The following is a 144,179-nucleotide window of genomic DNA, read 5'->3' as shown; positions in this document are numbered from 1 at the left end:
TAGTCAGAGGTGTCATATTTCAACACATAGCTGTTCAAGGGTCGTGACCTTGCTGGAGAGACACCATTTCTCAAAAAGGGTCCATTTCTCCCTCGCAAACTCCACATAAGTCTGTTTGGTTGTTTTCAAATGTGACCAGAATTTTTGCCAGTTTCCTCAGGCACCAACTCATATGCTCTCAGAACAGAAGATTTCACTATGTTGTAATTGAGAGCTTGATCCATTGGTGAGGCAAAACAAATTTCTTGTGCTTTACCCGAGAGGCTGTACTGTAACAGCGCCCACAAATCTTTCAGCCACTACAACTTCATAGCGACACGTTCAAAGGCAACAAAATAAGAGTCGACTACAGCTTCCCTAAATGGCGGTACGAGCTTAATGTATATGCCAACGTCAACGTCTGTGCCCGTGATGACATTAAAACTTTGAGGCATGGCAGTAGGACGTATATGTGTAGGCGAGACAGCGGAGGGAACTCTGGAGCGAGGCAAAGGAACAGGTTTACCCTTTAATTCCAGATCCCTTAATTCCAACTGGCGTAATTTAAAGTCTCTATCCACTTCCGCCTAAACAACACAAAACCTGATTAACAACGCCTCATGCTCTTGTTGCTTTATTAGGAGTTCTAACTCCTTCAGTTTGAGAGCTAGCACAGGATCACTCAGCCGCTGCAATGTCAGGAAGAACCTCTCTTGCGACAATCTCAGCTGCAGCTCCAGGCTGGTCCTCCACATCAGTGGCAGAGTGCTCAGGTAAAATCTCAGCCACAACAAGCTTTCCTAACAAGAGCTGCTTAACATGTTTAGTCTCTGTTCTTGGAACATCAATGTTAAAAAAGTCCACTATCAAAAATAGGTCTGCTTTTTTACAGTGGTCAAAAACCTCTATGGTGGGAGAAAGAGTAAATGAGATTAAATCAAAGTCCATCTTTCTCTACCACAGCTTTTTTCCTCACCAAAAAGAAAACCAAACAGGAAGAGAGAAAAAGAATTACCCCACACGTGGATATAAACAGAACTCTTGCAGTTTATATGAGTAAACAAACACAAATTATCGTGAGCAGACAAACTTCTGATTGTTACAACAGCAACAAATGAGCCCTCAAATGTTACATAAAAATGAAGGAAGGATGAGCCCCTAATTGTTACGATATGCTCCCTTTTCAGTCTAGGGGTTAAGGGCAGAGGTAACAAAAGTGGAAAGAACCAAGGAAACTCATCTCCAGCCCAAGCACTATTTCAACAAGGGTAAAACTGAAATTGGACTGACACACACACACACACACACAAAAAGGAATGGAAATACAAATGGGTTCAGGAGAGAACAAGGCCAAAATAATAAAAAGATTCTAGTCTAACTTTTAGACCTGTAACTTTCTTGTAACACAAAACAAAGACTTTATTATAAAAAACAATACATCTTCCCTGTCTTCCCGGGTAGCCCAGACAAACAGGAGAAAAAGGATTTCCCAAACATAAATGGCACCCACATCCTTACTGGTTTCCTCGTTCACTTATAACTTTTACAACAGAAAGATTCTCTTAAAAAAGAGGTTCAACAGTACTCTGAATTTGCATCAATAGCAATTGGACTTCAACAAAATCCCTGTGGGGGAGACAAGCTCTCAGAGTCTCTCTTTTATCTCTTTCTGTCTGTGAAGCATCGGCTGGCTTTTATGATGGCCTTCTCCTTGCAAGAGCCAATCAGTGTAAGTGAGGTTATCAGGTAGCAAATTAGCAGCAGTTGAACACAATCAGCACCTGACGGAGCAGAGCTGCAGCACAGCAGAAACCATGGAAACAAAGAGAAACAACATTAAGTAACAGAAACACAATTTGTCCACAGAGGCAACATGAAAACAAAGAAAAACAACAACAGTAATAATAATAATACATCTCAGGACATAACAATTGGAAGAGTTCAGGAGTTTGGAATGAACGGATGAAGCACCACACAAAAAGAATGATGCATTTGTGAAAGGATTGCTATCAGGTTAGATACTTTGCTCATGTACTCGTTCTCGATAAATTGTCCCGATACCACCACGCATCATGCAACTGTGTAGAGCTTTTGTTGTGCAACACGAGCGGTCGCACTGAGTTTATTGAGAGTGCAGCCGAGCACACTTTCCTATCCACAAGAGCCGAGCACACTTTCCTATCCACAATATTCTCCAGGAGTCCACTGTATTTTGCTAGGTAGGTGGATTTCCGGTTGGCTAGCAGAAGTGCGATTGGTTGCCGTTTTGTGTGTAGCCGGTCACTGCTTGCTTGCGTGTCATGCGGTTTGATTCTTGCTTTTAAATGTTGTAAGATGTCTTAAAAATTTCCCGGACAATGTGTGCAGTTAATGGTTATCCTAATAATCAAGCGAAACTAAAGTTTTGTCTAAAACAGCAATGTTATGATCAGAAACCACTCGCAAAGCGCAGTGCTCCAGCCCCAGATGCTGCTTCTTCCATCGGCTGCCTACAGAAGGATTGACTTAGGAACATCTGTTTGAAAAAAGCTTGGAATAATTTGTGTGCTCTTTTCACTTTATTGGCAAGAAGTCAACAGCAGGGATTACTTATATTATCCACCGTTACGGTCAGGCTACGATAGACGTCCAGAAATGGAGTGCAACGAATTACATATAAACTATAGCATTATTGTGCTAACAGGTGTGTGAACATGTGCTGAAAGTTCATTAGACGTTTTGAGAGTTTGTTCATTTCTATTCAGCATTTGCCTTTGTGAATGCTTCACGTGTTTTGAAATGGCATATAAAAGGAACAGTGTTTTACCTGAACTGTCTGTGAGTAGAGATGATGTTTTCAGCTGTTTTCATGCTGTGATGCTAAATGGATAAATTCTACAGTGGAAGACCATAATTATTAGATGAGACATGTACAGTAGTAAGATGTTTTATCACGTTTGAAATTAAGTGTATTCTGATTTTCCTCTGCCCTGCATTTTTCCTGCCTGCAATTCACTTTCTTTTGAGTGTCTTTGCAGAATATGTATGTCTTTCCTTAAGGGGAAAAAGTGATTTGGAAAACATTGTGGACATTAATTCAGTATCAATTAAATTTATTTGTACAGCTAGTGCTTTTAATAATACATAATGTTTTATAGTTGATTTACAGAGAACATTAAAGTTTTGTGTACAATGTTTATGTATGTCCAAATAAATATGTTTATTTGTATTGCATGTAGTTCTTTTTGTACAGTAGAGGTTATTGTGTGGCTGCCAAGACATCGTTATTTCTTACACAAGAACAATAAATTCAATCTATCAACAGGATCAGTTGTTCATTTCATGTAGGTTATAGCATTTAGATACGGATATGATGTATGTAAACTAACAATTATAAAGCTAGACTGAACTTACACATTCAGCTCCCACGAAATAACTGTATTTTATCCAAAAACAACAGCATGACAGTATCATTATCTGAGTCCTGTAATACATGAGCATCCTGCTGTCTGGACCTCCCTTGTATCTGTAGTAAGTACATAATCTCGGAACAACAAACTCTTCAGGTTCTGACTAGACTCAATATATGCTTTAAAATAAACATAATTATCTACAGTTCTCAAAACATGTCCAACTTTACAGCTGTGAAGGCGCTAATAGGCTACATAGCTTTTCAGGTAAGTCTGCTCAGGTTCTTCATCGATGGATAAAGACTCAACAAAATAACTAAAATGTTTCTATTTGCGATATTTGGCCATCATCTTGAAACCCATAATCATTAACAGTGTAATGTTTAATGTGTGTGTTCATGTATTTCATGTCTTTTAGTTTTGAAAAGTTTAGTTCCTGTTTCACATCATGTGTTCCTAGTCATGTGATTCCTGTTTCCCTCCATGTTCATGTGTCTTGTTTTCATTGGTTTATCTGTTCTGTTTGTGCATTGTTATCTTTGTCATGTGTTCTCCCTTGTCCATGTATTTAAGCCCTCATGTTTTTCATTGTCCTTTGTTAGGTATTATATGTTTGGTTATTCATGTCAAGTCAAGTTTATGTAAAGTCAAGTTTATGTTAAGTCAAGTTGATATTCAAGTTCATGTTTATGTTTATATTTCACGTTTATAGTTAGGGTTTTTTGGATTTCACATTTGTTAATAAATTGCACTTGGGTTCTTCACTCCATCGTCATCGTCTTTGTCATTGCCAGCACCTGCGCACCGTTACAGAATACCTAACCGCAATATGAACCCAGCAATCCAGCTCCTCTGCCTACGTCAGGGGAATCATCCCCTGGAGCATTATGTGGAGGAATTCTGCAATCTGGCCTGCCGGATGGACTTTAATGAGGTCGCCCTCAAAGACCGTTTCCATTTTGGATTGAGTGAGCCAATCTCCTCGTTGATGCCTGGCGGTCGCAGTTCCCTCAAGCTGGTCCAGTATATCGACCTTGCCCTGCAGATTACTGGTTCTACGTTCACTGTGGGGGAGGTGGATGCCGAGCCAGAGTCCCACGTCATGGTTGACGAGCCAGTGTACCACGTCATGGTCAATGAGCCAGCGTCCCACGCCATGGCCGCCGAGCCAGAGTCCCACGCCATGGCCGCCGAGCCAGAGTCCCACGCCATGGCCGCCGAGCCAGAGTCCCACGCCATGGCCGCCGAGCCAGAGTTTTACGTCATGGTTGCTGAGCTAGCGACATCTTTTGCCCTGGATCCTCAGCCTGCTCCATGCCATGTTACAGCAATGCCTCAGCCTGCTCCATGCCATGTCACAGCAACGCCTCAGCCTGCTCCATGCCATGTCACAGCAACACCTCAGCCTGCTCCATGCCATGTCAAAGCCATGCCTGAGCCTACTCCATGCCACGTCACAGCCACGCCTGAGTCTGTTCCATATTTGTATTAGAAGTAAAAACAGAACAGAAACTATGTTTGAATTACAAATATATAAAGAGTAATTCCTTGAATCACATCATAGCATGGAAATATTCTGATTATTAGTCTATCATGTGTCATACCTAAAACTGCTCAGAAGCAGCTCTATGTGCTTTGCAGTGACACTGAATGGACTTTAAAAAAATAAAAACACAAAATCCAAGTTCTCGGCAGCCTTTTCAAGCCCATCTCCGTCATCACTGTAACGAGACACAGGGGTTATGTATCATTAATCACCAGGTGATGACCCTTACCACTTCCTCTCTCCCCAGTAACAGACACATGACCACGTCCCGCTCCACATACCCCCACTGCCCGACTCAGGCCCGGGCAATGTCCGGACTGCCAATGTCCGGAACTACCATCACCATGGACACGGGGACCGCCTCTCTCCATAATTTAAGGAGGCTGAGGTGGTAAATTTGATGTGCCCCACCTCTATCCGTTTGTTTAACTTCATAATCGAGGTCCCCGACTCGCCGTGTAACCTCAAAGGGTCCTTGCCACTTGGCAAGTAATTTCGAGCTCGATGTGGGGAGTACTACAAGTACTTTGTCTCCCGCTGCAAATTTCCGTAGCTGGGCACCCCTGTTATACAGCCGGCTTTGTGTCTCTAGAGCTTGGAGCAAATTCTGTTGTGACAACTGACCCAGTGTGTGTAGCTTTGCTCGAAGATCAAAGACATATTGAATTGAATTTTTGCTCTGAGAAGGTCCCTCCTCCCACGCCTCCCATATGATGTCAAGCACCCCTCAGGGCCGGCGTCCATACATGAGCTCAAAGGGGGAAAACCCCGTGGAGGCTTGTGGGACCTCCCTGACTGTAAATAACAGGAGGTCCAGCCACTTGTCCCAATTTCTAGCGTCCTCATGTACGAACTTACAATCATGTTTTTTAGGGTGCGATTAAATCGTTCCACCAGCCCATCAGTTTGCAGGTGATAAACGCTGGTGCGAATCGATTTAATCTCCAGCAATTCATAAAGTTTGCGTAGTGTGCGTGACATAAACATAGTGCCCTGGTCGGTGAGGATTTCTTTCGGAATCCCCACCCGAGAGATACGTAATTTTAACACTGCATGCTGAGATGTTGTGCAGGGGCACTGCTTCCGGATATCGCATTGCATAATCCACCAGGACTAACACAAACCGATATCCGCGTGCTGACCGTTCTAATGGCCCCACGAGGTCCATGCCAATTCTTTCGAAGGGGACCTCGATTAGCGGTAATGGACGCAATGGCGCTCTTGGGGTGGCCGGTGGATTCACCAACTGACATTCGCGGCATGCCGCACACCATCTGCGCACATCCCGCGAATGCCCGGCCAATAAAAGCGGGCCATTAAACAGTGTAGTGTTCTTTCTTGCCCTAAGTGACCCTCCACAGGATTGTGATGAGCCGCATGGAAAAGTGTTTCCCGACGGCTCCTCGGGACTAATAACTGGGTTGTATTTTCATAGGTTTGAGTGTCCTGTGTCACTTAATACAACCGGTCCCTAATAATTGAAAAATATGGATATGTGAGGGCAACGTCAGGTTGGAGCTGCTGGCCATCGATTACTCTCACTTGGTCAAAGGCGTGCCTAAGGGTTTCATCACGTGACTGCTCTAGAGGGAATTCCCCCTCCGGGAATTCCCTAAGGGTGGAAATGCCGGAGGATTCCCCCCTGCGTCATTCTGATGCTGAGCAGATGCGGACAGCCCCGGCTCCACCTCCCCAGCCACACATCACACACCGTGTTTTTGGTTCGCAGGACCCATCCACACACAATGCTTTTAATAATCTTTTAAACCCCAGCCAATTGATTCCCAGAATCAGTGGATGGGTGAGGCAGGATTTAACCGCGGCCTCCACTCTATGCTTTACTCCCCGAAATTGAATAACGGCGGTCACTACCGGGTATTCGTGAACATCCCCATGCACACACCTCACCAACACCTTGTGATCTGTACCCAGAGCCCCGTCATGAACCAAGCCGTGGTGGATCGAGGTTTGGTTGCAACCCGAATCCACCAGGGCTTGGTATGTACACCCCTTAACCCTTACCGGTATGCGATATGTCCCAGCTCGATCGGGGGCAGCCTGTGGTGTGTCGGGAACCCGGATGCACGTCCCGAATTCCATTACCGGACACCGATCCTGGACATGTCCCGGTTCCCCCCAACTCCAACAGACTGGCCTAGGCTCCCCGGCTGCACCCATGGTGGTGGAGACATCACCCTAGGTAGGACGATGGTTAGGGGTAAGGGAGGGGGTTGGCGCATAGTGCTACCCGTGGAGGCGCTGGTTTGGGCAAATATGCCCCCCGGAAACAGGATGGGAGGGTGGAGAGGGAGGGGCATGAGGTGGAGTAAAAGGGAGAGAGAGAGAGAGAAAGAGAGAGAGAGAGAGAGAGAGAGAGAGAGACTTGGACTGCTCGCCGGCTTTGGGGTAGGCTGCCATGTGGGCTTCAGCCAGCTGTACGGTGTCATTCACTGACGTGGGGCGATGACACTGGAACCATTCCGCAGTTTTCCTGGGCAGTCGAATGGTCAGCTGCTCCAGCACCACCAGCTCTATTATGTCCTCCACGCCACACCCTTCCCCGGCTAGCACCCATTTTCAGCAGGCGTCCCGGAGCTGTTGGGCAAATGCAAACGGGTGGCTGACCTCACTTAGCGTAAGGGAACGGAACCGCTGACGATGTTGTTCGGGTGTGTGGCCCACCCGTTGCAGGACAGCGGTCTTCAGTTTCACATAGTCCAGGCGGTCCTCAGCTGGCAGTTGTTGCACCGCAAGTTGGACCTCCCCGGACAGCAGCGGTAGCAAGTGGACGGCCCACTGGGCTTGAGGCCAGCTGGAGGCAGTCGCTGAGTGTTCAAAGAGGCCCAGGAACGCCTCCGGGTCATCCTGAGGGCCCATCTTTGTCAGGAGGAGGTGCGGCTTTATCGATGCCTCCGGGGTCGTGGCGGAGGATCCACCTGGAGCTAGCTTGCTCCATAGAGCCTGCTGAACCTCGGCCTGGGCCTGGAGGAGCTCCTGGAAACGTCTCTCCTGGGCTAGCAGGGCTTGGTGATGGGTCTCCTGGATGCTAGCCAGGGCGCGGATGACTTTGCCCAGCAGTGAGGTGTCCATGGCGACCAGTCTTCCTTCGATTCCCGGGTTTTGGCACCAGTGTAAATGCTTCAGCAAGAAGGAAGCGAGGAGTGGGGTAGCAGTCCATGTAGTATTGCTTTTATTCAAGAATTTTCAGCTTCACAAACAAGGCACAGGCTTTTCAGCTTCATAAAAAGCAAACAAGCTTTTCAGCTACACAAATAAAGATACAGCTTCACAAATAAAGATATGCTTTTCAGCTTCACTAATAAAGATACAGCTTCACAAATGAAAAAGCGGTTTTTCAGCTTCACGCAACTCTCTCCCTCACTGCTGTTCTCGGCGGCCTTTTCAAGCCCATCTCCGTCATCACTGTAATGAGACACAGGTGTTACATATCATTAATCACCAGGTGATGGCCCTTACTGCTTCCTCTTTCCCCAGCGATAGACACATGACCACGTCCCGCTCCACACACCCCTTGCGGCAACGCTGAGAATGCAGCACGTACTTGCGTTGTGTTATGAATTGAGCACTGACACATTTCACTATGCAATGTTCACGTATTTGCGTAGAGTATGTTTGGGCCTTAAATCATCAGGTTTTTGCATATGCCCACCTGAAAAAAGTGATGATACATATGGCCGCCAGAACAACGAGTAGTCTTTTGACACAGAACTTTGTTAATCTACTAATGCGATGCCGCAGCACCATTGAGGGAATTTTAAATTTTTTTTAAGTGTACAGAGATTCTCACTTAAACGCGTACGGAACTGCGAGAGCGCAACTGATGGCACTGGCAAGACAGACAGTCTGACTAAGCTAATCCACCAATCAGAACGTTCATTTCAGATGCGACTGGATATTTGCTAACCAATCATATTTTCAGTTTCCAAAAATTTCCAGCATCTGATGCACAAGCATCCTTGGGGTAAGCATAATTTGAATTGTAAATGTATTTCCCTGCTGACAGTAAATATATTCACCAAAATTCAACAAAGTGGCATTCAACTGATCACAATGTATAGTCAGGACATTAATAATGTGAAAAATTACTTTTATAATTTGAAAAAAAAGTTCAGAACTTCTTAAACTACTTCAAAGTGTTCTCATCAAAAAAATCCTCCATGTGCAGCAATGGCAGCTTTGCAGATCCTTGGCATTCCAGCTCAGTTTGTCCAGATACTCAGGTGACATTTCACCCCACGCTTCCTGGAGCACTTGCCATAGATGTGGCTGTCTTGTCGGGCACTTCTCATGCACCTTACAGTCTAGCTGATCCCACAAAAGCTCAATGGGGTTAAGATCCATAACACTCTTTTCCAATTATCTGTTGTCCAATGTCTGTGTTTCTTTGTCCGCTCTAAACTTTCTTTTTGTTTTTCTGTTTCAAAAGTGGCTTTTTCTTTGCAATTCTTCCCATAAGGCTTGCACCCCTGAGTCTTCTCTTTACTGTTGTACATGAAACTGGTGTTGAGCGGGTAGAATTCAATGAAGCTGTCAGCTGAGGACATGTGAGGTGTCTTTTTCTCAAACTAGAGCCTGATGTACTTATCCTCTTGTTTAGTTGTACATCTGGCCTTCCACATCTCTTTCTGTCCTTGTTAGAGCCAGTAGTCCTTTGTCTTTGAAGACTGTAGTGTACACCTTTGTATGAAATCTTCAGTTTTTTGGCAATTTCAAGCATTGTATAGCCTTCATTCCTCAAAACAATGACTGACTGACGAGTTTCTAGAGAAAGCTGTTTCTTTTTTGCCATTTTTGACCTTATATATTATTGACCTTAAGACATGCCAGTCTATTGCATACTGTGACAACTCAAAAATAAACGCAAAGACAATGTTAAGCTTCATTTAACAAAACAAATAGCTTTCAGCTGTGTTTGATATAATAGCAAGTGTTTTTCTAGTACCAAATTAGCAACTTAGCATGATTACTCAAGGATAAGGTGTTGGAGTGATGGCTGCTGGAAATGGGGCCTGTCTAGATTTGATCAAAAATGACTTTTTTCAAATAGTGATGGTGCTGTTTTAAATATATATATATATATATATATATATATATATATATATATATATATATATATATTTAACTTGTGCAATTAAACTTTGTGAAAATACTGGATGTTATTGCACCCGTGCAAGTGTCTTTTTTTTTTTTTTTGCCTTTTACTGCTGTCGGTGGTGCCTTTTCTCGTGATATCAAATAATTTCAATTAATACTTGTAAGCAGGAAAACAATTTCACTTTATACAGAAAAGCACATTATAATACACAAATAAAACAAATAACCATTCATTGTTATGTAGGCTATATAACAGGGGTTGGCAAACTTTTTGACATGGAGTGCCATTTGTTTTTCCTGGTCAATTCCTCAAGAACATGCAGCGTGATTTCATCAGCTGAATGGGAGGATAAACACTATTAAAGTGTGACAAGAATTGCGCTGTGTGTGCAAGCCATTTGCGCATCACAAGCTGACCATCTATTTAGCCCTTTTCGGTGAATCACACCTGCAAAATCCTAAAACTTTATTTCCAGGTTAATTTATATTTTGAATAGACCCAGATTTTTTCCTTAAAAATGTCACAGTATGCCCACCTCTTCAAACACTACTACAACACTGGTTTTAGGGGTAGGCCTGTTTGTGCCCTGAGCCCCTCTTCATTTCTGACCCTGCATCACTGTTCTATTGCAAGTGTTCTTGGTGACAGAAATAACCTTTATTAAGAGAAAATGTGTTTAAAACTCATATAATATTAAGCATAGAATATAAATATAATGCCATAGTGGCAAATAAAAAACTCTAATCCTTCTCCACTTCTCCTCCCCGAGAACCCTTCAAAAAGGCCAGATGACCGCCCCACTTCCTAATGAAAATATCCAGGTTATCCAGCCTTCTGTACACCATCTCCTCAAATGCCGCCACCCTACCCAGCTCAACACACCACTCATGAAACGAGGGCGAATCAGACAACTTCCATCCCTTGAGAATTAACTGCCTGCCAATCATAACGCCTGTCAGGACCCAAATCTCCACGTATTTATCACCCACATGCAGGACTCCACCTCCCAAACACACAATCTTGGGCAAAACGAAAACCGTGTGTTGACCACTTTGCATATGAACCTCTGTACTTTCAACCTAAACTCTTGTATCCTAACACATCCCAAAAAACATTGGATGTGTCCACGTCTTCCGATTGACATCTCCAGCAGGTGTCTTTAAGACCAAGCCTATACATTCTAGAGGGGGTCCAATATAATCGATGCAAAATCTTAAATTGCATAAGGCGCACCCTTGCATCTCTAGATGCAGACTTGATGTTTTTTAAAATCCCAGCCCACACCCCATCCTCCAACACCAAATTAAAATCTTTCTCCCATAATCTCTGAATAGAAGTTAAAGCTCCACCCCTCAAACTCTGAATTAGCAAAGTGTAATACACTGATGCCTCATGTCCTTTACCAAAAGCAGCAAGCACCTCTCCCAAAGTATCTGCTGATCTAGGGGGGTGTACGCTACTCCCAAACATAGTACAGAGCAGGTGGCGCAACTGTAAATACCTAAAAAACTGAGATCTGGGAATCCCAAAATGTTGAGTCAAATTATCAAAGGATCTCAACACTCCATTCTCATATAGATCACCGAGTGCAGCAACCCCCCTGACAATCCACTCTGACCAGCAGAAGGGGGACTTATCAATACATAATTTTGGGTTCAACCATATGCTCGAAGAAGCATTCAATTAAATGTCCAAATTAAACACTCTGGACACTTTTGTCCATACTGAGTTCAAATGCGAGATGACTGGGTGTAACTTTATTTCACCGGTTAATTTGATAGACAGGCCCTGCAATGGTGAAATAGGGGCAAGAACATCTTGTTCAATACAAAACCAAGGAGGGGCCCTTTCAGGTGGAAGCGACCAATGAGCCAAATGTCTGAGACCGAAAGCATAATAATAAAACAAAATCTTGGGTAGGCCTAGTCCACCTTTGTCAATCGGCCTATGTAATTTGTTGAAGTGCAATCTGGGACGCTTACCATTCCAAATGAAGGACTTCGCTATACTTTCAAATTGCTTAAAATAAGAGAGGGGGACATCTATAGGGAGTGACTGTAGCAGGTAGTTGAATTTTGGAATACAATTCATTTTAATTACATTGACCTTCCCAATCATCGATAAATGTAGTGAAGCCCACCTGTCCACATCGCTCGAAAATCTTTTTATTAGAGGGTAAAAATTAACTCTAACTAAGTCAGACAAATTTGGTGGAAATAAAATACCTAAATATTTAATGCCCTGTTTGGGCCACTGGAAAGCGCCCAGCTGGAAAGCCACTACTAGACAGTATGCTGTCAGAGCCAAAACTTCGGATTTAGACCAATTGACTTTGTATCTTGAGAACTTGGAGAAGGAATTAATAATTCTGTGGAGGCAAGGCATAGATCTAGAAGGGTTGGAGACAAATAATAAAATATCATCTGCATAAAGCAAAAGCTTATGTGCCACACCTCCCGCAATCACCCCTGGAAAATCATCCTCTTTTCTTATCATGGCTGCTAATGGTTCCAGGGCAAGACAGAACAATAACGGGGAAAGTGGGCAACCCTGCCGGGTGCCCCTATTCATAGTAAAATAATCTAAAGTTAATCCGTTTGTTTGTACTGCTGCTACAGGGTGTCTATAAAGTAACTTAATCCAACAATAAATGTACTCTCGAACCCATACATTTCCAAAATCTTAAAAAGATAATCCCATTCAACCATATCAAATGCCTTTTCAGCGTTGAGTGAGATGGCAGCGACTGGAGTCTGATCATTCACCACTGACCACATGATATTAATGAAACACCTAATATTATCAGAAGAGCTATGGCCCAGAATAAACCCCTCCTGGTCTATATGTATAAGAGATGTCATAACTTTACTTAATCGGTTAGCCAGAATTTTTGACAACATTTTTTACATCTAACTGGATCAGGGAAATTGGGCGGTAACTTTTACACTCGCTTGGATCTTTGTCCTTTTTAAGAATCAGACTGATCCGGGCTTGTGTCATGGTTGGGGGAAGCTTTCCATTTCCTTTAATGCTTCTGTATAAACTTCTAACAAAAGTGGAGCCAATTCTGTTGCACAAGATCTAAAAAATTCAGCGGCAAATCCATCTGGCCCCGGAGCTTTGCCTGTAGGCAGGGACTTAATTACCTTGTCAAGCTCCTCCAAGGTTATCTCAGAATCAAGAGAGTTTTTTTGCTCAGTCATCAGTTTAGGGAGTTCTAATGGATCCACAAATTTTCCAATATCTTCATCAGTAGATGAAGACGTGGAACTATAGAGATCAAAATAGAACTCCCTAAAAGCATTATTAATATCACTGGTCGAGATAAATATTTCACCGGCAGAAGATTTTATTGATGGAATGGTAGAAAAAGACTCTCTCTGTTTTATATATCTAGCTAAAAGCTTCCCTGATTTGTCCCCCAACTCAAAGTATGACTGTCTTGCCCTGAATAACCAAAACTCCACTTTCCGCGACAAAATAGCATTATATCTATATTTCAATCGGGTCAATTCTCTGAGGCCATCAGATGACATATGACATTTCAGCTCTGCCTCTGCCCTTTTAATATTCACTTCAAATTCCACAAGTTCTTGTGCTTTGGATTTTTTGAAGAATGAGGCATACTGTATGATCCGACCCCTAAGAACCGCCTTAAGTGCCTCCCAAGCCACGCCCACAGAGGATACTGAGGACCAGTTGGTCTCCATATAAACATTGATTTCAGCCTTTAACATTTGTTGGAAATCAGGATTTTGCAAAAGGGATACATTAAAGTGCCAACTATATGATTTATTTTTCTCCGTATGTGGCAACATCTCTAAACTCACCAGGGTTTGATCTGAGACTAAGATGTTTCCAACTGAGCAATTGACTACAGATGAAATGAGGGACTTAGATATATATATATAAAAAATCTATTCTAGAATTTCTAGATTTTATGAACTGATGAAAAAAATGTATAGTCCCTACCAGATGGGTTCAAAAGTTGCCAGATATCTGTAAGACCAAGATTTTTACACATCCTGTGAAGTGTCACTGTTGCTCTAGGGGGCTTACACACTTTCGCTTCACTATGATCAAGAACTGAGTCCATCAAAAGATTAAAGTCTCCTCCCAATATTATATCATAAGGGGTGCCAGCGGTTTGCAACATCCCTTCAAGATCTATAAAAAAGCCCTGGTCATCAGCATTAGGTGCATAAATATTAGCCAAAATCAGCCTTTGTCCCTGAATTTCAACTAAAACAATAATGACTCTTCCTAATTTATCCTTAATCTGTTTGAGATATTTGAATTGTTGATGTTTATTTATCAATATAATAACTCCCCTGCTCTTACTTGAGCCAGCACTAAAAAAAAATGTCCACCCCATATCTTCCCAAATTTTTCAGCTTCCTGTGGGGAAAGATGTGTTTCTTAAAGAAACACTATATCATATTTCTTACGCTTAAGAAAAGTAACACCCTTTCTTCTTTTTATGGGGTGCCCCAACCCATTCACATTCCATGTGGAGAGGGATAATCCATTCATATTAAAGATTGACATCTTGATATAATAGAAAGAAAAAACAATGTGTGTCAAAAACAAGATTATACAGACCACAATCCCCATTAGTGCAACATTCAAACCTCAAACCCCCCCCCCCGAACCCCCCCACAAAAAAGAAAACGTGCGCATTAACCCCATGCACGAGAGTGCCAACCACCGTCAGTCCCTCCAAACTCAAAAGGTCCGTGCATGCCTGCAAAAGCCTCCACGACAACTTTGCCATCGGATTGCTCAATTTTGCCTCACAAATTTGTAAGGCAAAATTACATAACAGAAAATACTTTGTAAAACAAACCTCTGCCAATAGGCATCATAAACACACGTAACGTGTAGATTCATTCACAGAACTGACTCAAAGATGTGTTCTACCACAGAACAAAATTCCAGCTGCTATAAACCGTTTAGTATCCTCGAACAGTCAAACAGATGAATGGTGAACCGGTTGCTTATGAATGCAGCAGATGACGTAATCATTCCAATGTCCCGCAGAAAAACTCTGCAAATCAAACCCCAGTCAACAGGAGACATAAGAACAAAGAACATGCAGGTTCATCCACAAAACTGTCCCAAAGCAGTGTTACTCCACAAAGCAAACTCCAGCCACTAGGCAGAACCATCATAAACAGCAGCAAAACAGGAATCCCGGTTCCTTGGGTGATCAAGAGTCAAGTTCATTCAGAGGGCACATGAAAAGAATACATCATGACTTACTCAGACCGCCAACTGTAAAAAAAGACATCCTTTGTGTGGGCATGTAAACATTTTGCGGTCATCCATAGTGTCTAATCTCAATCTGGCTGGGAATTTCAGTGCAGAAGCGATCTTCCATCAATGCAAAAGATTCTTTAAGGAAATGTGTTATTCCACCAAACAGACTCCAGCCGCCAGGCGGAGTCAACGCAAAAAGAAACAAAAATGACGCCCAACTTCCTCCAACCGTAGAGTCAATGAACAGCGAGTCGATCCACTTACATGAGAAAAACCCCAATGGTTTACTCACTCATAGATTGTATAAAAGACAGTGCTTGTTTTGGACATGTGAATACTTTGCGACCATCCTTCATCTCTTTTCTCAGTCTGGCTGGAAACATCAGTGCAAAAACAATATTTCTTTGATGCAAGAGTTTCTTACACTCCTTGAATCGCTCGTGTTTCTCTCTTGTCGAATTCGCAAAGTCCAAAAAAGTCTTCCCTTGTTACTCGCCTGGCGCAACACAAGATCTTTATCGGGTGATCTCAGAAATTTGACCAAATCTATCGGGGCCTGTTTCCCTCAGTAGATCTACCCGGCGGAACTCTGTGAGCTCGCTCGATTTCCAGCCCACGGCCCGTTATGTCGATCAGACTCGGGAAGAGTTCATCCAAGAATTTCACCATATCTCTGCCCTCCTCATGCTCAGAATTCCAACAATTCGGACGTTATTCCTGCGATTTCTATTCTCAAGATCTTCAATTTTTCCAAGAACACATTCCAAATCAACTTTGGTCACAGGTGGTTTAGCGGGTAATTCCCTCTCCGATGACTCAAGACAATCGATTCATCTCTCAACATCCGTCACTCTTGTGACTAACTCAGAGAATTTTGTTTCCATCGCCGTAATCGATCGTCGTATCACAGCGAGATCCTCCAAGTCAGCAAAAATCCTCGTCAGCATCACCGACATGTTGGACAGATGATGCTGGATCTCCTCTCTCGTCGCACCAACCAAATCGAGTCCCCGGTCTGTAGGCCTGACGGGGCTTTCATCCTGAGCATGTAAGTGTCTTTTAATGTCTCCAGAGCCCGAGGATTTTGACTTCTTTGCCATATTTTACCTCAAAGAGCAAATGTGTAACTGACTGTATCGAATTTCACCAGGTTATCACATAAAAATAATAAAAAATGTAGCAAAGTGCACAGAGCTCGTTGCTCACACGTCTGCTCCCTGCATGGCGTCACGTGACCCCCTGAAATGCGTAAATCTTAAAAGATAGTGTGATGGCTGTAACCACTATAGTATTTACAGTAGTCCTATTGGGTAGGGTGAGTACAGTAGTTTCCGGTCCCATGTCCTCTTTATGAATGGAGTAGCATTAGCTCAGGAGTAATGGCGGCGTGCACGCTGAATAGACAATGCCAGATAGGTGGCTGCGATTTACTTTCTTCTTTGAGATGGTAATGATGGTTTGTGCCTGGGTTGGAAAACAGTTGTTGTAAGCTGTTGCCAGGAGCTGGCCTTTGTCACTGTTTTGAATTATTATTTAAGTTTGAGTTAAAGTATTGCACGTCTGCATGTGATCTACTTGGAGGTGTTGAACCCTTCTGGTATCAACTTGCTACCATATAAGCCTATTTATGTGACTGTTTTAGAGTTTCTTGTTGACTTGTTAATAAATGATGATTAAAAGGACAATTGGGTTGGAGAATCTTAATTTGTATCATGGATAGGCTTTACAGTTTCGCGTCACAAACAGGATTTTTGATTTGGTAGCGGGTTGATACAGGGTAAGGTGAGGATTCAAAACAGTGACATTGGCTGAAGAGTTGAGGGTTGTGGAGCAAAAGACAAGGAATTTCAGCAGAGCTACAGGGGACATAAAAGCTGTTGTTGTATGACTGACTTCCAAACGATGGGGCAAGAACTTGCTGCATTGCGGGAAAGGCTGGTCATGGAAAAAGCTGCGATGGATGAACTTAAACTACAGAATGAAGTACTGACTGCTCAGTTACAACAAGTAACAACATCAGATCCTTTGGAAACTTCACATTCTCCTTCATATGCAGGCCTGGCTGATTCAGCTGCCTCTTCTGCCTCTACAAGTAAAGTTACAACAACTGTTGAAGTGATTTATGTGCCTAAAGATAAAAAGATATTAATGTTTTCTGATGACCCAGGTACTATCTCCTATTATGATTGGGTTGATGAAGTGCAGAATTCTATGAATTATCAGCAATACAGAGAAAGAGAACAGGCAGTGCTTCTTTATGATCATTTGGAGGGGGGACCTAAACAAGAGATAAGATATAGTACATTTGAGGTATGCAGGAGCCCTGTATTGATTCTAGAAGTTTTAAAGGAGGCGTATGGCCATCCTTATTCTCTGACTGCTTCTCAAAAGCGTTTTTTTTTTTTTGACAGAAAACAGAAGGCAGGTGAGGGGTTGCAGGAATTTTCTCATTCATTGTTATCCCTGCAGGGGACATAAATCGTTGTAATGGAGGAGTGGAGTTGTGTGGGGAACAGACAATAAGAAATCAGTTTGCAGAGAATGTAAGAGATCCTTCACTTTGTAGAGAATTAAAACGATTAATTAGACAAGATTCAAATATAAAATTCTCAGCCTTGCAGAGAGAAACTATGTTGTTTTGGGAAGAAGATAATGTGCCTGATAGAGCTCCCTACAGTTTAGCACCAGAAGGTGCAGCAGTTGAATGTTCTGGCATTAATACTACGAATACCCCTGTTGACACTGATTCTCTTCTTCTTGAGCTTAGAGAGGCTATAAGGAAACAGGAGGAGAAATTAGAGAGTCTTGCACAACAGGTAGCATGACTGCAAGTTTCTGAAGGGAGACGGGAGCGTAGGCCAAGACAGCAGACCAGGTATGATTCAACAGGAAGACCTATTTGTTTTAGATGTCAGGGAGTAGGACATATTGCAAGATTTTGTTCTGATATGAATATTGTTAGTGATAATGGCCGTCAGGCAACATCATCTGAGTTGGCTAGGGGGACAGCCATTCCAGCTAATATGCAACAGGGAAACAAATTCCCTCTGTAGTTAAGAGCCAGACTACAGGAGGGGAACAGTTGGGCTCAGGCGATTCTATCATTTCATGGGAAAATGTATTCAATGCACTTACAGGGCCAACTCTGGTTATGGATGTGTATATGGGGGGAGTATGTGTTCCATCTATGATAGATACAGGCTCTATAGTCACTATTATAACAGAGTTTTTTTAGGGAACATTTTGAGTGTAAAGGGGAGGATGTCCTAAAAGAATGTGGGTGGCTGACTTTAAAGGCAGCAAATGGCCTTTTTATACCATACTTGGGTTATTTAGAACTCGATGTTACAATTATGGGTAAGGTCTTGCCACAGTGTGGTGTTCTGGTGGTGAAGGATCCAACAGATCCTGTAACAAAATTGAAGAGGAAAACTGTTCCAGGGTTGGTGGGCATGAACATAATAAAAGATTGCAATGACATTTTTTTTGGTCCTTTTAATGTAATGCCACCAGGACAATGTGCTCAAGTGTATCAGGGTTTTGCAAAAGTGATGGCCCCCTCAACTGTATTGGTACCTGCAGGTTCTATATGTTTGGTCCCTGCTAAGGGTTTTCAGAGCACTTATGAATCAGATTATATTGCTTTGGTAAAGGGGTTAGAGGTGGATGAAGGGATTTTACCTGGGGCCCTTATTGTGTCTCCAGGTTGGTAAGGGTTCAAGGTGGCCAGTTAGATGTTCCTATTGTAAATGTTGGTGCTTTAGATATCAGCTTGGCCCCTCGTACATAGCTGGCATGCTTGCATGTAGCTGAGGTAGTAGCAGGAGGTTCAAAGTCCATTTCTTTTCAAAACATAGGTCCTGGGGAGGTTCAGATCTCATGTTCAGAAGAGGCTCTGGTTTTTAGTCACAAGGCTGGATCTACTTTTTCATATGATTTTCATTTTGAATGTCCCTTTTTGGGAAGCCAACAGATAGCTCAGGTTAAAGCATTAGTTAATGATTATGTTGATGTGTTTGCTTTCAGTGATAATGATTTAGGGTGTACTGCAATTATACAGCATGAGATACCAGTCACTGGTGATATTCCAGTTCGTCAGCGTTATCGCTGTCTCCCTCCAAGCCAATATGAAGAGGTGAGGATCATATTAGACAGCTTTTGGAGCAGGGTCTTATTAGTGAGAGCTGTAGCCCTTATTCCTCACCTTTGGTTATTGTCAAAAAAAAAAAAAAGATGGCAATATTCGTATGTGCATTGATGCCCTTAGCAGGGCCCAGTGGTTTTCGACCTTGGACCTCGCTAGTGGTTATAATCAAGAGGAGGTTGCTGAGAAAGATAGACAAAAGACTGCTTTTTGTACTCCATTTGGTCTGTATCAGTTTAATCTTTTGCCTTTTAGGCTTTGCAGTGCCCCCAGAACATTTCAGTGACTTATGGAAAGGATTCTAGGTGATCAACATTTTCAGTCTTTGCTTTTATGTTTAGATGACGTGGTTGTGTTTTTGTCATCTTTTGAACAACACATTAGTTGTCTTAGGTTAGTGCTCTCATGTTTTCGGGAGTGTGGTCTAAAAGTAAAATGGAGTAAATGTTTGCTCTTTCAGCGCCAAGTGTCTTAATTTGGACATGTAATATCTGCTGAGGGGGTTGCAACAGATCCTGAGAAGACCTGGGTGGTGGCCCATTGGCCACAACTAGGTACAGTAACAGAACTTAAATCCTTTTTGGGTTTTGCAGGATATTATATGCAATTTGTGAAAAAAATTTCTCAGTTGGCAGCACCCCTGCATGCCCTGGCAGCATTGGCTAAACCGAAGGCAGGTAAAACAAAGACCACTAGAGTGCCCCTTTCGGAACTGTGGGGTTCTGAGTGTGAGTCCGCTTTCCAGGTATTAAAAGAGAAGTTAGTTACTGCTCTGGTACTTGGATATGCAGACTTTACAAAGCCCTTTTATTTAGAAGTTGATGCTAGTCATCATGGCTTAGGAGCAATTTTGTCCCAAGAGGGGAAGGGGGGAAGAAGACCGATTGCATATGGAAGTCATGGGTTGAGGCCATCCGAGCGAAACATGGAGAATTATAGTGCTATGAAGTTAGAGCTGTTGACACTGAAATGGGCAGTCACAGATAAGCTTTGTGACTACTTGGTAGGTCACAAATTTATTGTGTTTATGGATAATAATCCTTTGAGCCATCTGCAGACTGCCAAGTTTGGAGCCGTTGAGCAGAGATGGGTTTCAGAGCTGGCTAGATTTGATTTTGAAATTCATTATAGGCCAGGGCATCAAAATGTGGGTGCAGATGCATTATCATGGATATATTTATGCATATTTAATCAGATTCAAGAGAAGGATCATACAATGATGGCTAATGAGCAGACAACCAAATGTAGTTTCCCTGTGTTCTCACCTGAGGTGTGGGCAGCCCAACAGCAGGCCGACCCTATTATTGCAAGGTTTCTTGTGTTGTGGAATCAGCGAGTTAAACCTGACAGATTGGCGAGGGCTAAAGAGGATGGTAAGACCTTGGAACTCCTGCGACTGTGGGAGAAATTGGTAGAGGAGGGAAGAGTTTTGTATTGCCAATTTGTGGATACTAGACAAGGCCAAATTATACAGGTGCTCCTACCTCAGAGTTTGAAGGAGGAAGTCCTTCGTGGGCTATATGACGAACATGGGCATCAGGGCGTTGAACGCACTTTTAAGCTGGTCAGGGCTAGATGTTATTGGCCAGGAATGTTTCAAGATATTGAAACTTATTGTAGGCAATGCGGGAGATGTATTGTGGCAAAAGCCCCAGTGCCAAAGCTAGTACCTGAAATGGGTAGTTTGTTAGCTAGAAGACCATTTGAAGTAGTAGCTATGGATTTTACCGTTCTAGAGCCTTCTAGTCATGGTAAGGAGAATGTCTTAATTTTTACTGATGTGTTCTCAAAATTCGTGGTTACAGTACCTACCCTGGATCAAAAAGCAGTGACTGTGACAAAATCTCTTGTTAGGGAGTGGATTCACAAGTATGGAGTTCCCCAACGAATTAATTCAGATCAGGGGAGATATTTTGAGGCAGAGGTGGTTCGAAACTTATGTAAGATGTACGGGATTAGGCAGAGTCGAAATACCCCCTATCACCCACAGGGCAATGGCCAGTGTGAGTGGTTCAATCGAACCCTGCATTATTTGTTAAGGACTCTCTCACCATCTAAGAAAAGAAGATGGGTAGAATATTTACCAGAAATAATTTTTGCTTATAATACAACTGAACATGCGAGCATCGGCTATAGCCCATATTTTCTGGTTTTTGGGCAATCGCCGAAGTTACCAGTTGACATTTTGTTTGGGGTAAGCCAGACAGATGCTACAGAGACAGCTGATGAGTGGGTGGTGGGGCATCGGGAGCGATTTACAGAGGCCTATCAAAAAGCAAGTGGACAGATGGAGCATGCTGCTGAAGGTAGGAAGAGACAGATTGGTCCACCTTCATTACAGAGTTCTTTGCAGGTGGGTTTATCGTAGGAATCACAATTATTCAGGAAGACATAAGATTGAGGATTTGTGGATGCCCACACCTTTCAAAGTGATAGCTCACCCAGATGAATCTAAAGCTGTGTATACTGTTGCTCCTGTGGGTGGATCTTGCCCACCTAAATATGTGCATCGAACAGAATTGAGGCCATGTGGTTCAGGGATAGTAGGGTCATTCCATGAGGATGTGCAGGGCCATAGTGATGTAGTCTTTGATAGCGAATCAGAGGAAGCATGGGTTGTTAGAGGAGAGGCTTCAACTGAATCATTGCCAGGGGTGGGAAGTAGATCTGAACCCGAGTTATGCAGTGAAACAGACGTAGATCTGGTGGAGCAAGTGGATTTAGAAGAATCTCAAATTTTTGATGAATTTGTTCAATCACCTTCAGCCCAGTTGTGGCGGTCTAGTCGGCAAACAGCAGGGAGGCATTCTAACCCATGTTTTTCTTTTCTTTTTAAGTATAGGTGGTTAGTAAAATTAATCAAAAGATCATCGGGATGATGATCAGTGGTGGGAGGGGGGGTGGGGGTGAATGTGATGGCTGTAACCACTATAGTATTTACGGTAGTCCTATTGGGTAGAGTGAGTACGGTAGTTTCCGGTCCCATGTCCTCTTTATGAATGGAGTAGCGTTAGCTCAGGAGTAATGGCGACGTGCACGCTGAATAGACAACGCCAGATAGGTGGCTGCGATTTCTTTCTATGTTTGAGATGGTAATGATGGTTTGTGCCTGGTTTGGAAAACAGTTGTTGTAAGCTGTTGCCAGGAGCTGGCCTATGTCACTGTTTTGAATTATTGTTGTTGAAACCCTCTGGTATCAACTTGCTACTATATAAGCCTATTTATTTGACTGTTTTAGAGTTTCTTGTTGACTTGTTAATAAATGCTGATTAAAAGGACAACTGGGTTGGAGAATCTTAATGTGTATCATGGATAGGCTTTACAATAGGCTAATATATTTATTTATTTGTGTGTGTTTGTGTGTGTGTGTGTGTGTGTGTGCGCGCGTGCGTGCGTGTGTGTGGGTGTGGGTGTGTATGTATGTACCATACTACTCTTGATATTTCTGCCATATTTTTTTATGGCAAAAATAGTAAGAGTAGTCTGGAATAGTACAGCAGTCTGCAATTCCGAACTCAGCCAATAGGTGGATCCTTTGAAGAAGCAAAAATATAAGATAGTTTTGATTGATTGAACATTTTTGATCACTGTCTAATTCCCATACTTCCATTTGTGTTATTTAAATACTCAAAAAAATATTTTAGTCTATATTTAAGATTTATGCATTCAATTTCATAACAAAGTACCATAAAAGTTTATTGAGTGGCCTAACCATTGTCAAAATTAAATGAATTAAACTTAGATATACAGTATTTAAGATACCTCAATTAAATTTGATGGTATTTTCTTATGAAATTGAAAATAATCTTGAAAATAGGCTAAAATGTTTTTTGTTTTTTTAGTGAATCTACGTGCAAAATATAATTTAAAGGTGCAGTATGTAAGATTCAGAAACGCTTGTTAAGTGAACTGCAGCCAGCTACCTGTTGCTCGTGCTCACGCTCGTACACACACTCCATAGGGATGTGAGCATCGGCCAAAACAATGACGTAATGTACAAAGAGACTGAATGTGATTCACCGGCATCATGCTGACAGATGAGGTAGCATAATTAAAATTACACAGTTATGATTGTTTTACTACAAACTTTGAGACTGTATATTATATTTGACTCTCCAGTGCTGGAACAGGGCTAAAACAAAGTGTGGATATAGGTCTGGCTATGCGAGACTGTAGATTGAAGTAATCACTTTTCTTTGCATGATACATTGACTGCATTTATATGATAGCCTATGTCGGTGTTAGCTAGCTAGCCAGCTTTATCAATAGCTGTTCACTAAATTTGGTGGATGATGACAGTAGCTGTTTATAAAATAAACTGTACATTATAAATATGTTGACACAATTCAGTATTGATGTGATTCCATCACAACTGTCATTTTGATATATCGATGCGCTATTGTTTTATAATAATAGACTGTATATATTTTCTTTTAGTATAAAGAGAAGATCGTTGAAATTATTTGAAAGTTACGAAGCAAGGTAGCTTGCAATTCATCAGCATTTGCATACAAGATCAAGTTAGCTAAAATGACACAGATCAATCCTTATGGCACTATATTTCACATGCTTTGCAGTTATGTAAGCTTACCTGTCCAGTAAGAAGAATGCCAATTCAGGGTTTTTGATCCCCAAAACCGAACAAAGGTCCCTCCAGGAATCAAATGCCCTGCCGGTGTTCACTCTAGTTTTCGCTCGACCACGATCATGTTCCCGCTTAGCCAGACAGGATTCAGTAGATAAATGTGTGTTTTATTTATTTTTATTTTTTTGGCTTACTCGGAGTTTGTGTAGGAGTCGGTGTTGTGCTGGGAGCCGGACGTTTGCTGGATTCCATCTCTTAGATAATGTTACCTAGTGTTGTAATTTGTTGTTGCTGTTGAATAGCGGAAGAGAAGCTGTTACTGTCTGAGGCAAGGCTCTCGGGAGCGCGCATAAACGTCACATCCCAACATTCCTGGCAAAAGCGACCCGCTCGCTTCGCATGAAAATCAGTCTACAGGCTTTAATAGGCAACCTAGGAAGTCCGGGAAGGGCTTATTGTTTAAGTTGCGTTACATGCCGTTCACACATTGGCAAAAAAGGGTGAATATTACATGAAAATTGTTACATATTGCACCTTTAAAAATAAAGAATAAGTTGGTGTGTCCAAACATTTGACAGGCCGTTAAGTATACTGACTGAGCACACACTTACCTTTTAAATTATATGCTCACTTTTTATGTAATCAAGAAATAATACACTTACTATTAAAAACAACATATTACATACTCTCCAAAAAATATTTTAGCCTATGTTTAAGATTTTACGCATTTCAATTAAAAAAATTCCATCAAACTGAACTGTGTAATATTTAATAAAATTAAATTAATAAAACTTTATATTTAGGTTTTTTATTTTATATTATTATACATTACTCAATTCAAGTTGATGGATTTTGTTATGAAATTGAAATGCGTAACTCTTAAAATTATATTTTTGGGTATTGCTGGGTTGTGCCAGTTAGAGAGGTGTTTATGTTGAGGTGACGGCAACAGAAACTATATGCACAAAAATCATTGCAATTAATAGAATGAAAACAAGCTACAACATCACATGTCATTACACAGACAGCACCCACTGTTTCTTTCTTAGTCAAATCAGAGTCCAGCTGACAGTAGTGGATCACCTGTCAGATCCGCTCCCAACACTGACCACATGATTTTAGTGTCTGGCGATTAGCGGGTGCCAGAGGAGTTTATATTCACGTGATTGACAGCCCGATTGCTTCAGTGTGACGGCGTAAACAGGAAGGAAGGGCCCTTGGACATGTACACATCACACAACACTTTGGATTACAACTCCAGTTTCACCGGTCACTGCTTATAAATGAAACAGTGGAGATATCTAAATTAGAGGAATTTATTTGTTACGTTTTAAACACTTCAAGTCTTCAGGACATAGCAATAAAATCATTGCTATTTAAGCAATAACACAAGCTGTTGTGATCCTGCCAGAAGTCAAACTGTGCAATTGTTATTTTTAGGAGCTACAGTAAAAAACTTTTTTAAAACATCCCAGAACTAACCTGAATACATTTGGCTCCACCAACAAAACTAATTTTAAGGGTTAGATCAGGTAGAAATTGCTCCTTAAAGGGATAGTTCACCTAAAAATGAAAATTCTCTAATCATTTACTCACACTCGTGCCATCCCAGATGTGTATGACTTTCTTCTGCAGAACACAAACAAATATTTTTAGATGAATATTTCAACTCTGTTGGCCCATACAATGCAAGTTAATGGGTACCAAAATTTTAGAGAATGTGAATTGCCAAAAACACAAGAAGGAAGTGAAAGTGAAGATTGATAGTAGTAAAGGACTTAAATATTGATCTGTTTCTCACCCACACTTCAGAAGGCATGGATTAAACCACTGGAGTTGTGTAGATTACTTTTATGCTGCCTTTATGTGCTTTTGGAGCTTCAAAGTTTTGGTCACCATTCACTTGCATTATGCGGACCAAAAGAGCTGAGATATTCTTCTAAAAATCTTCATTTGTGCTGAAGAAATAAAGTCATGAGTAAATGATGAGAGAATTTTCATTTTTGGAAGAACTATTCCTTAGTTAACACCACTTTTTACAGTGTGTTTCTACCCTTAAGAGTTACTTTCATTGGTGTAGCCTATAATGAAATCAAGCTAATTTAGTCCTGTTAAATCATATTTTGACTGGAATAAAATCCTTTAATTTAGATGTTACCTAATGAAGCACACTTTTACCTAAGAAAACATTTTGCTTGTGTGATCTTGCTTTTGTACAACAGTTAAACAAGAAGCTTATATTGATTAAGTGACATTTTAGACACAGTACCATCTATTTTGTTTTGCACTGGCAATGAAAATATCTTGACAAGAAGTCAACGCAGGACCAAACGTTGCAAACGCAGATCAACAGAGTGAAACTTGCCTGTGTTATCATACAAAATATCAGCACTCTTGGAACGTTGATTGACCACTCAAATTAATGGCCCAGAACTAAATTGTGTATAATCTATCAAAACAATCAAAATACTCAGAAACTCTGTTCTGTGGATACTTTAAGTGCTGCTGGATCTGGTAGCTTTGGATAAATGTTTCAGATCATTTATTCATGTTATTCCTACTGTGGAGTGTTTATATTTTGGAATGCTCCTGGATCAGTGCAAAAAGGCTTGGCTTGAGATCTGCGGCTGTCATAAATGTCACAAAAGGCTTCACCTCTTATAGTCGATATCATGAAGAAAAGCCACGGATCACACTCCTCCTATTGAGCCACATTTCTATTCTATTCTTAATCTTGTTGTAATTATACTTTTATCTTAAGAACAGTACTTCCATAGTGGCATGAATCATACATATATAAGTGTTCTAAAAATGACCAATTAAGTACTTGCATGTCAAAACACAAATGCTAAATGTATGGTTTGACATTTAGGTGATTCACATGGACTCACATGCAGTTGGTGATTCTCACAGGGGGAAATTCACTAATTAATTGGGCCTGCTGATAACAACAGAATAAGGTCACAGTGCAAACACACACACACACACACACACACACACACACACAAATCTGTGCTGTATACAATTTGCACAGCGTAATTCCTGATCTTGCACGCTGGTTTTTTGACTATGACTGTACAGCTTAACCCATCGCCTCACTCCAGTCACCTGAATTTACTTTTTAAAATGCTGAAAGTATGCCTTATTACACTGCACATCTGGATATGTGACAAGTTATAACACACTTTAACATAATTTGCTAATGATATGTTGAATTACTGCTGCCATAATCAATCTAAATTTAAACAAACATCTCTTTTGAAATAAAAGTATTTTAGTTTCCTGCTTTCAGTGGGTGATCTGTAGGCAAAAGCCTGTTTCACTACTGATGACCATTCAAAAGTAGATGGGTATTCTGGCTAATTATTATTTTTTTTTTTTGCAAGCAACATATAAATCGCAGATATTTTATTACATTATAGTACTGTAGATGTTTTGCCAGTGACCAATGTTTTGGTGGATGTAATTTCCCTGTGGGTCAGGAGTAATGAGGTTACATGGCATTTACGACAAAAAAAAAAATTGTGTCCAGAACTAAGTGCCCTTGAGCAAAGATGGCATTACATAGGTAATGCTCCGTGCAGTATTCGAACTGACATCAGCCAGCATGGGAGGCAGGCACGCAAACGAGGAGGCTAAAGCCTACAGCCTCTAGCGTCAGTCGCTAGTGCGCATCTTAAGGCCAGAGGAGTGAGGTTTACACATACCGCACAGCTATCACATACCAGCTGGCTCCCGTTACACATGTTTCTGCATTCAACAGACTTTTTAAAAAAATGTTAATCTAATTAATTCATCGAATTAATCGCAATTAATCGCATGCAGTATACAAGTATTTGCCTATAATTATAATACTATAAAAACCTATCATTGGATTACAGTCCACATGAATCCATTTTGCAGTTGAATTTGTCAAGTTCTCTGGGGATAGATTTCCCTGATATCACACATGTATTACCCAGATGTCTGTTTGATGTGTGTGCTTACATCTGGAAGACATATTCTTTTGGTTGTTTGCTCATCTGCAATTACAGATGTCAATGAGACATTCAGAAGATGTTTTTGAGACGTTTATGTTTTATATATGTATGTAAATCTGATCTTTAAAAGATGTTTAGCAGATGTTAATTAGAATGTGATGCTTTCCAGATGAAATGCTCTTAAACAGACATCTTGGAGATGTACGTGTGTCATCTGGGTAACCCAGATAGCACATGTACATCTCCAAGATGGGTTATCATATGGGCTTTTCTAAGGACGTCTCAATGTACACATAAACAGAGCGTTTTTAGGTTGCTGTGTCAAGTTAAACGCAGTTTGAAACTTAGAAAAACCCATCTTAAGAGCCCTGCATTTGGAATTGTGCTCCGTCCAGCTGTGTTTAAACGCAAGAACTCATTCTTATCTTGTTGTCTGCATAGCTGCGCGTTGCCTATGCAGCTGGAGTTTCGCTTACTACCCCCTGCGGAAAACAGGTGGTTCTTCAAGCTTGAATTGCTTCGATGGAATGAATATTGATTGTTACATTCCAGGGACATGATTAATTGCATAATTTTTTTAAGGTGGTATTTTTTTTATATCATTAGTCACACTAAATGAACACATTAAATCGACAACCCTAATTAGAACTCCTTGCAGCAGATAAGGAAAAACACAAGTCTATTTCACGCTGTTAGAGCTCTCAAAATCGCTAATTAATGAAACATTTACTCTAATATAATGAAACTATTATATATATATATATATATATATATATATATATATATATATATATATATATATATATATATATATATAATAGTTGCATTCTGATTAGCTAACCTTTGTAGACCTGGATGACTAAGATGTGGACAAAACTCCAATGCATACTGTATAAGAAAGAGGCAAATATAGCATTATGCACTGGGAATAGAGAGAGAGAGAGAGAGAGAGAGAGAGAGAGAGATCGCAGCGCGCGCGCACACACGGCAGCGCAGTTTCCAAAGGCGCAAGCGAAGGAAACAGACGTTGCATTTGTACACCTGTTTTTACTATCTGGATTTATGATTCTCGTCGGAATATATCTATTGGTCTTTACGTCTATAGCTCAAATAGATTCAGTGTTTTATCGTGATGCTCCCTTCTTCCTCGGCTGGCATATGTATTTAGCATCGCCTGTTCTTCCAATAAGCACCAATGCATCCATGCATCCGCCTCCTCTCTAATAGATGGTGCAAGTAAAGATGTCCAAATCTTCCGCAGACCCTCTGTCTGGTGTTGAAAGCGCTTCTCAGGCGCACTATTTTCAGGTAAGACTTTGGGCGGAATTTGTATATCATCTCGTAAATGGTTAATTTTTTTGCTACTTGTTGTTGGAGCAGTCGTGTGTATATGCAGAGCGCTTCATCTACACAATCTGGCGTTGCAGTATATTGCCTTTATCGCGCTGTTGATCGGCCACGCGCTGTTGCCTTGTTAATGAGTCGAAATGATGATAAGACGTTTTGATGCTTTTCCACCATCCGTGAAGCTCCCAATTCCTGTGTCCCCCCCCCTCACTTAGATTTCCCAAAGCAACCAAGGCCTCGTCCATGAGGCGAGGCATCTTTTGGCTTTAGTGTACATTTAACAGTAGAAATAATGGCTGTCTATAGGTTTATAATTATTAGTACGGATCAACTGCGCTAAAATCCCTCATAATACCCATGGTGAACCCTCGATCGCTGGCACTTATTGATGCTCACCTGTAGCCAGCCAAAGTGCCGTGGTCTGTTCACCTGCCCTATCCCTTCGCTTAAAACATATTGAATGTCTAATGCCACATATACAAGGATTTGTAGGTTATATTTGGACATTAGAACAGATTGGACACTACACAATACATATTTTGAACTGAAACGAGTGTCATCAAATAGGCAATAAATATCAGGTCAATCACCCAGCGTACAAATGTATGTTCTTTTTTTATTTATTTTTTATTTTCTCCCCTTTTCTCCCAATTTGGAATGCCCAATTCCCACTACTTAGTAGGTGCTCGTGGTGGCGCGGTTGCTCACCTCAATCCGGGTGGCGGAGGACAAGTCTCAGTTGCCTCCGCTTCTAAGACAATCAATCTGCGCATCTTATCACGTGGCTTGTTGTGCATGACACCACAGAGACTCCCAGCATGTGGAGGCTCATGCTACTCTCCGCGATCCATGCAAAACTTACCACGCGCCCCATTGAGAGCGAGAAACACTAATTGCGACCACAAGGAGGTTACCCCATGTGACTATCCTCCCTAGCAACCGGGCCAATTTGGTTGCTTAGGAGACTTGGCTGGAGTCACTCCAGTGCACCCTGGATTCGAACTCGCGACTCCAGGGGTGGGAGTCAGCGTCAGTCCTCACTGAGCTACCCAGGCCCCCCACAAATGTATGTTCTTAAAATGTTTTCCAAATGTTACATTGTGGTTGTGGGAACATGAAAATGTCCAGGTTTCTTAACATCAGTCAAATGTTCTTTTTTATATACTCACCTGTTAGCACATGTACATCACCCAGACATCTATTTGATGTGTGTGTATACATCTGAAAGATGTGTTTTTCAGGTTATTTGCTCATCTGCAATAAGTCTATAAGATGTATGTCAATAAGTATGTCTCGGATGTCCATAAGACATTCAGCTAATGTCTTAGGGATGTTTATAATTTTGAATATATGTAAATCGCTCTTTTTAAAGGTGCAGTATGTAAGATTCAGAAACCCTTGTTATTAATGACACCTGTGGCCGTTAAGTGAACTGCAGCCAGCTACCTGTTGCTCGTGCTCGTGCTCGTGCTCGTGCACACTCCATAGGGATGTAAGCATCGGCCAAAACAATGACGTAACGTACAAAGAGACTGAACATGATTCACCGGCATCATGCTGACAGATGAGGTAGCATAATTAAAATTACACAGTTATGATTGTTTTACTACAAACTTTGAGACTGTATATTATATTTGACTCTCCAGTGTTGGAACAGGGCTAAAACAAAGTGTGGATATAGGTCTGGCTATGCGAGACTGTAGTTTGAAGTAATCACTTTTCTTTGTATGATACATTGACTGCATTTATATGATAGCCTATGTCAGCGTTAGCTAGCTAGCCAGCTTTATCAATAGCTGTTGGCTAAATTTGGTGGATGATGACAGTAGCTGTTTATAAAATAAGCCAGACAGGATTCAGCAGATAAATGTTTTTTTTTTTTTTTTTTTGGCTTACTCAGAGTTTGTGTAGGAGTCGGTGTTGTGCTGGGAGCCGGACATTTGCTGGATTCCATCTCTAAGATAACGTTACCTAGTGTTGCAGTTTGTTGTCACTGTTGAATAACGGAAGAGAAGCTATTACTGTCTGAGGCAAGGCTCTCGGTAGCGCGCATAAACGTCACATCCTTTGGATTTTCCCGGCAAAAGCGACCCACTCCCTTCGCATGAAAATCAGTCTACAGTCTTTAATAGGCAACCTAGGAGTCCGGGAAGGGCTCATTTTTTAAGTTGCATTACATGCCGTTCACACATTGGCAGAAATGGCGAATATTACATGAACATTTTTATATATTGCACCTTTAAGATGTTTAGCAGATTTAAATTAGATTATGATGCTTTCCAGATGAAAACATCTAAAACAGACATCTCAGGGGCCCACCAGTGGAGTCGCAAGTTCGAATCCAGGGCATGCTGAGTGACTCCAGCCAGGTCTCCTAAGCAACCAAATTGGCCCGGTTGCTAGGGAGGGTAGAGTCACATGGGGTAACGTCCTCGTGGTCGCGATTTGTGGTTCTTGCTCTCAGTGGGGCGTGTGGTAAATTGTGCGTGGATCGCGGAGAGTAGCATGAGCCTCCACATGCTGAGAGTCTCTGCGGTGTCATGCACAGCCAGCCACGTGATAAGATACGCATATTGACTTTCTCAGAAGTGGAGGCAACTGAGACTTGTCTTCTGCCACCCGGATTGAGGTGATTAATTGCGCCACCACGAGGACCTACTAAGTAGTGGGAATTGGGCATTCCAAATTGGGGAGAAAAGGGGATTAAAAAAAAAAAATAAAAATCTCAGAGATGTACACTACCGGTCAAAAGTTTTGAAACACTTACTCATTCTTTATTATAATTTTTTTTCACATTTTAGAATAATAGTAAAGTCATCAAAACTATGGAATAACATAAATGGAACTATGGGAATTATGTTGTGACTAAAAAAATACAAAAATAAATCAAAACTGTGTTATATTTTAGCATCTTCAAAGTAGTCACTCTTTGCCTAGATTTAGCAGAAATATACTCTTGACATTTTCTCAACCAGCTTCTTGAGGTATTACCCTGGGATGCTTTTTAAACAGTATTGGAGTTCCCATCTATGTTGGGCACTTATTGGCTGCTTTTCTTTATTATTTGGTCCAAGTCATCAATTTCAAAAACTTTTTTTTTTAAATTAAATTTTAGTTTTATAATGAAATAAATTAATATGGTGTCAAACATTTAAGCATCAAAAGATTTTTAAGATCATGAGAAACATTTCAGTCAAGTGTTTCAAAAGTTTTGACCGGTAGTGTACGTGTGCACTATCTGGGCAGATTTACATGAATTCTAAATCATAAACGTATCAAAGACATCTGCTGAATGTCTTATTGACATCCAAGCGGAAACGTCTTATAGATGTATTGCAGATGAGCAAACAATGTAAAAAATATGTCTTCCAGATGTAAACAAACACATCAAGTACATCTGGGTGATGTGTGCTACCAGGGAAGGATGTCATAAAAATGTTCCACCAATGTTATAACAACATTTGGTCCTAACCTTTAAATAATGTTAGCCAAAAAAATTATAATAATTTCTTGTTGCACTTTCATCTGTCTAGAATACTACTATTCTGATGCTAGTGAAACTTTGTAATACAGCACTTTTCGTACCACTGTCTCCTTAAGATGATTTGCTTATAATGCATTCCTCTTTTGTAAGTCGCTTTGGATAAAAGCATCTGCCAAATGAATAAATGTAAATAAATGTAAATGCAAAGTTGTTTAAACATACCCTGTTAGGTAGGAGGCTTTTATCCTGAATTGGATGAGAAATGTATTATTTCCATGTTCAATGTTGCATGACATGATACTTCTACTGTAAGTACAAATACTAGATTTAACCAGTACTTTCAGTGAGTCAAAAAGCTTTCCCGATCCTATAATGTGAACACTACTCAGGAGTCTGGCCACTGTTTCTACAGCTCCGGAAATGGTTACATCCGGTACCTTAGACTAACTTTACAAATCAAGGCAACAGCACCTGTTTTATAAAGAGCAGACAGCAACAAAGAGATTCTCATTCTTAAAGCAACATATGTTTGTGGTGATGCTGCTGTAACCGAGTGACTCTTTGTTTTGATGTGGACTTTGATCTCCATCTAGTTACCACGAAAGTTGCCAAAGCGCAAGGGTCGTTTTAAACGCTCAGATGGCAGCACCTCCTCTGACACCACCTCTAGCTTCATCAAACGACAGGTAAGCCTTAACGGTCTAATATCTCATAATCTTATATTGTTTCTATCTTTATGATTTGTGTGTTTGGATTTTTGGAGTGATCACTTTATGTCCATCATTTCTTGAATAGTTACCGAGGTTGTTGTTTAGTTTGACCAGGTGAAGTGACTCATTAGATGCTGAAATGGCCAGGTGTCTTGTAAGATTTTCACTACACATGGGTCTTCTTTTGTATTAAGGTACAGCAAATATCATATCACACTTTGCAATGTATAAGTCTTTTTAATATACTCCAGCAAATAAGACTTTAATTGGACATCACTTGCAAGTGTCATGTTTATATCAAACTCATACACTCACCAGCCACTTTATTAGGAACACCTTTACATCTGCTTATTTTATACGACTATCTAATCAGCCAATCGTGTGACAGCAGTGTAATGTATAAAATCATGCAGATAAGGGTCAAGAGCTTCAGTTAATGTTCAAATGAACCATCAGAATGGGGAAAAATGTGATCTCAGTGATTTAGACCATGGCACATAGGGATGCCACGATTAAATGGTGATAACCGCGATGAAAAATGTCACCGTAAGAATTTAAAATCCACGATTAAAACCGTGAAAAGCTTTATTTACATGTGGCAAAATATTATATATAATGTTTAAATAATATATAATATAAAAGAGTTTTTCGTAAGATTTTATAAGTCTAAATTTTAAAACTCTTGTGCCTGTTTGGGTACTGGAGCTGTTGCTATGGTTACGGACGGTGGCTGCGTGGTAATTAGCCAGGTGTCGTGGACTGAATTTGAACTTTCAATTCACGTGAAACTGGGGCTACACACAAACTACAAAATATTTCAGAGGAATGAAATCTACCAGACTCATACCCACCAAAAAAGCGACTTAAATCGGCTGTTTGGGAGCATTTAAATGACTGACTGAAGATGACGGATGTGAAACATGCAGACAGAAAGAAACACATCCTACAAATGGGACAGGATGCTCCACTAGTCGTCCAACAACAAACTAGAAAGTTTAATATTTTAGCTATGGTGGTTTTAAAGTGATGAATTAAAAGATGCAACTTTTTAAATGTTTATTCGTGCTGACAGCACGCAGTGCATTTGCGTGCAGTTACTATAATTGAGTAAACTTGAAACAGTGCATCTTAAATCATCCTCTTTATTTAAAGCATTGCTTGTATACAAATTCATCGCATTTAACAATAAATGTCAATTTTAGTCATTATAGGACTTTAAATCGCCTACTGTAAGCAATGTTCTCGTTATTATGCATAGTCCACAGGTTTATGTTGTGGACAGTATTTTTATAGAGTCTGTTGCTGATTCTTTATGTTAGGGTGTCTGACAGACAACGGATTGCTTTAATGAACTGTTGCAGAAGAAAAAAACTATTGGATTCCGTGAACTACATGTTGTGCAACCTCAATAATCTTTTACGCACTTTTGAAGCATTCTAGTTACATTGAAGCACATCACTGAGCTCAGGATGCACATAAACGGTGTTGTGCCCTAGACTGGAGCGTCTATACGTACCACCTATGTATTTTTTGTGTATTTATCAGTTTTCCTATTTTAGGGCTGCCCTTAGCGTCCTTCCATTTACTTGGAATGGTGCGAAAAACAAAAAACATCCAGTGAGCAGCAGTTCTGTGGATGGAAAAGCCTTGTTGATGAGAGAGGTCAACAGAGAATGGCCAGACTGGTTTGAGCTGACAGAAAGGCTACGGTAACTCAGATAACCCCTCTGTATAATTGTAGTGAGCAGAATAGCATCTCAGAATGAACAACATGTCAAACCTTGAGGCAGATGGGCTACAACTGCAGAAGACCACATTGGGTTCCACTTCTGTCAGCCAAGAACAGAAAACTGAGGCTGCAGTGGGCCTACCATCTGCATGTCGCAGCAGAAATCCAGATTGGTCAGACCAGCCGATGTTTTTCCAATCGTCTGCTGTCCAGTTTTGGTGTGCCTGTGCCCACTGGAGCCTCAGTTTCCTGTTCTTAGCTGACAGTATTGGTACCCGGAGGGGTCTTCTGCTTCTGTAGCCCATCCGCCTCAATGTTCGACACGTTGTATGTTAAGAAATGCTTTCCTGCATAGCGCTGTGTAGTTATCTGGGTTACTGTCACCTTCCTGTCAGCCTGGACCAGTCTGGCCATTCTCCTCTGACCTCTGTCATTAACAAGCCATTTCCACCCACAGAACTGCCACTTGCTGGATATTTTTGGTTTTTCGCACCATTCTCTTTACACTCTAGAGACTATTGCTCGTGAAAATCCCAGGAGATCAGTAGTTACAGAAATACTCAAACCAGCCCGTCTGGCATCAACAATCATGCCACTATCGAAATCACTGAGATCACAGTTTTCCCCATTCTGATGGTTTATGTGAACATTAACTGAAGCTTCTGACCCTTGTCTGCATGATTTTACACTGTACACTGCTGCCACACCATTGGCTGATTAAATAATCTCATGAATAAGCAGATGTACAGGTGTACCTAATAAAGTGGCCGGTGAGTGTGTATCCTAGGTTCATTACTCTAATGAACTTTGTTTTAATGGTTTATTTTAGACATTTAAAAATGACAGAGCATTTAAATAACAATTACTCTATTCAACCTTTGCCGTCTCCGCATCGATTCAGTAATGTGAAGAAAGATAATGCTTTATTATACTTTACATTTTTTAAATGTGTCTTTACATACTCTGTTGTGTAAAAGGGGTGTACTTCATATGATGCATAAAACACATCAATCAATACTTTATCAAAATCAGAATTCCCATTGCAAGTATATTGCATTTACAGGCATTTGACTTGATGGTTTGCTCCAAAAGGCATGGTAAACATGCTGTACCATGCCATTCTTGTGATCTAACATTATACACAACATACTTTTATTTATCTTTTTATTTATTATTTAATAAGACAACCTTTGTTGTTCTGATGTTATAAAAAGTTGTTGCTAGGTTAGATAATTTAGAAAATGTCCTCTCTCTGTAGATCTATTATAACTGACAGCATGGTGTTGTGCAATTCAATTACTTTAGTTTCACTAGACATTTAGAAAAATATTTTCTTTGTATCTGAACAGTATTTGTCTTTGGATACCATGTGTCCTTGGATTTCCTTTTGATTTATTTAGTTTTGACATATCCAAAAAGCATGTGTTATGTGTAAAACAGGTGCTTATTAGATGTACCCTGATATGTCAGTCTAATTTGTGATGCAATTAAAGATTTGGCCGCAAGATGGAAGCACATGTCTTATTTCACGTCAGCATCTTGATGCATGAAAGTCCCCATTTTTTTTTATTAATTTTTTTTTATTAATGTTTTCAGGTCAGCCAAGCCAGAAGTAGGATGGAGATTTGGTGTTATTTAACAGAATCTTTTGAACTGGTGACAAAAACACCAAAAGGGAAAAAATAGGTTATGACAAGCACTCTTTAAGCTGTATTTCTTCATGGCGCAGTACAGCATCTGTGTCAGCCTCGTTACATCAATTAATTTCCTCTGTAATGAATGACCCAAATTCTTCAGTTTGTTCTGCTCATACCATATAAGCTCATATTTGTCCTTATATAGCCTGTAAAATGTGATACCCTTAGATACCTACTCTAAATTCTTCTTTTCATATATCAGGAAGCCAGCAATTAGATCAGGTTTACAGACAAGCGCACTGAGGTTTAAGGAGCATTAAAGGGATAGTTCACCTTAAAAATGAAATATCTGTCTTCATGAACTCACCCTGATGTTGTTTCAAACCTGTATGACTTTCTCTCTTCCATGGAACACAAAAGGAGATATTAGGCAGAATGACAGCCTCTGTCATCTTTTAATTTAATTGTATGGAATAAAGATGGAATGAAAGTGAAAGCGGCTAACATTTTGCCTACTGTCTCCTTTTGTGTTCCTTAAAAGAAGGGAAGTCATACATGTTTGGAAAAACATCAGGGAGCATTCATAATGACAGAATCTTCATTTTTGGCAGACACTGTTTCTTTAATGGAGCCATTTACTGTCTAGGCACTCGTCTGCAATGCAGTGTAGGTAGTGTTTAATTTGCTAATACTGTACTATAGTGAGATAGAAAGAGAGAGTTTGTGTGTGTGTGTGTGTGTGAGAGAACTGATCACATAATGAGCTGGTTGATAATTTTGATGACTAGGAGGTCATGGCAGTTTCAATTTTCTCCCAAAATATCACAGTTCCTAAAATATTCAAATATTCAAATATTAATGGAGCTCATTTGGCTTGGAGCTTGCTGGTGGAGGTTAAATCCTCACACTCTCTGTATTTTCATAATATATTTTACCTGTGCCTTGGGGCCTGAAAATTATCATCTGTGACGTACTACATTATAGAATCCTTACATTTACGAAGGCCAGCGATGCATATATTATATTTGTGCAAGGGATACTATATTCATAGGCGAAATGTGCCATTTCTGTGCCACTTGTGTCACCAAATGGAAATGCAAAAATGATAGTTTTCAGAACAGGTTTTCTGAACCCTCCTCTTGGCCGCCAATGGTCGACAAACAGATAGTCCAGACCTAAACTCACACCATTGGTCGAGTCACTGTTGCTGTGTCGGGCTGGTTGGGAAACTCAAACAAAGCAATGATTTGAAAGCACCACGAGCCACAGTCTTAAGCTGTGTCCCAAACGACACTATACACTGTGGACATTACAAAATAGACTATGCACTCTAGGGCTGGGCAATAGGATGATGTAATCGGATTTCGACGATGTCTTACAAAGATCCTGATGCCGATTGCGAACAAACAATGATCGACAATATCGGGAAATGTCAAAACCATGGATCTGGGAAGTCGGCAAATATATTAAACAGTGGCCAGGGTGTGAAACTAGCACCCGCCACCCGCCAAATGCGACGAGGCTGAATCCAGTCCGCAAGCTCCTCGTCCAGATGTATTTTATTTTACACAGGTTTGTCAAATGTCATTGGCTCTTAGGTGTCTCATAACTGACTGCAACAAGCTGAAGGTCAGATGTATCTTTTAAAAGATATCGCAGTCACAACCCACAACTGTATTTCTGACATATTGTGATTTATTTCCGAGTGAAGCAGAATTTTCAGTGAGAAAAAATTTGGGGGGACTTTATTTTATGCAGCAATTATTGTAATTGGATTGTGAAAACTTGTCTCTATATGACAGGTGGTTAGAGGCGAGGCATAGAAAAATAAAAGGGGTAGGTGACATCAGCCCAAATAGAAAGTCGTTTTAGAGGTGGAAGTTATTACATTTTGATAAAAGATTACAAAGACAAAACATTTTTTATATGGAATCACGTCCGCTGATGAATCATTCACAATAAGACAGTAAGACCAGGAATGTGATGTGTATTAAGAAAGTAAATAGGGTTCATTTTGATTTCATGTTAACATTAACCCCAGGTTACTCCAAAGGGAATGTTCTTGTAAATTAACTTGGTGCAGTTCTGTGTGAAAGTCGCAGAAACAAATTCCACTGGCCCCAGTCAAATGACAAAGAATATTCTAGTTATTGACAAATGTAAATCTAACCATTGGATAACTCCACAAATTTAAGCCTTTTTGAGCAAGCACTGTATTTTGGACCAGATGAACTTTTAAAATGGAAGTGGTTTGGTTCTCTATGTCCTTTGAGTAGAGCTGCTTTAAAAGTAGTTTCATGCTGGTTGTGTCACCTTGCTTTTGTTTCCTTGCATTGAAATCTTGCTTGAATGGGGTGGGGTTGCTTTGCTGGATTGTGACTCACCTCTGCAGGAGAAACAGTGGCATTTACCTGCTGCTGTCGAGTGGATCTATTTCAAGACTATCAGATCCCATCTGTTTTCGTATTATAAGAAAACTTATCCCACATATATCGTCTCTAAATTGTGAACTTCAGCAACATCAGAGGGCTTTATTTTAGTAAATGGAAATGAGGATTGATTAAAAGTGTTGATGGGCTTACAGAACTGCGAATCCCTCGGACTCTCTCTTTTAAGGCTCTCTCTTACTTACAATTTCTCACTTTTTGCACTAATTAAAAAGCATTAAAAAAAAATTTTTTTTTGCTTTTGGAAATGCCACCATGGTAATACCATGTAGTTTAGGACATGTACCATGGTAGTACAGTGGTATTCTTTGTTTATACAATGGTACATAACTATGGTAATCATGCAGTACTATTAATAGACCGATATATATCGCCCAGGCTAATTAATTGGCTGATATTAAGCTTTTGAAATTATCTGCATAAGACCTTAACTGTGCCCACTTGGCCGATTAATAGAAGTGGTCACTCCACCTAGTGTCCACAATGGTTAATAACTATGGTAAACATGCAGTACTAGTGATAGACCGAAATATCGGCCAGGCTGATTAATAGGATGATATTTGGCCAGATTTCGAGATTATTAGCTTTGGACGGTAACTTTACCTACTTGTCCATTTAAAGAAGTGGTCACTCCACCTAGTGTTCAAAATAGTACATAACTATAGTGAACATTCAGTACTAGTGATAGACCGATATATCAACCAGCCTGATTTCAACTTGAGATTTCAAGATTATCAGCATTGGAAGATAACTTTGCCTGCATGGCCAATTTATAGAAATGGTCACTCTGCCTAGTGTCCACAATGTAATCTATGACAGCCTTGTCAATGGATAGTTCACATTTTCTATTTTCAAATACTGATTAGTTAATTTTGTAGATATTAAAATTATGGCCGATATCATAAGGCCAATGATTAATGCCATGTAATGGCTGATGACCAAAAATTGGTTGATATTATAGATCTACACTATTTTAAAGCTCAGAGATTTTTAACCAATGTATTTTAAAGATTAGTTAGGTATAATACCAGACAGTTTGTCTGTGTGGTCTGAAAAAGATTAAGAAAAACATGCAGTATTAGGTAGGAATACTTGGTAAGCGATATGGTGCTGATTAGGGATGCAATGATACCACTTTTTCTCTAACGATCCGATTCCGATATCGGAAATCTCAGTATCGGCCAATACCGATCCCGATCCGATACCAGTGTTGTTTTTTTGCATAATCAGTTTAGAATATCTTTACATTATTGTGTGGAAATAATTGGGTGTACTCTTTAATATGTAAAGAAACTCAAACCTCTAACTACACATTATTTCAATATAAATGTATAGCTTATAAAGAAACACTTTATTATTAACTAGTATACTGGATAATGTAGCAGCAAAATTAACAGTAATTCCAGTTTAAGTCATCAGTAGAAAAGAAGCCATTTTTTTTTTCAACTTGTATCTGGATTGTTTATACAGTGTCTTCTATCATTAAATTGTTTAATATAGTATATATACATAGACATTATATTGGCCATTGGCCACCCTGCTCTCACCTTTTGGTGAGTGGCACCTTGTGGTGTCACCTCATGGAGACACAAAATCACTTTTTCTCTGACTTTCAATTTTTTACCTTTGCTCAATGGTGGAACAGCCTTCCGAACTCCACCAGTGACACTTTCCTGTACAAAAGTTGCCATCATTATTGCCAGGGTGTTGTTGTGAGGTTACAGAGCTGTTCTCCACCATGGTAGGAAAGCTCAGCAAAAACTGCTTGAGGGGTGACATGTTTTTCTGGGTACATGGACGCGGTTCATGTTAGAAGCCGCCGGGTTGGGACAGGTCAGTTTTTCAAGTTGGGTTCAGGTTTGTAATTTATGAAAAAATATATAGGCCATCCGAACTTGTTTCGCCCATGCACTCTCACTCACAGATACGCGCGAACGGATGAGTTAGGGGCCGTTCACATCGAACACGTTCTTGCGTGCGTCAGCTCTGTTTTTTCATTGTTTTCCTGTGTAAATACGTGCTGGACGAAGGTCCTTGACTGCTGCACCACGTCTCGCTGTTTCTTCAGTATCTCAAGCAGGACCGTCACATTTTTAGACACTGTGTCAAGTTAATAAGAGCTTCAGGTTTCAAAAATGCATGTCGAGACACCTGCGTTCTGCTTCATTCGTTGCGCTGTCTAGATTGTTTTTAGCGCAGGTGCCAAAAAGATTGAACGTTCTGAACAAGTTCAGGTTGCACAGAGGTGGCTGTTACAATGTTTAACATTATTTAAGATTTTTCTGCAACAAGCAAAGTTTCAGCACTTGATAAATGACAATGTTTTTTTTCTTCTGCTCTAATGTGCTGAGGGGCCACCGTGTATTGTATGTTGACTGTTATAATTCTGTTACGAATGTTGCCTACGATGCTTACATAAAATACAGCCTTAGTGTCAGAAAATAAGCTCCAGGTGAAAGTAAAGTAAATATTACTATTGTATACAACAAATCCTTAAAGTAATAATAATACTGTATCATATTATAATGACAAACTGGACAACAATAAATAATTGTTGGGTTATAATATTAATAAATAACTGAATTCCAAAATGTTACTAGGTGAAGTAGGATGTTTTGCATACCCTGTTAAAAAAAAAAAAAAAAGGGTTTTGTAAAAAAATATATGTAGGTAAATATTGCTTTTTTATCACTGTATTGTGGACAAACTGAAAAACATGCATTAATTATCTTTAACAAGATTTTTATTTTCTAAATTTGTTTGTATATACTTGGCTACAACGGTTGATAGGATAAATTTAAAATTATGATTTAAAACACATTTTATGTAATTTTTTTAATGACAATTTTTTCAAAATGGTGTCCCAGGTTGGTCGGTTGCATGGGGCCTCAGAAATCGTAAACCCGCCCCTGAGTTTAGGGTAAAGTTTTAGGTTAGGGAGGTACATTTTATTCATTAAAACCTCCATTCACCTTGAAAACCTCATCTGATTACAACCTCATTTTACATGGTTCATTACATGTATTGCGGCAGTTATTAGAAATATTTTCTAATTTGTGGTGCTTCTATGACACTTTCAGCTAACATGTTGATACATGTGCTCTCATCCTTTCCATCACAAGTGAAACACTTAATACAAACGTTCAAATGTATCACCGTAAAAGTCATGCGCTACAAGTCATGTATAGTAAATGTGTTTTAATGTCATAAGATAACATTTTGTGAGGAACAGGATATGTTTATGAACTGATAATCTGCTGTTTTACTCCTGATTTGTGTGAAAGTGAAGTCGTTGTTGTAGCACCCCGTGTTCATTTCACCAGGAAACTGCTGTACTAATGCATTCTTTCTTTCTTTCTTTCTTTCTTTCTTTTTTCTTTCTTTCTTTCTGTAATGGTTACCCTGGTTGCCATGTATGTTTATTGTTCTTGTGATTGATTATGTGTTTTGTAGTTCTTTTCATTGACTTTGTTTCATTGGCTCTTATGATTATTAGTCTCAGGTGTTCCTTGTTTTCCCATTAGGTCCTTGTGTATTTAATCCCTGTGTTTTCCTCTGTTCATTGTCAGTTCTTAACCTTTCATATCTGTAGTGGTTTGTTCTGGGTTCAGTTTCTTTTGTTTATTTTTCTGAGTATATATAAAAAGCCTGCACTTAGATTCTCTTTCCCTCATCTTGTTCATTCATTGTTTGTAATGGCTAAAGATTGTTATGCTTAATATTGATCAAGGTATTCTTCATATTTAAGTGTGTGCTTTGATTTTAATGTCCATATTTTATTTATCAAGTAATGTGTGAACTTTAGTTGCCAGAACAATTATTGATTCATAAACATTCTCAAGCTCATTTGCTGCAGTTTGAGTGACATTCTTTTATCTCTTTTGGTATACTTTATCAGTTCACCCATAGCTGAGCTCTGCTAATTAAAAGGGTGAATCTCACAAAGGAAATCAAATGATTTTTTCAAGGTGAATTTCTTTTCTGTATGACAATTAATCCTATAAAGCCTGGCATATAAATAATAGTCAGATTATTATTATTATTATTTTGAGTTGGTTTTTGAACCTGTAAACAAAATATTTAAAACAAAATAGAATATGTGATTATTTTTTCTTTTGTATCAAATTTGATGCATCAAGATTTAAAGGTCACTATGCTCCTGTGACCCAGCATTTAATTTTAGGACTCTTAGCCCTAATTAACAGCTCATTAGCAAGTGGATATTTTCCAAGTAGTTTTAAACATGCAATTCTACATCCTTTGTTAAAAAAACCTTTTTTGGATCCGGCAATGCACAACAATTACAGACCAATCTCCAAACTGCCTTTTATTTCCAAGATTTTGGAGAGAGTTTTTTATTCGTTAGAAAATAAAAAAAGAGTTTTATAATCTAAATACATTTAACATTTTAGATACATTTCAGTGTGGTTTCAGACACTTGCACAGCACTGAATCTGCATTGTTGATGGTCACTAATGATATTTTTCTCTCCATGGATTCAGGTTCACCAGTCGTCTTAGTTTTATTAGATCTCGGCAAAATTAGATTGTTCGGCAAAATCAACCATAATATTCTCCTCAATCGTCTAGAATGTATGGTTGGCATCCAGGGGATGACCCAGTGGTTTTCCTCCTAACCAAAAGGAAGGACGTTTTCTGTAAATTTAGGTAATTTTTCTTCAAATTTGGCTCAATTACAGTGTAGTGTCCCTCAAGGGTCAATCTTAGGACCCGCGTTATTTTCCCTGTATATGCTTCCTCTGAGCTCTATCTTTAATAAGTACAGCATATCTTATCACTGTTATGCTGACGATTCACAATTTTATTTCCAAGTGAGTGTAGAGAAGAATTGTTGATCTGAGAACACCCTAAATTGCTTCAAAGATATTAAACATTGGCTGGCAAACAATTTCTTACAATTAAATGAAAGCAAAACCGAAGTTCTGATTTTAGGTTCCTCTATGTCCTACTTACCTGGCCTGGTTGCCCAGTTATGTCCTCTGTGGTCAAATGTACAAGATCATGTGAGGAGTCTTGGAGTGATTTTAGACTCATCATTACTTTTCAATAAGCAGATCAGTGCTGTTGTCAAGGGTAGCTTTTTCCACCTTAGATCTATCGCTAAAATAAAACATTTTATTTTCCGTAAAGACTTGGAAATTGTGATCCACTCATCAAGGTTAGACTATTGCAACTCATTGTACATTGGTCTGCCCCAAACTGCATTATCCCGCCTACAGCTTGTTCAAAACGCGGCAGCTAGGCTTTTAACAGGGTCAAGAAAGAGGGATTACATTTCCCTAGTTTTAGCATCTCTACACTGGCTTCTGGTGAAATTCAGGGTCAATTTTAAATTCAGATTTATGTCTACAAGGCACTATCTGGTCTCGCGCCCCAGTATATCAGTGACCTTCTACACCCATACTCCCCCACCAGAGCACTCAACTTCTATCTAGATCAACTTCTATCTACCGCTGTAGATCTAAGGGTGACCGTGCCTTTTCTGTGATAGGTCCTAATCTATGGAATAGTCTCCCTTTCCATGTGAGGTCAGCTTCATCATTAACAATTTTTAAATCTTCTTTAAAAACATATTTTTTATTCTTTGGCTTTTGAATAGATCACTGAATAGGTTGAAGTGAATTTAAATGCTTTTATTTATTTTATTATGTTTTATATTTAACTTTCAATCAATCTGTAATTATATATTTTGTTTGTTTGATCTGTAAAGCACTTTGGTCAACTTCTGTTGTTTTTAAATGTGCTCTATAAATAAAGGTTGACTTGACTTAGCCCATAAATGTCACATAAGGAAATCCCTGGGCTTTTCATATATACTAAATGTTTGGGAGTTTGAACATGATAAGTTCCTCTCCTTTGTCTATACAAATGTTTATTGACAAATATACTAATATATATATATATATATATATATAAATTCAAGTGGCTTTTATTGTCATTTCAATCATATACAACTAGTACAGTACACAGTGAAACAAAACAACGTTCCTCCAGGACCATGGTGCTACATAAAACAACATAAAAACAACGTAAAAACAAACACTGAACTACGTGAGACTACATATATAGGTGTTTCTGCAACTATGGTCACTTTTGACAATCCCAAATTAAAAAAAATTAACCCCTATGAATTTTAACCAACAGAGTCTGTAATACATATAAAAAGGTACCCAAAATTGCATGTAGTCATTAAAGGTGCAGTATGTAAGATTCAGAAACCCTTGTTATTAATGACACCTGTGGCCGTTAAGTGAACTGCAACCAGCTACCTGTTGCTCATGCTCGTGCTCGTGCACACACTCCATAGGGATATGAGCATCGGCCAAAACAATGACGTAACGTACAAAGAGACTGAACATGATTCACCGGCATCATGCTGACAGATGAGGTAGCATAATTAAAATTACACAGTTATGATTGTTTTACTACAAACTTTGAGACTGTATATTATATTTGACTCTCCAGTGCTGGAACAGGGCTAAAACAAAGTGTGGATATAGGTCTGACTATGCGAGACTGTAGTTTGAAGTAATCACTTTTCTTGCATGATACATTGACTGCATTTATACGATAGCCTATGTCGGTGTTAGCTAGCTAGCCAGCTTTATCAATAGCTGTTAGCTAAATTTGGTGGATGATGACAGTAGCTGTTTATAAAATAAACTGTACATTATAAATATGTTGACACAATTCAGTATTGATGTGATTCCATCACAACTGTCATTTTGATATATCGATGCGCTATTATTTTATAATGTATATATTTTCTGTATAACCAAGTTACATTACACTAATGAATGGATCTATTTGCATTATTTTGAACATTCTCTAGCATTCATTTCATGTGTTATTGTAGTTTACCTTGCTGAATAATTACAGATTAACATTGTTTATGACAGTTACTGTGCAGGTAAAATCAAGTTAGCTAAAATTTAACAGATCAGTCCTTATGGCACTATATTTCACATGCTTTGTATTTATGTAAGCTTACCTGTCCAATAAGAAGAATGCCAATTCAGGGTCGGTTTTGATCCCCAAAACCGAACGAAGGTCCCTCCAGGAATCAAATGCCCTGCCGATGTTCACTCTAGTTTTCGCTCGACCACGATCACGTTTCCACTTAGCCAGACTAGATTCAGTAGATAAATGTTTTTTTTTTGTTGTTTTGGGCTTACTCGGAGTTTGTGTAGGAGTCGGTGTTGTGCTGGGAGCCGGACGTTTGCTGGATTCCATCTCTAAGATAACGTTACCTAGTGTTGTAGTTTGTTGACACTGTTGAATAGCAGAAGAGAAGCTATTATTGTCTGAGGCAAGGCTCTCGGGAGCGTGCATAAACGTCACATCCTTTGGATTTACCCAGCAAAAGCAACCCGCTCCCTTCGCATGAAAATCAGTGTACAGTCTTTAATAGGCAACCTAGGAAGTCCAGGAAGGGTTCATTTTTTAAGTTGCATTACAAGCCGTTCACACATTGGCAAAAAAAGGCAAATATTACATGAAAATTGTTACATAGTATTGCACCTTGTGGGTGGTCCAACCTGTCAGCCATGTGCTCACGTGCTAACTTCTGTTTCCATAGAAACTAGATTTGTTTGGCTTTGAAAAAACTTTTACATGACATTTGTTCAGTGTTGCGGTAAGGACGCAAAAGTGTGGGACAGGCGCATTTAGATGAAAAAATCATATAAATGATCAGTAAACAACAACAACAAAAAAGAACTTTAAGATGGTGTAAAGTAATATTTTTATGAAACAATTTCATTTGAAATAATGTCATATTGTATTTGAATTAGCTCATTTTACATATCTCAACATTGAGACCACAGTTGTGGGACATGAACAAAAATGGTGATTGGACCTATAAATGCTTCATAATTTTGTATTAAATCACATTAATCAGTAATTTTTTTTATTTTTTATGTCAAGGTATGTAATGACACTGTGTTTATATTTATCAAGCATCATATGACAAATTTTAACATAAATCTAAAATTTCACTGCTGGGACTTAAAAATGCCTGTAGTTGCAGAAACACCCATATATATATTAGGGCTGGGAAATTTAATGTGATAATTTCTGCGATTAATATTTTTAGTTTAGCACGTAAAAAATGTAAGTAATGCAGTATCCGTTTGTTTTAGTTCTTTTTTTTTTTTTTACTTCCAGAAAACACGCGATTTGACAAAGTTGTCCCAAGTTTTTCCTGGCAGGCTACTCAGCTTTAGGTTGGGGGTGGGGTTTGGCCATCTGCTGCCTGCCAGGAACAAACCCAGGCACTTTTGTAGAATGGGTGAATCTTCACCACAGTTTTCCCCCACTTTCTGTGGCTAACATTGGCATATATACATTTTCAGGAGATACTTGCATGACTCACATTTTCGCACAGAAAGTGATTTTGTGAAGCAGTGTATGCTTATTCATTGCGCGCGACTCATGTCCTGGGCATAATAAACACAGCAGATTTACTGTACGGAGAATGAAGTTTCTTCATCCGCAAGCGGGCGAGTGATACGGGCAAGCTGCTGTATCTCATCGCATCACAAGAAAACACTCACTGACTTTCATCTGAAACCGTTTCAGAAACGAAATTGACCGAGAAAGACCCAGTGTGTATGCGATAGAGACTATTAAAAAAATTATAGTTTTGAGATTTTAAACTTATAATTTTCCACTTTAAATATATCTTTTAAGTATTTGCCCCTTCCTAATTTCTACTATTTTTGTGTATTTTTCATACTAAATTGTTTTAGATCTTCAAACGAGATATAACATAAAATAAAGGCAACCTGAATAAACACAAAATACAGTTTTCAAATATATATATATTATATATATATATATTTTATTAAAGCAAAAAGTTATCCAACACCTTAGGGGTGGGAGATACACTATATTGCCAAAAGTATTCGCTCACCCATCCAAATAATTGAATTCAGGTGTTCCAATCACTTCCATGGCCACAGGTGTATAAAATGAAGCACCTAGGCATGCAGACTGCTTCTACAAACATTTGTGAAAGAATGGGCTGCTCTCAGGAGCTCAGTGAATTCCAGCGTGGTACTGTGATAGGATGCCACCTGTGCAACAAGTCCAGTTGTGAAATTTCCTCGCTACTAAATATTCCACAGTCAACTGTCAGTGGTATTATAACAAAGTGAAAGCGATTGGGAATGACAGCAACTCAGCCACGAAGTGGTAGGCCACGTAAAATGACAGAGCGGGGTCAGCGGATGCTGAGGCGCATAGTGCGCAGAGGACGCCAACTTTCTGCAGAGTCAATCGCTACAGACCTCCAAAGTTCATGTGGCCTTCAGATTAGCTCAAGAACAGTGCGTAGAGAGCTTCATGGAATGGGTTTCCATGGCCGAGCAGCTGCATCCAAGCCATACATCACCAAGTGCAATGCAAAGCGTCAGATGCAGTGGTGTAAAGCACGCCGCCACTGGACTCTAGAGCAGTGGAGACGCGTTCTCTGGAGTGACGAATCACGCTTCTCCATCTGGCAATCTGATGGACGAGTCTGGGTTTGGCGGTTGCCAGGAGAACGGTACTTGTCTGACTGCATTGTGCCAACTGTGAAGTTTGGTGGAGGAGGGATTATGGTGTGGGGTTGTTTTTCAGGAGCTGGGCTTGGCCCCTTAGTTCCAGTGAAAGGAACTCTGAATGCTTCAGCATACCAAGAGATTTTGGACAATTCCATGCTCCCAACTTTGTGGGAACAGTTTGGGGATGGCCCCTTCCTATTCCAACATGACTGCACACCAGTGCACAAAGCAAGGTCCATAAAGACATGGATGAGCGAGTTTGGTGTGGAAGAACTTGACTGGCCTGCACAGAGTCCTGACCTCAACCCGATAGAGCACCTTTGGGATGAATTTGAGCGAAGACTGTGAGCCAGGCCTTCTTGTCCAACATCAGTGTCTGACCTCACAAATGCGCTTCTGGAAGAATGGTCAAAAATTCCCATAAACACACTCCTAACCCTTGTGGAAAGCCTTCCCAGAAGAGTTGAAGCTGTTATAGCTGCAAAGGGTGGGCTGACGTCATATTAAACCCTATGGATTAAGAATGGGATGTCACTTAAGTTCATATGCGTCTAAAGGCAGGTGAGCGAATACATTTGGCAATATAGTGTATGACCAAAATATTACGATATCACAAATTTTGTATAACGATACCGATATATAGCCTATCACGATATATTGTAGTTCAATTAAAAAAAACAAAAATCAATACAAATTGTTTTAGATATTAAATAACCATATTGTAATGCCTATTTTTGAAAAATCCAGTTATTGAATTTAAATACTTTATAAATGAAAACTACTTCCTAATAATTTTCTCTTTATTTGGAACTTGACAAACATAGTCAGAGAAAAATAAAAATTGGTGGTATTCAAATAGTGGTAATCAAGCTTACCACAATGCTAAATTTCACATTTCAGTCTGATGTTGATGACTAGTATTATTATTATTATAAATCACTTCATTAGGCTCTTAACGAATTAAGTAATCTCTGTAGAGAATATCTGAATATCTGAAAGCAAAGCCGGTTTGTTTTCTAATATCTAACATCATTCTAACTGAATTTTATTAAGGGTGATGATGTTTAGTGTAAAAATCTGCATGACAGATGACATAATTGGTGGCATGACACAGTGTTGGTTAGAATGTTGGGCTCTCTTTCCGTTTGAGATGCTATACTTCCTCCGTAGCACTTTATGGTAAAAAACTAAAAATTCAGTAGAATTCAAATGGGTCATGCAAGTTTTTAAGTTTGTGCCGTGGACCACGATAGAGAGAAACCAGTTGGAGTAGTTCAAGTGTCTGTGGAGCCCAATCTGGAAGCATGCTGGACTCACACGCACTTTCATGCTTCACAGCTGCGTGTGTCTGATGAAAGCATGTTCAGAAAACGAGATTAATGTCATGGAATTTGCTTTGGCGGCCGCAGAAAAATGGTCAGTACCTGAAAAACCCTGTTCTTCAATTCTTTCAGTCTCACATAAACCCGTTCCGCCTTCCTCCTCCATTTCTCCGACAGAATGTGTACCGTGTGCATGTTATGTGAATACAATGAAGTGCACATTTCTTGCACGTGGTGGCGGATTTGCGTAACCGCAATACAGAAGATAATCCAAACTGGATACCGGTTGCCAAATTTCTAGCTGTTTATAATGTCTACCGGTATATCGCCCACACCTACAACACCTATATCACCCATGTGAAAACGAACTGCCCCCTTAAACTTAATAGCTGGTTGTGCCACCTTTAGCAGCAACAGCTGCAACCAAACGCTTCCGATAACTGGAGATCAGTCTTTCACAACGCTGTGGTGGAATTTTGGCCCACTCTTCTTTGCAGAACTGCTTTAGTCCAGCCACATTGGAGGGTTTTCAAGCATGAACTGCCTGATTAAGGTCCTGCCACAGCATCTCAATCGGGTTTAAGTCAGGACTCACAGATTTCATATGAGCAAACTATAGTTTTGGCAAGTCGTTTAGAACATCTACTTTGTGCATGACACGAGTAATTTTTCAACAATTGTTTACAGACAGCTTGTTACACTTTTAATTGACTATATCACAATTCCAGTGGGTCAGAAGTTTACATACACTAAGTTAACTGTGCCTTTAAGCAGCTTGGAAAATTCAAGAAAATTATGTCAAGCATTTAGACAATTAATTAGCTTATGTTAGGCTAATTGGAGGTGTACCTGTGGATGTATTTTAAGACCTACCTTCAAACTCAGTGCCTCTTTGCTTGACATCATGGGAAAATCATAAGAAATCAGCCAAGATCTCCACATATCTGGTTCATCCTTGGGAGCAATTTTCAAACACCTGAAGGTACCACATTCATCTGTACAAACAATAGTACGCAAGTATAAACACCATGGGACCACGCAGCCATCATAGTGCTCAGGAAGGATATGCATTCTGTCTCCTAGAGATGAACCTAGTTTTGTGCAGAAAGTGCAAATCAATCCCAGAACAACAGCAAAGGACCTTGTGAAGATGCTGGAGGAAACAGGTAGACAAGTATCTTTATCCACAGTAAAACGAGTCCTATATTGGCATAACCTGAAAGGCTGCTCAGCAAGGAAGAAGCCAATGCTCCAAAACTGCCATAAAAAAGCCAGACTACAGTTTGCAAGTGCACATGGGGACAAAGATCTTACTTTTTGGAGAAATGTCCTCTGGTCTGATGAAACAAAAATCTAACTGTTTGGCCAAAATGTCCATATTTGTGTTTGGAGGAAAAAGGGTGAGGTTTGCAAGTCGAAGAACACCATCCCAACCGTGAAGCATGGGGGTGGCAGAATCATGTTGTGGGGGTGCTTTGCTGCAGGAGGGACTGGTGCACTTCACAAAATAGATGGCATCATGAGGAAAGAAAATTATGTGGATATATTGAAGCAACATCTCAAGACATCAGCCATGAAGTTAAAGCTCGGTCACAAATGGGTCTTCCAAATGGACAATGATCCCAAGCATATCTCCAATGTTGTGGCAAAATGGCTTAAGGATAACCAAGTCAAGGTTTTGGAGTGACCATCACAAAGCCCTGACCTTAATCCAAAAACAAATTTGTGGGCAAAACTGATAAAGTGTATACGAACAAGGAGGCCTACAAACCTGACTCAGTTACACCAGTTCTGTCTGGAGGAATAGGCCAAAATTCCAGCAACTTATTGTAAATAGCTTGTGGAAGTTTGAACCAAGTTAAACAATTTAAAGGCAATGCTACCAAATACTAACAAAGTGTATGTTAACTTCTGGCCCACTGGGAATGTGATGAAAGACATAAAAGCTGGAATAAATAATTCTCTCTACTATTATTCTGATATTTCACATTCTTAAAATAAAGTAGTGATCCCAACTGACCTAAGACAGGGAATATTTTAAATGTCAGGAATTGTGAAAAACTGAGTATAAATGTATTTGGCTATGGTGTATGTAAACTTCTGACTTCAACTGTAACATGACCCCTGTCTTCCAAACAGTTCCACTTTCAACTCATCAGTCCACAGAACATTCTCCCAAAAGCTTTGAGGATCATCATGGTGTGTTTTTGTCTTATCAGAAACCGATTTATAGGCTGAAATTCAGATGAGACTTAATGTTCTTCTGGGTTAGCCGTGGTTTTCGCCTTGCCACTTTTCCATGGATGGCATTTTTGGACAGTGTCTTTCTAATAGTGGAGTCATGAACAGTGACCTTTATTGATGCGAGAGAGGCCTGCAGTTCCTTGGATGTTGTCCTAGGCTTTTTTGTGACTTCCAGGTGAGTTGTCTGTGTGCTCTTGGAGGAATTTTGGAAGGTCAGCAACTTCTGAGAAGGTTCACTGGTGCGCCAAGTTTTCTCCACTTGGAGATAATGGCTCTCACTGTGGTTCTTTTGAGTCCCAGAGCCTTTGAAATAGCTTTGTAACCCTTTCCAGACTCATGTATTTCAATCACCTTTTCCTCATCATTTCTGGAATTTCTTTCAACCTTGGCATAGTGTGCTACTGGGTGAGATCATTTAGCCAAGTTCAAGCTGCTGAAAAAGTTCTACTTAGGTGTTGATTTAATTGATCAGGCTGGCAGTAATCAGGCCTGGGTGTGTCTAGTCCAGTTGAATCCCATTATCAGTGCAGTTTCATAGATTTGGGGATTTAGTAACTAATACTAAATTCTTTTTCACACAAGCCCAGTTGGTATTGGATAACTTTTTTGATTCAGTAAATAACATTATAATTTAAAAACTGTATTTTGTGTTTACTCAGATTGCCTTTGTTTTAGGTTAGAATTTTATTAAAACAATTTAGTATCAGATATACACAAAAACAGAAGTGTAACAAATGCTGGAACTGCTGACAATGATGACAAGGACGTGAAGATGAAGAACCCAAGTGCAGTTTATTTACAGAACGTGAACTTCTATAACCCTGACTACAAAACATGGACTGGACTTTGACTTTGACAAACACATACAATACTCCACAACTAGACAATGCAAACATGAGGGCTTAAATACAAGACATGGGAGAACATAAACCAATGAACAAACAGAACTGATAACAAGATAATTAAACAATAAACCAATGAAAACATGACACATGAACATGGAGGGAAAACAGAAATCACATGACTAGGGAAACATGACATGAAACCGGAACTAGAATTTCAAAATAAAAGACATGAATCAACAGAATACACCTGACAAGAAGATATCAGGACTTTCAAAGCACTGTATGTCAGTATTTTCAAAGCTTTGTGTTTTCTGTTGCTTTATAATGTAATGATTTAAAAAATATATATATAAACCTCAAAAGCCTGTTGTATCATTTTTGATAGACACATTTCAATGTGATTTTTCTATAAAAGTAGGTAAAAAAAAAAAAAAAAAAATGTAAGCAAGCCAGCAAGTTGCTTATATTCAGTAAATCCTCATTTTGAAATATCAGTAACAATACAAACATTATTGGTACTTTATCAAAATCGGCAAAGATTTCACAGCAAAAATACATGCGGGTCACTATAAGAAGGTGGCATTTTTAGAAAAGTTGTTACAAAGTCTTTTAATTCCAGAAGAGCACTGAAACTTTGACGAGGAGGCAGTGGACATCTAGTATATTGCATACAGCAGGTTTTTCAGCAAAGTTTTGATTATGTTGTTGATGGTACTGATTTTAATAATAAAAAAAATATAATATTTTTGATCATATCAAAAATCATTGGGGGGCCTGGGTAGCTCAGCGAGTATTGATGTTGAATACCACCCCTGGAGTCGCAAGTTCAAATCCAGGGTGTGCTGAGTAACTCGGGTCTCCTAAGCAACCAAATTGGCCCGGTTGCAAGGGAGGGTAGAGTCACATGGGGTAACCTCCTCGTGGTCGCGATTAGTGGTTCTCGCTCTCAATGGGGTGTGTGGTAAGTTTTGCGTGGATCGCGGAGAGTAGCATGAGCCTCCACATGCTGGGAGTCTCCGCGGTGTCATGCACAACGAGCCACGTGATAAGATGCGCGGATTGACTGTCTCAGAAGTGGAGCCAACTGAGACTTGTCCTCCACCATCTGGATTGAGGTGAGTAACCATGCCACCACGATGACCTACTAAGTAGTGGGAATTGGGCATTCCAAATTGGGGAGAAAGGGGATAAAAAAAGAAAAAAAAGAAAAATCATTAATCAATTTTCTTGAAAGTAAAGATGAAAAATCCTAAATGTCCCAAAATGCAAAATTTAGTTTCTTACTTTTCTCTTTTGATTTTAGTCTGAAATATGACTAGGGATGCACTGATATGGAAATTTTGGCTGATAACTGATAATTCCGTGTATTTGGAGGCCGATAACCAATATATTTGCTATATATGGATATAAATCTACATTTTGTGTGACTGATGACAAAAACAAAAGGCACACCTTATAAAGCCACATCCGGAGCACTTCTAATGAAATCAACCATTCAAAGTAGATTATTGTTTTTATTTTAAAACATCTTCAATTGCAGAAAACAAGGAATCTAAAACTTTTAAATCATTTACCAAATGTAGCCTACTTTGAAGCAGTTAAATAAAGAAAGTTTACATTCCTATGGCCAGCTTCCTTTTATTTAAAAAAAAATGCAATTTAAAATTAATTTGATGAATGAGCTACTTTTATAAATCCAGTGCATTGTACTTGATTCAAACCGGTGAATAGACAAAACGTCTTGGTTACTGTTGTAACCTCCATTCCCTGATGGAGGGAAAGAGACGTTGTGTCGATGTGTGACACTAGGGGTTGCTCTTGGGAACCCCAAACACCTCTGATCTTAGAGAAAAGGCCAATGGGAATTGGCGAGTGGAATTTGCATGCCACTCCCGGGGACATATGGATATAAAAGGAGCTGGCTCGCAACCACTCATTCAGGTTTTGCGCTGAGGAGCCAAGACAGGGTCCCGCCCATTTCAGCGGGTAGTACAGCGTTGTGGCAAGAGGGACACAATGTCTCATTCCCTCCATCAGGGAACGGAGGTTACAACAGTAACCAAGACGTTCCTTATCTGTCACTCACTCGACATTGTGTTGATGTAGTGACACTAGGGGTCCCTATACGAAACGCCACAACTAGCTGAACTGTGTTACGTGGACTGCCGGTGCAGGTGCAAGCAAGCCGCTGCGTGCCCAATAGCAGGTGCACCCAGTCTGCACGTAGCCTCCCCCAGTGCCCCCAAGAACATTGCACAGTCCCTCGCACCCCGGGGGTGGGGGGAGGGGGGGGTACAAGTGTAACTACAATGGGAACTGACCGCGCCAGCCACGGCCTTTTCTCTCTCTTTTTTTCTTTTCTCCTCATAGAGTGAAGACTTTCTTCGGCTGGGGCCATATATATTCACATCGGGGAAGGAGTTCTTCCCCAGGAGGGAAAGATACCGCAGAGACCGCATCCTACTGAAGGAGAGGTTAACATGTGGCAAATACTACACATGGGCTTTCCAGCCGCATGTGGAAGAGGCGCTGTGGTAGGTCCTACCCGGAGGGGAGGAGCTCTACAAACACGGTGAGCTCTGCCCAAGGGAGACGCAGATTTACCAACAGGGAAACCGTACTGTGGAAAATACATCACAAGGGGTTACAGCGGTAACCAGCAAATGTGGAGCACCCTAGCACACATACTGGGTCCGACTACGAATTCCTCCGCCGAATTCGCTGGCCACAGGACTAGGGAGGAAGGACATCCAAGGTCCACCGTCTCGTGAACTCGCATGGGGGAAAAAGCACACGTCTTCCTCTCCTGGAGGGAAAAGGCACTGTGCGCAGGCGGTACACCTGGCCAGCTGTCCCGCAACTTACCTGTTCGTACCTGACAACACACGGGATGAAACCGGTTCAACCTGGAGATTGTAAAATCTCACGAAAGTATTGGGTGTAGCCCAGCCCGCTGCTCTGCAGATGTCATGTAAAGAGATGCCGTTAGCTAGTGCCAAGGAGGACGCCACACTCCTCGTGGAATGTGCTTGTAACCCAAAGGGGGGGGGGTCGGATTGTCCTGGCCAGCCAGTGCGACGGGTTGGAGAGCGCTAGCCACGCCTCCAAACTCCACTCGAGGGGCACCAAGGGGATAACATCATTTGACGTACCTGTGGGTGGGGCCTCGTGGCGGGGAGGAGCAGGAACCGCCACGTTGAGGAGCCTCGCATGCCGAGCTCGTGGCTGTGCTGAGGGAAACATCAAAGCACTTACCTTGCTCATTATACCCAGCATAAGACTAGTCAGCGATGGGGGAGGGGGTTGAGTGCCCTCACCGCGCGTCACGACTGCGCAAGGGCTGGGGGCCCGCGTTCGTAGTGCCCTGGCCGCGAGTGTTTGGTGTCCGGCTGTCGTGATAACAAAGGCTGTAAACACCAGCTGTGTGACCCAGGGAGTGAGGAAACTGCTCTTTCTTTGAAAATGTGGAAACAAAACAAAAGGGAACACAGGATTCTCCTCCCGGCCGTCCACTGGGGGACGGAGTGGTCTGGATACCAGCTCCGGGGTTCCAGCAGGCCTCTTCTTCCCTGGGTCGTCCATCTCAGGGCACTTGGGGGCCTTCCTGGGGGCTCTTAGCGCCAGACCGTGAGACGGGGGGCATCAGCTTCCTGCAGGGGGCTCTACGCCGGGGCCGAGCGGTCGGCTCGGGCTGGGGCAGAGCTGCCTGAGTTGCAGCCGCAGGGGGACCCCCTCGGCGGCAAGCAGACGGGGTGCGGGGCCTTGAACCACGCTGGGGCAGGATGTGTTGAATCGCCTCCGTCTGCTTCTTCACCGCTGAGAACTAAGGAATGCAAACAAGTCTCAAACTGTAAACACAACAATATCCTTTAACACAAAAAGAAATAAGAAACAAAATGCATGTGACATAAATAAATACTGTATAATAGAGTGTTTACTCAGATCCAGGATGATCCTTTAAAGCAAATCAAAGGTACCAATCAAAACCACATGGCGAGTAGCATGTGCCTGAGAAGCCATAATTTGTCGGCTTTAAAATATCTGCCAAATTGTCTTATCAGAAACCGATTTATAGGCTGATACCGATATGGCCGCCGAAATATTGTGCATCCCTAAATGTGACCGAGGCACTTTTTTTTTTTTTTTGATTTACCCAATAAGCAGATGGGAACATTACATTTAGGTTGAAGAATTATCTTACATCTGACAAAGTCAAATTATTACACACCTTCTCACTTTTGAGAGAAATACTGATGCTGATTATAAAATATATCAGTGGTTTTCACATCGAATCAAAGAGCAAAGTTCATGAAATGTAAAGGCAGGCTTAGATATCAATGCAGGGCATGTAGCACTGAGAGCGGTGTTGAAATCTATCACATTAATAATGGATTGAAAATGGCCGCTCCGACAGTTCACAAATGGCCATAACATCATTAAGCATCACTTAGCAGGAGCCATTTTCCTGCTTGTGCCATGCACAGCCCATGAATGCAGAGAGAGCTAATGTGTAAAATTATGGATGCTTGACTGCTGGGTGACTTTCCTTCCTCTGTCTGCCTCAGCATCATTATATTTGTGTTTTTGGCAGTGTGTGTGTGTGTGTGTGTGTGTGTGGTCCGAGAAAGCTCAACAGACTTTTTGTTATGTCTAGTCATCCAAGACTAGTTTGGAGTCTCTAACCACAATTCCTCATGCTTTCCATTCCAACAAACCTCACATCTCTCTCTCTCTCTCTCTCTCTCTCTCTCTCTCTCTCTCTCTCTCTCTGTCTCTCTCTCTCTCTCTCTCTCTCTCTCACACTCTATCTCTCTCAATTTAATTCAATTCAATTCAATTCAAATGAGCTTTATTGGCATGACTTGTGCAGTATTGCCAAAGCACTGGCCATTACATGAGCAATGAACAAAATAATGATTATATAGTACATAAAGAAAATCTGAATAAATAAATAAATCAATCAATAAATAAATACATTTTTTTTTATAAACAAGAAAATGATTGAAAAAAAAAAAAAATACATACATTTAGACATGTTAAGATGTAAGAATATTTCTGACTTTAGTTTTGTCCACTGGCTGACTCTCTTTGATTGTGGCAAGCTGCTACATATTTTGCTGCCGTTGTGATCAAGCTGGAGTTTTCTCCCAAAATATGTCTTAATTTTTCAGGATTTGGTATTGCCATAAAATGTGGTGCTATTTGTTGGAATTTTGTAAAGTAGGCAGATCGAATGTTGTGATAGTGATCACAGTGCAGCAGGAAGTGTTCTTCTGTCTCCACCTCCACCAGCACAGTGAACACAGTCTCTGCTCTTGCGGCTGCCATCTTTGTCTGTGCCGTCCTCTCTCTTTAGCCATACAGTGATCACTCAGTCTGTATTTGCTTAGTGTCTTTCTCACTTTATGCTCTTTCAGACAGCTCAGGTATTCTGCTGGTTTGTAATCTCTTTTCAGTTGTAAATAGAGTTCCATCTTCTTTTGTAATTTAGTGGCATCTCTCCAATAGGCAATGTAATTTTATTTTTGTAATTTTATAATTTGGTTGGGCCAGATTATACTGTGCTGGTTTGGATGTAGTTTCAGCACCAGCTGTGAAAGAGCACTCCTGTGCAGGTTCTGCTCCTGGCAATGCAGGGCTTCAGCCTGGTATGAGCTCGGCTCACTGCATTTTAGGTGCTTGTAGAATTTCAGAACTCTTTTTTGGATACTGATTAGTAAGGGGTATTGTCCTAATTCAGCTCTGCATGAGTTGTTTGGTGTTGCTCTGTTTACTTTTAGGATGCTTTTACAAATTTGGGTATGCAGAGTTTCGATTTCTTCTTTTTCCCAATTAGAAAAATCTTGGGTTTTTAGGGGTCCCCATATCTCACTGCCATACAGAGCAATTGGTTCGATTATTGCTTTAAGGATTTTTAGCCAGGTTTTTATTGGAATTTCATATTGAATTGTATTTTAATCATGTAGAAGACCCTCATTGCTTTTGCTTTTTACTCTATCTCTCTTCTCTCTCTCTCTCTCTCTCTCTCTCTCTCTCACTCAGTTCAGTTCAATTCAGCTTTATTGGCATGACAGTTGGAGTATAGTATTGCCAAAGCATTTTAAGGTTATGTAAGTACAAATTGTTGTAAATAAGATAATAATATAATAATAAATACAACAATTAATAGTAATAAAAAAAAAGACAATTTAAACATTTACATACTAAGAATGATTAAATAGAATAAAAATATATATAGTATATGCAAAATAGGAGATTATATAATATGAATGAAATGTATACAATGAATTTGTCATGTCTAACAGTGTGAATGGCAGACATATTTAGCAGCTAGTGCAACTAGGGCGTCTATATAGGGGAGTATATAGGGGATTTTCTCTGTATCACTGAGTATAAGGAATGATGGATTCAGTGTTGCAAATTTGGGGAAAAACATTTCTCACAGTGTGGTACTTGGGACAGATGAGAAGAAAGTGTTTCTCACCTCTATTTGCTATAGGTAGCAGTGCCAGGATATTCTCTGCTCTCTCGGTGTCCAGGCTTTCTTATGTCTTGCTCTCTCTATTTCTAGATCATAATCACTTAATCTGTATTTTGAGAAGATTTTTCTCTCTTTAAATTGTTTAACTGATAAATAGCCAATTTTGTGATTCAATTTAGGGCCAAATAACATTGGAGTTTGTTTTGGAGGTCAAACTGAGTTTTTAATGTTTTATCATGAGTATCCTTTAGATTTTTCTCAATGTCTTTAATAATGATTTGACAGTTGTACCTGGAGTCAATCATGGGTTGAGTTTCATTAACTAGTTTAAGAGCCAGTGTATTTAGAGGATGAAACACTGGTGGGATCTCATTGGAGAGGAGGGCTTTATATTTTATAGACTCGGGATCAGACTGATGGAGGTGATGCCAGAATTGAACAGATCTCTTCTGTATTTCAGTGTTTAGGGAACATAAGCCTAATTCAGTCCTGCAGCCAGTATTGGAAGTGCCTTTATGTACCCCCAAAATATACTTTGCAAATTCCAACAGAATATTTTCTACTGCAGTTTTATCCCAATTTTGAAAATGTAAGGCTGGTCCCCAAATTTCAAATCCATATAATAGAATTTCTTTAATCATTGAGTTGTATAATTTAATCCATGTTTTAATTGGTAATTTCATATGGCCAAATCTTGATTTAATTGCATAAAATGCCCTCTGAGCCTTTTCACTCACTGATCTCAGTGCCCAGATAACTGTAGCTGGTGCTGTGCTGTAGGACCTCTCCTCTGTAGGTGAACTGGTATTTGTTTCCCTGAGATCTGGCCTTCTTCTGGAAAACCATGACTCTGGTTTTGTCCAGGTTGACTGTAAGGGCCCACTCCTGACAGTACTCCTCCAGCAGGGACAAGCTCTGCTGATGACCCACTGCTGTGGGAGACTGCAGGACTAAATCATCTGCATACAGCAGACATTTGACCTCACTGTCATGTAGAGTGAGGGATACTGGACTGCTCCAGAGCTGCTGCAAAATCATTTATGTAGATGTTAAATAGGGTTGGACTCAGACTGCATCCCTGTCTCACTCCACGTCCCTGCTGGAAGAATACGTGATTTCTCATTTTGATTGCACATTTACTGTTTGCGTACATTGCATTATATCAAATGTTTTTTCGCCAATGCCAGTTTGTTGAAGTTTGTAAAATAAACCATTGTGCCAAATTGAGTCGAATGCTTTTTTAAAAATCTATAAAACATGCATATATTTTTCTTTGTTTGTCATTGATGTTTTTGTAAATTAGAGTATGAAGAGAATAAATGTTGTCGGAGGTGCGCTGTTTTGGTAAAAAGACAATTTGTGATTTATTTAGGATGTTGTGTTTTGAAATGAATGTGACTATGCGGCTATTTATTATACTGCAGAATAACTTCCCTGGTATACTGCCCATGCAAATACCGCGGTAATTATTGGGGTCAAATTTATCTCCTTTTTTAAATATAGGAGTGATCAGTCCTTCAGACCAGATCTCAAGGAAGATACCAGACCAAAAAACCAGACTGAATATTTTGACTAAAGCTTTGATTATGTTGGGGCTGCTGAGTTTAAGCATTTCGTCGCTAATGTTGTCTTGTCCACATGCTTTCTTTAATTCAAGACTTTTTATATGCTCTATTGTTTCTGACATTTTTATAAAGGTATCCAATGGATTTTGATAATTTTTAATTGTTTTCTTTAAATCTTCTAGTTTTTGCTTTATTTTTCTTTGAGTCTAGTTTTTGAAGTAAGATTTCCAAATTGAGCCGGTCTGAATGACATTTCTGATTTGGGGGTTTCAGATTCCAAAAAGTGTTTTGGTCTATTGTTTCACTTATTTCATCCATTTTGGATTTCAAATATGTTTCTCTTTTGTTGCATATAAGTCTTTTGTAATTCTTTAGACAATGTGAGTAAGAAACCCTTATTGTCTTATTGTCTGGTTCATTATGTTTTTGTTAGAAAGCCTTCTGAGTTCTTTTATGAAACATTTACATTCATTATTTTTTTGTTGAGTTGTTTTATATTTGCTTTGTTTTTTAATGTTAGATAAAGAAGCCAATGTTTCAAATATATGATTAAGATTGTTTGTTGCTAAATTTATTCCATTAATATCTGGGGTGAAATCAGTGGACATAAAATCATCCAGCATCTTTAATATAATAGAATTGTTCATGTTTTCTTTTGAATTGTTCAAGGTTGGATAGGTTTCATTTGAGTTTGGGTTTCAAAGGAAACAGTTTTTCAGATACAAGGGGAGGATTGTTGGTCTTTTCACATGGTTGTTTCAAGTACAGCACTGTTTGACAGTGATCAGAAATGGGGAGTTGAGGTCTTACTGTAAAAGCACTAATAAAGTTTGGATCAATATCTGTTATTGAATAATCGACCACACTGGCTCCTGATCTGGAGCAATACATGAATCTACCAAGAAAATCTCCTCTGGTTCTGCCATCTTTATGTCATTTAAGTATTCCACCTGAATCACGGCTGCATTTTATTTGAGATTTTTTAATGAGAGAACAACAATTTCTCTGTATCCTTTTGGACAATGTAAAGTCTCATTATTGTACACCATGTCTCATGAAAGATAGAGATGTCAAAGTCTGTTAAACTACTTAGTACATGGTCTACAGTCCAGAAGTAGAAGAGTGCAGACCCTGTATATTCCAACAACTGATTTTAAATAATTTCATGGATAAGTTTGTCTATAATATGTGTGTGTATATACTGTATATACATGTGTTTGAGTTATGCAGGTTAATTCATCAGTTTTGAGCAGATGATGTTCAGTAGATGTCTTATCTGGTTGAGTTCAGGAGCTGCAGGGTTTTGTGGTTGTTGAACTGCCGCTGCATAGCTCTTGTGTTGTGATGAAGGTCCCGTGACTGGTCTGGACTGTGGTGGAGGGTTCTTGATGGCTGAGAGCTTCTGTTGTCAGTTGAATTTCTGCTGTTGCTTCGTGTGTTCCCAAGGGCCATGCTTTTTAGCATTCTGGCAAAGACTTTTACTCCTTGTTTGTTTAGGTAATCATACATATGATGAGGCCATATATCTTCATGATGGGCAAGATGAATGTTTGAAAGAAGTGCACAGTTTCTGGAGAGTTCCACATTATTTCCATGAATGATGTGGAATGGTACATCACTGCATTGTAGTAACATGGACAGGGTTGTTTTTGCCTCTGGGAACCGTTGTGTGGCTCTGATGGCCACCTCTCTGAGCACAGGAGCCACATGCCCTTTTGTGGCCCTTAAATCATTTGTCCCTGTGTGGATTGTAAAGTGCTTGTAAGTTTCATTTAGATGTTTATCAGAAGGATCTGAAAAGCACTTCTTGTGTTCGGGCACCACATTTTCTGGACTTTCATGTTTGGGAACAAAAGTTTCTCATTGATATATTTCCCATTTGAATCAGTCAGAATAAGAGCCTGTGTTTCTCTGGGATCCTCTGGAGCAGAGCTGGTGGTGGATCAGTTGAGGAGTGAAGCTCTTCCTGCACTGGTGATTCTTCAGGTTGGGGATTTTCAGTGAGCATTTCTGGATACATCAAGGGTTTAGCAGGAGATTCTTTGGGTGCTGAAACAGAGTTGAGCTGTTCTTTCAGATTATTGATGAGTTCATCTTTGGTGTGGAGTTCTGACTTCAAGGCAAAGAGTTCCTTCTGCATTTCTGTCTTAACTTCTTTTAATTGTCTTCCAAAAGTTGATTTTACTTCTCTCAGGTCTTCTTTAGTTTGCTAAAGTTCCTTTGACATCTCCTTTCTGTCTCTCTGTAGGTATCCAATCTCTTGTCTTAAATTTATTATGTCATTTGTAAGCTGTTCATGTTGTTGTTGTCTTTCAGATGGGACAATATGAATTGTTTTAGCTCCACTACCTCTACCTCCAGAAGTGAAAAATGGTCTTTCATTCTCAACATTGGAGATGGAATTATTGTCGCTGCAGTCATCATCTTCTTTTGGACTGCTTGTATGGGAGAGGCATTAATATTCGAGTCTTTGTCGCCATCTCGAATGGGATCTTCACCAGACAGTCTCAGTGTTTTTATTTGTTCAAAATCTTCTATGAAAACTTTGAGAGCAGGCTCTGATCCCTGGACCATAGTAGTGGCATTTTGATACAGGTTCAAAGTAAAAATTCGTGCTTCATCATTTTTTTCGGCATCTTCAAATACCAAGACAGATGCCCCTTTTCGTGGTTAAGGTTAAGTGTTTGCAGAAGGCGGTGTGCCATAAAGGTCTGTTTTCAGTGTAAAAGAGCAGGTTGGTTATGACTCTGTGATCATGGCCAGTAAATAGTGTTTCAGGCTTTTCCTTAATCTGCTTCTGTCTGTGGAGCTGTCTGGAGTGTTCAGGCGCTGGTTGCACCAGCTATACGTAAGTTACAACTTAGCCTAGTTGTGGCATAAATGGGCACTAACTCACAATTTACGCACTACTAAATATTTGAGCATTGCACCATTAAACTTAGGTAGGATGTAACCCTACGTATAAACTAAATATTTACAGCAGCCTCCGACCAGGAGTAACTGATGGAATAAAAAAGCAGACTCATTTAATGACATCAATGAGCTCATGTTTTGCATGACAGGCTTCAATCATTTCGACATACAGTATGAGGTTGACATATACACTCGTTTACATTTACGAGAGAGAGAGAGAATAAAACTAACTTTTAAGCAGCTCTTCAGCATGAAACCGATCTAACGGTGCTGTTTTTAGGGTGCGTCGCCCGGTGTCAAGTTTCAACACATTCAAAATATATATAGGATATTAAAATTAATAAATATCTATTTTTCCAGCCTGTTGTATTAGTATTTATTTATCACCCCTTATTTATTTTAGATACAGTTCCTATAATATTGTTATTTACACAGGGCAAATATACTATTTATCAAATGTACTTTTTATTACGAATCGTATTTTAATGGGAATATAATTTATTACAGCTGACAGTTACGTGAGCAAACAAGGTTTGAACATCAACCGTAACAAGATCAAACTGAAATTCACGGCTGTTTAACACTTCTGTGTATAAATTTCAAGGCTGTTTATTGGATCAATACAGGTCAACATCATATTATGTGACTACGCTTCACTTTATAGAGAGCTTACGACCTACTAGTTAAGTCTTGCCTTAAGAACCGGTGGTGCAACCAAATTAGGCACTGACTTAGTTACAAATTATCTAGTAGTTTCTAAGCCCTTAGTGTGAACTTTATGTCCTAACTTACGTGCAACCTTACGCACAGCTGGTGCAACCCTACAGAGCTCTTCTGAGGCTGCACTGGCCATAGTTGATTTTGGAATGTAAACAATCAACTGAAGAAAATGCCTTTTTTGTTTATTTTTGATATTACACTTAGTGAGTGTATTTAATGTATAAAAAGGTATGAAAGTGAATAAATAAGCCCAAATAGGAAGAAAAGACCACTTTCACTGGATTTGTTGCTTAACAAATGTTCAGTTGTGTCCAAAATAGCTCTCTATGCTGCTCCTTTCAAAGAGAAATATGATTCAGCACTGTCTGCTCCTGAAGCGAAGATCACTGACACTAACTGCTTAAAATATGTCTTTACCTCTCTTTTCCTGTGAGTTTTTCCTTTTTAGTTGCTGTTGCTTGATGTTGTCTTTTCCAACATGAGTATCCTCTTCTGCAGAGGTTATCCTGTGATTAGCTGATCTCAAACTCACACAGATTCAGTTTTGACAGCATTAAAAAAAAAAAAAAAAGAATAACAAATCTGTCAAATATCAACAAAAACATCTTCCTAGATGTTGTTTGGATGTGTTCTATGTTGAATTGTCTAATTTTTATCGATATTTGTAGCAATTTATCTGGAGCTCATCTCAAGGATGACTGTTCAGGATCACACTCACTCACTCTCCCTCTCTCTCTCTCAATTCAGTTCAATTCAGTTCAATTCAAATGTGATTTATTGGCATGACAAACGTTACAATGTATTGCCAAAGCATTTGCAATGTTTATAATGAATCAGGAACAGATGAAAACAAATTATAAAATTACTATATAAAAGATAAATTAACATATAATGTAGAATTGTGTGTGTGTGTGTGTGTGTGTGTGGGCGGGTTTGGGTGGTTTATGAGGAACTGGTAATTATAAGGGTATTATGCTATAAATGTGGTTTATGAGGACATTTCTAGTGTCCCCATAATTCAAATCACTTAAAAAAACATACTAAATGATGTTTTATTGAAAATGTAAAAATGCAAAAAGGTTTCTGTGAGGTTTAGGTTTAGGGGTAAGGTTAGGGTTAGGGGATAGAAACTATAGTTCGTACAGTATAAAAATCATTGTCTATGGAGAGTCCTCATAATGATAGCTGCACCAACATGCGTGTGTGTGTGTGTGGGCGCATCACTGATTGTTTGACTCCTCCCTCTTTTTGTGGCAGGGATCAATGTACCATGCCGCTAGTAAAATGCAATCTCTTCTTTCGCCTAATAAATACTGAAGTTGTATATTATTGTCCAACTTTCTGAAATCAGGGCAAATTGATTCAAATTTGGGATATATTTTTTCTGAATTTCCGTATAGTTAGGGCAAATGGTGGGGAAGTGTTGCTCTGTCTCTACATCTCCTTGGCTACAGTATGGGCATATCCTGCCTGTTCTGTTGATATCTGCCCATCTCTAGCCAGAGTGTGACTGCTCAGTCTGTACCGTGTCATTATTTTTCTTAATTTGCTGTCTTTCACTGTGCTCAGATGTTCTGCTGTTGTGTATTCTTTGTTTAGGGCCAAATAACATTCAAGTTTACTTTGTTTTTGTGTTGTTTCAGTCCAATAAGTCAGACACATTTATTTTTGTGCTTTAATAATTTGGTTAGGGTGAATTTTGTGGATGAGGGTGTCAGTGTCCTGAGGCACACTGTTGTTAGTCATGTTAGTTGTGTTAGTCTGTTTTTGCAGCCTCTGGACCATCTGAATGAGGGGGCTTTTTTCAATATTCGTTTCATGGTTTTTAAGGGCTTTAAAATTATAAGAGTTGGGGTCGCTCATTTTTAGATGTTTCCAAAATTTGATGGCTCTTTTCTCAATGCGAATCAATAGAGGGTATTGGCCTAATTCCGCCCTGCATGCATTGTTCGGTGTATTCCTCTAGACTCTGAGGATAGTCTTACAAAACTATGCAGGGTTTCAATCGAGTTTTTGTCCCATTTGTCAAATTCATGATTCAGAAGAGGACCCCACACTTCGCTGCCACAAAATGCAGTAGGTTCTATAACTGATTGGAATATTTTGAGCCAGATTCTAATTGGTATTTTAAATTGTATAGATTTTTTGATGGCATAGAAGGCCCTTCTTTCTTTCTCTTTCAGTTCATTCACAGTCAAGCTGAGGTTTCCAGTTTAACTTATTTTCACCCTGAGATATGTGTAGTTTGTGGCATGTTCAATTTTGGTCATACCAAGGGTGAAATTGGGTCTCTTTCCCTGACATCTGGTTCTTTTATGAAATGTTAGTATTTGAGTTTTGTTAGGGTTAATAGTCAGGGCCCAGGTCTGACAGAGCTTGTGCAAGATGTCTAGGTTCTGCTATAGACCGTCTTCTGTTGGAGACAGCAGGAGCAGATCAACAGCAGGAACTTTATGTTGGAGTCATACAGTGTGAGGCCAGGTGCTGCTTATTGTTCTAGTAGTTTCGCCAATTCATTAATTTACAGGTGCATCTCAATAAATTAGAATGTCATGGAAAAGTTCATTTATTTCAGTAATTCAACTCAAATTGTGAAACTCGTGTATTAAATAAATTCAATGCACACAGACTGAAGTAGTTTAAGTCTTTGGTTCTTTTAATTGTGATGATTTTGGCTCACATTTAACAAAAACCCACCAATTCACTATCTCAAAAAATTAGAATATGGTGACATGCCAATCAGCTAATCAACTCAAAACACCTGCAAAGGTTTCCTGAGCCTTCAAAATGGTCTCTCAGTTTGGTTCACTAGGCTACACAATCATGGGGAAGACTGCTGATCTGACAGTTGTCCAGAAGACAATCACTGACACCCTTCACAAGGAGGGTAAGCCACAAACATTCATTGCCAAAGAAGCTGGCTGTTCACAGAGTGCTGTATCCAAGCATGTTAACAGAAAGTTGAGTGGAAGGAAAAAGTGTGGAAGAAAAAGATGCACAACCAACCGAGAGAACCGCAGCCTTATGAGGATTGTCAAGCAAAATCGATTCAAGAATTTGGTTGAACTTCACAAGGAATGGACTGAGGCTGGGGTCAAGGCATCAAGAGCCACCACACACAGACGTGTCAAGGAATTTGGCAACAGTTGTCGTATTCCTCTTGTTAAGCCACTCCTGAACCACAGACAACGTCAGAGGCGTCTTACCTGGGCTAAGGAGAAGAAGAACTGGACTGTTGCCCAGTGGTCCAAAGTCCTCTTTTCAGATGAGAGCAAGTTTTGTATTTCATTTGGAAACCAAGGTCCTAGAGTCTGGAGGAAGGGTGGAGAAGCTCATAGCCCAAGTTGCTTGAAGTCCAGTGTTAAGTTTCCACAGTCTGTGATGATTTGGGGTGCAATGTCATCTGCTGGTGTTGGTCCATTGTGTTTTTTGAAAACCAAAGTCACTGCACCCATTTACCAAGAAATTTTGGAGCACTTCATGCTTCCTTTTGCTGACCAGCTTTTTAAAGATGCTGATTTCATTTTCCAGCAGGATTTGGCACCTGCCCACACTGCCAAAAGCACCAAAAGTTGGTTAAATGACCATGGTGTTGGTGTGCTTGACTGGCCAGCAAACTCACCAGACCTGAACCCCATAGAGAATCTATGGGGTATTGTCAAGAGGAAAATGAGAAACAAGAGACCAAAAAATGCAGATGAGCTGAAGGCCACTGTCAAAGAAACCTGGGCTTCCATACCACCTCAGCAGTGCCACAAACTGATCACCTCCATGCCACGCCGAATTGAGTCAGTAATTAAAGCAAAAGGAGCCCCTACCAAGTATTGAGTACATATATAGTAAATGAACATACTTTCCAGAAGGCCAACAATTCACTAAAAATGTTTTTTTTTTATTGGTCTTATGATGTATTCTAATTTGTTGAGATAGTGAATTGGTGGGTTTTTGTTAAATGTGAGCCAAAATCATCACAATTAAAAGAACCAAAGACTTAAACTACTTCAGTCTGTGTGCATTGAATTTATTTAATACACGAGTTTCACAATTTGAGTTGAATTACTGAAATAAATGAACTTTTCCATGACATTCTAATTTATTGAGATGCACCTGTATATATTGAAGAGGGTCGGTGATAGAGGGCAGCCCTGTCTCACACCCCGCCCTTGAGTGAAGAAATCTGTGTGTTTATTTCCAATTTTGTTTGCACAATGATTGTTTGAATACATTGTTTTTATTATGTTGTATGTTTCCCCCCCGATACCCATTTCTATAAGTTTAGACAGTAGACCTTCATGCCAAATTGTATCAAAGGGCTTCTGGAAACCTACAAAGCAAGCAAATATTTTGGTTTTGTTTTGGTTGGTGTACTTGTCAATCAGGGTATGTAGGGTGAAGATATGGTCTGATGTTCTAAAATTTGGCAAGAATCCAATCTGACTTTTGCTTAAGACATCATGCTCTGTAAGGAAGTGTAAGAGTCTTGTGTTGATGATACTGCAAAAGAACTTCCCCAGGTTACTGCTTACACAGATGCCTCTGGAATTGTTTGGGTCAGATTTGTCTCCACTCTTGAATATGGGCATAATGAGTCCTTTATTCCAGGTGTTAGGGAAATGACCAACACTCAGAATGAAGTTGAAGAGTTTTAATATGGCCTAACTAAATTTGTGGTTTGTATTTTTGAGTTGAGTTTAGAATGCCATCTGGTCCACTACCCTTTTTGACTGGCAGGGCCTGTATTTTATCAATTAATTCTTTTTCAGTGATTGGGTAGTCTAATGGGTTTTTGTGTTTTCCAATTGTGTATTCCATACAGTTTAGCTTTTCATATATATGGGTTTGTTCTGTATTTATGTTTATTTTGCTATAAAGTTGTTCAAAGTGATTTTTCCAGGTGTCTTCATTTTGTTTGGTTATTTGTTCATGATGATTTTTATTCAGGAGATTCCAATTGTCCCAGAAGCTGTCACAGTCACCGTTGTTCCCAAGGACTCTTATTTTGAGATGGTTTTGTGTCTTATGTTGTCTGTTTGCCATTAACTACATTTCCCATCATGCACTGCCCTCATCAGCAATCTGTTCCCCATTCTTCCTCACCTATTTTCCATTCCCTCATCAGCACCTGTTTGTTTAAATATCCTCTAGTTTTGTTCCCTGATTGTCAGTTCTTGTTCGTTGTTGCATAGTTTATTTTACCTCAAACGACTGTCTTGTTTTGTAACCTTAGTCATCATCTTCTGTGTATTCTCACCTTCTTTTTGTTGTGAATTAAAGGACTGCTGCATATAGACCCTGCTCTCTCGCTTTATCTTTACAAAATGTGACAGAAGCTGTTTGAATGTACAGATTCTTCAATTGTTTTGAGTCGATTTTGGATGCACTGTTCTCTCTTCTTTCTGAGTGTATTTTTATACTTTTTAAGTTCTTCACAATAATGAAGCCGTAAATCTACACTGTCTGGTTGTCTATGTTTTTGATTTGCGAGGTGTTTTAAATTTTTCCTCATCATTGTACAGTCCGAATCAAACCATTTTTCATTCTTTTGTTTTTGCTTATGAATTTTCTTAGTGTCTTTAAGGTTAGATATTGTTGCCAAATAATCAAAAATGTAATTAATATTTTCTACAGCCAGATTTACGCCATCTCCATTGTGAGGATAAATGGTTTCTATAAGGTTATCTATGAGTGAACATACTTTGGGGTGGCCAATTGCTGTCAGGTATTTTTCAGTGCTGCTTTGCCTCTGTAATGCTGTTTAATGTTATACAGCTTACTGGGTCGTGGATGCATGTTAGTATTTCTTGTCCTTTTAGATACATAGTAATTTGGCTGTGATCTGATAGGGGTGTTAGTGGTTTGACCGTGAATGCTTTGAAAGAGAATAGATCTAAATCTGTGATCATGTAATCAACTGTTGAGCAACCATGAAATTACCTGTAGGTGTATCTTCCAAGAGAATCCCCTCTCACCCTGCCATTGACAGACTGAGGCTTCAGCAAAGCTGAATTAGTAGCTTACCGTTTTTATTTATTTGGGGATCGGAGTTAATCCTTGGAAATTTTACGCCATTTTGTGGAAAGCTCTGTCCAAATATATAGTTATTCCCACTGTGGTGTAGTCGGGTAGGGATCCCGTTTTTGCATTTAGATCCCCAAACACCAGCACACTTCCCTGGGCCTGGAAGTGGTTGATTTGATTGTGGAGAGTCTCAAAGATGTCTACATTATATTAAGGAGATTCAGAGGGAGGAATGTAAAGAGCACATAAGAATACATCTTTTGTTGTTTGACTATGCTGTTTATTGATTTTGAGCCAGATATGGGATTCTTTTTTTTTTTTTTTTTGACTTGTTGGATATATTTATCAATTTCTAGTTTGTGCCAAATGATTGTGCCCCCTGAATCTCTCCCATGTGTAATTTGTTAATGTTTTCGTGACAATAAAGGTATTTCATGATATCCTGTGGGACAAAGTGTGACCTCATCAGTTCTGCGCCATGTTTCCTGTAATATTATTATGTCTTTGTTCTGTACACTTTTCTTAAAATCCAGGATTTTGGTTTTACATCCAAAACTGATGAATTAATGCCCTGGATGTTCCACAATGTTATTGTCAGTGGTTTCATGTAGTCAACAAACAATCTTAACAGTCCTCTAGAATAGAACCAACCCGACTTGAACCAGATATATATACAGTATATGTACACGTACACATAAACATACATATAGGCTACTTTTTACATTTTATTATTATTATCACTATTGTTTATTATTATTATTATTATTGTTATTATATGTATTAGAGTGTAATTGTTCAGTTTGATGTCTTCTACTCATGACTAGTCCATCAGCTGTGTGCATATTAGATTGAACAGGTCCTTGATCTCTCTGAGGTTAGTGTGATTTGGACCTTTTAGGGCTGCAGCATAGCTCAGTTGCTCCTGCTGCTCTGGCCGGTGGAGGTGTGGAGCAGGCTGCTGCTCTGTTGAGGTGTTGTTACTCATCGCTGGAGCTGCTTTGGTTCTTGGCTGTTTTTGACGCTGCTGGTATGGTGGCACAAGATCCTGGCGTTGCTGACTGTAATGGGGCGCAGGGTGCTCATGTCTAGGATGCGGGTGTGGAGGCTGAAGGCGTGGGTGTTGAAGTTCAAGATGCAGGTGCAGGGGGGCAGGGGGGCAGGGTGGAGGTGCTGAGACACAGTGTGCCGGTGATGGGAACTCCAGGGTGCTGCGGTGTAGGGCTCAGCTGGGTGTGGAGAAAAGACGCAGTATTGTGTTGTTGGGAGAATGCATCTTATTGCTTGAGTGGGCTGGACTCTCTGTTGCTCTTTGAGGGAATGCCAGGGGTCCGGCCAAGGGCAGCATCTTTAAGATTTTTAGCAAAAACATTCACACTGTCTTTACGGAGATGGACGTGGTCATGGAGGTTGTGAATGTCCAGGGTAGGGTGATATGCCAGGTAAACATTTGGCATTCCAGCACAACCACGTGAGATGTCTGTGTTTACTCTCTGTATGGTGCAGGGATGGAAATCAGTTCTGGATAGGAAAGTGGAGATGACTATTTTTGATGTTGGGAAGGTCTGTGTTGCTTTTACTGCCACTCGTGTAACTGACTGTGCCACATTTTCTTGTTGTGCCCTTAGGTCATTTGTCCCCACATGTATGATGATGTGGCTGGGTTCACCCAGTTTTTCTTTGCGGAGATTTTGAAGGGCATTTTCTGTTTTTGGGCACCAAAGTTTCAATGTTTTGTGGTTGGGAAAGAGCTGTTTCAGATTGACCTGCTATTTGAGTCCATTAAAATGACTATCTCTGCATTTCTAGACATATTTTCTTGTTCTTGGGGGCACTCAGGGGCTTCTGTCTGTGTTGTTGGAGTGATGGACTCAGGGAGTGTCAGAGGATGGTGTGCTGGTGTCTGGGTCATGTTTGAGCTGGGCTGTATGAGGGTCTCTGTCTGGTCTCTCAGACTCTGTATTACTTTCTCTCTGATGAGCAGCTCCTCCCTGACACTCTTCAACTCTCTGTTCAGGGTCTCTCTGTCCTGCTGTAGCTCTTTTATTTCTCCTCTCAGCTCCTCAACACTGGCTTTAAATTCTCTTGTGAGGTGATTGAGTTTGTTCTCCAGGTGTTCCACACGCTCACTGGATGTTACCTGCGAGAGCACCAGTTCTCTGAGCTCCACCAGTTCTACCTCCTGTAGAGTTAGACTGCTTCGTATCTGAGTGACAGACTGCTCCAGCTTTGTGTCACAGTCCAGGATTGGCTGCACCTCCTCTAGCTCCTCCCCTGTGCTCTTAGCTTCAATATGGCTGTCTGTTCTCTGTGTTTGCTTCTCAGTTTCTGCCAGTACTTTGAGGCTGTTAAAGTTAGCTTGAACAGAGCTGAGACATGCTTCACTCCCCTGAAACATTATAGTTCCATTGTGATATATGTTTACAGTCAGAAATGATTTGTTGGTGTCTCCTTCTTCATGAATTTGAATTTGTCTCCCATTACAGATGCCGTGTTTTTAATACTGTGTATTGGTGTTGTATGCCAAACAGTACAGTCTTCTGTGTACAACAGCAGATTTGTGATAGTAGACTTGTCTCCTTTTAGAGAATAATCAGCCATTAAAGTCTCTTGAGTTTTTCTTCAGTAGATTGTGTTTATATGTTTTCTTGTCTTTTACAGTCTTTATTTTCTGTGGGTAAGTAATGGAGTGGAGAGGGATGCTCCTTCTGCTCCCTCCATTTTTCACTGTTCAGCAGTCACTCACTCACTGCATGCTGCTAAATTAACGCTAGACAACAAATTACATGTCCAACTTCTAGCTTATTTATTTTATTATAGTGTAGAAAGCAGTGTGAATGGAGGTGGTTGCTATGTCTTGCCTGTTTGTTGATTGGAGTTTGTTTTGGGATGATTTCTTCTGTGTTGTCCTGCTATTCTTCTGGCTACTCAGAGTGCTGCTGCTCCTTATTTGCTTTTTTCAGACATTTTTCAAAAAATCTGCAAACAAAAAACCCCTGATTCACAGTTATCCTGACATTCCTCTTATTTTATCTTTAATATTATGTAGGTTTTGTCAGGTTTGCTTCTCTCTAGAGGTGAACATTTTTAAATTTTTAATAGCTCAAGAGGAGCATGACTGTCCTTATCATATCTCTCTCTCTCTCTCTCTCTCTCTCTCTCTCTCTCTCTCCAATAATGTGCTTCTTTGGCACAACAAATAATTATAAATTTGCATTGCCAAAGCATGCAAAGACAAATAGTGTGCGTAACGTACATACATTAATGGAAAACAACAAAAATAAATAATAATATTTATTATATAATTATAGATAATATTTATATAATAATAAAAAATATTATAATTACTATATTTTGTTATAAAATAACTGTTGACTAAGTCAACACCACAATGTTATGGTGTGAAAAACTAACTTTTGAAAAAAAAAAAAAAAAACGTGAGTTTGCACATGCAAAAGTCTCCACAATGATGCTATGGTGCAACAGAATAAAATAATACAATAAAATAATTTATATAAAAAAGGATTTATTATATAAATATAAAGAATATAAATAAATAATATAAAAAATTATTAAAATAACTAGATTTTTTCATTTGTGAATCATCACCACGAGGCTATAGCGTAAAAAGTGAAATAAATAATAAAAAACATTATGATTTAATATACAAATATACATAATATTAAATAAATAATAAAAATAACTAGATTTCGTATTTTATGTAGAAAATCTGTTGTTTGCCCGTGCAAAAGTCAATACCACGATGCTATGGTGTTACAGTACATGTGGTTGCCAGGATGTTCTGGGTGTTTGTTAGGTGGCTGCTTATTGGCCCATGTCAAAAGTCTTTGTGATATTCTGGTCCCTAGGTATGGCCTATGGAATTGTTTTGCATTTTTTGCCATGCGTCAGGCAACAATCTTAAGTCTGATCAGTTAACAACAAGCCACATGATTTGAGGTATTATTCATGTATGTATTACAATTTTACCCATTTACCCATAACCATCATGCTCGTCTGCTACCATTATGACATCATCATTTCTGTTTCAGAAAAGAATGGAACTTCATTTGTTCCCTAACAAGGGCTCGCTTGAGCGTCACATGCACTCTGTTTCCTCCTGCCTCCTAGGCCCCAACTCATCTGTGTGCAGATGTTTACCCCCGCCCCTTTTCTTAACAATCCTCTGCTGGCAGATGAAGCTCGGTTCACCCCCACACCCACTTCACTGCAACACCAAATATAGCACAACCCCCCTCCTCCACCCCGTGGCTTCTCCTTTCCCCTTGCAGCACATACTGTAATCTGTAGTTCTCAACCTTTTTTTGATGAATGCTCCCCTACAAAACCCTTACAAAAATCAATATTTGTATTATTTGCTTAATTTGCTCAGTGCAACTTCGATGCATTGCATAATTTTAAAGTTTTGTTAATAGATTCAGCAGGCTTACGCATCATGAATGTGAGACCAAATTCAAACAGATGGAGGGTTATATCTGGGGCCTGTAAAATGAAAATGTGAAGACAGAAACTAATAATAAAAGTGATATTGTTAATATATTTTTACATTTGCCTTTTTGAAATTTTTTATTTATTCATTAATTATTTCTTTTTATAGTTTTAACAGTGGTATTTGTAACAAGACCATGGTAAGCACATGGAAGCAGGAATCTTCTTCACTACCGTGGTTAGATGTAACATGATTTACAGTTAGTACAGTTAGTGTTACTATAGTAAATTCAAGGATGGTGATGTAGAATTTTGTGATGAATTCAAATGGTTTCTGCTGCTCGCGCCTTGCTTCTCACTGATTCTTGTAGAGCTGTGCGTTTAAGAGCTCAAGCTTTAAGAGCTTTGCTCTCGCGCTGCTCTGTCCATTGGGCTGTATCCATCTACAGTGCCATAGTTGCATTAGCCAAGGTTGTGCCTCCACCTGTGTATTTGACACTGCTAAACCAGATACTTCAGATGCGTCACTAGACTTCAAAATCAGATGAACCGTGGTACAAATGCATACCAACTAATTGTTGGGCCTCATGTATTCAGATAGAAGACAAAGGCAGACCTTACACAGTCGTAAAACCTAACTCAGGCCCCCACATAAGTCATAAATTATACTGATAAAAATCGCGCCAAAATCAAACAAAGGGAGTCCAAAACAGACTACAAATCCCATGAAGCTTTGCTCACTAAAGGATCGAACTCTCAACTCCTATTGGATGAGGCACACAACAGAACGCACCTCAACCATGACATCATCAGGAGTAGAAATACCTCTGAAATGCTTCCGGGATTTGCTTCCAGCAACTTTGTTCACTGTGTATAGACGCAGATCATCGCTGCTCTCAGGTGCAACCTCGTGGCACAAGGAAGTAACGTCCGACTTGAAACTGTGGCCATACAATCTCCATCTCGCTGGACGAGTTGAGATTACTCTGTGTTCAACCAAAACTCTTAACGGATCCGAAGGAGACCGCCGAGCAATTCGCATCTTCATCTGTTTGCCTGCAGAAGTGAAGAGAAAAGATTTCTCTTCCATCTTCAATCAAGTCGACATTTCTGATTTCTCCACCAGCCCACCGAGAATCAGCAGCCGTACCGCCCGCCGACAGAGCGAGGAAACAGCCTCCCGTCATCACCCGAGCCTCGAGGAACCGAGTCTGAGTTAAAGGACGGATGAACACACATTCTGCATCCTCATGCGATTCAAGTAAGAGGTTTACTTCTGGGCAGAGATAGAATATTATAGTGTGTTATTCTTGTGTTTCAAGGTTTTTACTTGTACAGTTTACGGACCACCATGTCCGCTCATTATTAATACTCAGGGTATTAATTATCACAAATTTGATTTGCTGTATTGTGGTCCAACCACAGTGGGTTGTTGTGCATTTCCGCCATCAGGGGTGAGACAGGTAAACTGAGTTTATCCATTAAAGAATCAAAGAACGCGGGACTGTTTACGAGCCGTCCACCGCGTCTCTGAGTGATAAACTAACAGCTGCTTTCTCTCCCACGATCGCGAAATCGGCTTTGGGGCCGTCACTTAATTCTCTCTCTCTCTCGTACTAACCACACACACACACGCACACACACACACACACACACACACACGCACACGCGACCCCTCACAAACATTCTGGCACACATTTTTGGCTCGTAGATAGCTTCGTGCTAAAGCCCAGCTTTGTCCCTAAGCTATCGTACAAACAGATACATGCGGTAACTGGTAGACGGCATTGACTGGTTTGTCTCCGCCCACATTCGCGGCCATATTCCCTGGCCGGAAGTCTCACATGACATACTCTCCACGAGAGTCACATCCGCCATTTTGTGCGCATCCCTCCTTACACAGACACACACACACACACACCCTCATGTGTTATAGGATTATTTTGATTTCCATATCTAATCATATCATAGTTTGTAGTTGTAAGTCGGAAGTTTATTGACTGCATTGTATTAATTATTAATTGATATTACTGCATAAATATACTTTGTTTATATTACAAAGAGAAGTGTTTTGGTTTGTTTTGCATACACCTGTGTCATGCTGATGGGATGTCAGTGCTCGGATTCAAACCTTCATTCATTGTTTTTTTCCCGAAAATCGATATTCTTTGGATGTCGATTTTCCTAAGAAAACAATCTAATATTGAGACTGTTTTACTATCTGGTTATTAGTCCCTGATTCCAGGGTGGTGCCCCGTCAATGTTAATCCTTATTAATATTCTGTTGATTTTTGATAATTGATAATTATCTTTGATGATTGTTGAATTTGAATGATCAATAAGCTAGTGTTAATTTTAATTAATGTTTCATCGATGTTAACAATTAATGATTATCTTTGATAATTGTTGATTTAAAGGATTAAAAAAGCTAACATTGATTCTCATCAATGTTCTATTGATTTTAATAATTAATAATTATCTTTGATAATTATTAATTATTGCTATTAACCAAACCCTCTCCTAAACGTAGAGCACTACATTTACTGGAGCCCCATATGAGGTTTTAATGAGTTAGATTCAATTAATTAATTTAAATATTAATTAATAACTAAAGAAATAATTATTAATTATTTCTGATAGTAACATTGATCTAAACAACCAGTAAAGCCCTACATAGTGCCCGACCGATATATCATATTAGCCTTTCACTGATATATCGGTATCGGCGTATATTTTACCGATATGCGCTGATATGAAAACTTTTTTTCAGAACATATAATGCAGAAAACAATGCCTTAGAATTAGTGTCATAGCGTAGTTTGTCCAGCAGAGTGCGCTCCGACTCCATTGTTTACAGAGCTGACTCTGAACTGACGGTGGCTCTGCAGACAGGGCGGTGTTGAGTGGTGTCTCGGTAAGAAAACTAGTTTGTGAAATATATACTGGAAAAATAATAAACAATGACCCCATCATTTTCCCTTTTCAATATAACTAATATAACATTAACCATGTTTCTGACAACCACGTCACTCATGTCTGTTTGCTGTTAGCCAGCTATAGTTTGTCAGTGCAGTCAGTAATGTAACAGATTGAAAGGTAAACATCAGAGCATCTTTTTGCAGCTCAACAGACAATGGTGCAGTGGTGGATTTTGTCTGATGAGTGTTGATTTCATGCTATGTTGTTACCTAGATGGTGAGACGGAATGCTTGAAAGTAAATAAAGTCCATCTTTTACTCTCCACATGAGCTTATAGCTAACTAGATAATCACGTAGCTGCTTTCATTGCTTGTCAGCTGAGTGGAAGCTAATGTGTAAACATGTATTCACTAAACTGTTTTGTTCAGGATTCACAGTTTGGTACCCCCTTCAACCGAACAATTCCAGTCGTGTCATTTATAAAATGTAATATTTAAAAGTCTGGTTTTCCACCGTTGAAAGTTTCCCCTGAATTTGTATAGCAGAATACTGTGTAACACCACTGCCGCTGTTTATCTCTTGTCTTGGCAGTATTAATATAGGCTGTGTCTCGTTTGGAAGGATGCGTCCTCCGGAGATCGCATTTGTCGGCCGCATACTTCATTGAGGCTGTCTCATTTCAGAAAAGCGAGTAGGAGACTTCAAACGCGACCTTCTTTCATGGGAATTTAGAGGATGCATGAGGTGTATCCTTCGTGTGCACTCACAACCCACCATTCTTTGCTTCAACGGAAATTTCTAAAAAAAATGATGCCAATTTGCCCGTAGATATGATGTTCAAATGCAAGTAATGTTAATTCCCAAGTTGAAATACCTCAGAAGATGGGTGCAGAGTATATAATATGTATATTCTTTACTTAAATGGTCAGCATTTGACTGATACTAAACAGCAGTACTGATATTTATTTAGCTATTTTTTTTATTTTTATTTATTCTTTATTTTAATGGTCAGCATTTGACTGATACTAAACAGTACTGATGTTTATTTAGCTATTTTTTTTATTATTATTATTTATTTAAATGGTCAGCATTTGACTGATATTAAACAGTAGTACTGATGTTTATTTAGCTATTTATTGTATTTTTATTTATTCTTTATTTTAATGGTCAGCATTTGACTGATACTAAACAGTACTGATGTTTATTTAACTATTTATTTTATTTTTATTTATTATTTATTTAAATGATCAGCATTTGACTGATACTAAACAGCACTGATGTTTATTTAGCTATTTATTGCATTTTTATTTATTCTTTATTTTAATGGTCAGCATTTGACTGATACTAAACAGTACTGATGTTTATTTAGCTGTTTGTTTTATTTTTATTTATTCTTTATTTTAATGGTCAGCATTTGACTAATACTAAACAGTAGTACTGATGTTTATTTAGCTATTTATTTTATTTTTATTTATTCTTTATTTAAATGGTCAGATTTGACTGATACTAAACAGTAGTACTGATGTTTTTAGCTATTTATTTTATTTTTATTTATTCTTTATTTTAATGGTCAGCATTTGACTGATACTAAACAGCACTGATGTTTATTTAGCTATTTATTGTATTTTTATTTATTCTTTATTTTAATGGTCAGCATTTGACTGATACTAAACAGCACTGATGTTTATTTAGCTATTTATTTTATTTGTATTTATTCTTTATTTTAATGGTCAGCATTTGACTAATACTAAACAGTTGTACTGATGTTTATTTAGCTATTTATTTTATTTTTATTTATTCTTTATTTAAATGGTCAGATTTGACTGATACTAAACAGTACTGATGTTTATTTAGCTATTTATTGTATTTTTATTTATTCTTTATTTAAATGGTCAGCATTTGACTGATACTAAACAGTACTGATGTTTATTTAGCTATTTATTGTATTTTTATTTATTCTTTATTTTAATGGTCAGCATTTGACTGATACTAAACAGTACTGATGTTTATTTAGCTATTTATTGTATTTTTATTTATTCTTTATTTTAATGGTAAGCATTTGACTGATACTAAACAGTAGTACTGATGTTTATTTAGCTATTTATTTTATTTTTATTTATTCTTTATTTAAATGGTCAGCATTTGACTGATACTAAACAGTAGTACTGATATTTTTAGCTATTTATTTTATTTTTATTTATTCTTTATTTTAATGGTCAGCATTTGACTGATACTAAACAGTACTGATGTTTATTTAGCTATTTATTTTATTTTTATTTATTCTTTATTTTAATGGTCAGATTTGACTGATACTAAACAGTACTGATGTTTATTTAGCTATTTATTTTATTTTTATTTATTCTTTATTTTAATGGTCAGCATTTGACTAATACTAAACAGTACTGATGTTTATTTAGCTACTTATTTATTTTTTATTTATTCTTTATTTTAATGGTCAGCAATTGACTAAACAGTACTGATGTTTATTTAGCTATTTATTTTATTTTAATTTATTCTTTATTTTCTCAGTGTTTATTTCTAGAATTTGTTGACAATGTATAATAATAATGTCAAATATTCTTTGATAAAAATATTTTTTTAAGAAAGCAGACTTCTGAGTACCTTTGCATAGTCATATCGGTGCAAAATCGGTGAAAAATCCACATAGAAAAGGTCTGTTTTCATTCCAGCTCCAAAATTAACTATATCGGCCACCATATCGGTAATCTGTGAATTTTCAATCTCTAAAATCGGTATCGTCTCAAAAATCCCATATCGGTCGAGCTCTAATATCAACACGTATAATTGAGAACCAACTGATATACACCAAGTCTAAATAAACTTTTTAATGCAAAGAGGAACTTGACGATAGATTTGATTAATATGACTGATAAACGCCTCCCATTTGTAACCTAGCACCCCTCTCTCTACTTATTTGCTCTCAGCGCCCCCTGGCATCCTTTGACCGCCCGATTTGAGAACCCCTTCTGTAGATCATCTCTTTTTCCTTGTATAATCTCCATAGATTCACTGCATCACAGATATAATTTATCCATCAGACACTATTATTTCAATATTGAGTTAGTCCAAGGCTATCAAACAATACTACTATACAACCTTTTTGCAAGGCATGGAGAAATAATGAGGAGACAAGGCGTAATATAGTAAAGATAAGAACATGTCTTGTGCCATGTGTAAAACCACATTGCCATGGGTGGGATGAGGATAAAGGTGGTTGCTGTCAACAAGGAAAATGATGAAACTCTCATTATAAATTTGATGAAAAACAGAGCAAATGTGGTTGATATATCTAAAAAAAAAAAAAAAAGAAATTCTTAATCAGTTTTTTTGTCTTGTTTTCCAGTAAAAATATCTCAACATCCTTAAAGAAAGATACATTTACCTGAGAAGCAAAACTGTGTAGCATAATAAGAACTGTTTTTAGAGAACATATCTTTAATTTATTGTATTTTTCTTACCCAACTGACTAATTGTTTATGTTTAGTTTTAAGCATAAAACTCACTAAATTTGGTAAAATTTACGCTTAACACAAGAAAACATTTTTTTGCCATCCAACAGGCAAAAATTGTAAGTCTGAGAAATCATAAGAAACATCAACATAAATTTCACAGAAAATTTATTTTTGTAAACAATCTTTCCTCTCAAGAATTGTTTTTTTTTTTTTAAGGGTGTTTAGATATGTAAACTGGAAAAATAAAATAAAAAAACTGTAGAAAGTTTTCTTTTTTCACAGTGTTACTGTTCATTGTTCTCAAGTGAAATTCAAGTGAATGTGCATGAGAGAGGAACATGGGAAAAGATGAGGAACAGAAGGAAGTCTTGTATGGAAATTATGTCATTAAAGGGAGGAATTGGAGGAGAAAATGAGGGGATGTTCTGGGCTGGTAGGAGAGATGTCTTCTGTGGTGAGGCCACAGCAATGCTCTATATTTGAAAATCAGTACTGATTCTGTCAGCTCCAAATAACACAGCCTCAGACAAAGCCAGTGGTTCACATGGGAGAGGAGCGAGGAAGATATGGGAGAAAGCGAGAGAGAGACAGGTGTAGGGAGAGAGAAAGAGAGACCTATGCGAACAAGATGCAGCAAGGAGCAAGCATATTACTTGCATACAAACCAAATAACTATGGACTTTCCATTGACTTCTATTGCTTTTACAGTATATTGAGTTAATTATATTTTCTATCCCCTACCCCTAAACCTAACCCTCACACAACCTTGCATTTTTACATTTTCATTAGAACATTATTTAGGTTGATTATTAAGCAGTTTTGCTCATTTCTGTTGGCTGGTCCCCACAATGTACTGTAGGCAAAACCTGACATCGATTTTTGTCTTTTATTAGTGTTGTTTAATATGGTAAGCATCAGTGTTATTTATTGGTCATAGTTGGAGTTATGGATTTGCCATAGCAACCACTCAGAACACCATAGGAACTGATAGCAAAACACACAAAAAACCCCCCACAAAACTCCTTTGCAACCACATAGCAAAGCCTTAGCAACTACCCTGAGCACCCTATCAACTGCACAGCAACACACTAAAAACACTCAGAACTCTTTGCAGCCGCATAGCCATGCCCTCCTAGCAACCACCCATAACACCCTTGCAACCACATAGCAAAACACTAAAAACATATTTACAGCTATAATATGCTTTGGTTTTCTTTGTGCTGCTACGTCTTGCGAAATGTTTGTGAGACGTAGTTGCACAAGTAAATCTAAAGCATACTTTAGCAGTAAAGAATAGTTTTTAGTATATTTTGTCATCAGCGCAGTCCGCACGGACTGTCCGCTTGCATCCCAGTTTTTGTAACCTCGCACACCTGTGTGAATCAGTGCATGTCATCTGCGCATGTGCCTGGAGTTGACTGTGCTAAAGAATGTCACAAAGCAATCGTGCAAACGTGGAATGCTTTACCAATTGAAAATAGAAAAGCACCAAGCATTTACATTTTTAAAAAGCATTTGAAGACATATCTTTTTAAACTAGCTTTTGATTAATCAATTTTATGTTTTTTATTGATTTATCATTATATTCAATTTGTATGTTTTTAATTTGTTTTAATTCATTTTATTGTATTTTTTTATTTAAAAAAATAAAATTATTTTCTTTTTATTACATTATCTTTGTACTGTTTCATTTTTATTGCAATGATTTTATTTTTTTTCCTTTTTCTCCCCAATTTGGAATGCCCAATTCCCAGTGCACTCTAAGTCCTCGTGGTGGCGTAGTAACTCGCCTCAATCCGGGTGGCGGAGGACGAATCTCAGATGCCTCCACGTCTGAGACCGTCAAACCACGCATCTTATCACGTGGCTTGTTGAGCGCGTTACCGCGTGTGGACATTGGCTTCACGCCATCCACGCACAACTTACCACGTGCCCCACCGAGAGGGAGAACCACATTATAGCAACCACGAGGAGGTTATTGGATTCAAATTCGCGAACTCCAGGGGTGGTAGTCAGCATCTTTACTCACTGAGCAACCCAGGCCCCTGAATTCTATGTTTTTATACCTGTGAAGCATTTTGAGCTGCATTTTATGTATGAAAGGTGCTATACAAGTAAAATGTATTATTATTATGTTTGTGTGCATGCGTTGAACGCGTCCATATGGGCTCACGGTGAATAGTGCATACTTTAAAAGGCTAGAATGCTTCACCGTTTGAAAGACATAACGGCATGTTAGCAACAGCAAAGCAACGCCCTGGCAGCCACCCACAACCTAGCATCATGGTGGCAACTTCTGCACGAGCATCTACAATTTCTTACAAAATATAAAAATCTAGTTTAATTTTCTGCTCTAAACTGAATACACATACGTATGTGTTTTCTGTGAGCTAGCAGATATGTTGACATCAAATCAGTATCCTTGCCAAAACAGACAACAGCACAGTAGTTCTCGAAACACTCAATTACGTTGTTGTTTTGAAGTAGATTAATTACTAAAGTTCGATGAGCGCCACACGGAGACCGTGGCAATTATGCGCAGCTTACAATGAAAGAGTTGAATTGTCAAAAACATGCCGCCTGTTCAGAGCCTGAGTGAGATAAATATGCTAAAGTCTGCACTTTTTCACCACCTTCTTTCTTCAGTCAGCTGCTGTTTATAATGGATAAGAGTGTGTATGTGTGTGCTTTACCTCATGCCCTGTCATTGTGGTAGTGTTCAAACCTGAAAGTTACAGTATTGGAACATTGCGTTAGGTTGGCACTGACTTTCACTGGCATAGTTTTATGTAGCACTGCACTAATGGCCTTGTTCTGGTTTGGTGATCCAATCACAAGTAGTCAAAGACTAGTGGGAGTGGGAAAGTGGGAATCTTTATGTACATCACCATTTTATTTCGATTAAGGGGTCACTATCCTAATCAAATCAAAATATATTATTTCTAAACTTCTAATAAACTTAAATCAATAGTTTTTTTAGTTTTTCATCATTAAATTTGATTGCATCATTGGCGATGTTTCAACCATATCTCTCCAAGTACCAAATATTAGCTGTTTTCCCTTAAAAGACATTTGTGATGCTCAAAAGTAGTTAACACAAACACACACCAACACACACACATACACACACATGTTGGTGCAGCTATCCTTATGAGGACTCTCCATAGACAACCCTAACCCTAACCCTAAACCTAACCCTCACAAAAAACATTCTGCATTTTTACATTTTCAAAAAAACATTGTTTGGTATGTTTTTTAAGCGATTTGAATTATGGGGACACTAGAAATGTCCTCATAAACCACATTTATAGCATAATACCCCCCCCACACACACACACACACAAACACACAGTACTATCATGAACTGTTAATAAAAGGTAAATTCTGTTACCCTGCATTTAAACAGTACTCAAGTGACAATAAACTGATCCTGATGAATAGAATGAACTTCAAACCTGCATGCTCATTGTTAACAGTAGACTGATGAACAGAACCATAACTGCATTTACATATGTAATGTCAACCATAAGTCAAGTCATTTTTATTTGTATAGCGCTTTTCACAACTCACATCGTTTCAAAGCAGCTTTACCGGAAATCATGCATTAATAAAAATTAAACTGTAATATCTATAAAGTCTTAGAGTGATCATTGTGTAGTTTGATTAAATATGATTGTAAATTGTGTATAAAAATTAAATAATAATTGTATTTGGAACACAAAACTCCATATGTTGGTTAATGGAGAAAAATAATCTTGGAAGAAATCAGGCTCACTGTGCAGGGCCAGTTCCCCTCTGGCTAACATCATGAATATAATGCCAATATTAGTTATTTGTGTGCAGTGCAAGTCATGGTTTAAAATGTGTAAATTAAGTAAGCGTTAAGGTCCAGTGTTTAAAAAAACAAAAAAGATTTTTTATGAACTTTAAGATTAATAACTGTCTTAGAAGTCCATCCTGGACCAGGATATCATATCATAAACATGAGCTGTTTTCACTTATCAGACATTTGGGAAGCTAATGAGATAATTGGGGATGTGCTTTACTCCTGATAAGAGTTTTAAAGTCTGGGTTGATGGTAGACAGAGCTACTCTAAGATCATGCTCAATGTCCAGCCTGTTCATCTGATTTGACTTGAGCTAGACCAAAGCAGAAAAGCCACTTTCGCACAGATACTGTAGGTATAGGGTGACCAGATGACCATGACAAAAAAATCGGGACACAGCACCCTGAAAAAAATAAATAAAATAAGATAAATAAATAATAAAACAGTCAATTACAAAAAAATTTAAAATAAATAAAAACATTAAAAAAGTAAAATTACAAATTAACAGCGGACGTCTGTAATATTTATAATCGATGTCTATAGTTGTGTCTACTGTGTTTACACTGCCATTTCACTTTATTAATCTTGGAATTTTGGAATAGTTGGCAAAATACAACAGATTGTTATGCTATATTACTCTCTTGAATTAAAAAGATGAACAATCCGTTCACGTTATGTCATTTTATTTGTTCTTCTGAAGTATATGTCAGAAAATGCGGGGCTGCACTTTTCCTAACCAAAAGAATACACAATCCTTTGTTTCTTTTTAAATAAATAAACGCTTGACCGCATAAAATACGCTTGAGAAAAACATGCATGAATGCATATGCACAACAGGCAGCTTTATCTGAGGATGTGAACCGCATCGTCTCATTTCGGGTTTCTTGGACCAAAGACTTAAGACACGGAGAACTTCAGAAACAACAATAATTAAAGTGCTCACAGACAGCACAGATTCACAGGATTATTACCAGCATGTCAGTTCGCAGTGTACTACCTTTACCTAGGTTGTTTTTTCAGGGCATTTTTTATAGAAGATAAAAGACTCCTTAATCTTTATTGCCGCGGGAATGCGCAGTCCGGAAAAAGTCTGGAAAAAATACTGATATGCCTGTTTCAAATGGGATTAAAATCAATGAGAAGCTCTGGATATTATTACATTGCCCCCCATCCCCATATAAAACGAATCTTATCTGAATAAGTTTTATGACATCACATGGCTTGTTGACATAGGGCTGCGACTTTACTGATGGTAGGCCTATGCCAGAGGATGTATATTATAGAAAGGGAATGCATTTTGTGTTATTTGATTATCTTGACCTGTGCTGTTCGACTGTTATCATCCCTCCCTCCCTGGTTTTTGGCTTCTATAGCAGGTGAGTAAATGTTTCTTATGGGCTGACACACAGCAGCAGAGGTGGGAGGGTGTGATGTGGGGAAAGTTTGAGAAAGGTAAACAGTAGCTGCAGGTATTGCTTCAAAAAGGGGTGGTCACTCCAAACTGCCATTGAAGATATAGGGAGCCCCAAACCTAACCCTTTCCCTAACCTTAACCATGAGTGGAAGTGCAGCCCCCTTTTGGAGCTGGCGCAACCCCCTTTTGGAGTAACCACACCATCTTTTGGAGTATCTCTGCGCTCTTTCGTAGATTCCGCCCCCATTTGGAGGTCTCCGACCTGCAGCTATACCTCTTGGAAAGTTTAGCACAGCAGGAAAAACCCCGCTGATTCTGAGACTATGAGAATTAACGATTATCTCATTGTTATTCGTCGCAAGTTTCTCATTACAGAAAAAGCACGAAGCGCATCAATGATACATTTTCGTAAAATATTAGGCTAAGTGTAAGACTGATTATCGGGACAAAATGCGTCCCGACTGTAACTCCGTTGGGACGTGGGATGCGGCTCGTAAAATCAGGACTTCTGGTCACCCTATGTAGGTAGTGCTGAATGGTAGGATGATTTTGATTGCATAAGTGGTAAGGGAAGGGTACTCAGCCATCACATCACTGCACCAAAACTGGGGGAGGCTTACCTCACTGAATTTCTTTTTCAGCATCTGATCACATGACAGCTCCACCAGCTAATTCTCTTCGTTGGCTGGCAACTTGACGCTTTCCATGTCAGTTCCAAAGGGATCACAAATTCAGTGATCATCTCTATGTTTCTGTGGGAAGTAATCATTAAACTGCAGTTTAGTGAGATGAGCCATGTTGTGCTTCATGACAAGCGTTGAGAAACATGTCAAGCCTGTCTCTGCAAACATGATTTCCCCACAATGCGATCTTCATTTTGAATGCAGCGACTTTGTCAAATTTCATCATTAAACAGATCAGCATATGGAGAGTTATTCTCCGATATGAAGGCAGCGATTTCTGTTTTAAGTTCGTACAAACATGACAACACTTTTCCCCTTAAGAGCCAGCGAACTTCAGAGTGGTACACAACCTGCATGTGCTCTGAGCTCAGGTCTTTGCACATATTTTTAAAACACCAGGCATTCTTTGCACTTCGTTTAATATGGTTCACCATTTTGACAACATCTTCAATGTTTCATCAAGCACTGGCAACATGTTCTTTGCTGCTAGTGTCTCTTGATGCAAAAAGCAGTGATTCCAGGTCGCGTTTGGTGCCCTCTCAAGAATTCTCTTCACCACCAGTGTTTTCCGGTCATAGAGGCAGCGCCATCAGTTGTGATTCCCACACATTTTCCCCAGCTCAGGCTTATCGAACCAAAGTACATAGTCACAGTGCTGAAAATTTCCTCTGCTGTTGTAGTGGTGGGGAGATCTCTGCTGCAGAGAAATTGCTCCTGCAAGTCCCCTTCCCAAACAAGTCTCACGTAAACAGGTAAAATCGCATGGTTAGCAATGTCTGTGGATTGATCCCATCTGTAAAGCACAGTAAGTGCTTGCCTCTTTGCGAGCTGTGGTCTGTTGTTTAATGTCATCAGACATTTTTTCAATGCGCCTACCTATGGTATTATTTTACAGTGGTATGGTCTTCAGCTTATCCCCGCCACAGGTTGATCTAGCGCCTCTCTGACCATGTCCATGGCTGCAGGTAAGAGAAGCTGTTCTGTTGTTTTGTGGGGTTTCTTGGCCTTTGCAATATGGTGAGCTACGTAGTAAGATGCGTAGAATGCCTATATTTGGTTTTAACATGATGATGTTAGGCACTTTCGTGATGCCCTCAGCTCCTGGAGTCGCCTTTGAAAATACTCAACAGGTTTGTCTTTGCAAGCTGGGTGTTTTGTTTCTAAATTACATTTCAATTTGGATGGTTTTATGCTCTCTTGTGAGAGCACTTCACTACATACCCCTCACTACGGTTTCGGGCCCTTTTTGTCATCAATATACGTGAATCCATATTTCACATATATGGGTCATACTTGCGCTTTGCCATATTTATTGCAAAAAAAAAAAGTATGCAACCTTGTCATCTCTTAATCAATCTGAGGTAGCTATGGCAACGGTTAGCGTACTAAACATCTTTCACGCATGTCTTTCAAAATAAAAGTCAGCAGCAGATACACGTTTAAATGTTTATTTTATTTGATTTTTTTTAACACAACCCACTATTGGGTCGCAACCCATCAGTTGAGAAACACTGAACTAGACAACATCTTGACTGTTGTGCCATGTCTCGCTGTTTTTTAACGCCTTGTGCCATGAGTGCCATAAGAAGGTGCACAAGTTAAAAAAACGCATCTCGAGGTACCTGCGTTCTGTTCCATTCTAGCTTTTTTCAGAACACACAAGAACGTGTTCTATCTGAACAACCCCTAAGATGATTCCATTTCCTAAGGTAATAGAATTAAGGTTGGAAGTGAAAATGCTGACTCTGAGTCTGTGGTTTAGTGATGGACACTGTGAGCAGCATTTGATATCAATCAAGGAAGATGTTCTTGGTGAAGATGCCAATGCAGTGTTTTTTCAAGCTGCCTTATACTACAGTAGTCCACACTGACATACAGTTTGTTTTTCCCTCAACGCATTCTCCCTACTGCAGCTCGGCTAGTCCTGAGGTGCTTGTTTTCAACCCCTCCTCCATTTCCCCCCCCTTGTAACAGCTTGTACCGCCTGCTTGCATTTTCATTTGCCTCCTGTGTTCCACTCTCCCTCTCTTTCTCTCTCTTTCTCTCTCTCTTCCACCCTCCCTGCTGTGTGAGATTGTGAGGGCAGAATTGCTCTGTTTTGCTTTGATCCCTGTGTGGTTTAGCGGTGGCATTGAGCCCCAGTTGGTGGTTTTTGTTCTTCTGAATGGATCAGGAAAAGGCCACCAACCACAGGACGATGCTTTGAGAGAAGACTGAGGTCTTGTTCTCTCTCTTGAGCTCAGAGAGAATGGGATTGTGTTAAACAAATACCACTAACTATTGTCCTGAGGAAGGTAAGAGGAATTTAGGCTGTGATTTTTTTTAAAGAGATGCGTGCTGATACTTTGATGATACGTTTATTTTTCTTACCCCATTGGCAACTTGTTTTAAGCAGCATACATTTTCTTGTTTTAAGCATAAATCGAACAAAATTTAGGGTGTTGGTCTGAATGCAGGATTGTTAGAGGTTGATTTTACATTGTTATCAACAATGTTGTACTACAGCTTTGATTAGCAAAACCACATGCTGGTGTTTTGGGGTTTTTTGGTTGTTTTTGTTTCATTATTCATTGTGGAATCACTGTTTCTCTGTGTTACATGTGGCCTCAGGCTCACCGCTTCAGTGCTGTAGTGATCTATCTGTCACTTTCTGAAGAGGCTGTACAGATGAAATCTGAGAGTATGAGGATCACTGGGTCACAGTTGACAGTTTTTTGTATTGAATTAAATGAATTACCCACACAGAACTTGTGTACAGTTTCTGTTTTATCTTCAAGTCATCTGAATTGTTTGAAATTTGCTGTGGCTATTTTATGTAGCCATTAAGATACAGTCAATGGGAAATATCATCTGATGACTCATTGACCATCAGTATTTCAGCTCTTGAGCCACTTTACTGGTTGGTTTTACAGGAATTTCCGACAGCCCAAAATAGGGAATGAATATAAAATATACTATACCTATACTGCAGTGACTGAATTGTAATTTTCACATTGCATGTTTCTATTGTACATTGTTATATACATACGTATGTTTTCCAAACCAGCACATTCTCTAGATCGCTTGTAATATAGTGCTATGATCTTTACAAAATGTACCATGGTGTACTACCTTTTTTAATTTTATTTGTTATACATGTACCCTGGTAGAACCTTGGTATTCTTTGAGGTACCTTGGATTGCCATGCAAATACCATGGTGCATGAATATGCTAATCAGTCAGTACTATGTTATGTATCAAAGTACCATGGCATTACCATGTACTACCACTGTAGACTTAACTTTCTCATATTATTGCATTCACACAGTTTTAAAATATAAATTTCAATGTCTAGTATACTTTATGAATTGTAATTTGTTTACAGAAGTTTATCTCATTATTATTGTGCACATACGCTGTGCATTGTCATAATGTTATTAAATATTCCTCTAATCTAAACTGAGGATATTCACATTATGATTTTTTAATGTACAATTTTTTTTTTTACCACATATAAAGTAGAACTAACTTAATACATACATATAACTTTTATGTTGCACCATGTTATCTTACTACACACATTTAAGTGTTTTAGGCCTTTTTCATTATGCAAATAATATTGTAAGTTCATGATCTTTTTACATTTCTGTGCCTCGTGTTATAACGCAATTTAAGACTACTGGCCATTATCATTTTGTTATGTTTTAAAGGTGCACTCAGTAATATTTTCCTCACTAAAAAGTTTTACTCCTAAAGAAATGAATTGTAATTTTGAAATATATGTATAAAATCATGAGCACTCACATGAGATGAAGACTCCAGTCATATCAGTAACATTTTAAAGCTGTTTTATTCTACATGGAGAGTCCCCTCACGGTGGCTGCCATGTTGAGGTCACATGACCTGCTGAATACTACTTGCTTAATCTCAGTAACTGCTCTGTTATTGGACCCTGTTACTCAAGATTTAAAGTAATAGTGACTGACTATGAATAGTACATTTCTACAATGCCATTTGAAACTGAAAACTATTGATTTTGAATAATGCTGCATCCAGGCCGCTAGGTGTCACTGTAAGTCTAAGGTGACACAAACAAAAAAGTTACAGAGTGCACCTTTAATTCTGGCTAGGCTATTATATATTGTGATGACTAATGAGTGTTAAGGCTTGGCTAAGCTATGTTTACACTGCAAGTCAAGGGTTATTTCCTTTACTTTTCCATTTCTCCATTATGCTCAACATTCTTGGTTTCCCTTGTTCTCTCTGTTTTGCAGGGTTCAGCCGATTCGTACACGAGCAGACCTTCGGATTCCGACCTGTCAGCGGAGGAGGACCGCGAGGCGTATCGGCATGAAGCCGAACGCCAGGCCCAGCTGCAGCTTGAGAGAGCCAAGGTTTATCAAGCTCTTCTCTAATGAGTATTAGAGTGCTAAAGTGTCAGTCAACATTTTGCAGTGCTAAAGTGCCAATCAACACACACACAGAGAGTGGATGTAGCTTTAGATATTTGTTAGGATATTTTTATGATAATTGTTTATGTTCAAGGGCATAGAATTGGCTTAAACAATGTGAAAGCATTTACCCATGTTTCCATTGATCATGGTTTAAATATCAGGGGGTTGTACTTGCTTGTTTTAATTACTGAAAACCCGGAATCTACGCCCCTGCTTTGGACGAATGTGTTGCTGAATTAAAAAATGCACGTTAATGAAGGTACTGAAGGGGGTCCACAGAGAATATCAACAGAAGTTAATAGTATGTATACAGCATATGTAGTATATACTGTATAGTCTAATATTATATAGAACTATATTTTTAATTCACAAATGAAGGCAGCATTAGAGTGAATGAGTTCTGCTGAAGCACACACACACACACACACACACTGTGGTGTGATTATTAACACTTGATTTTTTCTGGCAGTCCAAACCTGTAGCGTTCGCAGTGAAGACAAATGTAAATTATTGTGGAGCTCTCGATGAGGACTGTCCTGTTCAGGGTGCTGCCATAAACTTTGAAGCCAAAGACTTCCTGCACATTAAAGAGGTAAGCTACATGTCAGTGCAAACAAACATTTGAAAGGTATTATAGGTCAATGCTCTTGGCTCACAATGCTAGCTTATAATCCCAAGTAAGGATGTCAAAAGTACTGGTACTTTGGTACCAGTGATGGACTGGCCATCTAGAGTGCCGGGACCTTTCCCGGTGGCCGGTTGAGTATTGGGCCGGTCAGTCGCCCCACTCTTATTTATGAAGCGCTGCCATTTACTGCTGTGCAAGGAAAACACCAAATACTTGAAAAGTATAACGAATAGCCGCTACCTTATTTAACTGCACAGCGTGAGAGCAGAGCGGGACCGGCACTCCTGTGCAACGCATCCACTGGCCGCGAGAGCCGTGCGGGACTGGCCTTCCTGTGCAGCACTGATGATTCGCTCCGTGCAAAGCTCTTTGAAACCAGATTAAACAGCCCCGACATTCTAAACAGCAGTGACGAGGTAAACAGGAAAACTTTGTACACAACCAGTAGAACCAAATACCTAGCAAACCTAACAGTTACTAAGTGCTGACTGACAGAGGGCTACTTTCAAACGCTCACGTGTGTTTTGGTATGCATATTCTGTGAAGAGAGAAAAAACCTAGACTCAGCACAATGAATGGAACAGAATATTGGTTTCATGAGACACCTTTTTTAACTTGACACAGTGTCTTAAATTTCATCGCTCCTGCGTGAGACACTGTAAAAAAAAAACAACAAAAAAAAACAGTGAGACACTACATAGCAAAGACGTCCGTCTAGCGCATGTTTACATAGAAAACAACAAAAAACTGTGCAGATGCTTTTGGTGTAACAAGCCATTATATATACATTATACTCTAATCATTGAGCCTGTTTACATGCACCACAATACACAGATGACTCCCAAAAAAATCATCTTATTTTTAAAAATCTGACAAAGCAAGAAAACTGAGTTTACATTAGATTTGAAATAATACGTTATTCTCTGCTTTTGACGTCAAATCATGAAGAGGCATGTGCACAGCACTTGCGCAACTAATGATTATTTTGATAATCGATTAATATAATGATTATTAGAACGATTATTCCACTATTCAGCGATTATTGCAACGATCAATCATTAGATCTTAACCGATTATTCAGCTTGTGCCCCGACTTAAAAGTTTGTATTAAACGTGCTAACTAACAATAAAGAGGACAAAATCATCTTTTAAAAATACCTCTAAATGACATTCTCTGAATTAAAAGGAAAAAAAAAACTTTTTATTAAGTTTAATTCAGTAAAGAAATTCACTGTACTGTTATCAAGTGTTTTTGTCTTGTTTTCCATTTAAAATTGTCTAAAAATCCTTAAAACAAGATAATATTTTTTTTTCTCCCCAATTTGGAATGCTCAATTCCCAATGCACTTTAAGTCCTCGTGGTAGCGTAGTGACTCGCCTCAGTCTGGGTGGTGGAGGATGAAACTCTTTTGTCTCCGCGTCTGAGACCGTCAACCCGCGCATCTTATCACGTGGCTTGTTGAGTGCGTTACCGCGGAGACATAGCGCATGTGGAGGCTTCACGCCATCCACCGCGGCATCCACGCACAACTCACCATGCGCCCCACCGAGAACAAACCACATTATAGCGACCACGAGGAGGTTACCCCAACGTGACTCTACCCACCCTAGCAACCGGGCCAATTTGGTTGCTTAGGAGACCTGGCTGGAGTCACTAAGCACGCCCTGGATTTGAACTTGTGACTCAAGGGGTGGTAGCCAGCATCTTTACTCGCTGAGCTACCCAGGCCCCGAAACAAAATACAGTACATTTACTTGAGAAGCAACATATAAGATATTTAGACTTGCTTTAAGAGAATGTATCTTAAATATACGTGTATTTTGTATATAAGTGTATTTTTTCACTTGGTTATACTTCTGCGAGTGCAGTAAAGACAAAATTTACAGCGGTGTGAAAAAGTGTTTGCCCCCTTCCTGATTTCTTATTTTTTTGCATGTTTGTCACACTTAAATGTTTCAGATCATCAAACAAGTTTAAATATTAGTCAAAGATAACACAAGTAAACACAAAATGCAGTTTTTAAATGAAGGTTGTTATTATTAAGGGAAAACAAAATCCAAATCTGCATGGCCCTGTGTGAAAAAGTGTTTGCCCCACCTGTTAAAACATAACTTATCTGTGGTTTATCACACCTGAGTTCAATTTCTCTAGCCACACCCAGGCCTGATTACTGCCACACTTGTTCTCAATCAAGAAATCACTTAAATAGGACCTGCCTGACAAAGTGAAGTAGACCAGAAGATCTTCAAAAGCTAGACATCATGCCGAGATCCAAAGAAATTCAGGAACAAATGAGAACGAAAGTAATTGAGATCTATCAGTCTGGAAAAGGTTATAAAGCCATTTCTAAAGCATTGGGACTCCAGAGAACCACAGTGAGAGCCATTATCCACAAATGGCGAAAACATGGAACAGTGGTGAACCTTCCCAGGAGTGGCCGGCCGACCAAAATTACCCCAAGAGCGCAGCGACGACTCATCCAAGAGGTCACAAAAGACCCCACAACAACATCCAAAGAACTGCAGGCCTCACTTGCCTCAGTTAAGGTCAGTGTTCATGACTCCACCATAAGAAAGAGACTGGGCAAAAATGGCCTGCATGGCAGAGTTCCAAGACGAAAACCACTGCTGAGCAAAAAGAACATTAAGGCTCGTCTCATTTTTGCCAGAAAACATCTTGATGATCCCCAAGACTTTTGGGAAAATACTCTGTGGACTGACAGGACAAAAGTTGAACTTTTTGGAAGGTGTGTGTCCCATTACATCTGGCGTAAAAGTAACACCGCATTTCAGAAAAAGAACATCATACCAACAGTAAAATATGGTGGTGGTAGTGTGATGGTCTGGGGCTGTTTTGCTGCTTCAGGACCTGGAAGACTTGCTGTGATAAATGGAACCATGAATTCTGCTGTCTACCAAAAAATCCTGAAGGAGAATGTCCGGCCATCTGTTCGTGACCTCAAGCTGAAGCGAACTTGGGATCTGCAGCAGGACAATGATCCAAAACACACCAGCAAGTCCACCTCTGAATGGCTGAAGAAAAACAAAATGAAGACTTTGGAGTGGCCTAGTCAAAGTCCTGACCTGAATCCTATTGAAATGCTGTGGCATGACCTTAAAAAGGCAGTTCATGCTCGAAAACCCTCCAGTGTGGCTGAATTACAACAATTCTGCAAAGATGAGTGGGCCAAAATTCCTCCACAGCGCTGTAAAAGACTCATTGCAAGTTATCGCAAACGCTTGGTTGCAGTTGTTGCTGCTAAGGGTGGCCCAACCAGTTATTAGGTTTAGGGGGCAATCACTTTTTCACACAGGGCCATGTAGGTTTGGATTTTATTTTCCCTTAATATTAACAACCTTCATTTAAAAAGTGAATTTTGTGTTTACTTGTGTTATCTTTGACTAATATTTAAACTTGTTTGATGATCTGAAACATTTAAGTGTGACAAACATGCAAAAAAATAAGAAATCAGGAAGGGGGCAAACACTTTTTCACACCACTGTATATTCAAGATCTATTCTCTAAAAGCAAGTCTAAATATCTTATATGCTGCTTCTCAGGTGAATGCATCTTTTTTTAAAGGATTTTTAGATATTTTAAAATATTTGTATTTTTAATATTATATTCAACATTCTGAGATAAAAAAAATGTCTTCTGCATTATAGCTGCTAAAGAAAATGTACGTTGTTTTAAAGGAGTTTTATATGTTTATATGGGAAAACAAGCAAAACAAAAACAAATCAAAGTATTTTGTTGCAGTGTATGATGGGGCGAAGACTACCCTCTCTCACCTTTCTATTCACTTCAATCCATCTTTAACTCACAAAAAAACAAACTCTCTCGTATTAATAAAGCTGCGTATTGCCAATTTTCTTCACGATAAGAAATGCACAGTGACACATATTATGATTCAATAAGTTGCCATCGCGTTATAATCTAACTGCATTAAGCGTGCGTGCTCGAGGGATGCGTGTCCCGAGTCAGAGTGTACATCAGCCGGGTGCAGTTTCAATCTCTCCCCCTTAGATCGGGACATTCGCCCAACTCATAGAAGAGGTGCTGACTGCACAGAGAAATGCCAGTTTCGGAGTTTGTAGTTATTTACATGATCTGCTGCCGTATTATTTGAACTTTAATAAAGTTATAACACATTAAATATAACTGCATTTAAGATGTAATGCCGGGGTGTTTCATTTAAAGATGCTCGAGATGCTAGTTTTGCTCCAGCTCCACTTATTCCACAACGAGAGTGCTTCTGTATTTACTTATTTTGTATTTTTGTATAATTCCCTCGTAATTTGTGATCTACATCACCTGAAGTTGTTTGGAAAGTTTAGAGTGCATCTGGACTGTGAGCTGTGTAATTCTTCCTCTTCTCAGTCAGGCGTGAGCTGCAGCGCTGCTCTCGCTCGTCATCATTAGAGTTTAATGTGATCTCATGTTACGTTAAATGAGATCAAACGACTATTCAACAATAGTAAATGTTTTATTGTCGACGTTGTCGATAACGTTGGCTAATCGTTTCAGCCCTACTTGCGCACATTGGATAAGCCTGTAAGAATGCTGTTTAAGATGTTTAAATGCAACACAAAATCGGGGCAACTGGCAAAATTCTACCCTTGACGTCCGGTTTATTCTTAAACTGTTTATGACCTTACACCAATAAATGAAAGCCGTATTGCTTTTACATGACCACACATGTTGTCGGCTTATCAAGTATAATCAGTGTAATAATGTGCATGTAATCCCTCATGCCATCCCAGATGTGTATGACTTTCTTTCTTCTGCAGAACACAAACAAAGATTTTTAGAAGAATATTTCAGCTCTGTAGGTCCATACAATGCAAGTGAATGGTGACCAACACTTTGAAGCTCCAAAAAGCACATAAAGGCATCAAAAGTAATCCATACGACTCCAGTTGTTTAATCCATGTCTTTTGAAGCGATCCAATAGATTGTGGGTGAGAACAGATAAAAATGTAATTCCTTTTTCACGGTACATCTTGCAATTCCAGTCTCTAAGCACGATCGTGATTTCAAGCTTGATTTTCAAGCTTCAGGTCACCATTCACTTGCATTGTACAGACCTACAGAGCTGAAATATTCTTCTAAAAATCTTCATTTGTGTTGTGCAGAAGAAAGACAGTCATACACATCTGGGATGGCATGTAAGTAAATGATGAGTGATATTTCATTTTGAGTTGAACTATTAATATTAGTCAAACAACAATACTGACAAGAAACAGATAATCATACACTTAATTTATTTCTTTATTACTGATTGTGTATTTGAATAATGATCTGAAAAACTTGAAGCAACATGCCATTATTTTGATTTTACTTGATAACATTTATATTAAAATGTAACTTTTAAATTAAGCAGTCTGTTCATTAATTTTTGCTGCTGTATCATAATTTGTATCAAGAATCGTGAAATTTCACTGGTATTGGTACTGACAATGAATTTTTGTATTGTGACAAATTTTAGTTTTTTTTTTCTCTTGTGTGTGGGTGTTGCAGAAGTACAATAATGACTGGTGGATTGGAAGGCTGGTGAAAGAGGGGGCAGACATCAGCTTCATTCCTAGCCCCCTCCGACTGGAGGCCATGAGACTCAAACAGGAGCAAAAACAACAGAGGTCTCTCTCTCTCTCTGACACGTTCATAGCATTTCAAGCACAAAACTTTTCTCTGCCTCAATCATAGTATCAACACATGACTGTTAGTATTGCAGTGGCTAGTCTAAGCCCACAAACCATTCACAGACAATCTGATGCATACAGCACCAAAATGTCAAAAGCTATTGAAAGTAGCAAGCTCCAATTTGATTGACTGCATGCTACGCAATGTCTGTGAACAAATTTGCACAAGCTTTTTTAGTCCAAAATGAAACAAAGTGTATTGTACTAGGTACCAGGCTGCTCCAATGAGCGCTTCTGAACAAAAGCTAGTCCCTGAATTTACCAAAGTTTGGTAGAGTCATGGCAATGAATCAGTTTGTAGGAGCATGGTATTAATTGTAACATGAGGCAGTTAATAGTAGCATGCTAACATGATATTTCTTCGAGCACATCTGATTTGTATGCATAAAATGGAAAGACCACAAAGCTGAAAGAAATAGTTTTGTCTGAGTAGTTGACAAATGAAAATTCTGTTTTTAATTCACTCACCCCAATTTTTCTCCAAACGCTTATGATATTCTCTCTTCTGTGGAACTTAAAAGGTGAATTTTTAAAAGTCCTTAAGGGTTTATTCACCATAATTACAGTGAATAGTCTAGTCTGTCAAAAAACACCATAAAACCACAGTAAAAGTAATCAATATAACTCATATGACTCGATCAAATATGGCGGCTACTTAGATCATTTCAATCCTCATTGGTGTTATCGACGTAGCCTCCATACTTCATTTCAGCGCTTTATTAATTCAAGATTTTATGTGAGACTGAATAATAACTTCCATGTCGTTCTGTTCATGATTGTCTGGCTTCAGAAAACTTGGAATATAGTGCAAAAGTCTAATAAACCTTTTGCAAAATTCACCTTTTGTCTTTCACAGCAACATTTGGGTGAGTAAACAATGACATAATTTTAATTTTGGGGTAAACAATTCCTTTAAAACACATTTCCTGCTAATTTTTACACTTTTGCACAGTTTACTCCCTAGCTCAGTGAAGGAATGTGTTATTGGCTGCTCTGTGATTGTGATAATGTTGTTTCTGTCTCTGCAGGAAAAGTGGCAACTCTTCCTCCAGTCTGGGTGATATGGTATCAGGAGGTTGGAGATCCACGTCGCCATCTGCAGGTGAGAGTGAGTATGACAGGGCCTGAGTGACATGCTGCTTTGGAGGGAGGGGTGTGTGTGGCTGGAAATACAACCCCAAATGAGCGTAATGTCAGTAGAACTGAAGTTGATCATTGAGTTTATTCTCCCCTTGATTTTGTTCTTAGTCTGTCCTTCTCTTCTAAACATGCATGAGATATTCTGTCACAGGTTAAAGGAATAGTTCAGCCAAAAATTTAATTCTGTCATTATTTACACAGCCTCAAGTCTTTCCAAACCCATATGCTGTTATTTTATCCGTGGAACACTCAAGGGTATATTTTCGCTCCAAAAAGGTAACCCCCCACCCCCCACCCCCCCAAAAAACAAAACAAAACCAACCAACATTAAAGTATCATAAAAGTAGCAAACAGCATTGATTCTTGCATGTCATAACTACTGTACAGAATATGTTGCATGTCAGTTCGAATATGCGGGATGGATTTTATGGGCTACCATAAATTTTTAGGAGCTTGAAAGTCATGGTCACTATGAAAAATTAATGGTTGAATGGAAAAGAGCTACATGAACATTCTTCTAAACATTTCCTTTTGTGTTCCTATGAAAAAATGAAAACATAAGGGTTTGAAATGACATGAGGCTGAGTATAGAATTTTAAGGACAGATTTGTTTTATTTTTTGGGTGAACTATGTCTTAGATTCAATTGTCAAATCCAAACATCCACCTATGAGGTCCAGGTTACAGTAAAAATATTATAAGCAATTCTTCATAAATCTTAAATCTTCTAAAAGCTGATCTTGATGTGTGTTCTCTCATTTTCAAAAGCCAAGCAGAAGCTAAAGCAGGTAGGTGTGTTGACAAAGCCATTGTTTGTGTGTTATGTAGTTGAAGAGAGTCATACACATCTGTTCTAATTTCATCTTTTACTTTCTTGTGATTGGTCAGGCAGGATGTAAGATTTTTGATTTGTTGTGAAACTCATAGCAAGTATAAAGGAACCCTTTGGGGGTTTTATTGAGGTTTTATGCTGCCCCAAATACTTTTGTATGCCAAATGGGATTAGAGTGTTTGTTTAACTGCCTGGTTTATGGATGTGTGCTTGTGTGCTTGACAAATAGAGTGCACATGTAAAATCTTTAAAAAAAAATTCTGGGTTCAATTCAGCTTAAAGGAATATTCCAGGTTCAACACAAGTTAAGCTCAATCGACAGCACTTGTGGCATAATGCTAATTACCAAAAACATAATTTCGACTCGTCCCTCCTTTTATTTAAAAAAGCAAAAATCTGGGTTATATTGAGGTACTTACAATGGAAGTGAATGAGGTCAATCCGTAAACATTCAAATACTCACTGTTTCAAAAGTATAGCCACAAGACAAACAATATGCATATTAACATGATTTTAGTGTGATAAAATCACTTACGAACCTTTTCTGTGTAAAGTTATAGCCAATTTTACAACTTTGTTGCCATGACGATGTAATGCTGTAAACCCTAAAATGACTGTAGAAATGGCAATTTAAACAACTTTACAGCTCAAATAATGCATGAGTTTTAATAGAAGAATTAATTTAAGTGCTTTTATGAAATTATAAGCTTCACATTTCTGCCTTTAAACCCTCCAAAAAAATTGGCCCCATTCACTTCCATTGTAAGTGCCTCACTGGAACCTCGCTTTTTGCTTTTTTTAAAGAAAAGGAGGGATGACTCAAAATAACTTTTTGTGGTAATTAACATTATGCCACAAATACTGTCAGTTGAGTTTAACTTGTATTGAATCTGGAATATTCATTTAAGTTCTGTTGACAGCATCGGTGGCATCTGTGCTGTTGATTTCCATGGAATATAATTTTTGTCATAGTAATGTTCTTATAACGGAAGTCTATGGGTCAAGTCATTGCATTAGAAAAGGTATAGCCACAAGACTTACATATGTGTTAACATGACACTAGCATGATAACATCGCTAACAAACTTTCTGTAAGGTTATATCAAGTTTGCAACTTCTGTCATGACCATGAAAAGCCGGTAAACACAGTAACGTTTGCATTATATGTGCATAGAAAACACAAAGGGACTATTTACATTGAGAAATGCCATCCAGACAAATTACATGGGCAAAACAAAAACAGAAGTTCATCTGTCAAAAATAGAAGTCCCAACACTAAAAGAATAATTTAGACAGCTTTACTGTGCAAATAACATGCACTTTTATGAAGTGCTTAAAATAAAATTGTAAAATACAAGTGCATGTTTCTTTTAAACCCTCCGGAAAGCCTTGCCCTATTGACTTCCATTGTAGTGCAATATTTTAAATGTGATTTTTGAAAACTGAAGGTCCAGTCAAAATAATTTTGTGTGATATGTATTCATTATCATGCCCATTTATATGTGTTTATGTGGTTTATCAGTATTTTATTTCTAAGATGTTATACAAAATGGATTTACAGTTGAATCTTATCCTAGTGTTCCAACATTTGAGACTGAAAAAGGGAAACATTTTAAAACATGAATAAAATGTTGATTTTCAAGCCAATAAAGACAAACTGGACAAAATTTTTAATCTAGTTGTAAGTTACCGTTCTGTGTTATTACAGTAATAATAATGTTGACTTGCTGCTTTAGCTCTGTGTGACTAAATCATCTGTTACAGTGCTGCTCTTGTCTTTCTGAATTAGACTGAACACGTTCCTCCTTACGATGTAGTGCCATCCATGAGACCTGTGGTTCTGGTTGGGCCTTCACTGAAGGGCTATGAGGTGAATGCTAGACATCAAACAGCCCTCTGTATGCCACACTATAATAACAAATGTGATCACATGTGTATGTCTGTTGACAGGTGACAGACATGATGCAGAAAGCCCTGTTTGACTTTGTCAAACATCGTTTTGATGGACGGTGAGTTTGAAAAGACATTTTGACCTTGTCACATTTCTTATCTGTATACATATAAGAGATCAAAACACAGGTAGAAGTTTGTTAAGTGTTTTTAAATTGACAGGATTTCTATAACCCGGGTTACCGCTGACCTTTCTTTGGCCAAGAGATCAGTTCTCAACAAGAGGCCCATCATGGAGAGATCCAACACACGAACCAGTCTGGGTGAGAGCATCACACACTAAAGACACACTTTGAACTCTGGGCCATTTTCTTTGGCCTTATGTTTTGGTTGTCTGTTTGTGCTGTCAGCGGAGGTCCAGAGTGAGATTGAGAGGATCTTTGAACTGGCTAAAACCCTTCAACTGGTGGTTCTGGATGCAGACACCATTAACCATCCTGCACAGCTCGCTAAAACATCACTAGCTCCCATCATAGTGTACGTCAAGGTCTCCTCACCAAAGGTACGCCCCATGAACACATATGTGCACCATTTATCACTGTTAAACCACCCTTAGTGGTGGATGTCACCAGAATATTTTGTTTTGAGATGCTGGAATGTTTGTGTCCCTACCAAGCCTTCTTAACTAGCTTAAAAACCTCTTAAACCCAGAGCGGCCCAGTACCTTGGAAAAAAAAAAAATATGATGTAATTATTTAACTACACTTGCTAGATCTACACAAAATAGATGTCATTCTTTTTCGGTCCATTTCAGACATTGCATTTGTGTAGTCAAAGATAACCCAGTTTCTCATTGTCCTTTACTCTCTGCAGGTCCTGCAGCGGTTGATAAAGTCAAGGGGTAAATCACAGAGCAAACATCTGAATGTCCAGATGATGGCAGCAGATAAACTGGCTCAGTGTCCTCCTGTGAGTTCATTAAGTTTAAACACACACACACAAACAATCAGGGCCAACTAGATCTTTGGGTGGGGTATTTTGACCATTAGGGTGGCAGCAGGTTCTCTTTTCATCTGACCGGTGTGTCCCCCTTGGTCGTTTCATTGTCCGACTGGGGGGGCACAAGAAAGGTCTAGGCAGGTAATGCCCTACCCCCTTGAATATCCTCTTTTACTTGGGAATACATCAGAATACAGAAGTAAAATGGACTGCAAATTTCTCAATGCAAAAGCTGTATCATGTTGACTTTAAAGCACAGTGTATAAATACACCCCATTACCCATCAAAACTCTGAAACCCAAACAAAGTGAAGTTAGATGTGTTTCCCACATCCCCATTAAAAATGTCAGTTGCTGACACAGAAAGAAAGGACCTTTTATAATGCAAAAAAAACAAAAAAAAAACAATGTTCCTCCAACTCTTTGACTACACTATTTTAATGTATTTTGTGTTATTTTGAAATTAAGGCAAAATGGTCAATGAAACTGGTGTAAAAAAAATAAATAATAATAATTGAAATGTTTTGTCTTCATACCTTCTTGATTGATAGCTCTTCAACCCTATACAGCAGCTAAATTCTTAACTGAAGCTGTTGACACTGGCCTTGCTACAGTTGTAATGATGTAGACACTTGCTTTTCCAAACCACATTCTGACACAAGCCATGTTGCATGTTGTTCCATAGAGCCATTATCCTACGCCATCTCCCATCACCTGATCACCATCACAAGATATTTGAAATAATATCTTCTAATTCCATCCCCTGCATGTCATATTCTCCTCCACCCTGTCTCCCCATCAGGAGATGTTTGATGTAATTTTGGACGAGAACCAATTGGAGGACGCCTGTGAGCACCTAGCAGAATATTTGGAGGTTTACTGGCGTGCCACTCATCTGCCAGGCACCGCCCCTCTCAACCCCTTATTGGAGCAAAATCTGATGACCCCGCCCTCAGCAATCTCCAGCCTACAGGTGAGGTGATCTTTGTGGATGGGTGACAGCTGGCAGTGTGAACACCCCTTGAGTATTGCAGTTATATATGAGTTGAACTAGTTAGACCAGAGGCCACCAGACTTAGTATGGGTCCTCATAGATCAGCCAGGAAAGTAGTCCAGAGACTGTCACAGGACTGTGCTAAAAATACACATAATCACATATAGTGTCCTGCTGTGCCTGTAGATAGTTTGTTGTCACCTTGATAAATGGTAGATGAACCATGTGCTTTAAGAAATATGCACCTGATTTCTGTACTAAGATGTTCTAGTTCATGTGTTTCCACCTAATATTAAATCAAATTTGATGTCAAGTGATCTTATTTTAATAACAGTATACATCTTTTTATCCTCAAAATTGCATGTAAATACTGCTTCCCAATTCGCATAGTAGTCTTTTTTTTCCTGCATATGACATTCTTACATTTACTTGAGAAGCAAAATGACATCAGATGTTAAGTCTTGTTTTTCAAGAAATCTAGCAACATTTTATGAGGCTTATGCTTAAAATGTTAGATTTATCTGAAAACTAGACTTATTATCTGATGTAATAGATATCAGTGAAGTAGATTTATCTTGTTTTAAGGATGTTTAGATCCTGGAAAACAAGACAAACATTTTTTTTGCAGTGTACAGTAGTTGTTCTAAAGTATCTTTCAAGAAGGTTACTTTGGCGCTGCTACATAAACTGAAACTACGGGAGCACCTCCCATTGGGCATTGACTTTGAAACCCTATACCATCATGCCAGTTTGATGGCTAGTGAAGCTTGATGCTTCACTAGCCATCAAACTGCATATAAGCCGGAGCCTAGCGTCACACTAGGGATGCCACGGTGTGAGATTTTAATGGTGAGATTACCATCTGGTAATCCGGTTTTATGAATATTTGCAACTTTTCTTATTATACAACAGCACTGATGCAAAAAAATGCATATCATATCACAACTGAACGTCTTATGTCTAGTTTACACTACACGATTTTAGCCCTGATTTTCTACTCGCCGACAGTTAATGGAGATCGCAGATCGTGTGAATTTTCAAAGACGCGATCTGAGAGATGTGCCGATGCGTCGCAGATGCCTGAGAGATATCTAGCACGTTAAATATCTAGACCTGTCTGTGACTCCAAGTCCTGCAGTGTGAAATGTGTTTTGACTGGAAATGACATCAGCGACGATGAGAGAGCTCCCTGAACCCAGTATTATCATGCATCTATTTGTATGGTGAGCACAATAATATAGTTTCTATCAGAATAAATGGGCTTAAATAGTTTCTATCAGAATAAATGGGCTTAAATAGAGTTTCTGTCAGAATAAATTCACATACACATAAGCTTTTCAATTATTTGAAACAAAAACAAAGAACAAACATGTCCTTGTCGAGCCACAACACCAGCAGGTACCTACAATCATTGTAAAAGAATTTATTTACTCTCTCTGCAGAGCAGACAATTCTTTTTGGGGTTTTCGCTGCAAATCAGCGCACAAACAGCTTGGATTGCAAACTCCATGCGGACCACCATTTTTAGAGGGAAGAACTCCTGTCTCACGTGTGATCTTACGTAATTTCCTGTATCACTTCACGCAAGCGTTTTGTTGTGGCATCCCTAGTGTGCGTTGCTGTTGATAGTATGCCAGAAATCTGCCATGCCCCAGCATGACTAACATACCTCAAAGTGGCTGCACAAGGCAAAAAACATGTTCACAAAAGGCTGAGCACTGTCGAACACGGCTGTGTGCTTTGGTTCGTAAGGCGACTGCCTCTCTCCAGCGGCGTTCTGTCCTCCACCGTACGGTGTGGGACGTGCCAATTTTATGCTCAGAGGTACAATACCTCCTCGCCAAAGATGCTAATTTTCTGGTCCCCAAGTAGGACGCTGAGCTGTGACCCATACTGGACATAAGGTGCTTGATTTGGACACTTATAAGTCTCAAATTGGTTACTTCGAGACAGATTTTGTTTCATGTTTGTCCACTGTAAAGGGTTTGTGTCAAGCGATTTGCAGATGCATGTGTGCAGATAGCCCTTGCTGCAAGCCATTCTTGAGATTTGCCTTCAAAGGTCCTACCCTTCAAGTTGTCCTTGGCCCTTCGCAAATGTGCGAAATGTGTCGATATGGCGCCCGCTCCGCTAAGGTCGAGCGGCATCCGTGTTACATCGAAGAGTGGTTGCTGATAGCTCAATCGAAGGTACAAGCGTGCAAGCACAGAGACCTGTTGCTAGCACATTGGGGCCTCAAGGACAACTGGACAAAGAGCGCATGAGTGGCCACTCAGCAAATTTCCTTCTTATGAGTGAAACTCGACACAGAAATCATGTCTGCACCTGACCGATGAACGCGTTCAGTCCATTCTCCTACACTTGACAAGGGTAAAGCACTGGCATACAATTTCCCATGGGCATAAAAGTTCATTCTACCAGGAGTCTGGGCATGCGCAGAGGGCGTGTCTCTAGAAGTCATATGACTGGCTGCAGGTTGGGCTTCTCCTAACACCTTTGCCAGATTTTATAACTTGCATGTATCTTCCCTCTTTTCCCAGTTCTTTACAGAGGAAGAAGGTTGATCACTGACCAATTGGTTAGTATTGGTGTTAGATCAAAAACTATGGTCTCTCCATTCCCACTGCTGTGAATGAGAGCGTGTGTGCAATGTTTCACTACCCTGTTGGCTAGTGTCATTGTGCAAAATCTCTGCTCCCCTTCTTCCCGCTAACCAGGAAGATGTGTTGAGAAATTGCTCCACTACCTGGCATGTCTAGAGTCTATGTCTTGGCATCTAGCCGTTGGTTTATTGTCCCCACTTTCCTTTCTATTTTTCTCTAGGGGTGGATACAGCAGTGCTTTTGACTACACTGTAATAGTAGGCATTGCACATCAGTGCTATGGCATTATGGAATACGACTCCCATAGCACCAGCTTCTGATACAGCATCAAAGTTATCTTATATACTTACGTAACCTTGATTCCCTGTGCTATCTATAGTTTTTCCTTCAGTCCTTCCTTCAGTAAGAAAAACCTGTTGGTGTGTCCAACAGCTTCACCAGCCAATCAAATTGGCGTGATGATGTAGGGTTTCAAAATCAATGCCCCCTGGGAGGTGCTCCCATAGCGTCAGCTTTTGACACAGCATCTCATTCCCTCTTTTCAGGAAACCAAGGTTACATGTGTAACCGAAACGTGTTACACTATTTCTGGTTTGTTTTCGAAGTGTGCATCTGTGCATGCTGTTTCTGCAAATATTGCCCACAACCCCTAGATGCTAACATTTAACAGTATGCAACAAGGGAGTCTGTGGTATTAAGACACAATGACAATGTAATGGTAGTATTTCCAGATACTGTTTGTCCAAGCCTTTTTGGAACTTGCATTATGAAGTTTTAAAAACATGAACCTCTAGAAATATGCCAAAATCAGTTAAATCAGCAAATTTTATTTACTTATTACACATAATGATCAATTTACACAGTCCATGTATTTGTGAATTAGACTGGCCATACATTTATTCAAAACTCAGAGCCTAAACTAAAGTGTATATTTTGTTCTGCTTTAATCAATTTATGTTCACAATTAATAATAAGGCAAAAAATGGTAAGCCTTGTATATTGGGTTTGACAGAGCAGGTTTGTAATTTTCAAGCTGATACTAGTAATTGCCTTTTTTGACAAAAGAAAGGTTATAAAGTAAGCATTTGTCTGTTCTGTTCATTCCTGTACTCCATTTTCTCTGTCGTTTGTAGTCTTGGGTCCAAAGAACCATTGAATACTGACATGTTGTAAGTCTGAATCTGTCTGTTCTGTGTCTCATTCATGCCTGACATCTTTGCAGTTCTCTGAAACACAGGAATTAATTGAATGAACGCTTACAAACCTGCGGTGAGTAGGTGGGACGGTCAGTGTGACTTTCCCCACACAGACTTTAAATAAGAACCCCACCCTGATTATTCTTCCTTTAACCCCTCCAAATGGAAATGGCCATGTGGTATCCCCATTAACAAAGCACTAAAAAAAAATAATCATATATGCAAATACTGTATATGATGTTGATACTCTGTTGTGTTAATACAAATATTTTGTCCTGGTTTGTATAATTTTGGAGACATGTAGCTCACTCATAATCTTTATTTATATGTATTAACTAATTTGCCAAGAGTTGAAAAAGTTAGTCATGCAAAAACTGATTTCTGACTTCACAAAAATGATTCAAGTATTTAAATTTCTCAGAATATTTATGCAGGTAACAGACCTTAACTTCCCCCAAAATCACATTCAAATATCCTTTGAACATAATTGAATGCTATAAAGTGCTAGTTCGCTGATCGTTCTTGTAGCACTAATGAAGTCAGTGATTCTAAAAGGGGCACGCACTGTTGAGTGAAGATGAATGTATAGACAGCATTTCAGAAAGTGCAGTCTGTACTTCTGATTGTGAAGACAGTATTTTTAAAGGTGGAGGCAACTTTTTTCAAGATATTGGCAGCACTTCTATAGATCATGTTTTTAAAGGTGTAGATCATGTTTGTAAAGGTGTAGGTTGTGTCTGTAAAGGTGCAGGTCATGTTTATAAAGGTGAAGGTCATGTTTGTGAAGGTGTAGGACATGTTTGTAAAGGTTTAGTTGTAGAATGTGTTGCTAAGAGTGTAGGCAGTATTTCTAAAGGTGTAGTCTGTGCTTTGTGTAGATAGTGTTTAAACGTGGAGGCTATGTATCTAGAAGCAGCACTTCTGTAAGTCAGTGTTTGTAAAGGTGTAGGTTATGTTTGTGATGATATAGGTGTAGACAGTGTTGCTAAGGGTGTAGGCAGTATAGAGGTGTAAATTATGTTTGTAAAGGTGTAGGTAATGTTTGTGTAGATTTAGGTGTAGACAGTGTTGCTAAGGGTGTAGACAGTATAGAGGTGTAGGTCAAGTTTGTAAAGGTGTAGGTCATGTTAGCAAAGGTGTAGATAATGTTTGTAAATATGCAGGTCATGTTTGTGAAAGTGTAGGTCATGTTTGTAAAGGTGTAGGTCATGTTTGTGAAGGTGTAGGTCAAGGTGTGAGTCATGTTTATAAAGGTGTAGGTCATGTTTGTGAAGATTTAGGTGTAGACAGTGTTGCTAAGGGTGTAGGCAGTATAGAGGTGTAGGTAATGTTTGTACAGGTGTAGATCAAGTTTTTAAATGTGTAGGTTGTGTTTTTAAAGATGGATGTCTTGTTTATAAAGTTGTAGGTCATGTTTGTAATGGTGTGGATCATGTTAGTAAAGTTGTAGATCATGTTTGTAAATGTGCAGGTCATGTTTATAAAAGTGTAGCTCCTATTTGTAAAGGTGAAGGTCATGTTTTTAAAGGTGTAGATCAGGGGTAGGCAACCTATGGCACGCCAGCAATGACAAGAGAGAAGTAGACTATTTTATTTATATAAATTCCGCACATGCATTCCAATCTACATCTTGATATAATCCTTCCTCATGATCATGCAGCATTTTCTTCAGCTGAATGGGAGGCTAAACAAAAAGTTAAAATGTGACGAGACTGCAGTATACCCAACAGACTCATGCAGCGCGTGCAAGCCATTCCACATCACGAGCCGGCAGCGCTTAACTTTCGGTTAATCACGCGAGTAAATACGCCCGCTTTGCTTCAGTCAGGCTGCGCTGATGACAGCCTACATTCCGTGTTTCATTTGTTTCTTTTTGCTTTCTGAACAACACGTATGTAATAAGGAAAACACCACTATTAATCCTTGAGGTTTCCAACCCAGCATACAGGTACACCCTCCTTAAACCATGGTCAGATTCAAAATTACATTAAACAATTAAAAGAGAAAACATAAACCCACATCGTGTGGTTCAAAATGTGAGTCTTGTCACATTTTTATAGTGTTAAGGCTCCCATTCAGCTGTAAAACATGGAAAACATACTGTGTGATCATGAGGAAGGATTACATCAAGATGTAGATTGAAATGCAGGTGCGAAAAACTTTATATAAATAAAATAGCCTGCTTCTCTCTCACTGTTGCTTGTGTACTTGTGATTACCCCTCTGTGTGATTTTGAAAAATGTATGACATTATATAAGGAATATTTAAGATTCCACACAATTTCGTGATCAGTAATCAAATAAGCAAATTTGTGACATTAACTCATTTTGTAGAAAAGGGCAGGTTTTCTTTCATTAAAGCACTTTCACAAGATGCTCTGTGAAAATTCACATGCACGATCATGAATATATCATAATCATCGGGTTTTGCACAAATTTTTCACTCAAAATGTTATGCTGATGTAAAAAAAGGTTGCCGACCCCTGGTGAAGATCATGTTTGTAAAGGTGTAGATCATGTTTGTGAAGTTGTAGATCAAGTTTGTAAATGTGTAGGTAATGTTTTTAAAGGTGTATGTCTTGTTTATAAAGTTGTAGGTCATGTTTGTAATGGTGTAGATCATGTTAGTAAAGGTGTAGATCATGTTTGTGAAAGTGTAGGTCCACCACTTGTAGACAGTATAGAGGTGTAGGTCAAGTTTGTAAAGGTGTAGGTCATGTTTGTAAAGGTTTAGGTCATGTTAGCAAAGGTGTAGATAATGTTTGTAAATATGCAGGTCATGTTTGTGAAAGTGTAGGTCATGTTTATAAAGGTGTAGGTCATGTGTGTGAAGGTGTATATTATGTTTGTAAAGGTGTAGGTCATGTGTGTGAAGGTGTATATTATGTTTGTAAAGGTGTAGGTCATGTTAGCAAAGGTGTAGATAATGTTTGTAAATATGCAGGTCATGTTTGTGAAAGTGTAGGTCATGTTTATAAAGGTGTAGGTCATGTGTGTGAAGGTGTATATTATGTTTGTAAAGGTGTAGGTCATGTTTGTAAAGGTGTAGGTCATGTTAGCAAAGGTGTAGATAATGTTTGTAAATATGCAGGTCATGTTTGTGAAAGTGTAGGTCATGTTTGTAAAGGTGTAGGTCATGTTTGTGAAAGTGTAGGTCATGTTTATAAAGGTGTAGGTCATGTGTGTGAAGGTGTATATTATGTTTGTAAAGGTGTATGTCATGTGTGTGAAGGTGTATATTATGTTTGTAAAGGTGTAGGTCATGTTTGTAAAGGTGTAGGTCATGTTAGCAAAGGTGTAGATAATGTTTGTAAATATGCAGGTCATGTTTGTGAAAGTGTAGGTCATGTTTATAAAGGTGTAGGTCATGTGTGTGAAGGTGTATATTATGTTTGTAAAGGTGTAGGTCATGTGTGTGAAGGTGTATATTATGTTTGTAAAGGTGTAGGTCATGTTTGTAAAGGTGTAGGTCATGTTAGCAAAGGTGTAGATAATGTTTGTAAATATGCAGGTCATGTTTGTGAAAGTGTAGGTCATGTTTGTAAAGGTGTAGGTCATGTGTGTGAAGGTGTATATTATGTTTGTAAAGGTGTAGATTATGTTTGTAAAGGTTTAGGTCATGTAAGAGATAGTGACAACACAGCACTGGCCCGATAGGCAAATGACAGTTCAAACAGACTCTCTCACATCCTTTTTGTTGAGCCCTGTGCAATGCACCTCTTTTGAGATTAATTAAATTTATAATTAAATTAATCCTAATATGTAATTTGAAAATATGTTAAAGTCCAAATAGCATACAAATCTACAGTAGGTTACATGCTTTATCTGTCCATTTCAGTCAAATGATGTAAACTTCCATATGGCAGTGTAAACTTTCCATTTGAAAAGGCCTTTTAAAATTCTATCATTTCTATCCCCTTACACTACCTTTTTCTGACCCCCTGCACTTTTTCTTTTGATATATTTTTTTTTCTGTTTACAAAGCGAGCTGCACACTCTGTCATCTCAAACTGCTCTTATTATGCCCCTTGCTGATTGATATTAACACTGTACCTCCTCATGACTTTCATATGGTGAATACACAAAGCGGATTTCTGCCTGTTTTCCTGCATTATCAAGAAATCTGTCCATTGTAAGGCTGTATCTGACCACACAGACTGATGCTTTGTGAATGTGACAATCCCTCTGACTTTCCTTTGAATGCAACCTCCTTGTTTCTAAAATGAACCTCAATCTTTTTAGGATTGTGTAGCAATTTATAATGCATAGCAATTTGATATCGGACACCAACTGGATTTGGGTGCAGTGTGAACGAAGCCATAGAAACGAGTCACTTTCAATTTCCTAATGTCCTCGTTGAGGCATAACTGTCTCCAAAAACTCCTATTCTCCTCTCTCGTTGTGTTTTATATATGTATGTTTACTGTGTGTAAATGGGTCTCGCTGTCTTCTAAATGACAAATTTTTCTTTGGAGTGAAACAAACAGGAAACATGTGACCTCAATATGGTATAGAGTTGTCATCTCTCTCTTTCTATCTCAGAACCAGCAGCTGTTGCCTGCCGGGGGTGGAGGGGGTGTGGAGGAGGAGGAGCAGGGTGAGCAGGACAGCCTCATGCCCTCCGATGAGGCCAGTGACTCACGCTCCCTTCACCGAGGCGGCTCTAGCTCCCTACAACCCCCCGAGGACGAGGAAGAAGAGGAGGAGAATAAATACGAACCCCACCGACACTCCCACACGTATCGGAACATGTACCCACCCAACCGTAACCACCCCGGGGGCATCCAAAGCGCTAACGGACACGAGTCCAAGGACCGACTTCTGCAACAGCGAGACTCGCAAGACGGACACAACCAACGCAACAATAAACAGTGTATGCTCGCCTGGCCGCGAGACAACTACTGATCACCCGCCTGCAGGAGTTGGGAGGAGAGGATTGTGTCCTGAATTGGGGTGATGGGATCGGTGAGAAACTAGGAAACACATAGTGTGTGGATATAACTGCCCATGGTTGAAGAATCTTGTTTTATAAGCTTATGTAGTCATTATTGTTTGAGGTATTGTACTACATTTGCCTTTAAATAGCAGGGTAGCTTTTCTCCTTTAAGATCAAATGCATGTTTATATTGAAACAACATTTGAACTTCCTCTGGAGGAAAACACCTAACGTCTCCTGAGTCAAAAATTATTTTTCATATCTTGCCCTGTTTAAAAAAAATATATAGCTTAATGTAGTTTTCTGATATTAACTGGCCTGTTTCCTGGTTTTAGGAGGGTTTGGGGCACTTGTGAGCTGGTCAGACTTGGAGACCAGCTTAACTAGCTGAACACCAGCTTGACCAGGCTGGGAGGCCAGCTAGACCAGCGTAAACCAGCTTAGACTGGTTTTAGCTATTTTTTTCAGCAGGGAGGAGCATGATTTTACCCTCTTCCTGAATCTAATGAGCACATAAGGCATTATGAGATAATGAAAAGCACTTTTATAGCATGGAATGGTAGTCACAATGAAAGACACTGTAGCATTTTGTTGCATCTTACTTTATAAGCTTATTTTTTGCTAGTGATTTTGTAAATGTGAAAATTTTGCTCTGATTTTTTAGTTAAAGCCTGATGGGAGTTCTTTTGTGTTTGTATCATTATCAATAGTTAATAGGAAGTTCACTGGGCAACTCTAATCATTCAGGCAATTGACATAAGCAGTCACTTTTTTGTTACCTTTTGATGTTGCACACATTGTCATTTTGTAGAAGCACCACGTGTTACTGTATCTAGAAAGGGAATTCAGGGCAAACAGGGTTACGCTCTGCTTTTGTGGAGTGCAACTGCCTATTTGGTCTGTACATAAGATACATTCCAGAACTTTTATGAAAAGAAGCAGTTTGTCATCATTTTGCATCTTAGCATTTACATTTGTAATGCCAATAGCACATCATGAACAAGATGGAAGAGGAAGCCTAAATAGGACAGTGTTTCTGTCTGGACAATCCTGCTAAAACCGCTTTCGGACCCATTTAGAACCATTTTAAAAATGAGTCAAAATGGCCCGCAAGTCCAAGGAAGGGTTAAGGTGGTCAAGCTGTTTTTTGGAACCTGGAACCTGTTTTGTTTGTGGTTCAAGATGGTTAACCCCCTAAACCTGCTAATGGCCAACTGGAAATCAGCTACCACATTCCAAAACACAGCTACAAGCTTAAAATTGATTTTATTGCAGGATTATCTGTTTCTTTTCTGGAGATATGAAAATAAGAGAAAACTGAAGATAGTTTATCACCCAACAGTAGAAAGTGTCCATTTATACAGTACACTGCAGGACTTTTAGTGCTTGTAGCCCACCAGTTTTGGTGTCCATTTTGGGAAATGGGATGGCGCAGTTGTTAGAATCTTTTGAATTTGGGACTTGACCAAATGATAGAGGTAGATGAATGCATCTGTAAATGGACATGCATGGAAAGTTGGTGGAGGTTCAATTATTTGACACATGGGTCAGTTTGAGGAGTAGGAGACTGACCACTTGTAGAAAAATGAATGGGAGAAATCCCAATGCTTACCAATGACGACTGTAAGAAAGGAAGTCCCACCTTTCAGTTAAAACAGCCAATCTTGTGTTTGGCAAAGGTTGCCTGGTCATTTTGTTCTAGAACATGCATGCGCATTAGGATGAATTTGAGCTAAAGAAGCAAATGTAATGATACCAATGTTGTCAGCTTTTATTGCTTATTTGTGGCAAACAGTTTTGGAGATTTTGGTCTTTGCCCATTCAAGCAGAGAGGAGCTGTACTTACACATCTACAAAATAGCTGGCCACCGAGTAGCATTTTTTTTTTTTTTTTTTGCGTGCTTCAATATGGGAAGTTTCAACATCATACCAGGGTTTGTGGGCTTGTGGTTCCCCTTCAATATAGGACACTATGCCTTCAGTACGGGACATTTCGCTGTCCGTTCTGCATTTCCCCCTCAAGCGTATCACTACTTAAGTACATGGCAATAGGGGTCCCTCAAGGGTCGTCTTCATTTCGGCCAAAATGCGGGACTTCCCAGCTAATATGGGACAGTTGGCAACCCAACTGCTAAGTTAACCAACTTGCCTCATAAGGACTTTGCCTCTACTGAGATGAAAGTGTGTCTTAAACAAGTAAGCGACCTTCTTTCTTCCTCACACAAGGGGCAGTTACCAGGGACTACTTAAAAGAACATAGCGTCACACCTTGACTTGGCGACACGTTCAACACTGGGTTGTGTTCCGACTAAATCCAAGAAAACATTTCTCTGTTTGTTATTACTATGACTTTTAGACTTGGATGTGACCTGTAGCAGCTTAGGCTAAGGTTTATCCAGTATAGGACAATTCAAACTGGCCTTAATATTTACATGTATATCTTTACCATTGCATGTTTCGAATACATTTATTTAGGACTATTTGCACATTAGGGTTGGAACAGGACCTTAACATTTTTTTTTTAAAGTATATTAGGGTCGAAAAATCTACTCTTATCATTTTATTTAAAATTAAAATCTGCAACAGGATAATATTTACACATCTAATAATAACTAGTGTATATATATCAAATGGAAAGTGACCCGATCCTGGATACTTTGTAATTACGGATCTGTAACTTATTTTTAAGAAATGTTGCTATGTTTACAGGATACAAGTCAGGATTACTCTCACTCAGTTTGGTGATGTGAGACGTATTGAAATACTGTATATGTAATGTCAGTTGTTATACGGTGATGTAGTCACATAAAGTTGCAGTACACTCTCACGTAGCGCTGTAGTTATTGATTTGGATCCTCAGACTAATAAACTTATAATTAATAGATTTTAGAACATTAGTCAACATTGCCTGCCAACGAGAGAAATCCTTATTTTTCTTAAGAAATAATCTTTCCAATTTAATCGATGTTTATACATAGGACGTTTACTTAATTGTATCAAATAGACTACACAGCTCCTTAAAAATATGCACAGAGACTTGAGTGAATGTATAGTTGCATGCCTTAACACCTCTAGTCCTCAGCACTAATGAATTGTCCTCCAGAGGGATTGTGCCAAATTGACGGTCCCTTAATTGATTGTGTTGCGTTGATTGTTGTGGATTCATACACTCCCAGAATGCACTTTTAGAAACTTAACTCCTTATTTCAGATTGTAAAGGCTTTTCTTATAGACGAAAATGAGGCCTAATCTGAAGAATCAGCCATCCGTGTGGCCAGTGTTGTATTAGGACAACATATCACAGCTGTAGTGCATATATTCATCTCATAACATAATGCAAGAGAGTTATTTACGTGTATACCTTTACTAGACACTGAAATCCAAACATGGGAAACAGCAGCTACTAGTGGCCACTACGTTACATTGACTCAGTGAATGCTAATGGTGCGTTCACTTAATGTCGGAATTACCGCAATTACGAGATTCGAACTTGTTAAAAGCGCTCACGTCTTCGTAAAACTTGTAATTACAAATTCTATTGGAATTCTATGAAAGCCCCGACTTGACAGTCGTGAGGGTGAAAAGATCCAATATGGCAATGGCCTCAACAGTTAAAGGTAGTGTAATACATACTGTATTTCTGTTTGATACGCAGTTTTACTATGCCATTGTTTCCTGCAGTGATTTCATTGTCCCTATAGCATTTTGCAAGAACATATAGAGGTGAATTAATGTAGTGATAAATATTTTGCTGTTATCAACAACAAAGCCATTTCGGCATTATAAGTGTTGCCATAGAACAAATAAGGTCCGAGAACGTAGAATAATAAAAGTAATTCCGACATAATGTGAATGCAGCATAAGGCTGAAACATATTCTATGCAAAAATGTGAACGACAGTGCTTCTAGATACACAAACTTGATTTTGCGCATTATAGTGTTACGAAATGTTTCACAGTGTTACTCATAATGCAACGACTGTTGCATTCTCAGCATTGCTGCAAGGGACGCTATAGTGTGCATTAGCGTAAACTCCTCTACTATGCTGATCAAGTTTGTTAAAGTTAGTTAAACTGTTGACCATAAACAGATGTTTATAGCTAGCTAGCTACCTGAATAATAGCACATGCGTTTTAATATCACAAACATTTTAAGGTAACTCTATTGCCCTCCAAGGTTTGTTACCGCCACAGCAACGCAAGAGTGTACATTTGTGTGTTCAACGGGACTGTGCAATTGGAATGCGTTGGTAAATCATTCAGCTAAGGCCACAAACTTACTCTACACAAGTACGCAAACACAGACGTGAATGCTTGGCCAACACATTGCCATTGCAGTCACGATGTACATATTTGATGTGCGTTCTTGTGTTACTATGGCAATAACAAACCTCAGTTCTCAAGGGGTGAGTACTGAGTATTAGAGTCCACTAATGCGTTTTCATTTGAAAACTAATTGATTTCGCTACGTTTATGCCTCTCATCCACACTAGAACAGCATTGTCCTCAACCAAAAATGGGGTGTTTTGAAAATGCTCTCAATTACCACATACTTTAGAAAACGGTGACTTTAGGAAACTGAACAAAGAGTTTTTAAACTTAAACTGATTAGTGTGGAGGTGGCCAGAGTTACATTCAAATGTCTGTGCCATTCAACTGGATATGTTATTATTCAGGTAGCTAGCTATAAATATGTTGACAGTTTACCTTGCTTTAACTAACTTGTTTAGCAATGGTACGCCATCACAGTAGCTGTAGAAGAAGAGTTTATGCTAATATGCTACCTGCTTATAGCGCCCCTTGTGACAACAATGAGAATGCATGTGAAAACACTTGAGTTGCTTTATCAGTTGCGTTTCTAACTATTTTGGAATGCTTTGGCCTATAAAATTGAGCTTGCATAGCTTGAACCATTTGCGTTCACGTTCTTGCGTAGAGTATGAGTCCATGTCAAATCTAAGAAATGACACAACTGCCTGTTAACAACCTATGATATGTGTTGATCTCAGGTCATTAGACAAGTCACTGTATCTTTCCAGCTCTTGCCTTTCTCATGAAAGTTTAAATTGACGTTTACTGTGTCGTAGAACTGGACATTGTGTTTAGAGTACCGATCTTGAAGCAAAACCTCACATAGGCCGTTTAGAGGTTCATAAGAAATTAACATCATCTGGGATATGGAAGTCAGGGTAACAAGTCCATTTGAACAAATGCCTTGACCTGGCCTCTCTTTAAATGTACTTTATCTTTATTTGCTATCAACATGTCTCACTTTAATCTATTGTTCTAGATAAAAATATTTTTTTTTTAAAAGACAGAAAATCAAAGCATGACTGAAAAAAAGTTTCTATGCAAGTGTTGCATGAGATCTGATTGTTTCTTTCGATTGTGTTTGCTCTACTTTAGTATTGCATTGATTCTTGTTGTTTGTAACTATTATTCTAGTTAGTAGGAATACTCACCCTCTTTTATACTGAGCACAGACAAGGGGCTCCTGTGGAACAGATCCTTTTATTTAAAATGCTTATTTACAAACTCATGGGCTTCAATACCTCCACTGTTCTGTTTTTCTTTTTGACAACTTTTGGACATAGCATATAATTCATTCAATGCATTAAATATTATTTGTCAAGACCAGAAATTATACAACTTTGATTTAAAAATAGTACTCCACACCAAAAAGAGTGAAATTGCACTATACAAGCTTCTTTTAATCTTAAAGAGATAGTTCACCCAAAAATGAAAGTTCTCTCATCATTTACTCACCCTTATGCCATCTCAGATGTGTATGACTTTCTTTCATCTGCTAAACACATACAAAGATTTTTAGTAGAATATCTCAGTTCTGTAGGTCCATACAATGCAATTGAATGAGTGCCAACATTTTTAAGCTCCAAAATCCACATAAGAGCAACATAAAAGTTCTCGAGATGACTGTGGTGGAGAAGTGATATGATAGGTGTGGGTGAGAAACAGAATATTTAAGTCCTTTATTTACTATATATTCTCTCCCTGCTCAGTCAGTCTCCACTTTAATGTTCACATTCACATTTCTTCTTCTTTTGTTTTTGGTGATTCACATTCTTCATGCATATCGCCCCCTACTGGGCAGGGTGGAGAATTTATAGCAAAAAAAGACTTAAATATTGATCTGTTTCTAACACACACCTATCATATTACTTCTGAAGATGTGGATTAAACCACTGGAGTCATATGGATTACTTTTATGATGCCTTCATGTGCTTTTTTGAGCATCAACATTTTGGCACCCATTCACTTGCATTGTATGGACCTATAGAGCTAAAATATTCTTCTAAAAATCTTACAACTCCAATTCCGAAAAAGTCAGGACAGTATGAAAAATGCTAATAAAAACAAAAAGGAGTGATTTTTAAATTATATTCACCCTTTGCTATATTATAAGCACTACAACTAAACATTATATGATGTTTTACCTTGAGAATTTCATTGTTTTTTGAAAATGTACAGTAATTTCAAATCAGATGATTGTAACACGCTCCAAAAAAGTTGAGACGGGACAATTTAAGACTAATAAAAATTTGACAAGTTAAAATAACAAGGTGATGTGAAACAGATGTTAAACAGATGAAGCAATCGTGCTTCATAGTATATAAGGAGCCTCCAACAGCGTAGTCCTTCAAGAGCAAGGATCATTCGTGACTTGTCAATTTGCCAACAGATGCTTCAGCAAATAATCCAAAACATTGAGAACAATGTTCCCCAAAGACAAATTGGAAGGATTTTGGGCATTTCACCCTCTACAGTGTACAATAAAGTTAAAAGATTCAAATAATCTGGTCAAATCTTGGTGCGTAAAGGGCAAGATGAAAACCACTTCTGAATGTGCGTGATCTCTGATCGCTCAGACGTCACTGTCTTAAAAAACATCATTCATCTGTAATGGATATCATGAACATGAGCTTGGGATAACTTTAGTAAACCTTTGTCAGTCAGAACCATTTGCCGCTGCATCCACAGATGCAAGTTAAGACTTTACTATGCAAAGCAGAAGCCCTACATCAACACTGTCCAGAAGCGCTGCTGACTTCTCTGGTCTCAGTCTCATCTTAGATGGAAAGTAGAACAGTGGAACTGTGTTTTTTTGGTTTGAAGAGTCCACATTTTAAAAAGCTTTTGAAAAACAAAGCTGTTGTATTATCCGAGCCAAAGAGGAAAAGGGCCATCCAAGCTGTTATCAGCATCAGGTCCAAAAGCCAGTGTCTGTATGGGTCAGGGGTGTGTCAGTGCCCATGGCATGGGTAACTGGCACATCTGTGAGAACACCATGAATGCAGACAGATATGTAAAAATTTTGGAGCAACATATACTGCCATCCAGCACCGTCTTTTCCAGGGATGTCCCTGCATTTTCCAGCAGGACAACTTCAAACCACATACTGCCCAGATTGCAAGTGCATGGCTGTGAAGCAGAGAGTGTGTGTACTAGATTTGCCTGCCTGCAGTCCTGACCATCTCCAAGTGAGAATGTGTGGCACATTATGAAGCGCACAATACGGCAATGAAGACCCCGTACAATTATGCAGCTAAAGACTTACATAATGGATGAATTGGGGGAAATTCCACTTTCTAAACTTAACAAACTTGTGTCTTCAGTGCCTAAATTCTTAATAAGTGTTATTAGAAGAAATGGTGATGTTTCACAGTGGTAAACACTCGACTGACCCAACTTTTTTGGAGCGTGTTGCAATCATCTGATTTGAAATTACTGTACATTTTCAGAAAACAATGAAATCCACAAGGTAAAATATCATATAATGTGTAGTTGTGGTGCTTTCAATATAGAAAAGGGTGAATATAATTTACAAATCACTCCTTTTTGTTTTTATTAGCATATTCCAAAATGTCCCAACTTCTTCGGAATTGGGGTTGTAATTCGTGTTCAGCAGAAGAAAGTCATACACATCTGAGATGGCATGAGGGCGAGTAAATGATGAGAGAATTGTCATTTTTGGGTGAACTATCCCTTTAAGCTCTTTCCACAGCAACAAACAAAAACACTTAATTCAGACAATGCTGAACTTACAATGGAAGTGTATGGGGCAACCAGTTGCATTTCTGTCAACACATTTTTTATTTTATTTTTTTATTTGCCATTGTCTGTAGTAAGAGACAATATACCTCGGGTGCTGTGGATAGAGCTTAACTTGGATTTGACCTGAAATAACCCTGAGATATTATTTAGAAAAGACACTAGAAAAGTGCAAAATTTAATGAGTATTGCCATTATGTGAAATTAGGTCCTGTTAAAGCATAAACTAAAAATTAAGGTTTGCATGTCTTAATACATGCCAATGTACATGCAACATTTGTTGTTGTTTTTTATTTATCTGTTATGGCATCACATTGTTTTCTAGTGGACCAACACAGTAACCATAAAAAAGGTTTTTCTTGTTTTCTGAGGTATAAGAAGCACAATTTTTACAATGGGTATAATTTGAGTCCTTTGTCTTCTATTCTGTATGCAATACAAACATGGAAAGAAAACGCCTTAGAACATTAACACTTCCTCTTCTGTGTAAGTAGAGAAAATTATATTGCACTATTTTTTTCTTTTTCGATATCTGCTTTGTAATGCAATAAATGCACTTGGTAGTACAATAATCCTAAGGACAGTGAATTGTTTCCTCAGGCGTGATGTAGGTACACTCTCTCTCTCGCCCTTCATCTTTCTGACAAGACAACATGGATTTGCCTGATGCTGTATATGCTTTCTACTTAAATAAAATGCCACTAGTTATAATAAAATAAAAACATTTTATGAACTTTTAACACTCCAGTCATGCCTTGTTTGATCTTTGCTTGCAGTTTTACGCCTAGTGTTTTTTTATTTACATATTTGCATGTGCCCAAGACATGCGACATGTTTTGTATTACAAGGCTATCAAGCTATCAAGGCTATGAAGCATACATTTTTGTGTTCACTTACTGAAGGAATTTGCTTTATTGAAGTAGAGCCCTATTATGATTTGCTTTCAGTCAACAAAATGTTTTCTTTTGCAGTTACTGATATGATGGATAGAAGTCACTAATCCTTTACCTTTAAGCATTTGCCGAGAAGTCGGTCGTCATTTGCTATTAATGCAGTTAATCAACCTTTATAACATTAACTGGGACTGAATTACTGTCAACAATTTTACATGAGTATATGATTTTATAAAGGCTGCATTACCTACAACAGAGCCTAAAGGAGTGCTTAAATTGATTGCTGAACATTTTCTTCAATGAACAGCCTAGGTGACATCAACTGAATGTTGTTTATTAGATGGAGCCAGTTATGACATTTTCTCCAGAATAATGTGCACTGACATGTCCTGCATAAAAAGACCAGGAACAAGTATTAAGAAATTCAGTTGGCTCATTTTTACTTCATGTTGACGTTGGGGGGACGGGGGGGATGACGACACCATTATTCAGTAAAAAGGACTTTATCAATTCATAGAATGAATGAACAGTTTTCCTCAACCTCTCACTGCAAAGGAATATCTACAGATGCCCTCTGGTGTACAACACTGAACTGATATTTTTACACAATTTAAAAGTCACAGAAACTAATGGACAGTAAAAAAAAAAAAAAAAAAAAATGATGATGTTCTTAAACCCTGTGGTATGAAAGGGATGTGTATCATGTTTTATAACACAAGTCAATGGCTTGTCTGTCTGTCTAGAAACTGCAATATAGTTTTCTGGGAGTTTTTTATCAGGACACTTGAAGGGATATTTCACCCAAAATGAAAATTCTCTCATCATTTACTCACCCTCCTGGCATCCCTGATGTGTAGAACTTTCTTCAGCAGAACACAAAGATTTTCAGAAGAATATCTCAGCTCTGTAGGTCCTCAAAATGCAAGTGAATGGGTGAAAATTTTGAAGCTCCAAAATCCTAAATAAAGTAATCCATTTGACTCCAGTGGTTAAATCCATGTGTTCAGACATGATATGATAGGTGTGGGTGAGAAACAGATACATTTTTAAGTCAATTTTTATCATTATTTCTCCTCTGCCCATTAGGGAGCGATATGCACAAATAATGTGAATCACCAAACACAGAAGGTGAAAGTGAAGGAAAAAGGAACTTTCATTTTTGGGTGAACTATGCCTTTAAGAAGTATAAAGAAGCAATGATCATGAAACAGCACAATCAGGAGATGTTCATAGAAAACTGAGGGAATGGGAAGGAAAAGAAAAGAGCCATGTGTAGGTAGTGGTTTGGCCCAGGCAAAGATAGTCTCCTACCTCCTCTTCTTGGTAAGGATGGTGCCGGGCTTGTGCTGGGCATCGGGGTGATTTTCCAGCTCGGGTGGGCAGGTGGACACAGGGCTCTCCAAGATGGCCTGTTTTAAGTCGTAGAACATGGACGAGTCTTCTTTGGTCAGGAAGGACATTGCCACACCACTCTTTCCAGCACGACTCGTTCGGCCGATCTGATGGATATAATCTGGTAAAAGAAGCGAAGCATCTTCAAGAAAATTTTTTACTTTTTATCCTATGTAAATAAAATATATCTATATTTACACTATGAAACATTTTAATAAGATTGAGCTACATACTTTAAACAGATTAAACTCTCTAATGGCTTATTTTTTCAATCTCTGTTGCACAATCAAAGCTTTGTTTATTTGGTTGCGTACTGAACAAAGAGAAACAAGAAGCCCCATATCATAACTGCACAACAAGAACTGAGAGCAAAAGTGCAAATGTTGAAGGCTGAGGAGCTGTTAGACTCACCCTCTATGTTCTTGGCCATGTCGTAGTTGAGGACCATGGTGACGTCATGGATGTCAATATATCTGCCTGCCACATCTGTGGCCACCAGGATGTCTTTGGCTCCAGCTTTCAGGTTGGACAGGGCGAACTCTCTCTGCTTCTGTCCTTTACCACTGTGAAGTGTACAAGCATTGTACTGCAGGGGTAAATAGAGGAAGGGAAATATTGATAGTTAATTTTTTATTACATCTGGTAAAAGTGATTAAAAAAAAATACCCTAACAACAAGGATGAAAAGAATGTATGGAAGAGAATGGGTATAGTTAGAACAAAATGTATCATGTATGTCAAAGGCTTTAAAGACCCCATCAAATCAAAACTTGAGTTTTGTGACTTTTAGTTCACATCTATCAGCGTTGAGGCCATCTATATGCCAATGTACTCCTAAACTTTGACAAAATTAATTTTTAGCAGGTATACACATTTATATAGTCTTTTTCTTTCAGGAAAACAGATTAAAATATTGATGACTCCTTTTGCGCAACAGATTTTTGTCCAATTAAATGCTATCTAGAATGAGAATGCCCATCCCCCTGCAAACATCCAGCCAGTAGCAAATCATAGTTCATGGCTGTGATGCAAACCAAAGCCTCTGGGTCATTTAAAAATAACCAATGTGTTGATATGCCCAACCAAAACTATGTTTCAACACAGGGCAGAAAACTGCGCTCGTACAGCCATTGCACTGGGTTTTGAAAACAGTGTAATATATTGTGCAATTTCTCCTTTTGCTCTTTTGAGAAACTGATGATGATAATAATAATAAACACTGTGTACTTACTCCCATCCTCTCCAAAGTCTTAGCCAGCACATCACAACCCTTCTTTTGGTTAACGAAGATGATGCTGGGCGGATTGAAGCCATGCGCCAGGACCTCCAACATCTTCTTCCTGTTTACATTACACAGAGAAAATGTTTTAAAGTCAAATTTGACATCTGCTCATGCATGCATATAAAAGACTATTGGTTAGTGTGTGCGCTCTGACCTCTTTTCACCCTCTGACATGAGGATGACCTTCTGTTCCACTCTCTCGTGAGGTTTGCCCGCAGAACCGATGTACACTACCGCGGGGCGCCGGAGATAACTCCTGGCCAGATGCTCCACTGCTGGAGGTATAGTGGCCGTAAACACGACGGTCTGGAAAAATAACAAGATGACATAAATAAAAAAATTAAGAAAGCTTTAGAAAACTTGATATTTTATGTCAGACTCTATTAATGAGCCTGTATTACATAATTTGATATCAAACAGATTAAAAATGTGATTCAGAGTTTAAAGTCTGCTGAAAATGAGGGTGTGATGACTGTATCTGTTACCTGTCTTTATGTTTGCCAGACTCAAAGTTCTGCATAATTTTTTCAGGGTCCTCAGCATCATCTGTGTCTGGCTTCTGATTAGTCACAGGAATGTATTTGAATCTTCTGAATGTCGGGTTCAAATCCCATGTCAATCATTCTGTCGGCTTCGTCCAGTACCACATATGTGCACCTGCTCAGGACAAGGTATCGGTTCTCCAACACGTCAATCAAACGACCGGGTGTGGTTATGACAATCTGAGGGTGAAGATAAAAATAAAGATCAGATCTAGAAGCATATGGGGTGATATAGATGATTGATGCCCAAAATTTTCAATTATAACAATTATTATTAGAATTCAGCTTTTAAACATTATTATATATAATTATTATCCTTGACTACTCTCACCTCGCAACCCATTCTGAGTCTGAAACCTGCGGTTTGCCAAATTTAATGGTCTCCTCCTCGATCTACTGCTCCAGCTCATGAGTGGGGGCCAGAATAACGGCATACGGCCCCTGATCAGAGTCCTCAGTTCTACAGTCAACATGCAGACATGATTAATGGAGACTTTTCCACATTTTATCTGATTATGCAAAATAAGTGTTGGCATATAAAAGTATGACAGAATATTAGTTGGTTATGTGAGCTCTCACCTGTCAGTCTTAGGCAGAGTGGTGATCCAGACCAATAAGGGAATGAGGAAGGTGGCGGTTTTAGTGTTACCACTCTCAGCCACATCAATGATGTCACGGTTCTGTAAACCAATGGGAATGGCTTGCCACTGGATAGGTGTGGGGTCCTGATTACAAAAAAAATAAAAACATTTATAAGTGGCAAATTTACAAGGAAGTTATATGTAACATGTAGCCACGCATTTCATAACTTCTAAAATAATAATTCTGTACATTATCAACATTATCACAAAACTTGTGAGCTGAGTGAACTAGCTTTTAAAAGGACACTGAACTTGGTATCATATCATAACTGAAAAATGGACCCAACACGGGAAAAAAAACATTAATCTGTTGTGCATGAAACATGATGAGCTACACATCTCGATGACCTCCAGAATGTGTGGCGGCAGCGCATACTCCTTCCAGTTGCGGATGGGGTTGGGGATCTTGCCTCCTTTGGTTGTGATGCTGTAGTCTTCTCTGAAGATCAGTCTCTGTACGTCATCTCATCCAGCTTCTTCTGAGACCAGTGCCTGTCGTCCCAGCGCTGCTTAGCCTCCTTTTTACGGACCTTCTTGAGACGCTGTCTGTAGAAGATACATAAATACATTTTCATTTTGAATTAGCAGTGTAAATTAAGCAGAGGTTCATATACAGAAGTATTTTAGGTCAAATGATAAGTGTGGCTTACTCCTCCTGATCTTTCTCCTCAGTGGTTCATCTCTTCTCCATCAGGTCTCCATAGAAACGAGACTAATCTCTCTTCTGCTGCTTGAGGTCAATGCCGGCAATGAAGCCTCGGCCGTAGAGTTGAACTTGACGCTTCTCTTTATACCTAAACAAACACACACATACACACAACAGTTAAACATGCATGTTGGGGACTCTTTCCACAACGTTTTAGCTTTATGATCACTTATACTAAATACATAACAGGGAAAGAAATCGCAAGGAATTTAACAATTCCATTTCAGATTTCAATTCCTCTTAATGATTCCGTTTCCTTCAGTACTTTTGAGGAAGAAATATAGGGGGGAGGGGGGGACACAATTCCTATTGCATTTAATGCCCTCAACAGTCTGTTGCAAAATGATGAGTTAATAACTTTTCATAGACCTTAAAATGCAATACAATAACTGGCCATATATATTAATTATACAAATTCTAATAAATAATTTATTCATTCATGTTTTGCTTTTTGTTATAAAATACCACTCATTGCAATCACATTACACTCAGTTTATCTTTTTTCTTTCTTCCATTAAACAAAGGAATAGTTCACCCAAAAATGAAAATTCTGTCATTGTTTACTCACCCTCACACTATCCCAGATGTGTATGACTTTCTTTCTTCTGCAGAACACAAGTAAAGACTTTTAGAAGAATATTTCAGCTCTGTAGGTCCATACAATGCAAGTGAAGCTTCAAAATTTTGATACCCATTTACTTGCATTGTATGGACCTACAGAGCTGAGATATTCTAAAAATCTTAATTTGTGTTTTGCAGTAGAAAGAAACATACACATCTGGGATGGCATGAGAGTGAGTAAACGATGAGAGAATTTTCATTTTTGGGTGAACTATCATTTTAAAACACTCTTATGAATTTAGATTCTTTTTAGAAGTAACAACTCTACTGATATTACTGCTCTGCACATTCTGAGCATTCTCTCAACTTCATGCAAGCTTTTTCAACAGTATTGAAGTAGTTCCCATGTATTCTGGCCACTTGTTGGCTGCTTTTTCTTCACTATGTGGTCTAACTCATCCATTACAAAGTGGTTTAAGATTATGAGAATCATAAGATTAGTCAAGTGTGTCCAAACTTTTGATTGGTAGTGTATAAATTTAAAAAGCTCTTCACTTTTGATTCTGCCTCCTCTTCTGCCTTCTTCTTAGCCAGCAGCTCTTCAAGAGACAGAGTCTGAACCTAAAAGAGTGCATAAAGAATGTAAGAGAAAAGCTAATTTCAAGTTTAAACTGAATTCTAGTGAGGCACCTTCTCTTTCTTCTTGTCATCTTCCTCCTCTTCATCTTTTTTCTCATCTTTATCTCTCTTTATCTTTAAATCCTGGGATTTTGGAGAAGTGCTCCTGAGAGGAGAGACCACACACTTTTAGACAGCTGGATTGCTATCATGGCAATCATAAGTATCATCAACACATAGTGTGCCCTTTCCAGATATCAGGCAAATCAACACAAGGTTGGTGAGGCAAGTGTGATTCAAACCTTGATTTCTTGGACCGGTCTTTGTCCCATCTGTCCCTGTCTCTGCGGCCCCTGTCTCTGTCCTTATCTCTGTCTCTGTTGATAACATTAGAGTATTTTCATTACAACACTTTCGTTTTGATTATTACATATTTCTTGTACAATTTTTGGTGAAAGAATATATAGCTCTACAGACCACTCTGCAGATTTGGACCTGTTCACGGGATCGGTGTCGTATATTTTGCACTGCTTAGGCAATAGGCATGGGATCAGTGTAATCATTAAATCACATTTATATAGCAGAGTAACTGCAAATGTGCTTTATAACTCACAAAATAAATAAATAAATAAATAAAATAAAATATTCATCGGTGTATTAATAACTATGTTATCTGAACATGATAAACACACACTGGATGCATTTAGCCCTGCAATGGCCTAATCCCTCCAATAAAATAAGCAGCTGGAAACCCAAAAGTCACTATAAAATATTTAAATACGCTTTTAATATGTTTAAATGTGCTTTGAAAAAAACAGCAGAAAATCCATATTATTACTCACTGTTAGGGCTCAAAAACAAGACACTTGCGAAGCCTGTTCATTTCACTAAGCCACCATGATGCATGACGTCAACATGTGACGGACTTCCTGTGAAGGATCGTGGTAGTCCTAGTCAAAAGTGATTAAGCAACAAATGAATTAATTGATTAATTGATTAATCTGGATTTTCCTATTGCTAGATAAGATCAACAACGGTTTTCCATTTTGTCGGGCACGTACACTCACATGCTTCCTCAACTGTAAGCCTTTCTACTCGCTGCAGGAGTTTTCCTCGTTTATTCTGGTGTGTGTACATCCTGCCACTAGCATGTGTGAATCAGCTGGCTGATCACATCACAGACACACTTATTATTATTCTGGGAGATTTTATAAAGCTAACCTCACATGTGAACTGCCAAAATACAAACAACACATCACATGCCCCACCAGAGAAAGAAATATATTGGACCACTGCTACACCACTGTAAAGGATGCATATCGTTCTGTACCACGTGCAGCTTTAGGACTCTCTGATCAATGTCTGGTTCATCTTCTCCCGACCTACAAGCAGAAACTAAAACCAGCTAAGCCTGTAGTAAGGACTGAAAAAGATGAAGCAGAGAAGCAGGCTAATGAAGCAGAGCTGGATCTACAAGCCTGCTTTGACTGCACTGATTGGAGTGTTTTTGAGGCTGCAGCCACAGACCTGGACGAGCTCACAGATACTGTGACATCATATATCAGTTTCTGTGAGGATATGTGCATCCCTACTAGGACATTTTTATCATTCAATAATGATAAACCATGGTTTACAGGAAAACTCAGACAGCTTCGTCATGCCAAAGAGGATGCTTATAGAAATGGGGATAAAACATTGTGCAATCAGGCCAGGAACACACTTACTAATACAATCAGAGTGGATAAAAGAAGCTACTCTAAAAGCTGAAAAAACAGTTTTCAGCCAACGATCCTGCATCTGTGTGGAAAAGCCTGAAAAGCATCATCAAGTACAAGACACCTCCCCCTCACTCTGAGAGTCAACTAATTTCTGATGAACTGAATTTGTTTTACTGCAGTTTTGAAAAGCTCAGTCTCACACCCCTCCCCCGCTCTGATCTTCACTTCACACACACACCAGCACCTCCTGGAACCACTCTCCTCCCCCCTCCTGCTACTCAATCTGCACTTATGATCTGTGAGGAGGATGGAGGATGTGTGCCAGGTCTTTCGGGAACAAAAGACTAGGAAAGCTTCAGGCCCAGATGGTGTTTCACCTGCCTGTCTGAAAGTCCTGACCAACTGGCCCCCATCTTCACACAGATCTTCAATATATCACTGGAGCAGTGTGAAGTTCCCTGCTGCTTCAAATGCTCCACCATCATTCAGGTCCCAAAAAAACCCAAAATCACAAGACTTAATGACTACAGACATGTCGTTAGAGTTGGGGTACTCGAGTTTGGACTCGGACCCAAGTCACGAGTCCAATTTTAATGCATCACAGATTCACGGACGCATTTTTACTCGGACTTGACTCGGACTCAAGTTTTGGGACTCGAGATTTTTTTCAGAGTCCAGCCGAGTCCATTTGTGATTCAATGTAAAAAAAAAAAACACAAAAGAAAAATTAATAAACACATCTCTGTCTGCATGCAGCTGTATTAGCCCCTGAAGTCGTAGATGTAGCCAGAGTTGTTTCAATGTGTTTAAGCAAACACACGTGCACACACATACGCACATGAACAGGCACACTCATCAGTCAACCAATATGCTTCAATGTTACTACAGAGACTACTGTATATTATTGACTACCGAGATGGCTGGCACGACGAAAACATAAAGACGGGCATGTATCCAATGTAACAGAAACTAAACAAGGCAGTTTCACATGACATGGGACCTGACAACTGGTAAAATTGTGTGTGGCATTTGTGCAGCCAAGACGGTGCTCGCATTGTGGTTTCATCGTGGTTAAAAACTTAAAATCAAGAACTTCATTGAGTCAAGTCGCACACATCATGTCTCTCACAGTTTACTAAAAACAGCATATCAAAATAAAAATACATAAAATCCAATATTAATACTATTTGTAAGTCTTTTTAGGTGTATTGTATCTACACATGTAGGCTTCTGTAGTCTCTTGTGGTCCATGCAGTATTGTCAGCTTGAACTGGTCCATAATAGCTTTATGAATTAACTGTGTAACTTTTTAAATAGTCTGGGGAAAAAAAGTGTTATTGCTAAAGCAGACAGCAACTCTAGACAGATAAACAGCACCTATTTATTATTGATTGACTATTTTGAAAGCATTGACGAGCTGCTTAAAATTCATTCTTTTACAGCATTTGTCCACCATTCACAACATTCAGTCATGCACAATAAAATATTAGGATATTTTTGGGCAGTGAAATGTTTTGTTTATAATTTAATTATAGACTATAAAATAAATGTATTATTCAATGACAGAGTTTGTGTATGAAGCTAAACTTCATGTTATGAGATGAATTTAGTTGGTTATGACGTTTTTATTTAAACATCTTATGCTTATGCACGTCTTTTTTTAGCCTACAACTCTAACACTTTTGAAGGACAATTCTATTAAATTTATGACTCAAAATTATTATTCTCCATGATTTTGCAGTTAAAGAAGTGCTCAGTGAAATTTTCTTTGGTTGGTATTTAAAGATTTCAGACTGATTGCATACCAACACGGCTGCCACTCAAGCAAATATAAATTATTATAATTTTTTTAATCTTCTGCGGCAGCTGCTGCAGCTGCTAACATGGACGCATCAGGGATTTAGGTACACGAGCAGCACCCAGAACTGCGAAATATCAGTGATGACATGGCCCTAATATTATCAGTGGGCTTTTCCAGTGTTTTTGGATGTAGCATTTGCAGTCAAATCATGAGATGTAACTTATCAGCGAGTGCTAATTACCACTGTGTTGACTTGTTTGTATGTACTGTATTTTCCCAAATCAGTCGGCAGATAGAGAAAAACATTCAGAAAGAAATCTCAGTATAGACTATTATTTATTTAGATAGGGATCATTTTACATAAAACTAAATTAAACTGAACTGACAAACTGAAAATGGAGTAGAAATAAAAACTAAATTAAAATTCAAAATAATAACTCTGGTTGTAATGACTAATGCAGCTTTCACTTTCTTTGGTGTATGTTTGAGTGGAGGGAAAAAAGCAACAAATAATTGAAATGTCAACAGAATGCAATAAGAAGTGTGTTGAAGGACAGTTTTGTCTTCATACACCTAAAACATATTTCATTCTGAAACCACTTTGAAATTTGTTCAGCAGGATACTAATCATAAAATGTATGTGTGGTGATGGGGGCGTGGTCGTGTGTCTGTTTGCAGGAGAGAGGGAGTGGTGTGGCTCGTCAAGCTGGTTGACATGATCTCTAACAGCTGTTTCTTGTTACAGTGATAGCAGGGAGAGGTCTCAAAAGCAGCCAAAACACGCCAGAGAGCAGAGAAGAGGGACAAAAGTGCGCAGCAACTGCCGTGTCTTATTTGAGTGTTCTAATGTTTTTAGTGCTGTGAAGCTGAGATTCCAAGTAGTTTGGCCCTAAGTATTGTGAAGCTGAAGATTTCAAGAAGTTTATGCTGAAATAAGAAATGCACTGTGAAGAACGCACACACAGAGAGTGAGAAGGCAGAAAAATAAAAGCCTACCTGAAGCGTGTCACTGCTCCCCGTCTCCTCCTTTCCCATACCCGAACCTGAAGGAGTGTTACAGCATATATGAAATGCAACAGAGGTGTTTTTGTTACATTTATACTGACAAACTGTTTATCTTAGTTGTGAAGTTTAAAATAAGCTTAAAATATTGATGTTGAGTTTACGGTTACAATTTTAATTCAGATTCATGAACAGATTCATTCGGACTCGGCCTGTTATGGACTCGGTTTTGAGTCCAACTCGGCCCCTTTTGGACTCTGACTTAACTCGGTCTCAATTGTTTAAATACTCTGACTTGACTCGGACTCGACTAAGGTGGACTCAAACCTAACACTACCTGTCGCTCTCAAGCCTGAAGGACATCACTAGACCCCTGCTGGACCCCCTTCAGTTTGCTTACTGAGCAAACAGGTCTGTGGATGATGCTGTCAATATGGGACTGCATTATATCCTGCAACACCTCAACAGACCTGGGACTTATGCAAGGATCCTACCTGTGGACTTCAGTTCAGCCTTCAATACCATCATGCCTGATCTTCTCTCAGCCAAACTGACCCAGCTCCCTGTGCCCACCCCAGTCTGTCGATGGATCACCAGCTTTCTGATAGGTAGGCAGCAGCTAGTGAGACTGGGGAAACTCACATCCGGGCCCCTCGCTATTAGCACTGATGCCCCTCAGGGATGCGTTCTCTCTCCACTGCTCTTCTCCCTGTACACAAATGACTGCACTGCAAAAGACCCCACTGTCAAGCTCCTGAAGTTTGCAGATGACACCATGGTCATCCGCCTCAGTCGCGATGGTGACAAATCTGCATAAAGAAGGGAGGTTGATCATCCTGAAGTGGACTTCAGGAACCCCCCCCACCCCCACCATCCTGAACAGCACTGAGGCAGCAGTGGAGTCATTCAGGTTCCTGGGCTCTACCATCTCTCAGGACCTGAAGTGGGATGCCCACATAGACTCCATTGAGAAGAAGGCTCAGCAAAGGCTGTACTTCCTTCACCAGCTGAGGAAGTTCAGCCTCCCACAGGAGCTGCTGACTCAGTTCTACTCAGCCATCATTGAGTCTGTCCTGAGTACATCAATAACTGTCTGGTTTGGTTCAGCCACCAAATCAGACTGAAGGAAACAACAATGGACAGTCAGGACTGCAGAGAGAATTATTGGTGCCACCCGCCCACCCTCCAAGACCTGAACGTCTCCAGAGTGAGGAAAACGTGCAGGTAGAATCACTCTGGACCTCACACACCCTGCCCACTCCCTATCTGAACTGTTGCCCTCTGGCTGGCGCTACAGAGTACTGAGTGCCAGGACATCCAGGCACAAGAACAGTTTTTACCCTCAGGCCATTTTCCTCATGAACAACTAAACTGCCTCAGGACTCCAATAAACAAATAAATATGTGACTTTTACTTTATCATTAAACTCAAAAGTGTGAGCAAATAGAAACATAATTTTTATTTTATTTTAAATGAATTATTTAATTAAAAAATATTAATACTTTTTGTAACATTTTCAATTATGAATAAGTAATTTACTTTTACATAGATCTACTCTCTTTGACTGTTTTCAATGGATGAGTTAAAGGTTTACTTTGAAAGCAACCTGTTTTCTTTTTGTCACGAATATTATTAATATTCGACCATACCATGAATGTATCAATTATGATAGTACAAAAAATATATTTTAAATAAAATATTCCCTAGCTATGTGAAAATTTCAAATTTACCAGAGAAGATCACCATGAAAGGCTTTTATTGTATGAATGTTATTCAGAGCTTGGCCTCAGGGTGGACCATTTTGACCACTGCCTATTCTGGAAATGTGTTTGGTATAGTAACCCAAACTGTGCTCTGTTACAGGCAATAATAGGCTGTATGGCCAGCGGAAGGGGGTTGATCGAAGCACACTTGGATGGTCCACTATGGAAGATGAACAGAATGAGGGGAGATCATGGACATGAACGCGAGAGGAGTACGCATATGGAGGCGGGGGTTCAGCTCGGGATGCGGAGTGAGGAGGAGAGACTTAAGACTTTCAAAAACTGGTCCAGAGATGCGCCGGTAAGCCCTGCGGAGCTGGCCCGGGCGGGGTTTTTCTATCTGGGATGCGGTGATACGGTGCAGTGCTTCTGCTGTGATGGTATACTGAGACACTGGGTTAATGGAGATACCCCATTGGGCGAACATGAGAGGTATTTCCCCACATGCGGCTTTGTGATAGGCAGAGATGTGGGCAATGTTCCGCTGGGCTCGTCTGATTCTGTGGACGGACTGCTTTTGAGTCAACTGCAGCGGCTGACCGTGGACGAACAGGTGGTGTCCGGGCAGGCTATGTACCCGGAGATGGAGTCAGAGGACAACAGACTGGCCACCTATCACAACTGGCCCACCGGAGCATCAGTGCAGCCCGACACACTAGCGCGAGCTGGCTTTTTCTATACAGGTATGTTTCGTAGGCCTTTTGGAGAGAAAAGTTAGCATATTGTCTTAATTCTTCTATGAAGTTTCGATTCAGTGGAGCAGCGAAACTTTGCTGCTTCTCTTTTCTGGCCGCTCAGTCACGCGCCCCTGAAATCACGCGCACAGCTGTGAATGAGCCGAATGAACCAGAGAGCCCGCGAGCGCTGCGCAGTTCAGCGCGTGCGCCTTATTATTCTGATTCTGGCTGTTCCTTTTAGAAATACAGAGTACTCAAAAATGCCTTCTACATTTATCAAAGAGAAATGAAATAAATTCTCTTGATATACAATAAACATTAAAATGGTATAAAAACGTTCCCTTCAAAATATTTTGAATCCTTTCATTTGAAGCCACAATTTGTTTGCCGCCTTAAAGTTTAAGCAAAATAAAAGTGGTGGCAAAGTTAAATTCTTCCTTGCATTTTCTCACTGATTTTTTTTTTTTCAAAAACGTTACCGTAAAAAAGTACAATTGTGAAAGGAATGTTCCGGGTTCAACACAAGTTCAGCTTAATCGACAGCATTTGTGTCATAATGTTGATTAACACAAAAAATAATTTCGACCCGTCCCTCCTTTTCTTTAAAACAAAAACAAAAATCGAGGTTACAGTGAGGCACTTACAATGGAAGTGAATGTGGTCAATTTTTGGAGTGTTTAAAAGCAGAAATGTGAAGCTTATAATTTTATAAAAGCACTTACATGAATTTTTCTGTTAAAATTCATGTATTACTTGAGCTGTAAAGTTGTTTAAAGGTGTACTCAGTAACTTTTGTCTTTGTGTCATCTTGGACACACCTAGCGGCTTGGATGCAGCATCATTTAAAATCAATAGTTTTCAGTTTCAGATGCCATTGTAGAAATTCAGTATTCATAATCAGCCATGATTAATTCAATTCAAGAGTGAAAGCGTCAAATAATGGGACGTTTACTGAGTTTAAGCCAGTAGTATTCAGCTGGTCATGTGATTCTAAAATGGCAGCCCCCATGAGTGCGCCCCTGCCCCATGTAGAATAAAACAGCTTTTATAAGATTACTGATATGACTGGAGTCCTGTGAGTGGTCATAATTTCTTACATATATTGCAAAATTACAATTACTGAGTGCACCTTTAAAGGGTCATTTTTACAGTCGTTTTAGGGTTTTTGACATTACATCATCATAGCAACAAAGTTGTAAAATTAACAATAAATTTACACAGAAAAAGTAAGTTAGCAATTTTTTCACACTAAAATCATGTTAACACTCATATTGTTTATGTCTTGTGGCTATACTTTTGAAACAGTGAGTATTTTAACATTTATGCGTTGTCCCCCATTCACTTTCATAGTAAGTGCCTCGTTGTAACTCAGGTTTTTGCTCTTTTTAAAGAAAATGAGGGCCAAGTCAAAAATTATTTTTGTGGTTATTAATATTATGCCACAAATGCTGTCGATTGAGTTTAACTTGTATTAAACCCGGAATATTTCTTTATGGATTTATTTCTGGAAATTATAAGAAATTTTTTTTTTTTTTATTGGTGTAACCTAATGTAGTCCGGTTAATTCAGTCAGATTAAATAGCAATTACAAATAATAATAATAAAATAAAAAAATGAAAAAATAGAGAAGAAATAGCATAAATTTAAATGGATGATAACAAAAGATATAGCTAGTCCATTTCCTAATAGTCAAGATTGGGGGGGGGGGGGGGCATGAAGATTTATCTTAATTTTAATAGTTAAAAAAAATATTAAATACATATATATATATATATATATATATATATATATATATATATATATATGTATGTATGTATGTCCCCTTAATGTCTATGGCATCATGGCACTGTTGATTTACTTTTTATCAGTGCATATTGGTTTTGTATGTGCATTGCAATGTATATTGTGCAGTTGTGAGATGTTAATAACATATTGTCTCTGTTTCTCAGGTCATGGTGACAATGTAAAGTGTTTCTTTTGTGATGGCGGTCTGAGGAACTGGGAACCAGGAGATGAGCCTTGGCAAGAACACGCCAAATGGTTTCCACAGTGAGTACTGATTTATTGCTCTCATTAAAAAAAAAAATCAGGCTACAAGAAGTTCCTGCAATATAATCTAATAATACAACACCACACAATGTATTAATAATAATAAATACATGTTCATATTCTAAAATTGACAACTTGTGACTTGAAGCCTAAAGGGATTTATTACAAAATTGAACTTTATGTAAGCTTTTCTCAAGTAGACAATTATGATTATTCCTCATTTTGTCTGTCTTGTGCTTCCAAAGATGTGAATATTTGCTTCAATCCAGAGGACGGGAATATGTGAGCAACGTCCAGCAGTCTTACTTCAACATGAGTGAGAGAGTGGTGAGAAATAGTCATGAAACGAATCAAATGTTTATTTTGTGTTTAGCAGCTAAGTAATTTTAGTATGTGGTTTAGGGCTTTAACTGTTTTCTTTTTTAAAGGGTGGATCACTATCATCAACTGTAGGGAGTGTGAGCTCAGGTAAGCGAATTGAAGTTCATAGTTTAGGTGATGTGACAATTTTAATCAAAAAGGGAATCAAACAGGCCAGTCAGTAAAATGGAACATGTGGGAGCCACAACAGTGGTTTAAGATGTCACATGTATTTGATTCCAAATTCTTGTGTTCTGCTAAATGTCTCGTAACATTAACTGCTATCTTTGATGTTGGCTTGACAAAGTTTTGTCTGAAAGGTTGAAAGACTTAAAAGTTTGAAGGCTATACAGGCCTCACAATCAGACAGATGGACAAAAGTTCAGATAAATAGGTTGCTAAGGTTGTCTGGGTGGTTGCTAGGGTGTCCTGGCTGATTGTTATGTTTTGCTAGGGTGCTCTGGTTCATTACTAGGGTGGTCTGGCTGGTTGCCAGGCATTTCTAGGCTGTTCTATCTTGTTGCTATGGAGTTCTGTCTGGTTGCTAGGCATTGCTAGGCTCTGGAAACAGAAAACTATAATTCTGAGCAGTTAGAAAATATTTAGCATGCTTATACAGAACAATCTGAAGGTCTGTGCTTGGTCAATGTCTTTTTAGTAAGTCAGTTCACTCGGCGGCCATCTTTGGAAGGATATTTCTATGTAAACAAGGCGAAAAAGTGCAGCTCCTATCTACTTGAAAGGGGAAAGTACGAAATGTCCAAAACAGTTGGTCAAGATTATGATGTCTTATCTAAAAGGTGATTGGCTCTTTTACCTGTAAGGCGGGACTTCCTTTCTACATCCATTGACCGTTGGCCATTCCAATTTCTCCCATTCATTTGAATAGAAGTGGCCCGTCTCTGCTAAATAGTCTATGGCTTAGTTTAGTGGATGTAGATTGAAAGTGCTAAGAGCAGTCAGTCATTTTTGTCCCAAGTTTGTAGAATAACAGTATGTTGGCTTTGTCAAGTCTTCATCAGTCTCCATTTATGTGTGTAGCACTTGCATTATACTTGTAATCCGGGCAGTACCTTGTTTGGCATTGTCCCGCTGGAAAATGCAGGGACGTCCCTGGAAAAGATGGTGTCTGGATAGCAGCATATGTTACTTTAAAATTTGTACAAATCTTTCTGCATTAACGGTGCCCCACACAGATGTGCAAGTTACCTATGCCATGGGCACTGACACACCCCCATACCATGACAGACACTGGCTTTGACGCTGGACCTGACACTGGACCTGACGCTGACACTGGACCTGACGCTGATAACAACATGGATGGCGCTTTTCCTCTTTGGCCCGGAGAACATGACGGCTGTTTTTTTCCATAAACTGTTTGAAATGTGGACTCATCGACCACAAAACACGATTCCACTGTTCTACTTTCCATGTAAGATGAGACCAATCCCAGAGAAGTCAGTGGTGCTTCTGGACAGTGTTGATGTATGGCTTCTGCTTTGCATAGTAAAGTCTTAACTTGTCCTGGTGGATGCAGCGGCGAATGGTGTTGACTGACAAAGGTTTGCCGAAGTATTCCCAAGCCCATTTCATGATATCCATTACAGACACATGACGGTTTTTAAGACAGTGACGTCTGAATGATCAGAGATCATGTGCATTCAAAGGCGGTTTTCCAGCAGGACAATGCCAAACCACATACTGCCCGGATTACAAGTGCATGACTGTGTAAGCAAGTGTGGGTGCTAGTTTGGCCTGACCTGTCTCCAATTGAGAATGTGTGTCACAGTACGAAGCACAAAATATGACAACGAAGGCCCCGTATAGTTTCTCAGCTGAAGACCTGCATAATTAACAAACTTGTGCCTTCAGTGCCCAAACGCTAAATAAGTTATTAGAAGAAATGGTGATGTTATACAGTTGTAAACACTCGACTGTTCATAAAACAAAGTGTGACGCTGGCACACTGCTAACCATTCCAATTTATTGACAAAGTTTCAACCCAAAATAGGTCTTTTGTCAGATCAAAGACCTATTTGTTTGACCTGAAGAAGACCTATTTTGGGTCGAAATTTGTCAATAAATTGGAATGGTTAGCAGTGTGCCAGCATCTCTCATTTTTTTATGAACATTAACTTGTAGCTGTGCACCTGCATTTTTTTCTAGATGTACGTATACTACTAAACACTCAACTGTCCCAACTTTTTTGGAGCGTGTTGCCAAAATAATAATAATAAATAAATAATAATAAAAAAACAAATAATAATAATTCACAAGGTAAAACATCAAATAATGTGGTGATCTAATGCTTTCAATATAGAACAGGGTGAATTTGTTTTTATTGCACACTGTCCCAACTTTTTTGGAATGGTGTTGTACTTTTCAAAGCCCTTTTTCTTAGCATTTGTGGTATAATGTTGATTGCCACAAAAAAATAATTTCTGCTCCTCTCATTTATTAAAAGAAAAAATCAAAAATCGCAGTTACAATAACCATATTTTTAACCTTATCTGTGTAAATATCCAATATTAAAACTTTGTTGTCATGATGCCGTAATGCCATAATCCCTGTTATCTGGTAAATGCAGCAACACCGATAATCCTAGATATGATCAAACTAAAATCATGTTAAAATGATTATAGCTATCTTGTGCCTATACTTTTGAAACAATGTGTATTTTAATGTTTATGGACTGGCCCCATTCACTTCCATTGTCAGTGCCATGCTGTTACTGTATTAGTTGCTTGTTCTTAAATAATGAGAGACCATTTTTTTTTTCCTTTGGTAATTATGCCACAAATGCTGTCGATTGAGTTTAACTTGTATTGAACCCAGAACATTCTTTAAAGTGAATTACTACACCCTAACCCTTACAGACACCTTTACCATTTTAATTAAGACATTAATTTGCTCTTTTATTAACCTTTTTATTAGTGAGGACCATCCTCGCACAATTGTTGTAAAACGTCTAACTGCATTTATGAGGACATTTTCAGAAATATTTGCCCTCACAAGTACACTAACACAAGAACCCAATGTTCCTGTGTGCTGTCCCGCTGGCAGAGGTGTTGGGTGAGCAGAGCTCAGTGGCAGCAGCAGCGATGTTGTCTCCTGTTGTGCAGGCGGTGCTGCAGATGGGCTTCCAGCACTCAATGGTGGAGAGTTTGGTGCAGTCACGCTATCTTCTCACTGGCTCACACTACACCTCAGTTTCTGACCTGGTGACCGACGTCCTGCAGGCTGAGGAGGAGGAGAGGCAGGCAGGGGAGCCCAGACCAGGTGTGGAGCACCCTCTGTTTCAAAATCATTCCTCCATCAAAATAGCTGCAAAATACCTTTAATTGGCACTAGAGGGAGCCAATAGCTCAATTCCAAAACCTAGTGAGCTGCCTTTCTGTCTACTGCTTACCTAGGAAGCTGTCATCTCTGGCAGCATCCTAAATGAACAGGAACTTCATAAGTGACTGATTTACGCTGTGAACGTTCTACATCAGGGTCGTCAATATGTGGCCTAGGACAACATTTTAAAGCTGGGCCCTGCTTTCCCTGGGCCCAGTAAGTAGACTATATCATAGATGATCTTAGTGGGAATCCCACATCTCATGGTCTGTGACATTTTCCCATTTTTTTGAAAAATAAATAAATAAATCTGAGAAATTCGATTGTGTACTTCACATCTTTAATGAGGAATGAACTACAATACCATGAAGCATCGCAAATGACATAACTGAATTAAAAGCGATGGATTTTTTTCCCCCCGTTGTTATTTTCTAAGTATCTTAGAAGGCAGTCTACCTTTAGGAACAGACTTTGTGTCAACAGTCTGCCTATTATGCCTTAAAATGCTGACTAGGTAGGCAGCCCATGAGGTTTTGGAGCACAGACACTATTTGGCCTAGTGTATAGTTTGTCAAATAGATGTTCTTCAAAAAAAGATTCTAAATAATGAAATCTCTTATGGTATATCCCAATCCTCCACCCTCTAACGTGTGGATGGTTTGTTCCCTCAGAGACTGTGGAGAGGCAGGGCAGCAGTGCAGGTGGGAAGAGAACGCAGGACACAGTCAGGGAGAAAGGTCTACATTAAGTGTGTGTGTGTGTGTGTGTGTGTGTGTCTTAATTTTCTCTCCATCTAGTAACAAGTAAGGATGTACTCAGCTCTAACTATTATCTAAGGGTCATTTTTGACCCAGGACAGGTAATTAATTTGTTATAAATATTGCATAGTTTTTGGTACTGGAACCAAATGTTCTGACTTTGTCAAGACCATCAAAACAAATACAATAAAAAAGAAAATGTATTTTTGTATATAACTGGAAATGGAAGTATTGGAGTTATGTAGTGACTGAAACATGTTACACAAACCAAAAATATCTTCTATTTAAGATTCTTCAAATTAGAACCCATAAATATAACATCAAGAACTTAAATATACAGCAAAAAATGTTTTTTGATAAGAAAAATTTTCTTTTCTAAGGTGGTGCGAGAACCATTGGAGAACCTTTATTTTTTTTAAGAGTGTAAAACAGCTCATACATTAAACATATAATGACCCAGGGTGAGTTTAGCTGTCTTCACTTGTTTGTTTGTGTGTGTTTTCCAGTGCGATCAGACATGAGTCCAGAGGAGCAGTTGAGACAGCTCCAGGAAGAGAGGACCTGTAAGGTCTGCATGGACAAACTTGTCTCCATGGTCTTCATCCCCTGTGGCCATCTGGTCGTCTGCACAGACTGTGCAGCTAGTCTGCACCACTGCCCCATCTGCAGGGCAGTCATCCGGGGGAGCGTTCGAGCATTCATGTCCTAAAGCTCTGAACTGAAATGTCTTTAACAAGAATCATACTGCATAGTCTGATTAATGCTGAGAAAGATTCTACAGATATTATTTTCAGCTGCCAAATCAGCAGTGCTGTTGACATATTGGTGGTGCTTGATAATCGTGCTTTTTGGCCATTTTTTAAAGGAATAGTTCTCCCAAAAAATTCTAATTCTCTCATTATTTACTCAGCCTCATCTGCATGCTATTTATTATTATTATTATTATTATTATTATTTGCCTGTGTAACTCAAAAAGAGATTTTTTGAAGAACCTTCACACAGCACTTTTCCATGACGTGAGGGTGACTAAATGATGACAAAATTATAATTTTTGGGTGAAAATGCTTTTCATGCTTGTAAGTTATTGATAAAACATTTTTATTTTTGTGTCATGTCAGCATAAGCAGTTTCTTTTCTTTTTTTAAAATTTGAATATAAAATGTAAAAAAAAATAAACAGATGGTATTTTATAGGAGAGCATATTATATTATTATAATCATTTATTATCAGTTTATAAACACTGTACTTATATTTTCATTAATAAAAATGATTTGCATTACTCTTCTTTGTCTAAACACCTTATTTTAAAATTGGTAATTATATGACTGATTATATAAATGTGTGTGTCTGTCTGTGTGAGTGTGTGTTTGTGTGTAAATAAGAGTATTTGTACATGTTTCATGGGCAAAAGCACACAGATGGAAGCATCATTCCAAACACAAACAAGACGACATGATCAGATGAAAAGCACGTATTTTATTAACAAACATCTATTTACACTCAAATGACAGACAGGCAATGAAGAACTATGAGACCTAAAAAGAGATTCAAAAAGTGTTGCTTACAAAGGATATACCCGTTAAAAAAAGACATAGAGAAATAAAGGTAACTCTTTACAATACAGTTCCATTTGTTAACATTAATTAACATTATTTAACATGAACTAACAATGAACGACACTTATTAAGCATTTATTAATCTTAGTTAATGTTTATTTCAACATATATATTACATTTTTTTAAATCATAATTTGTATTAATTAACATTAGTTAATGCGCTAACTAACATGAACTAACAGTCAACAATTGTATTTTTATTTACTAACATTAACAGATGAATAAATGCTGTAAAAAATATATAAAGTGTTAGTTCATGATACCTTATGCATTAACTAATGTTAGCAAATGGAACCTTATTGTAAATTGTTAAAGAAATAAACAAAGCAGAGGGGAAAATATGTGATTTAAGGAGAAAAGTAGGGATGCAGATTTATAACACTTTTAACAGCTTTCAGCAACAAATAGCTGCATTTGCTATATTCATCATTATCCTAAATTCTAGAATTACAAATGTACACAGATATTGTATTAGAGTGGTAAAAATGCATTTCATCCTGCTAGGCCATAGTTGAGACGTCTAATTCTTGTACAGAAGAACATTGGACACTAGGGAGCTGAGTAGATCCATGGAACATTGTACAAGATTACTCCACAGAAGCAGGATTTGTTAGTTTTTGCCATTTTGAGTTACACAGATCGGAAAACTATCAGCTATAAAAGTTTCCATTCACCCTTACGTAGTTTAAAGGGATAATTCATCCAAAATGTAAATTCTGTCATCATTTATGAAAACATAAAGATATAAAACTTTAGAAGACTTTTTAGAGAACTTTTATGTTTTTTTTTTTTTTTTAATTATTTTTTTTGTCTTTTTGACAACCAACATCCACACTAATCCATTTTTGTTTGAAAACTGTGTTTAGTTATAGTTTCCCCAAAGTATGCAGTAATGGATAGTGTTTTTGGTAGGGGAAAACGCCGTCCCAGCACATGTACATCTCTGAGATGTCTCTTTTAGATATTTTCATCAGGAAAGCATCACATTCTAAATAACATCTGCTAAACATCTTAAAAAGATCAGATTTACAAACAATCTAAAGCATAAACGTCTCAAAGACAGTAGAAGTATCACGTCATACAACACTGAACATGGAAATATGAAATTTCTCGTTCAATTCAGGAAAAAGCTGACTTCGTTACAGACAACGTTCAAACAACTTTGGCTGACATTGTTTAAAGGTTAGGACCAAATGTTGTTATAACATTGATGGAACACTCTTCTCTGAAAGTAGACGTTCATCACCCAGATGTAC

At 38.9% G+C, this 144,179-nt stretch overlaps 2 protein-coding genes and 1 pseudogene across 3 annotated transcripts; 2 read left to right on the top strand and 1 right to left on the bottom strand.

The window, feature by feature from the left end:
- Positions 1 to 29,070: 29,070 nt before the first annotated feature.
- LOC127419234 (voltage-dependent L-type calcium channel subunit beta-3-like) lies at positions 29,071 to 134,357 on the top strand. Of its 2 annotated transcripts, XR_007893626.1 has the most exons (15): positions 29,071 to 29,306; positions 33,423 to 33,515; positions 92,041 to 92,160; positions 92,690 to 92,812; positions 98,370 to 98,488; positions 99,580 to 99,659; positions 100,459 to 100,478; positions 102,311 to 102,391; positions 102,472 to 102,530; positions 102,634 to 102,734; positions 102,822 to 102,973; positions 103,285 to 103,380; positions 104,212 to 104,382; positions 112,744 to 113,166; positions 134,225 to 134,357. XR_007893626.1 is itself a non-coding variant. In XM_051660478.1 (14 exons), the coding sequence occupies exons 1-14, from the start codon at positions 29,226 to 29,228 to the stop codon at positions 113,104 to 113,106; spliced, it is 1,653 nt and encodes a 550-aa protein (XP_051516438.1). In that variant the 5' UTR covers positions 29,071 to 29,225; the 3' UTR covers positions 113,107 to 119,490. The 2 variants fall into 2 exon arrangements, 1 of the variants encoding a protein (XP_051516438.1); XM_051660478.1 differs by lacking the exon at positions 134,225 to 134,357 and having other exon boundaries at positions 99,580 to 99,653; positions 112,744 to 119,490.
- Positions 121,039 to 132,724, bottom strand: LOC127419370 (probable ATP-dependent RNA helicase DDX23; annotated as a pseudogene).
- On the top strand, positions 134,186 to 142,586 carry LOC127419241 (baculoviral IAP repeat-containing protein 7-like). Its single transcript, XM_051660493.1, has 7 exons — positions 134,186 to 134,807; positions 136,751 to 136,850; positions 137,096 to 137,177; positions 137,279 to 137,318; positions 140,274 to 140,489; positions 141,221 to 141,286; positions 141,814 to 142,586. Exons 1-7 carry the CDS (start codon positions 134,240 to 134,242, stop codon positions 142,014 to 142,016), a joined length of 1,275 nt encoding a protein of 424 aa, XP_051516453.1. The 5' UTR covers positions 134,186 to 134,239; the 3' UTR covers positions 142,017 to 142,586.
- The last annotated feature ends 1,593 nt before the right edge of the window (positions 142,587 to 144,179 follow it).

The sequence above is a fragment of the Myxocyprinus asiaticus genome, chromosome 28 (genome assembly GCF_019703515.2).
Source record: "Myxocyprinus asiaticus isolate MX2 ecotype Aquarium Trade chromosome 28, UBuf_Myxa_2, whole genome shotgun sequence".
NCBI lineage: Eukaryota > Metazoa > Chordata > Actinopteri > Cypriniformes > Catostomidae > Myxocyprinus > Myxocyprinus asiaticus.
The sequence above is the reverse complement of the archived record's forward strand: the minus strand, read 5'-3'. Positions and strand labels throughout refer to the sequence as shown.

Bases quoted from the DNA above. Each gene is read 5' to 3' on its own strand.
- LOC127419234 (XM_051660478.1), top strand. From the start codon at position 29,226: ATGGTGCAAGTAAAGATGTCCAAATCTTCCGCAGACCCTCTGTCTGGT. The intron at 98,489-99,579 runs GTCTCTCTCTCT...CTGTCTCTGCAG, and splicing joins CAGGAGCAAAAACAACAGAG to GAAAAGTGGCAACTCTTCCT. The intron at 102,392-102,471 runs GTGAATGCTAGA...GTCTGTTGACAG, and splicing joins CTTCACTGAAGGGCTATGAG to GTGACAGACATGATGCAGAA.
- LOC127419241 (XM_051660493.1), top strand. From the start codon at position 134,240: ATGGCCAGCGGAAGGGGGTTGATCGAAGCACACTTGGATGGTCCACTA. The intron at 134,808-136,750 runs GTATGTTTCGTA...TCTGTTTCTCAG, and splicing joins AGCTGGCTTTTTCTATACAG to GTCATGGTGACAATGTAAAG. The intron at 137,319-140,273 runs GTAAGCGAATTG...TCCCGCTGGCAG, and splicing joins TGTAGGGAGTGTGAGCTCAG to AGGTGTTGGGTGAGCAGAGC.